At 32.0% G+C, this 144,179-nt stretch overlaps 1 protein-coding gene across 2 annotated transcripts; it reads right to left on the bottom strand.

The window, feature by feature from the left end:
• Positions 1–24,139: 24,139 nt before the first annotated feature.
• On the bottom strand, positions 24,140–139,251 carry LOC145306054 (uncharacterized). 2 transcript variants are annotated; one of them, XM_080147982.1, is made up of 6 exons: positions 138,844–139,251; positions 35,923–35,985; positions 32,907–33,298; positions 30,497–30,740; positions 27,437–30,377; positions 24,140–27,129 (listed from the first exon to the last, which is right to left on the bottom strand). In XM_080147982.1, exons 3-6 carry the CDS (start codon positions 33,295–33,297, stop codon positions 26,515–26,517), a joined length of 4,191 nt encoding a protein of 1,396 aa, XP_080004108.1. In that variant the 5' UTR covers position 33,298; positions 35,923–35,985; positions 138,844–139,251; the 3' UTR covers positions 24,140–26,514. The 2 variants fall into 2 exon arrangements, with proteins under 2 accessions (XP_080004108.1, XP_080004109.1); XM_080147983.1 differs by lacking the exon at positions 138,844–139,251 and adding an exon at positions 47,922–48,104.
• Between the last annotated feature and the right edge of the window lie 4,928 nt (positions 139,252–144,179).

The following is a 144,179-nucleotide window of genomic DNA, read 5'->3' as shown; positions in this document are numbered from 1 at the left end:
TCTGGAATAGAAAAGGGGGGAGGGGTAAATGGTTTAAAAATAAAGTGTCAATAAAAGGGGAGGGTTAAAAACCGGAAGGAAGGAACTAAAAGGGAAAGAGCAAGAGGGGAGGGGGGAAGGTACAACCCAATCTCTTTAAAAGAAAAAGTTTTATAGTTAAGCAAATTTTTAAAAATAGCAAATCTCAATTAACCCTTTCAAAATTTAAATAAATCTAACTTTATAAAAACTTTAAAAATTTAAATTTTCTGTCTTTTTTATAATATTTTATCTCTTTCTAACTTGAAAATATTACATAATGACGATTACATCCAGATATAAGACAACTTCATTCATTTGGATATTTTGAAATTTTTGTTGATTTGAATGTACACCTCTTTTCCTCTTTAACAAACAAAACCTAGAGTAGCGGGCTGAATTTATATTTCTGCTTTGCATAGATCTATCTATGCTTTGTGTATCTATCTATGGAAGTCCCGTGGGTGTGGGGGAGAGAAAGAGGTTCAGCCCGCTACAACCATATTCCACACTGTTTAGTGGGTCTTACAAAACAGTCAAATTAAAAAAAAGTAATAAGATGTGTTCTATACTTTCAAATTGTGCTATTATATAAGTTTTCGGATACTGTCCCTTTCATTACATCGCCTCTTAAGGGTTGTTTCGTCGTGGGGGGCTCTAACCCTGCGGGACAATCACCTAAACTAACATAAAATAACCTATGAAAAGCTACTGTGAAAATAAAGGTACCATACTCATGTTTTCTAACACCACTCTTATAAAGTGACAATTGACACATTTTTTTTAACGAATAGCTAAAATTTTTTTGTAAGATAACTTTTTACTCATAACCTCCCCAAACTTTTAAACTTTCTACCCACTTTAATATATATTGTGAAACAACCCCACCCAACCATACATTCTAATGTGACTCCCCCCCCCCCTCTTTCCTACCATCCCAACCCATGGGCCGGCATCCCGACCCCCCCACGGAGCCTCCGTTAAGATTTAATATATAAGTATAAGATGTATATGAATGTATATTATAGAGTAGCCTCGTGTGTAGTCAATGGGCCTCATTTTTATGCATCTCGAAAATTGTCCCTTTTTCATATAAAGTAAATTATCATTTCATATCTTTTTGAATGCTTTATGAAAAAACTAGTGGCAACGCCCCCTAGAAGCCTCTAGGGGCACTTAAGGTAGGAGGGGGTAAAGTCGACCTCCTCTCATTTTAAATTTGAGTATCAAAAGAGTAAAAAAAATATTTTGGGGAGGAGGGGTTTGTAGACACCCTCCCCAAAAATAGTATAAAACCTTCCCAGGACCTATAAGAAGCTTCACTGTAAAGTAGAACAATATCGGTTCAGCGGTTAGCGAGATCCTTCGGTAAAGACAAAAAACGCTTATTACTTTATATAATAGGATATTTATTCAGACAAATTTTTGGGTATAGTCCCTTTCGTAGCAACGCCTATTAAGAGGCGTTTCTTCGTTTTTTAGCAGTAGCTTTTCTCCTATTCCTATCACCTGCGGGAGGCTCTATCCCTGCCGGGCAAATTGCCGAAGCCTAGTCAAAATAACCTTTTAAAAGCTAATGTGAAAATACGACGAAACGCCCCTAAGAGGCGTTGCCACAAAGGGGACTATACCCATTTTTTTTTTGGAGGGGAGGGGGGATATCAAAATTTTAAATTTTTTACAGGATTTACATAGGTTACGTGGAAAATGAAATCACGTATTGGCATTAAACAGCGTTGGGAAGGGCCAAAAATTATTCATTTTGATCCTTACCTTTATACAGTAAAAGCTTTTTCTTTTAAAAATAATGGCATTTTTGTAAGATGACTTTTTATTCGATGACAAATTCTGAGTCTGACTTACTCAACTTTTGTCCTCCCTGAAACCCCTCCCAGCCCCCGGTTCATTCCCCTTTATTCAAATAAACTTCACATTTTGGCCCGTCCGTCGGAGATTTAAGTGTGGAGGCTCCGGTTTTAGTGGCGAAGCTACTCTATAACTATCTTTGTCCGTTTGCCTATTCGTTCCTTCAACTAAGAGGGGGATAAGATGATAATAATTAATTGATTTATGACTTATGCTCTTGAATTTCTTGTGAAGTTTCCCCTATGCAATGATCACCCAATGTTTAATTCATTTTAACCACCTGGGTGTCCAAAAGGAAAAATTGTTCTTAAAAGACTTATGTAGCTGCTATATATGGTAGGAGTCCCAAACAAACGCAGGAGTCCCAAACTTTAGAGTGGACAAACGCAGGAGTGTTAAAATATTAATTTAATTAAGTATTTCTATACAGGTTAGATTTAAATATACGAATAAGCCCCAATGCAGGGGTTAGGCATTAAAAAACCTAAAAGATGAATTAAAACAGGTAAGGTTAGGTGTCCACTCCGACGATTGAGACTCCTGCGTTTGTCTGTCTTTTCTGTTATTGATATGTTCTATAATCCGTGCTTTTCTACTTATCTATGTTGTCATCCTTGTATACTTTTTCTATATAAAGAAAATAATATATATTTGTATATTTTTCATTTATATCAATTTCTTTTTTATCCCAAACTATTCTTATTCTTATTACTTTTTACAATCAAGTTGGCATTTTTATTCACAAGTATATAAGTTTGTCCGTCCGTAGTGGCCATTTAACTGGATCAAGGACATTATGTGAATTAATAACATATAACAGCAATATATATAATAACAGCAATAACATAATATTACAGCATTTTAAATAAAACCTATTCTAACTGGGAAAAAAATGTCCACAAGTATCAAAGGATAATTCAGAAATAGTAGTCTTATATAATGGATTTTTAGATTTAAAAAGTTTTAAAAGAAAATAAAAAATATATTTAAAATCAGTCAAAGAGGGTTCCAGGACAAACACAGGAGTCCCAAACGTCGGAGTAGACAAACGCAGGAGTGTTAAAATATTAATTTAATTAAGTATTTCTATACAGATTAGGTTAGGTTAAGATATGAATGTACAAATAAGCCCCCCGCAGGTTAGGCATTTAAAAAACCTATAAGATGGTCTGAAATAGGTTAGGTTAGGTTTAGTGTTCACTCCTGCGTTTGTCCACTCCGACGTTTGGGACTCCCGCGTTTGTCATAGGACCTCAAAGAGCAGTATTTAACATCCAATATTATTTTATGCTTAAATCTATTATAAATTGTTTTGCTTTATACGCTTTCAAAAACTTCATGACCAAAATTGTATTTAAGAACAACAAGGAAGAAGAACACCTCTCTTGATATAGAAATTAGGAACTCCTGCCTTCTTTTTTCACTCCTTTTAGGCTTCACACGCCCCTTGTAAAACCCTGTGCACCCCACTAATTAACTGTATGTAAATCTAAACTTTGTGTAAGGTTTTATGTATTGGCAATCTATTAATATTTTTAGTTTCTGTTTCCTAATATCATGCGCCCATAACATCTAGGGCCTCTGTATTCAAAGATAAGAAAATAGCCTAAACCCAGACAAAGACTTAAACATTAGAATAAACTAGTCTAAAAACACTTCGACACCCAAAATATAGAACATTATTTACCGGTTCAGTAATCATCGAAATTTTATTCGTAGCTGGACAATGTGTCTCAAAAATTAGCTATATGACGTCCTAAAAATTAGCGAGAAAAGAGGAGAAGTGAGAAAGAAAACCCTAAAAAGGAGAAGGATAATCCCTCATTTTTATGACGTTACAGGGCTGATTTTTTAAAACCCTTTGTCCAGCTACTTTTATTCTTACACAAGGCATAACCATACTACTTTTTGCCTTTTTTGCAAATGTTAAATTTTTTGTCAAATATAAATTTTTTATCTTAGCTTTTAATGGTATATGTTTTGTTTATGATTAACGTCCATTCTATAAATATATTTGTCTATGTTGTAATATTTGTTTTAGTTTATCTGTCAATTTACAGTCCAGCCCCTTTCTAATTCTTTTTCATTTACATATCAACATTAATCTAATATTGATAGATAGATAGATAGATAGATAGATAGATAGATAGATAGATAGATAGATAGATAGATAGATAGATAGATAGATAGATAGATAGATAGATAGATAGATAGATAGATAGATAGATAGATAGATAGATAGATAGATAGATAGATAGATAGATAGATAGATAGATAGATAGATAGATAGATAGATAGATAGATAGATAGATAGATAGATAGATAGATAGATAGATAGATAGATAGATAGATAGATAGATAGATAGATAGATAGATAGATAGATAGATAGATAGATAGATAGATAGATAGATAGATAGATAGATAGATAGATAGATAGATAGATAGATAGATAGATAGATAGATAGATAGATAGATAGATAGATAGATAGATAGATAGATAGATAGATAGATAGATAGATAGATAGATAGATAGATAGATAGATAGATAGATAGATAGATAGATAGATAGATAGATAGATAGATAGATAGATAGATAGATAGATAGATAGATAGATAGATAGATAGATAGATAGATAGATAGATAGATAGATAGATAGATAGATAGATAGATAGATAGATAGATAGATAGATAGATAGATAGATAGATAGATAGATAGATAGATAGATAGATAGATAGATAGATAGATAGATAGATAGATAGATAGATAGATAGATAGATAGATAGATAGATAGATAGATAGATAGATAGATAGATAGATAGATAGATAGATAGATAGATAGATAGATAGATAGATAGATAGATAGATAGATAGATAGATAGATAGATAGATAGATAGATAGATAGATAGATAGATAGATAGATAGATAGATAGATAGATAGATAGATAGATAGATAGATAGTCAGATAGATAGATAGATAGATAGATAGATAGATAGATAGATAGATAGATAAATCTAAACAAAATTTTAAGTAAATTTGTTTAAAAACTACTTTTACATATTTAGAACTTGATGCTTGTTGAGATGTACCTTGTTGTTCTAGTAATCAGTATTAATAAATCAGATGAAAATGATAATTATAACAAATAAAAAATTGTTGTCAATATGTTTTAAATGGACGTACGATTATTCTGGTAACAATTAAAATGTTGCTACCCTTTTTAAAACGTACCTAACTATAATAGGAATCATCATCTAAAGTTTGATATTATAAATTATCTTACCGTTATGGACGGAAGGACGGGCGGACCGATCCTAATTATAGAAAGCCTCGCTTTTAAAAATTACAATTAGACGAGAGGAAACAAAACATCTATGGAACAAGTTTTCAAAAGAGCATATTTTTTCTGCTGTAAATATTAAATGATAAATTTGATTCGATAAAAAGCAAGACGATTTTTCTTCAGTTTTGTAAGCACAACGTAAACATTGCGCCAAATAATAGATTAACTAAAACACAATTTACTAATGAAATAATGATTGATGGTACACTAAATTTAAAAGAATGTTTTTTTTTATTCAAAATTTTGGCCTAAACAGCGATTTAACGAGAGGCGGGATGAGTGGGGGGGGGGGGGTGTAAAAAAGTTTAATTAACACTGATTTAAACGTACATACTTGTATAATGTAGAATAGATATTAGTAAAGTTTCGTTTAGTGAGCAACCAGTTCAAATGACCGCCAGTTTTTTGATACTAGCAAAAACTAGAAAGTGTGCCTACAAAGAAGTAGTTTCTCCATTTAGCAAAATTAAATATATAAATATATATAATATATTATGCTTAATATATATGCTAGCAGTAGCCCTCTTTTTAAACAACTGAGAATTTTACCTTTTAAGGAGCTTAGGGATTATCATATCATGCTTTTTATGCACAAATATCTGAATGGTCAACAACCAGATATTTTTAATGATACATGGCAGTACAGACACCAGTTACACCGGTACAATACCCGTAATCGGGATGAACTTAATGTAGACAGTACAACAAAAAATTATATTTTTAAGTTACCTTTAATTCAATTTCCCTTAATTTTCAACTCTTTACCTGAAAATCTCAAATCTATTCAAGATTTCAAATTATTTAAAAAAAGAATATTTAACTATCTGTTGAATAGAATTGAATAACTTTTTTTGTTGTATTAATCTATGGTCTATTGATCTATTAGTATATTTAATGATTGGCACGTACAGACTGGATTCTTGCTTATATTAATTGTGTTTACTGGCTAAGTTTTTGTGAGTTTTTGTAAGTTTTTATTAACTATTTTCTATTTTGTAGGATTGCTGGGACTGGATACTTAGCGGGCCGAGGATGAGATGAAGAATTGTTGGTAGGTGGTTCTGCCCCGTCTAGCCCATTGTATATGTTTTCCTTGGAAGGATAAAAAAATAACCTTTTCTGATGAAATTGCATCATTACCTTAATCTTAATCCATCCAGAGAGGATAGTTGCGGGGCACGACGGGGTGGAGCTGCTGCCAAAATTTTTCAACTCATTTATGTCGATATTTTTCTCTTATTAGTCTCAAAATGCTTACTATTCTTAAAGATTTTTACGTACCTAGGTACTTAAGTTATTTTTAATTTTATACTTCTACAAGTTTATTTTTACATACTTAGGTACTATTAAACTTAATTTAATTAGTTTGGCAAGCAATATTAATGCACTAATACGCATTTACGAGAAATTTTGAGAACTTTTGTTGGTTATATTAAGTTTTATTAACTATACCTTCTCCTCGCACGCAAGAATTCTCCTCGAAAATCTTTTTTTCTCCTCGAAAAACTTCTTTATCCTCGAGAATTTCTTCTCCTCGCAATTCTTAATACTCTTAATGTTTTAATATTCTTAATAAGACTTGCGCTAGTTTATTATTCTTATTGGGCTCCTCGGAAAATTGAAAATTGATTGTAAGTTTTCGGAATGAATTATTCTTATGTAGAAGTTTTATTCTTAGAATTTTTTATCCGGAACTACGCTTGTAATATCATAAAAAACGGTTTCGTTCGGCCTGGTGATCGTTCTTTCTCCTGATAACTTTTTTTATTGGTCTTAGGACCAATAAATTGTATTAACCTGTTTTTTTAGTATGCATCTGGTGACGTTTCACGGCGGTAGGGGGATATCCGAAGACGGCGGTTGACCGGGAAAGCTGGGGGTGTAGGGATCTTGCTAAAGGCACAACAAGCGGATTTTTTTATTGATTGATAACAGCGAACAATCAAATCAAGTAATAGTTGAGATAATTGGCCAGCGATAGCGCCCTAGCACCATCAAGGGCGTGCACCAGCCTTAGGGCTAAGTTTCTGTACCTGGTTATCTTGACAGGGCATTATTCGCAAAATTGATTATTTAACAATGTTTTTAACAATTATAATGATATATGGATGGGTAATAAAAAATAAACCATCATGTTTTTTAAACAATTGTAATTATAAATATATAATATATATGATATTTATTTATTTATGCCCTGATGGCGGAAAATTGTCCAAGATCAGTGGAATGTTGTGGATCTGCGGTTAATAATAAATTTGATTTGATTTGATTTGATTTGATATAATATGCTTTTTAAGTGTTTTAATGGGATGTTAATTCTAAACCAAAAATCGAAATAGTTTAGACACATAAAAGCAGATTCTAGTACCTAATAAAAAAAGACATCATACAATATGGCCATTATACACTTTAATTGAACAATAGCCTATCATTGGTCATTTGTATTGTATGACGTCATTTTTATTAGGCACTGTAAGCTGCTTCAGATAGACACATTGTCCTAAAAATAATAGATTAAAAACAATATTTTTGTAGTTTTGTAAAAACAATTTTTAATAACATAAAATCTATAAAAGCAAGATCAATATCTGTAAATATCGACAGTCGAGTTCAAAAAATTTGAGGACCGGGTGTTTATAAGGTTTCCCGCCTTATTTTTAAGGGATGTCCGCAGGTTAATAGTATGGCTCCCTTATACAGTCATACTGTTAATCCAAGAGATGGTGGAGACAATATTCGAGGCTGTGGGGGACGCTCCATGGTATTAGAATCGCGTTGAAGCCATCTCTTTGAGTTTTGTATGGGTAAGCACACTCTTCTAGTGGCTTACTCGTCCAAAGGGTTTCAATATTTGTAATAGGGTTGACATTTAGTATTGTTACTAGATGCTGTCACGGCAGACCTATTATGATTATTGATTCCTGGAGGCGGTTTACCTGAGCCCTCCCCAGATTTTTTTGTGCCTTACTGGCACCTTTGAACTTTTTTTGGGTGTGGTGCAGTATAGTTTTAGTTGCAAGAATATAGCAATACTAAGTCATGGTAAGGCGCCTATCATGACAAAGGCTTGCTGTGTTAAGGGATACTCTGGACTTAATGCCTAGTCAGAGTTTGAGATTCCCGTCGGTTTAGCGGTCGTTTTTTTTCGTCTTGGGATGGTACGATTATTTTAGAACTCGCTGTCGGGAGAAGCCTGGCCACCTTGTCCCACCATAGACTATCTAATTTTTATTATTGTTCTACCAGTAATGAAAATTGGATAATTTAGCGTGTGATAAGGATATTCTTTAATTTGTGATATTAGTAATAAAAATTCAAGATTTTTAAAGAAGCTTCAAATTTTTTGATCAAAACCAAACTTCAATCCGTGAAATTAGTGATAAAAATTCAAGATTTTAAAGAAACTTCAAATTTTGTTCAAACCAAAATCAAAACTTCAATCCGTAAAAAATAGTGATAAAAATCAAAGATATTAAAGAAACTTCAAATTTTGTTGAAACCCAAATATTTTAAGGATCTGATTTAAAGAGTTTTTAAAAATCTCTTTATTGAATTCTTAAATTATTTGAATTATATATCTTCATAAAACCAAATTTCTTACAACCTAGTACAGAAAAAAGAATTATTTCATAAAAATTTTTTAAAACTTTGTTATAATTTACTTTTTTATATTTATAATTTTTTTTATTTGCCAATAGTGGTTTTTGCTTTAATTATTAAAAGCAAAGTATTTAGAAAGCATATCAGTATGTCCGTACAACCATTTTAACTTTTTTAACCACAAATTTCATTAAACAATATCCTGTTTTTTAGCAGTTTTTCAACAAATTTGCTTGCAAATTTGTTTTGATCTTTATACATTTATATTCTGGTTATTCTTTTATACTTATATACTATGATTTTTTTTAGTTCTGACACTCAATGCTCGTTTGTCCTACCTCTTAAGAGCTTTGCTTTTATGGATGTTGTCATTCTTGTATTATTATAGCTAAACTAATTGTAAAGTACACTGGAATGAAATATTAGTTATTTCTCGCATCGTATTATAACAGCTTTCCGCGGATATAGAATGTACAATTATAAGATTAAACCAGTTTTTATCCCCGATTATACATTTTTATATTCGTAGAAAGCTGGATACAATACAATGCTAGATATAGTTTTGTCGTATGGATGAGAACCGGTTCTTATCCACTGGATTCGAATGAAGACGAGAAAATTCTTTAGTATATTTCTGTTGTCTCATATTCTTAATTTTTTGCTTAGTATATTATCATCTGCAAAGGCTATCCAATATTACCTCTCACGAGATTGTTCAAAGCGAAGCTTTTTTATAATTCAGGGATCGGAAGCCTCACGTAAGCCTCAGTGAAATCGTGATTTTATCACTATAAAATTCAGCTGGATGTATAAAACGGCTCTTTAGCAGCCAATCCTTCTTTCTTAAATTTTTTTTTCTGCTCACAAGCAGGTTTAAAACTGAGGCTTATGCGCGGCTTACGTGAGGCTTCCGATCCCTGCTATAATTAAGGTCCGCCAGTCCGTCCGTCCGTCCTTCAGTCCGCCCGTCATTCCGTAACGGATAGCTTTTTTCGTTAATTTAGGCATGTTAAATTTTGCATGATGATTCCTGTAGTTGTTAGGTACGATTTAGTAAGACTAGCAACTCTATAATAGTTACCAGAATGTCAGTATGTCATTCTAAACATGTTGATTTTTTTTACTTTTTTAAAAACCATTTTTTATGTGATAAAATCATCCGATTGATCTGATTTTTGGATTACTGATTCCTATTACAATAAGGTACAATATTTTAAGCAAAGCATCTCTATAAGCAAGTCCTAAAAAGGTCAGTATGTCCTTAAAAAGAATTCTGTATTTAAGAAGTTTTGTTACAAATTTATGTATAATTTTGTCAAAACTTATATATTAAAATTTTGTATGTTCAGTTCTGACACTGTTCAATGTTCGTCTATCATACCGTTAAAGAGCTTCGCTTTTATGGATGTTGTCATCCTTGTTTTGAATGATCTGTCCTTAATTTTTTTATTCATATTCAATTTTATTGTTTTTATATGAATATTTAATACCTGTATTATAATACTGTTATTATTATTTATTATGTGTGTCATAAAATAAAAATCTAATCTAATCTACTTTATATTTCCTCTAGATATTGAAAATTAATTGATTTGATATTACTTATTATTTGCTATTAAATTTTGCTTATTTTAACTGTATGTTTACAAACAAGGATGAAAACATCCATAAAAGCTCTAAATCGGCTTCGTTTTTATCAGAATATAATTGTATAAAAGTCTCAACAAAATTTTACAATACTTACAATTTTAGGACCAGATCAATTGGATTACTAAATCACATAAAACATCCATAAAAGCGAAGCTCTGAAACGGTAGGACAAACTAACATTTACACTTGTAGAGTGTCAGAACTCATTAAGCAGAGTATAAATGTCGAAGAAATTGTAAGTAAATTTGTTAAAAATTGCCATGATAATGTTTAAGGACACACATTATGACATTATAACATTGTACTTTCTTGTCCTAGGACAGTATTCTAAAAATCAGGTCAATAGGATAATAATATAGCAAAGCTCTGAAAAGGTAGGGCAAACAAACATTAACACTTGTATAGTGCCTGAACTGAATAATTCGATTATAAATGTATTAGAGTCAAAACAAAATTGTAGTATATTTCTTGAAAAACTGTTTGATAATAATTATGGAAATACTTGCGTTTTTATGACTTTATTATAGAGATGCTTCGCTTATAATTTTGTACTCAATCGGATAATTGGATCACATAAAAATTTGTAGTTAAAAAAGTAAAAAAATCAATATGTTTAAACATGTTTGGGCGTATGGACATTCTAGTAACGATTATTGAGTGTATACGCTTTCTAAATCGTATCTACTACAGGAATCACAATGCAAAGTTTTAAATCGATAGGACAGTTCTAACCTGTTTAAATAAACGAAAAGAGCTAACTGTCCGTGACGTACGGACCGACCCTAATTATAGAAAAACTTTGATTTCAAAAAGTATGGGTAAATAAAAGAATATCAAAGAGAAAGGTCGATAGAATTTAAAGATCTTAACAAGGATGACAACACCCATAAAAGCGAAGCACTGAAACGGTAGGACAAACGGACATTAACACGTGTATAGAATCTGAACTGAAAATCGGAACATAAATGTATAAATGTCGAATCAAAATTGTAGGTAAATTTGTTGAAAAACTGCTTAAAAACAGGATAATGTTTATGGACATACTTACATTTTTGGACTTGATTATAGAGTTGCTTCGCTTATAATATTGTTCTTTGTTGTCCCAGGAATCAATATACCAAAAATCAGATCAAACGGATAATTAGAACACTTGAAAATTTGTTGTTAAAAAAGTAGAAAAATCAACATGTTTAAAATGGACGTACGGACATTCTGGTAATGATTATAGAGTTGCTACGCTTTCTAAATCGTACCCAACTACTACAGGAATCATCATGCAAAGTTTGAAATCGATAGGACAATTATAACATGCCTAAATTAACGAATAAAAGCTATCTATCTCGGACGGACGGAAGGATCGACCCTAATTATAGAAAAGCTTCGCTTTTAAAAATGTTGCGTGACTAAAAAACCAACTTGCCGCCAAATTTTTGCTGTTGGTGTGTGAATTTTAATGTGTTTGTTTGAAAATTTAAAAGGGGAGATGGAATTAAAATTCAAATCTGTGACTTTTTATTGGATAGAACATTTTAATCATATCCCAAAAAGGGGAATTAAATTTTAAATTTCAATATCTAAAATCAAAGGGATGTGTGTATGTTTTTTTTGTTTGTAAGATTTTGAAAAGGGGATATTAAATTAAAATTAAAATCTGTGACTTTTTATTGGATAAACATTTTAATCATATGTAAAAGGGGAATAAAAACAAATTTACTTACAATTTTGCTTCGACTCTTATACATTCCGATTATTCAGTTCTGACACTATTCAAGTGTTAAATTCCGTTTGTCCTACCGTTTCAGTGCTTCGCTTTTATGGATGTTGTCATCCTTGTTTTAAGTGTTAAAGATTAAAAAAAGGGAAATGAGATTAAAATTCAAATATCTGACTTATTATTGGTGAAAACATTTAAATCATATGTAAAAGGGGAATAAAATTCTGAATTCTCAAAAAAGGGGATAATTTTTCTTTGCGGCGTTCTTATTGGAAAAAATGTATCATCTTTTTATTAAGTTCTTTTAAAGATAAGAATAGTTATTTATAATTTTATCGTATCGTATTATAAACAGCTTTCCGCGGATATAAAATGTATAATTATAAGATTAAATCCAGTTTACATTCGTAGAAAACTGGATATAACACGATGCTAGACATAGTTTTTCGTATTGAATGAATACGAGAAAAACTTACAAATTTTGAAACCCAGGTTACGTTTAATTAATCTAGTGATTTGATGTTTGAAATGGACTAAAGATATATTGTAAATAATCCAGATTTGAGCAAAAATAAAACAAAAATCGAAACCGGTATCATGATAAAACCTTCTTAAAGTGTCTTTTTAATAGCTTTAACATAATTTTTAAAAGTTTATTAGAAAAACAGCAAAATTTTCAATTTGCAGATTAAAATTTTTCAACCTATTTTCAAAAAAATACACTATTCTAAGACATGATTAAAATTTCAATTTCATTTTTCCTGCGATCATGCCTTGGCACAAAACAGTTGCAACTCATTACCATGCACAGTTAGGACATCCAGACTAAGGTCGTGCAATACAAGAGTTATTTGTCTGGTGGATGTGTATGGACAGAAATGGAGAATTTTGCTCCCCTTAGTTATCCTTGGTTGTTGTGTAATGGACAATAGCCTCGCCTGCATATTATGTTCAGGCTTGCCTGTGCAAAATAATTCAATTTTAGCTGGACTATTTTATTTGTTGTTTTAAGATAATTCTAATTTTAGGTAAAACTTTTAGTGTGTTCTTGTGCATTTAACTCTACAAAATATTCCATACAAAGCAACACAATTTTAGAATACTGCAATTTTTAAAAGCGAAGCTTTTCTTTATTAGTGGTCTGTTCGTCCATCTTTCCATACGTCTCATTTCCTTAATTTAGGCTTGTTCAAATTGTCTTATCGATTTTAAACCTTGGATGATGATTCCTGTAACAGTCGGGTACGCTCATTTTAAAGTTTTTTGTCAATCCTTTTTTGTATTTCATAATTATCCAATTAATATAATTTTTGGAACAATAATTTTAGGCCTTTAAAGTACAATATTTTAAGCGAAGCACTTTTATAATCAATTCATAAAAATGTCAGCATGTATTCACAGTTTTTCAATAAGTTTATATTTCCTTTATGCCTATAAATCAATATACTACTTATTAAGTTTTGACACTACAAGTGTTCATGTTCGTTTGTTTGTTTGTTTAATTAAGAGCTTCGCTTTTATGGATGTAAACTCTTTCGTCGTTTTGTGTTAGCATACTTTTTAAACTGTGCCTGACTGCCACCAGAATGCTAGGCCCCCTCCCCTGAAAACCTGGATCCTGCAGACCCCCTTCCTGCACAATAATGAGCCTGCAGAATGCCTCCTCAACCCCCCCCCCCTCAGCCCCCTCCTTGGCACCACAATCACGCAACAATTTGAAAATAAGAATTTAGTTCTTAGAAATTTTGTCTTATTGACTTACTTTACTTTAAAATGCAATTTCCTGATGAAACTTTTATTTTGCACTTGCTAGAAAATAGGATGGGTCAAATTTGTAATTTGAATAGGGTGGGTCGAATACTTAGATTTTTATGCCAGATGGAAACTTAAAAGATATATTTAAAGATATATAATATATATATAAAGATTTTTTTCATTCCTACTTAGAAGTTTTGGGATATTTATATACCTTACGGTTTGTTTATACCAAAAGATCCTGACAAGTTTGGTTCTCCTGAACAGTGTAGCTTCTTATAGGTTCCAAGAGGGTTTATACATATCTTAAACAGTCAGTGTGATTTAATTAGTTTAAAGGAACATCATTGTTTCAACATTAAATTCAAAATCGACAACCCCAAATGAAACACTAAAAATATGGATAATCGGTACCAGCCTGCCTTTTAGTCCGTTTTATCATTCTAAGTCTTCCAGAAAAAAGTAATTTCAAATCAAAAGTGACCCATATGGTTTTTCAAACCTATTATTTATTATCTTCTGGATGAATTTCCAGCTGTAACAACAACTGAATCAATTTAAAAATATTTGATAATTTCAGCAAATTTTATCTATTTATTATGCTTGTTGGCATTATCTTATTCCTGCAAAATTTCAGCTAATTTGATTGTCCCTTCTTTTTATTAGTTTTTTTTTGGGAAAAAGAAAGGATTATTTCAACATTTATTTTATCATTAAATTAAAATTTTGAATCAATCGACTTATCTAGTTAGGTTCAATTAATTATCTTTTCTCCATTCTTTATTTCTTGAAAAGAAACAATTATTTCATCCTCATAATCAAATTTGACCCACGCTATTGAAAACTCAAAATTTGAAATTTCGACCCAGCCTATCTGCCATCTTCTGAGTGAGTTTCAGTCAATTCTGTCAATCTAAAATTCAATATTCTTTGCACAAAGATTTTTTGCCCGGGACTTCATCAAAAGCAAAATTTTGTTTTTAAACTTTGGAGTGAGGCAGCTCTTGAAAACTAAACTTGTCTTTTACTGATAATGTCTTCTTTTAAACGCGAAACTTTTTAATAACGTCCATAAAGTTTAGCTCTTTTAGTTAATTTAGACATGTCTATAATTGTCCAATCGATTTTAAATGATTATTCCTATAAAAGTTAGGTACGATTTAAGAAGGGTGGCAACTCTATAATCGTTACGTCAATTTTAAATATTATGATTTTTTAACTTTTTGACATTTTATATGACATGGTGAATTGTTCTATCTATCTGATATTTGGAATAATAATCCTAGAACAAAAAGGTATAATGTTATTTACATAATTGTTTAATTTTGTTTAGACTTCTATTCTAATTTTAATTTTTAAGTTATGCCAATCTTCAAGAGTTATTGTACGTTTGTCCTTCTGATTTTAGAACTTCGCTTTAATGGATGATGTCATTCTTGTTCCATCTATCTTTCAGAAAGTCAATTGTTTGTTATCTTACTATTTTTGTTATTTTTTTCTTTTTGGTACTAAAATAATAAAAATTCAAATTGTCAGATTTTATTTCCAGTTTATAACATGTCATTTATTTCTCTATCCCCCCCCCCCCTTTAATGATAATATCAAGGATATAAAGGAATAAGCTAATGGCCGATAAATTGATGTACATCCCCAATGATAATACACAAAATTACCAACAAATTAGTTGTTAAAAATTGTCACGTATGGATACTCAATTTAATGAACCATCCAAATAAATAGCCTCCCTCCCTGGATAATATATAATAATAAAATAAAAAATTGTCTTTTCTTCACTTTTTTTGGATGTTGTTATTCTTGTTTTAAAAACAGTAAAATGGATTACTACTAATATTATTTCAAAACAGCAAATCTTTTACTTTTATTTTTGTATTACGGCTTTAAATTAAAATATTCAATGGGCGTTATCCTCCTAGAAATTTTTTTTTTCAATTTTGAAAATTTTAGTACCCCCCCACCCCCCGACAACGACGAACAACTATTTTAGGTTAGGTTAGGTTTTAGGCTAGGGAGCCGAGCGCTGCGGCTAGGCATGCAAGGGGGCCGAGCGCTGCGGCTAGGCAGGCTAGGAAGCCGAGCGCTGCGGCCAGAGTTCATAGTTTGCTGTCGGGTGGGGGGGGGGGGGAGGGTAATTTTCTAAGAGGATAATACCATTCAATGCAGCAAAAAACGCTGTTAGTGATTTTTGTCGACTATATGACATTTATTTAAAGTGGTAATTGCTGACGTTTCGTCGATTTTACCTGGGTGGTTTTGTGTAAACTCCTTTGGTTGTGCAAGCTTTGGACGAACGGACCAATAACAGATATTTAAAATCTATAATTAACGCAGACTTAAAACTGTGCTTATATATTTTAGCAGATTTTTTAATATGATAATAGCAAGAATATACAAACTTTTAGTGAAGAACCAAAAATACTGTCTTGAACGGGGGATATATATTACTACCCCAAATTCTTAACTGAGCTGGATCTTTAAATCATTTTAGTGATGAGCCAGATCGGGGTGAGCCAACTTTCCACCAATGAGAGCACAGCATTTTATGAAATGCCACGCTGTGATTGGCTGAAATTCGGCTTACTCCGATCTGGTTCACCACTGAAATGATTTAAAGATCCAGCTCTGGATTTGCCCATTACTAAAGCCATAACATAACCTTGATTTGAAATATAATAGACTAAACATTCCCTTGACCAATATTAAGCTTTCCTAATTAGAAACTCAATTATTTTTGTGGTAAGCGAGATCTTAAAGGACAAACAACAAAAACTTTGCTTTATATAATTTTTGTTAAATTATTAGATAACTTTATGAAATCTAAAACAGGAAGATTTAAAATTTTCAAAAAAAATATATTAGCAAAAAATTATTACTAGTAAAAAAAGATTAAAAAATTAAATAAAATAATATTTTTAAAATAGTTTTTACGTCACCCTTTAAGTTTGTAAACAAACTAAGTTTTTCTAATAATCCCTTTTTCATTATTGAAAATTATTAAAAAAACAAATTTTATTTTTTCAAACTTTTCTGTGTACTTTCTTTAGTTTGAAATCATAACACGATTAGTTTTGGTTAATTGATGTAAAAATAAGACATAAAAAGATTTTCTGTCTGAAGAACAGATTTATAAAACTGCCAAATTTATTAAGGTCTTCTTTTTAGTGAAGCTTCACACATGTCACTGGGTGGTTTTAGGCTATTATTGTTTTTAAATTTGAATATTGGGATGGTTTTAGATTTATTGTAATAGTTTCCCTCCCTTAAATGTTAGGGAAGCAGCCGCTAATTGTAAAAAAATCTTCGTAAATGATCAAATCGTAGTTTATTAGATTTAAAACTCTACGGGTTATATTTTAACAAGGATGACAACATCCATAAAAGCGAATCACTGAAACGGTAGGACAAACGGACATTAACACTTGAATAGTGTCAGAACTGAATAATCATAATATAAATGTATAAGAGTTAAAGCAAAATTGTAAGTAAATTTGTTAAAAAAAACTGCTTGATTCAGGATAATGTTTATGGACATACTTACATTTTTAGGAATTGATTATAGAGTTGCTTCGATAATTACATTATACTTTGTTGTCCTAGGAATCAATATACCAAAAATCAGATTAATCGGATGATTAGATCAGATAAAAGTTTGCTGTTAAAAAAGTAAAAAAAATCAACATGTTTAAAATGGACGTACGGACATTTTGGTGATGATTATAAAGTTGCTACGTTTTCTAAATCGTACCTAAATATTAAAGGAATCACCATGCAAAATTTGAAATCGATAGGACAATTCTATCTTGCCTAAATTAACAAAAAAAAACTATCCTTTACGGACGGACGGACGGACCGACCCTAATTATAGAAAAGCTTCGCTTTTAAAATCTTTCAGTAAACAAGGAAAAGGACAATGGACTATAAAATTGATGTACATCTTTCATGACACTAAATAAAAGTATTCCCTTTTATATAACTAGCGGCTTCGCCCATCAAACTAAGGGGGTCTGCATTAGAAAGGGTAAGAAGAGGGGAAAAACCTAAAACTATCTCAAAAGGGTTAAATCTAAATATATAATAGCCTTAAACCAATCCGGGGCCTATTTGAAGCTACCCTAAAAAGGTGAATACAATCAGTTCAGAAATTAATGAAATTTAAAGCTTCAGACAAAAAACCTTATTCCTTTATAGAATAGGATGATTGGTTGCACTTTGAGTTAATATATAAACGTTGGATACTAGTGTAAATTACAGTCCAATTTACCCTCCCTCCTAGCGTTTTTCTTCCTTAATTTTACGCAAAACCTGCGTACAAGCTCTAATTACACTGTATCCTAGATATTAAAGATTATTATCAAAATTAAATATTTTAAAATTTACAAATTTCCTAACAAATGTCATAAATATCAGAAGCCAGCAAAAAATTTACAATTTTTGATAAAAACTTGAAATTTCATTTTAATGCAACATTTTTGATGATAAAAACAGCAAAAATTTCCCAACCCTTCAAAACTTATCTCGATCGCCCCTTTATTCTCTCTCCTTTTTATTAGCGAAGCTACTCTTTAGTTCTAAAAGTCCGTCCGTCTGTCCGTCCATCTGTATTTATGTAAGATAAAAATGAGGGAAACGTTAATACCTCAGCTACTACTTAAGAAAGACTGCTGATTTTTTTACCTTTCTAAACAGCATCTATTATTTACAATTTACTTGGTCCGTTAGTCTGTCGTACGGGGTACAAAAGACAAAAATACACATTACTTTGTCCGCTTGTCCACCCATGATGTAGTTTGAGCTTCGCTCCTCATTGCTGTTGGCATCCTTGTTTTATTATCTTTAAATTTTTCTCTATCTCTCTCTCACCCTCTGTCTTAGTTTGAATCAGGGTTTGCATATCTAAGGTTGGTAAAGTTGTCTTAAAGATGGACAAACGTAAGGACTTACTTGTTTCAATTGAAGCTACGCTTCTAATAATGTGTCCTATTAAAATAGGGTTTTGAAAAAATAATAGAACAATTTTATTTTCTGGTATTTGTCGCGTAATTTTGGATATATTAGAAAAGTACCAAAGAAAAAGATAATAATAATTATTTAATTTTTTGTATAAAAGGTATAGAGGTATAACAGGATGTATGTCTGAGTGCACCGAAGGATCTCGCTAACCGCTGAATTTTATATGTTTTTCCTTTACAGTGAAGCTCCCATGGGCCCAGGAAAGGTTTGTAACTATTTGGAGGGACGGTATCACCATCCATCGAAGATAAATCGCTCTTAGAAAAAAAATGCCCAGCACCCAAAAAAAAACATAATAAGTAAAGACAGCACAATGATCGCCAAAACCCACCAAATTTTCAACCATAGAACAAATATTCCTTGTACAAAATATTCTGAAAAAGTTTTTAGCGCGGATATCTCCTCCCTAATATCAAAGATACAATAAGCTACAAAAACGGCCAGGAAAAATGATCAGCTAGCAAAATTGTTAAAATTGTAATTTTGACAAATTATTAGTCATAATCCTATCATATAAAGTAGTAAGTTTTTGTCGATTATAGATTAAGATTTTGTTCACTACTTAACCGATTAAGTTCTTCATGATAGGAAAGCATCATATAGGTCTTTGGATATTTTTCCGCCCTTCCCCACCCCATCGATTACAGAGCCTCTAGTTGCTTGCGGCGTAGCTGCTGAAAACAAAGAATGAATATCTTACATAGTATAACTGCTTGTAAATGTAGCATGCATAAATTCATCAATAAGGGTTGTGTCCAAGTCTATCTATCAAGTCTATTAAAGATTATTTTATCCTCTCAAATGTGCAGATTATGAAACTGGGCCAGAAATAGGAAATCCTAAATCTTATGCTAGCCTAGGCCATTTGGTAAATTTAAAAAGTACCAAAGCAAAAATCAAGCACAAATGACTATCATGTATACACTTTCTATAGTAATTTTCAGATGGAAGTGTTAAATATCTGAGGCCTTTTTGTTTCTATTTTAAAGTGTCATGGAAAGCAGTTCTGACCATGGAATGTAATTGGCAAAGTATGAACTTTTCATGACAAATCTCCCAAAGTGTATAAAATGCGGGTGATTAAATTTCCGGTGACCGCATAGGACCGGTAATCATCCGTCATAATTTCAACCTTTTTATATTCTCATTAACGCCATAGCCTTTTTTGCGAGAGAAAGAGTGAGAGGGGGGGTGGGTGGAAGAGAGTAAAATTTTGAAACGGAAAAAGTTGTATCAAAATTTTTGACGAATCGGAAGTCAAATTTTAAGGGTAAATTTTGAGATGTCATTTTGCGCTGCTTTTTAACTTTTTAATTGTTTATACAAACCAGTAAGAATAATTCTAATAATATAATCAAAAGTTGCTAAGATAATATATAACTGAGGTATGATCGACAGACATACCATTTTTAAAATTATACAAAAATAATAAGATGTCTGTGTGCCTCTAGATTTCCTTAACCACTGGACTGATGTGGTTCTTCTTTTTAAGTGAAGCTTCTATTGGGTTTTAAAAAGGGTTATAGCTATTTTGGGAACAATTAGTATTACCAGAGAAATCCTTATGGAACCCCCCCCCCCAAAAAAAAAAATCGGAAATGTAAAGTTGTCTAACCCACCTCCCCACCATTCCTTTGGATGCACCAATAGGACTCTAGGCTTAGACGTCCAAGGGGGGGGGGGGGTAATGGGCCTACGGCACCCCCAAAATTTTGGATTTTCAATTTTTACCCTCCCCCCCAAATAAAAAAAAATGCCTCTATGAAATAAAGATTACCTCCCCCAAAATGAGCTTGGGGGGGCCTATTTTAATTTTCAAAATTTTACCCCCCCCCCCTCCCCCAAATAAAAAAGCTTGGACGCCCCTGACTCTAATGACGAAGCCGCTAGTTTCTTATAAATGTCTAAATGGGCCTAGGAGAAAGTTTTTATAAAAGGGGACGTGAGGTTACTATAGATTTCTTTGCTTTTTTAATTTATAATATTTTGGCATTTTTAGAGGAATACTTTTAAAAACACTTTTTGTCTCCTTATTAAAAATGTGTTAGTTAGGCAAAGTTCAGATATTAAGGGATATAACAATGGAAAATAAAAATATTTTTTTTGTGTGTGTTATACTATATTTATATTAGGTAACTAGATATATATTTGGAATAAAGGGTTATAGAATAATTGGTGCTGGTTGTCCTCTCCCTCCCTGCGTAAAAAATTAAAAGGTAAGGGGAGGGGCATAACCTCCTTCCCCCTTTTAAAATGCATATAGAGAAAATTTAGATTGTCATGAAATGAAGACAAAATGTTAAATATTAGTAGTAGTAGTTGTCTATGTACTGTACATCTTTTCAGTTCATATATCCATGCTCTCTCTCTATTTATATACCTAGCAATGTTTCATTTATTTCAGTTACTTATTCTATTTCTCTTGCTAACCTCTCTTCTAACCAATAAAGGGAACTTAACTGGAAAGGATAACTCTTTCGGTCTAGCGGTTAGCAAGATCATGCAGTGCAAATAAAAAGACGTATTTCTACTTTTATGCAAGGTTATCTTTAGCAAATTTATAAGGCATTAAAAATGTGTATTCATGACTCTAACGCCTATCTCTATTAATTGATGCCTAAGGGATTAAAAAGAAAATTTAGAAAATTAGGGATTGCTAATCAGAAAATATATAAGACTGTAAATTAAATTAGTACCAAAATTTAATTTTTGATTTTAGCTTGATTGGGTCGTCCATTATTTTATCTCTTGAGTCTTAAGATTCTAATTTCAGGTCCAATAGCTTACTTTATACATTTGACTTGGTTAAGGACCAGATTAACATATTTCAGAAAAATAACCCTTTAACTGCCTTACGTTTGTCCGTGTGCTTTAACAATGGAAGATACGTACGATTTAAAGAGGTTATGCTTTCAAGATTGTTAGAAAACCTTCAGATAGACTTGAAATCAATAGGAAGGTTCTTACAGCCTATTTTACAAACAGATATTTTCAAAAGGTAGAAAAGTCCCACTCGTTTAAAAATCTGTTATGCCTACTTTGACTTACTTTCTTCTGGTGCATATATCTATAATACAAAGTAGTATAATACAAAGTAGCTTGATGTCTGTCCGTCCGTCCGTCTGAAGCTTAAGATCTCGGTAACCACTGAACCGATCGGATTTTACTCTTCAGGGAATATACCTACTGGTCCTGTGGTGGTTTAAGGCTATTTTCTTGGGAGGGGGGGGGGGGGGGTGGGACATCCCCAACCCCCCCAAAAACAAAAACAAAAAACCATTTTTTTTTTTTTTGTAGGAGATATCCTTTTTTTTGATATTCTTATTTTTTTTTTACGAAATTCACCTTAACTTTTTTATCATCTCTTGGGGCAAAGCCCCTAGAGGCTAGGGGCGAAACCGCTAGTATATTATATATCTCTTATATTCGTGAAAAATTTGTATAATGAATTAAGCCGTCAAATTATGATATTATAAAATATAAAATAATATTCTTTAAAATTGTTAAAGATTTTGCAATCTATCTATCAAATTAGCCTAATATGCATCTATTATGCGACAAGTAAGTAATTATATTTATGTATCACATCGTATTATAGACAGGAGGCTCGACAAAGTGGCTGAAAAAATGAGCTATGTGACGTCAGTCATCTCTTAATTTTAAGACGTTACACGGCTCATTTTTATAGCCACTTTTCGAGTCTCCATAGACAGCTTTCCGCGGATTGTAAAATATGAAATTATAAGACTTATTCAAGTTTTGTTTGTCTCGTTTAATTTCATATTTTTGTTTTATGATTCGTGAAAAATTATCTATGATACGATGCGATACATGATTTTTCAGTGTGTCTCAGCATAAGCATAAGCCGATAAGCTATACTGGAAAATTATTTCTTGTTTATTTGGTAGTTCCTAAAAACTTTACTAGGCTTCCCCAAAAAGCACAATCAAATCAGAGGATAGTTTCAGAGATATTTTGCTTCATACAAAAATCTGTATTGCTTTATATAATAATTACCCCAAAGGGACTAATCGAAATCATCCCTAAAATTTAAAAACTAATAAATATTTGCTTTAGTTGTTTTCGGGATCTTATTGGACATACACATAAAAAAAACATCCATTTACTAAGATTAAGATAAAAAAAACTAAATTTTGCCGCTAAATTTAACAAATTAAATTTTCCCACAAACTCGAGTTGAGATTTTAAAAAGGAGAGTGAGGGTAAAAGGGAGAGAGATATAAAAGGAGTAAAAAGTGGGAAGAGAGAGATTGAATTTTAAATCAGATTTGAACCCGCGGCGCTTTTTATCCGTCCAATAAAACACACGGTTTTGATTTAATGTTCAAAATTTAAATCCCCGTTCCCTTTTTTTCCCTTTCCCTTGAGCTTTTTTGTTGTTGGTGTTTTCCCCTTTTTAAAATCCCTCTTTTAAATTTGATTAAGTTAAATTTTTGACTTTATAAAATTAAAATTCCCCTTTTAATTTATGCGTGTATTTATATTGTATATGTGTAAGGTTTTTTTCTAATGAAATTTTTATTGATTAAATAAATGTAAACAAAAAATGTCATAATTTTTACCTTTTTAGTAATCTAAATAGTAATTTATGAAACAAAAAATATTAGTAAGTTAATTTTTGTCATTTCTGTTGAAGTAAACTCCAAAAACATTAACTTACTTTTTTTCTTAAAATTATATAAAAATGTTTAATATTCCTATTTTCCTAATTAAACCTACTAATTACTTTACTACTAAATGAATTAGGAAAAAAGTATGATACCATCCAAAATTAAGCTTTTTAGAAAATGTTCATGAAACTATAGATCATTGCTCTTTCATACCTAGCTAAACTGGTGTAAAGATTTCACGTGCAAATGATAAATAACAAGCAATAACAAGCGATATAGAATTACTTGGATTTTGCATCAGATTTTAATGTATTCTAAAAAAGTGTTACTCGCAGCTGGCTAAAATAACCATAACCACCCCTTCAAACCTCTCCTCCCACTATATAGCCAAACTGACCAATAAATGAAGTCCATGTTGGCAATTTGTTATCTGATGCAATATTTGCTTCTGTCAACGAACTACTTTAACAGACGTACTGACATTTCTTAGTTATAGAGTAGCTCTGGTACTAACAATGAATAATTAACATCATTAAGCTTATGAAAAGTTTATTTTCCATCAACAAATATTAATAATATTATTAATCTAATAATTGCATTGTAATAAGTTAAGTTAATATAACAGAATTTTTTCATTATATACCACTAAAATACACATTCACTTTTATATAATAATAGTAATTAATATGATATACACAAAATTAAAAGATTTAAGGATTCTTTTAAAAAAAATGTTTTGTCTTGAAGTTTTATGTGAAAAGTTTTTTGTCCGAGTTTAAAATAAAAACTGATTTGTATTGGTATATAACAATAACAAACTCCAATAAAAAATAATCAGAAAACCTATTTTCATCATAATAAAATATAAACAGAAAAAATCTAAAAATTCAATACATATCAGTCAATATTTTAATTGTGAAAATTTTTATTTTATTTTGGCCACCCTGTTAGCCTGGTTGGCTTGAAAGTCAAAAGCCAAAAATTTGCCTAGTTTGGCCAAAGCAGGGTAGTCAACTAAAGAAGGAATTACTGACATTTTTTTTCTGTGATAGATGAAAGTAAACTAACATTTAATTATCTCCTTGCAAGGGGTTTTGTTCTTAACAAAAAAATTTATTTATTTACAATTTGCATATTTTTTTTGATAAAAACAAAATTCCCTCGAAATGTTTACTTAATAACCTAATAACTATAGAATGACTTATAATATATAATTATCAACAATTAAGTTTAGTTTCTCCTTGGTTTATATATAATTATAACATTACAAGTCAAAACTAAGCTGACTCAAAAATCACAGATATAGTTTAATATCCCAAATTTTAGGGTGTCCCAATTCAAGAATAAGATCTTAATTTGGGACAACCTAAAATGTTATAAAATATGAAATAGCTGAATAGTCGATGTTTTTGCTAATTTAAAAATGGGATATTTTTATTTCCTTACTGGGTTACTTCTATTTTAATAATTTTGATATTCATTGCGACTATTTTTGGAAAATAATAAAATTTGTTAGTTAAAATAATATTTTTTAAAAATTGCTCAGGTTTTCATTGAAAACATGATTTTTCACTGGCCATTTTTCATTGATAAATTGACTAGTTTAGATAAAAAAAAACAAGAAATAAAAATTAAAGGGCAGAAAGAGATCATAGACAAAAAAATCTAGATAAATGCATAAATATAAATAATACTAATAATTATCATTTTTTGGTAACGCTTTTACTGGGTAATTTTTGTAAATCATAAAATTGTGACTAGAATTTAAAAACAAACAAGGAAAAAGGTCAAATTTGAGATCAATAATAATATCATGATTTATTTTTATGTAAAGAAAGATAAATGATTAAAAAAGCTCAAATCTTATGAGAGAATTTTTAAAAATGGAATTTAAAAATGGAATGTAATTGAAAATTAATTTATTTGGAATGTTCTTTCTTAAAATTTGCATTGACAATTTGGCCTTATTTAAACAAAATTGGCAGCTATATAACTAATTAAAAATGCATAAAAATGGATTTTAATAAAAAAAAAACAAAGTGGCATTTTTTACATATCTATGGCACCATAATTACGAATATAAAAAGTTGTATTAATAATTTGAATTATGAAAAATCTCTCCATTTGTTTTACTTTTTGCTGCCAATGTGTCCACAAGAAATTTTGAAAAATCTGCAAAAATCAAGAAAATACGGTTGAAAAAATTGTCTAAAATCTAACTTTTTTTCCCCCAAATTTTTCAAAACTTCTTATTTTTCATTATTTTTATATCTCCAAAATGTACATACTGAGGTAGTGTCTTGTGGTATGAAATAATTCTCCTTCATTTATATCTTCTCTCATAGTTTTTCTTAGTTTTCTTTGGCTTAAAACTCGATAGTTTTATAAACACAGTTTTGATAGCAATTTTATAATACATACGTTTTTTTTCGTATTCACAAATTGTTTAAATTTTTATAACTATAACTTTTTTTAATGAATTGCATATATAGTTTTTCTCTCCTGTTTTTTTTTGTTTTTGAAAAATCACTGTAGTTAAATGCATTAGTGGCTTTGTGAACTTTTTGAGACACCCTAATTTTCAGAATTTTTGAACTTTGGTAAAATATCCCCTTTTATTTCACTGTGGTTTGTGACTTTGTAAAAGGTATTAGGGGGCTTAGAATTTATGTCAAAAACATCAAATGATATAAAATATTAACAATGTCACTGCTTTTTTATAGAAAAAAGAGAGAGAAATAGTTCTTTTTTTCTTAACCAGTTAAGTCTTTGGTAAATTTTAATTATTTTAATTAAATCTTTGGCTTTCAATATAAGTTTGTTTTAAATTAGAAATAATTTTGTATTTTTGGAAGAATTAAAGCATATTTTTGGAAAATTATTGGCTTTCAAATATTTTTATTTGGCTTAAATTTCTTCAGTTGTGGAAACTGCAGTTTGTGAGGCAAATTCGCCCTCCATTCCGCCGTTTGTAGATACAGGTGGTGTTTCCATAGCTGCCGCTGATGGTGAAATTGGCGGAGTTTGTGGTGGGGTGTCTTTTTGTGCCGCCTGCGGCTGGGGCTGAACCTTTTTCAGCATCTCTGACAGAAACATGTTGAAAAGACCTTGAAGCTGGCCGGTTGCCGCATTTGGGCTCTGACCATTTGCTGCCGCAGCGGCCAATCCTGGCATCAGCAGAGGATTCATTAGCGCAGCTGCGCCTGCAGTCATCATTTGCCTCTGCAGCAGATCATTAATGCCTCCGCCGTTTATTTTGCTGATATCAAAACCTGACTTTTCTGATTCATCAGCAGATTGTTTGTCATTAGCATCTGCGGAGATGTTATCATTGTCGTTCTCATGCTCAGCAATATCTTCATCTCCCTCCTCCATCTCCATTCTCTCGTGGTCAGTTGCGCTGTTGTCAAGCTCACCCATCTCCTTGTCCTTGTTGTTGGAACCTCCCAGGGGGGAGTCCAGGGGAAGGGGGGAGCTGGCACCGCCAGGTGGAAGGGCTCCATGGCTTTTGATAATGTGGACCTACAAAAACAGATTGTAAAATATTTGGAAAATGAATGTAAAAAAAAGTGCAAATAAAACAAATAATCTTAGGATATTGGTATTACATTTTTAGACAAACATATATGTTAAAAAATTGTTTATTAGATAGCTAAACAGATAATTTGCAAAAAGGATGAAAATAATCAATTGGATACAGACAGACAGAAAAACTGAAACAGATAGATAGTAAGAAAATAGCAGATAGAAAAACGAATAGGTATAAAACTGAACAATATGACAGTGAAAAAGAAAGATTTGTAAAAAAAATAGAATTAAGATAATATACCTGTAATGTTACAATATCCGGGAAGACATTACTGCAGAGAGAGCAGACATGACCAGCAGACTCTTTTAATTTATCTAACTCTTTCAGCCGCTGCTCCATACTCTTCTCTCCTTGTTGCATCAGCAGACGGCTGAATTCTCCCATACCTGGCGGCCCGCGTGTTGGCGATGAAAAATCCGCCAATCCAGGAAACATTGAGGCCATCATTCCGGCGGCTCCAGGCGGGATGGGCGACCCATCCTCGTTCAGCCCGTGCACACTTGCCATGTGCGCCTTCAGGAAGTATGTGCTTGACATTTCTTTCTTGCAAATTTGACATGTGGCGGGACCGTTACCGCCAATGGATATTCCGCTGCCGGCTCCGCCGGTGGCGTTGTTGCCCGGTGGTCCAGGGTCCATCATGATGCCATGCATCTTCATCATGTGTGTCTTCATGAAGTACTTGTTGCACAATTCTTTCTTGCATATCTCACAGTAGCTGCGGCTCAAGCTGGCAGGCTTCTTGTTTGGATCTCTGTCTCCTCCACCACCCAATGAAGGCCGTTTTAGTGGACTGCCGCCACCTGCAGCTGCCAAAGCAGCCAGATCCATTTTGGCGCTGTTCTTCATCTGCTCCAGGAAACTTGTTGGTCCTCCTTGCAGACCTTGCATTTGCTCAAAAATACTTTTTCCATAGTTCAATGGTTTTTCAGATAATTTTGGCAAACCATTAACAGATGTGATGGGACATGGCAGGCCAAGGCCAAGATCAGCCGTCAGCTTGGATAGGTCAGCAGGATATTGAGGCAGAGAAATTGGCAGACCATGACTGGTCATTAGGCTGCCAGGGGTACCCATCTCCTCCTCATCTGCGTTCAGGATACCATGCTCGTTCATCATGTGGGCGTGCAGGAAGTACTTGTTCTCCATGTCTTTGTTGCACTTTTTGCATACAGTGGAGTTAGCAGCGGCAGCAGCTGCGGCGGCGGCACCACCAAAGGCGGAATCTGACAAGGCTGACAATTGTTGGGCGGCTGACTTGTTAGCAGCAGCCGCGGCGGATTTGGAGCTGTTTAGCTTCATTATCATGTTCTGCAGGTTGGCTAATCCTTCGTTGGTCTCCTTACCACTGTTCATTGACTCTGACTGATCAGTGTGGGACTCCTCGTCCTCCTGATGATCTCTGGGGGACAGTTGGCCTCGTTCTCTGGAAGAATCATGAATAGATGGCGATTTCATAGCAGAAGAATTTTCATCAATTCGCAGCTCACATTCTGGCTCCAGTGCAGTAATGGATCGTGGTGAAAAGCCTTGCATAGCTACCTGTCTACCCTCTTCACGTTCATCTGGCTGGTCTGAAGAGTTTTCAGAATCATCAGCAGAAATGTTGCTCAGATTAATGCCTGGAGCAAGCTCCAACGGAGGAAGGTTTAGGAAATTTTGCATATTTGGCTGGCGCATCATACCACTCAAAGCTTTGGAAGTGTCTGCAAGGCTTGTTGGTGGCCTAATGAGTGGAGGACCACCCAGGCTCAAAGGTGGCATTGGTTGCCCAGTTTTGCTGGCCTCCTTGGCCATTTGGGCTAGAATTTTCTGTACTTTCTCTGGTGGCAACTCAGGGCTGCAGACTCCATGTTTCTTCAGCTTGTGCACACGCAAGAAGTACTTGTTGCAGAATTCTTTGCAACAATACTCACAGAAAGCATCTGCATTGATGACCCCCATCTGGCGCAGTCTGTCCTGTCCACCTGATTGGCCGTTGCCACCACCTGGCTGACCACTTCCTGTGCCGGGTAGAGGCATACCAAGGCTGGTTGGGGTGCCACTCTCCTTGTTCTTCTCCTCCTCTTTCCTCATCATATCTTGCATAGCTGAGGGAGACATGTTAAAGAAGGGCAGCGGGCCAAATGGGTTCATGTGGGGTGGCAGCTGCATTGGCAGGCGTAGGCCAGGCGGCAGACTGCCCCTAAAGTCGCCCAACCCTGTAAGTTTATCAGTCTCATTTCCGCTGCCGGGACGGTCAATCTTCTCGTCCGCTTCACGGTCATCGTTATCAGCCGCCAGGTGATTTGATATCAATGGTGGCGGAAGGCTTTTCGGTGTTGACGCCATCGGCGATGCACTAGTTGATGTTGGGGTGGATGATCTTGGCTTGGGTGACGTTGCTGCCAAGCTACTGTCTCGGTCATGTTCATCGGCTGTGGCAAAATTGATGCCCCCAGCAGAGGGAGAGCTCTTGGCTGACAAGGTTTCTGACAAATTACGTTGTTGTTGCTGTTGCAGCGACGAGGCCATAGCCATGAAAGATCCTGAAATAGACACAGGAGTGGTTGGCAGGCTGACACCGCTCAACAGCCCGCGGTCAAACAGGCTTGACGTTGGCGGTGGCGGCCCTAGGCTCATGGTTGCTGACGGGCTGTCAAAACGGGGCATAGCTCCGCTACTGCTGGTTGTAGTCGGGCTGTTTTCGCTGTAGATGCCGTGCTTGTTGGCCATGTGTGTCTTCAGGAAGTACTTGTTGCAAAATTCTTTGTTGCACAGCTTACAGTATGCTTCAATGTTGAAAATTTGACCACTTTTTGGGGTTTGGCCGCTGGAGGCTGCCAATCCAGGCTCTGGGGATCCACTGCCACTGTTTATGCCTGCAGCACCAGATGAAGGTAGCACTCCTGGCATGCTTGTGAATGGAAATAAGAAGTGGGGTGGCAGCCCAAACGGTGAGCCGCTAGCAGCTGCCATTTGCGCCAACTGCTGATTATACAAAGCCGCCTGTTGTTGCTGCTCCTTCAGTATATCTGCAGACATAGAAGTTGGTGGATTTTGGAGTAGTTCTTGGTTGCCGCGTAGCCGCAGACCGCCCATTTCTTCTGGGGTGTCTGCGGTTGGCGGCTTGTCTTTGCCACTTCCAGAAGAAAGGTTTAGTGGCCCGTCATCTGCACTACTTCCTTCATCTTCATCATATCTAGATAAAAATACTATTAAAATTGACAGAAAAAAATAAAATATAATTAGACAGTTAAAATAGTAAATAGAAAAAAATGTTTTAAAATAAATATAAAAAAAAAAATATTTATCTCCCACCTGCCGCCTTGCACATTTGCACCGCCACCATGCCTCACTTCTCCTTCCTCCATCTCCTCTTCTGCCGTTATTCCGCCATCACCGCCATTCAGAGCGCCCTCTTCCCCACCGCTCTCCTGGGACTCGCTGCCTAGGCGGATTGGTTTGCTTTGCTTGCGCCGTTTCTTTGAAATGTAACCGTTAATGTCGCCGCCAGCCCGCCGTTTGCCGCCCTCGCCGAATTCTCGTTCTTCATCTTCAATATCTAAAAGAAAAGTAAATTAGTCTATGAAATCTAAAACAAAACGTTCATTTTAGTAACTATCTATTTTTTCAGGTCTCTCTCTCTATCTTCTGTAAATTTTGAACTTAAATTTATATTTCCAAAGCTAAATAAATACATTATATTTCAATCTTCCCAAATTCTTTTTCTATTTTTTAATAGAAATCCAAAATCTCAAAGTATGTTTTTCAAATACTTATAAAAAAAAATTCTATACACAATTTCTAAGATTATATTAGCTTAACTTACACTTAAAATATTGTCTTTGTCAGTAATCTAGAGGGATACGACAATGGCCGATAAATTGATGTCCATCTCCAATGATGATACACAAAATTACCCCTTATTTTGAATACAATTAGTGTTTGAAACATATGAACACTCAACTTAATGAAGCAACCAATCAAAATTCAATAAAAAAAACCAAATGTTTTTAAGCCTACGAATAAGAAAACGTTATTATAAAACTTTGGGGACCAGTGTAATTAACAGCCCAATATCCCTTCCCTCCATGGGCTGTACTCTTTTCTATTTTTTAAGTAACTAGTGGCTGTGCCATCCGGCGAGTTAAATTGAAAACTAAAATAGCCTAGCCATATAAGAAGCTTCACTAAAAGGAGAACAATATATGTTCAGTGGTTCGCCTGTCCTATTTAATCATTTGTTGTTTTATAAGAAAGTAATATCTCTAAATCGTTTTATCCTTTTGTTGATATGAAGAAAACAGAAATTTATTTCCAGTACATAGCTACTCTACAAGCCATGTCTGTCATTATGTCTGTCGGTCTGTAATGCTATTCTGATAATAAACTCTTACTTAAACCTTTCCTACCTCTCCCCTTTTTTTAGTTGCAAAGCTACTTTGTAACTTATAAATCCATATGGCCGTTCGTCCATCCGTTTTTTTCAATCAACAATGATTTATCCTGCTAACTACTTTTGTCAAGATCCCTCCAATCATTGAGCTTCTACTTTATAAGTTACTTTGTGTATTGTTTAATTTGTATGCTACGCTAATTTCTTAGGTAATTGTACTTGTGTTGAAGACAAAGCTTTTATCTTCAAAATATATTTCAATTAAGTTTTCTTTTTTCTTCAAAACAAGAACTAACTTACACCATACTTTTTTGTTAAAAAAGTTAAATAAAATGAGAAATTTAAAGATGTATTTTATATTTAAATTGAATTAAATATACATTTGCACACACTCAAACATAAATTGTAAAAATAAGATGGTGGGACAATTAGGGAACGTTTGGTATTAAGGTAGTAAGCGAATGGGCGTTGGAGAGGGGGTGGGGGTACAATGCACTCTGACATTCATAGAATAGCTTTGCTCTTAAAGATATGGGTAAATTATTTAGTTACAGTAGTTAAAATAAATCCAAAAATAAGGCAAATAGATGAACAGATGAATATGTTGATCGAGATAATTTGATAAAAATAGACATTCATTTAGAAAAGACACTATTTTATAGTAGGACGGATAGACAGTATGGTAGATAGACAGATAGAAAGTTGAAAAACATCAGCAAAAAGATTTTTATTTCTAAAACTTTTGGAAAATATAAATTTAGAATTATTTTACAAGACAACAAAAAATAAATAACTAAAAATAGCTAACGAGGATTTTTGTAGATTAAAAAATTTTTCCGCATATCTATCTAATAAATGTAAAATTGAATTAGTTTTTTTTTCAAAATTGTTTTGACCTTCAGATAAACGTTTAAACATACCTTACTTCTAGAGAAGCTGCGCTATTTGAAAATAATTTGTTGTTTTATGTGGAAACTTTATATGAAATTTGTGTCCTGTTTTTATATATTATTTATATGTTTCTTTATCTATATCAATTTATTTTCCAATTAGATGATGCTAACAAAATATCTATCTATCATTGTATGTTTGTTAAATATATATAACTATCATATAACTAGTTATACAGAATAATAATTATACATCGTAAAAAATATGTCAATAACCGTGTGTCTGCCTTAATATATGTCTTAAAATGTGACTTTTTTGTTCATTAGTCTATCTAAACCTTACTTTCTATTGTTTATATTTGTCTTGTTAGTTTGTCTTTTTCTTTGTCTGTACTCCTATTTGCCCGTTTGTCTATCTGTGTGTCTGTCAATCTATGTATACCTGAATTGGAAGGACTGGCAGAATCCTCTTCATGTGTCCTGTGGCCGCTGTAGGCCGAATCCGGCGCCATCGAGCCGTCAAATCTCATACTGTGTTCTGGGGGCGGGGGGCTGCTGCTGAACTGTGCAGGGGACGATTCACCGCCGCCAAGTCCGCGGCGCATTTGCGGGGGCGAAGAGGATGTGGCCTCGTAGGAGGGAGGGGAGGAGCTGCGGGGATCGCGGCCCATATTTTCGCCCCCACTCTCGCCGCCCTCATAATCTGATTCTGACTGGGATGGTTGTAGGACTTGCGCAGCTATTTGTTGCTGCAGGGCGCTGCCCAGGGCTGAGGAGTGCTGCTGACCAAGGCCGCTGACACTGCTGCCAGTCACTGCTGCCACAGCCTGCATTCTAGATAGATAGATAAACTATTAGACAGATAGATTAATAAATTGATTTTTGATAATAAGATAAACAAACATTTGAAATGTAGGTTAGGTAGTTAGATAGATTCATCAATAAACAGATCTTTAAATGAATACCTAATAAAAATCATCTTGAATAATATTTATTTCTAAAAATATATAAGAAATACAACTTTTTATTACATAAAGAATTGTGTAATTACTCAAATTTCAGCTGAATACATTATTCTATTAAAACAATTAATAACGAAACAAGGATAGAAAATACCCATTAGTAGCAAAGCTTATTAAAATATATCCCATGATATTATGAACAGACGGACGGGCAATGTAAATCATAAAGTAGATTAACATTTGTCAGAGAAATATTCACAAAAAAATCAGTTTTGTAGACTTGTACCTGAAATGACAATACCACAAGAAAAATCAATTATCGTTGTTTAAGCTGTCTATCTCAAAAAAATCATTCCTCTACAAATATACAGAAAAAGAAAGTTATACAGCAGAGCTGCTATACTAAAATATCAGAAAATGTAATAATTAGGAAAAGAAATAAAAAGCATATATTTTTTCTGTTATAATTACACTTAAATATAGAATTTAATGTTATAATGGGTAGGTGTTAACTGGTAATTATTTTTATTGGTGTTTTTTATACAAGGCAAAAGAATATTTTTGAAAATAGCCATAAATTTTACTTTGGTAAATAATTTTCTATTTTGATTTAATACATTAGTTTCATAATGATTCTTAATTTAGGTATTTAAAGAAAATGTCATATTTAGTGAATTATTAAAATAAAAATATAACACTTGTCTGTGTTAAGAATATAATCATAGCATAAATGCAAAAACGTCTTTATTTGATTTTCTTTGATAAATCGTCTTAATTTTGTGGCTATTACTACAACGAACACATATTCATTTAAATAATTCTTTTAAAATACGTTTATGTCAATAATGGGAAATTATGTGTTTTAGCAAGTTTTATTATTGACTTTACTTCGGTTTTAAGTTGCGGGCCAACTCTACAAGTATAAACTATTTAGGCAGGGAAGGGGCTTTAAGGTGTAAATTATGCTGGTACCCAAAGCTTCATAAAATCTGTATTGGTTGGTTTAAGCAAGTAATTTCCAACCAATAATTGTAATCTACAGAAGGGATAATTTTATATCATCATTAGGGATGTTCATCAATTTATCGTATATTTTCTTGTCCCTAAAGATTTGTCGTTGGTATATTTTTTAATGTAACAATGGCATTTGACTATTGTAGGACAAAATTAATTAAACGGAATAACTAAGAGAATTATGAAATAAGAGAAAATATACAAAAAGGCCCCGCTACTAAAAATTGGAATAGTCCTTGATATAAATATATGGTTTTTAACGTGTTTAATTCCATATACATTAAATTATTAGTCTGAATTAAGTTATTAAATTGTATGCGAAGCTTAGTTTAAAGATTTCTCATGAAATATATTAAAAATTATGAAGTCATTTTTAATTTTTGATGTTTTTAGTAATAGATTTAAGAATTTAGGTCAAACAACGACAATTATATCCATGTATAGGGCAGAAATTATAAGGTAAAATAATAAAAAATAACTTTTAAAGCTTGTTCAGAAAATGTAGAAACTATTTTGCCTTGTAAATTAATCTCTCGAGCAGTGTATTCTCAAAAGGACGTACAGACGAACACATAATTATCTATAGAGTAGCCTCGCTGATGATAACGTCGAGACAAAAAATTATTCATTATTAAATTTAATCAAAAACTTTTTTCTTAACTTTTTTTGTTTTATTCTTGACATAGTTAAAGTTTTAATATATTTTTTTTATTAATATTAATAAGATAAAGTCTAAGTTAAATTAAATATTTAACTTTTTTTGTCTAGAACTTTGAATTTATATTATCAACCATTATATATAAGCATCACCCCAAGAGGGTGTTTTGAGTCCCCCCTCTCTAACTTTCATTAATGATATGAAAAAATCTTAGGGGTGGATGAAGTATCCCCCGGGATATTTCTCTTGGGGGGGGGGGGGGGAGGGGTAAGGGATTTTCCAAATAACTATGCATATAAAGCTTTACTGCTAAGGAACAGACAAACAAACATTCGAACTTTTAAAGCAATAAAATTAAATACAAAATAATATAAAATTGTAAAGTAATATTGACATTTAGAATTTTACCAATAAAAGTTGACTTAAAATATCTACAAGAATGTCGATATATAATTGAAGACATCAAATTTTTATGTCATTTCAAATATCTATCTATGCTTTATAACATGTACTTTTTATATATCTTTTAAATAGATAGATAGATTTTTATTTTAAATATATATTTTTATAAGGGAGAATAGATGGTTATTGAGAATAGAAATAGAAAAACAGAAAAGATTCTCATAGATAGATAGATGTATGGATGGATAGATGTATAGAATGATGAGTAGGTTATATACATTGATATAGGGTAAAAAGAGAGATAGATTAAAAGATAATAGAAAAAAGAGTAGATGAATAAATAGTTTATAAAAAAAATAGATAGATGATTAGATAAAAATAGATAGATAGGCTAATAGATAAATAAATTTATAGACATTTACCTGATAAAGTTTCAGACTACAGGTCTCCAAGTTAACAGGTTCTTACTTTGGCTCTTGACATACCTGGAAATAGATAATTTTAATAATGAAATAGATAATATAGATAAATGCAGAGATAAATTTGAAAGAAGAAACATTTAAAATTTCACTTAGAAATCGATTTGGAGTTATGATAATTAATGGCTTTATACTTATGTAATTTTAAAATCAATTTTATCAAAAATTGATTGTTCTCTCTCTCTATCTCTTTTTCTTTCTCTCTCTATATCTATCTTTTTTCTCTATCTCCTTCCCTTCAGCTAATTTATTAGGCAAAAGTAATTAAAACTCGGAAAATTTATCACATTGAAAAAAATAAATGTTTCTACGATTGAGCCAACAATTGTAGTAAAATTGAGGAAAAATATTGAGAATCAAAATGTTTCAGCAATGCTACTGTAATGCTCTTTTTTCATTACTTTTTAAGTTGGGGAGGGGCAATTTGTTCTTGCCCCCCCCCCCTCCCACCCCGAAAATTAGCCTGAACCACAGATTCCTTTTTGGTGGTTTAGGGGCAATACCATTAAAAATAAATGGTTTTACGGTGTGCCAAATATATATTAATCACAAACGACGAATTTCAACTATTAAAAAACTAGGATAAACACATCCAAAGGCATAACAACACATGTGCCAAATTATTAGAATAACCCTTTCAAAAAATAAACTTTAAAATATTGCAATAAAATTACAAAAAGCTAAATAATGATTACGGTCAAACATCACATCAATTAAAGAAATGCTACGCACATAGAAAAAAATGACTGAAATTGTTTCAAAAAGTCCTTTTGACATAATTTAAAATTAATTACTTTTTTCCACGGAAAATAATGATTTATTATTTTAATTTAGGTACATAAAATCAAGGTTTTTCAATTAAAGATTGGAAAATGTTTGAATATTATTACAACAAACATAACAATAATGATATCTAAATTATCTTAATGATAAAAAAAGTAAGATAGAAGTCTGAAATTTCGTATGAAGATTCCTCTATTTTATTGTTTTTCCACCTTTAAATAATCTAGTGCATAATTTTATTCTTGTATTAATTAATTTTTAACTTTTTAGAAAATTATAATAAAGGGCTTCATTGAAAATAATAATTTTTTTATACAAATTATTTAACCGTCTATTTATCTATCTATCTATATTGATTTGAAATATTCATTTCTTTCTATCTCACTGTCTATCTATCTACCTATCTATCTATCAAATGTGTGGAGAGTTAATTTATGAAAAAATCATTAGGCAAAATTTTACACTATATATTTTCAGTAATTATATCTATCTATCTAATTATCTATCTACCTATCTATCTAATTGCAGGGTCTGTTTTGAACTAAATGGAACTTTTACAAATTAACTTTTATTTTCAAAATGAACATTCAAATTTCTGTGGGGGAGGGGGATTTAATGGAAATATGAAATTTTAGGAGGGCGAGAAGGGAGTGGGGGGGGATTTATGTTTCATATAAATTATGTTCATTCAACATTCAAAGGGAAATAAAATTCCCCCTCCTAAAATGAACTTTAAACCATTTCCCAACCCCCAACAAACCAACAAATAAATCCCCCCCCCCCCCGTAGTGTTAAATTATTTTTCAAAATGATAGGTTCATATTTATTGAAGTTTTACATTTGTAGAAATTGTAGCAAAACTGTCAATTTTTCCAAATTTGTTTAAAGCGATGCTTTCCGCAAAGGATAGCTTTGATCTTTCAATTTAAACATGTCAGAAATGTTCCATCGATTATAAACTTGACAAAATTTAGGTAAAATTTAGTATTTTTGCAAAATAAGATTGTAAATTATAATGAATTTTAGTAGAATCACAAATATTTTGTTGTTTTATATGGACGCAAATTTGTGAAATCAATGGTTTTAGTAATTTTATAATTTATATCCACATTACAAATCATAGGAACCCAATATAAATATTTACAAAATAATAAACTAATGCGATTTACTTTATAAATTCACCTTTTACCATTTTCTTTCTGGAACATTATTTTCTAAATTAAGGAGACGTCCATAACATCCTTGTAATACAATTGTTTGTTTTATGTCAAATTAAGTATGTCGAACTTTTCATTAGACTATTTATATGTCAATATTATGTCAGCCATTACCACTTTATATCAAGCCAAAGTCGATGTAAAAAATATTTCGAGCGTATAGCATGTCGATATTATGTCAGTCAAGACTGCTTTTTGTCAATCCATATAGTGGACATAAATCCTCTAAATTGCATTTTGAATATAATGCAAACTATTTGGTAATTTTCTTCAAGCATATTTTTTATTAGCATGCTGTTAGATAAAATTTTATTATATTTGCTACGCTGCTAATAGATATTGTCATTCCTATTTTATAGTGTAAAATAGTTAAAAACGGAAACATATAAAAGGTGGGATTCGTAATTGGTGTCCCATTGTCTATGAAAACTGCTGAAAAACATAAAATAGTAAGAAAAACAATGCTTCGTAAAAAATTCGAAGGAATAAAAATCGACCATCCTTACTTTACCTTATAAATTTTAGCTACCAAATACAGAATTTCACAATCTTACTTTATTATGAAATAATTTTTATTTGTCTCGCTAATCACTAAAACGATTAAAATCTCATAATGGTTTTAGGCTATTTTGTTTTTGAAGTCCTGGGTTGGTTTTCCCCCATCCCTTATCCTTATTTAAATTGAATATACTGTTGTAAAGATCGTAGTAAACAAAAACAAATGAAATCATGCTATAAAAACATATTTTACTTTTTGAACGAACACTTTTTTGATGTTCTATAAATCACCAAAAACGTCAAAATAATTTTGAAATTGTATTGTTTCAACGGTAATAAACTATTTCATACGGCGAGACGCAGACAGATAGATAGACAGATAGATAATTAGATAGATAATAGGTGGTATCAGTTGGTTAATAGATAGATAGATAGAAAAAAATAGCAATCCTACCATAGAAAGTAGTAAGATTTTCTTTGTCTGAATTTAAAGATATTAGAAATTGCTGGTCCGAACTTGTTTTACTTTTTAAGGGAAGATTAATAAATGTCTTGGATTGGTTTAGGCTATTTTCTGCTTTCCCCGCCCTCATCTAGAGGCTAGGGTCGAAACAACTAGTCATATTATGTAAAGTATTAAGTTTTTTTACTCCATCCTTAAGATCTCGCATTCTACTACATCGAAGGAGTTCTCCATTTAAGGAAAGCTTTTTATGGGTCCTATAATGATTTCTTCGAACAAAGTAAACCCCTTGATGCTAGAAGCGCAGCCGTTAGAAAATAATATGGGATGAGAAAATAAATAGTTATTAAAAGAAGAAATTGCGCTAGATAGATGGATAGATAACACACGGCAAACTTATACCACTTACAGCTCATTTAATTTTGACAATTTTTTCTTTCTCTCCTCGGCTCATGGGGCGTTTAATGAAATAAATTTTGTAAGAAAACTTAAGTTGTCTCATAACTTATATTTTATATCTTTAAATTATTATTTATCTTAGCTGTAGAAAGTTGAAATTGCCCTTTTATTTTTATTTGTCTGTCGTTTGATTGGGCTATAAAATTGTTATGAAAAATGCTTATATTTTGAAATTTATCCAAATCAAATATCTTTCTATCAAAATTGCACCCAACTAGGGTTAAACTAACCATCTAGCCCCTGCGGGCTCTATCTATCTACTATATCTATCTATTTGTCCCCAAATTAAAGTTAAAAGTTATGCTTTAAAAGATTTCAATAGACTATCGTTGGATCATTAATAAATGTACAACCCAAAGGAACAGCTAAAAATGTAAATTAGCGAAATATTTTAGTATATTAATCACCGGTGTTTTATCTAAAATTGAGGGCAAAAAACCCGCCTACCCTTATTTTGAAAATAAAGGGAGATAAAGGGGGGGGGGGGTTAGTTATGTTATCTTATTTTTGAGGAATTAAGAATCTTAAGGAAAACAATAAACCCTCAAAATATATAAAAAGAAATAATACAAAAAAAATGTCATTTTTAACTAAAACAAAATGGCACGAAAAATAGTCATAACTGTTGCAAACACTTTTTAGACATGTTTTTTACAGTTTTAAGGAAACGGCATCATTAATAAATTATGGTCAACATGACTGTCCGTTTGTTCGTTGGTCTGTCTGTCCGAAATTTTTTCCCAATTTCACAGTAATTATGACACTACAACTTTTAATTATTAATAATTATTATTTTCATTTTCAGGCGGTTTAAATCGATATTTTAATGATTTTTTTCCATGGCGCGATTTTTTTCATTAAGTTTTGATACTAATGCCTTTTTTAAAATGTAGATGCGAAGCTACTTTATAATTAGCGTGATATATATGTGTGTGTTTGTCCGTTAAACATGATAGTTAACATTGGAAAATAGCTTAAAACCATCTTAAGCCTTAAATCTGAAATAAATATCCTTAAATTATTTCACATGACCTACGTGAAGCTTTTCTGAATTACAGGACCCAATCGGTCCACTAGTTATTGGGATCTTAAGCTTCATACAAAATACCTTTCTACTTTATATAATAGGATGCTATGTAGTTTGTTATTGCTATCATAGATTTTAGGCTTCGCTTCTTTTTAATATTGTTATCCTTGTTTATAATTTTAATGATTTTTATTACACTTCAATGTATGGTTTCTACGTAATTATGGAAAATTATAAATTCATTAAAAAACCAGGACGATATAGCGTCCTTTAACAATAAATCATTGGAAATTATTGATAAATTTAAAAAAACTATTTTTACGACAATTGAGTCTTTTTTTATTCAATTTTAAGCAAGAATCCCTAGTAACTAACCAACAGACAGGCACGTTTTTCTTGTAATGTAGCTTTGATCCTTATTTTTTCTCATTAAAACCAAAGTTGATTTTTAACAACATTTTTTTTAAATTTTAAAGAAATTTTAATTAAAGTTTTGAATAAATTTTAATGAGTTAGAAAATTAAAAACCTTTTGTTATTAAAATTTCAATCAAAAGAATATAAAATTGTGTAAATTTTTAAATTATGAAATCATAAAAGTACATTTTCATGGTCTGTCTTTTAAATAAAAAAATAAAACATATTGCTTAAATCAAAGAAAAATCGTTTAAATTGAAAAATAGAATTTGACAAAAAATGATAAAATGAAAAATAAAATGTTCTTTTCCCCAATTTTGACAAATTCAATATATATTTTATTTTCATCCGTTAAAAACAATTTTTTACAGAAAATTTGATTTTAACATTTTCTTTTAATGTTTTACTTTTCATGTTTCATTTTAGTTCCGAGGGTTTTAGTAATGGGCCATTTTGCCATATGTAAAGCAAAATTATTGGTAGAATACTTTAAACACCAAATCAAGATCGAATAAAAGTACTCAAAGTTTGTAGGTATACCAATGAGAGGTTGTATTTGAAGCTATGGGTACCATTGAAATATACGGACCATTGTCCCCTCCCTCCCATTTTATGAATCATAAATAAATTAAATGATTTGATAGAAAGATAGATGGATAGATATTTATTTAGAAAGATAGATAAATGGATAGACAGTTAGATAGGTAGATAGTTGGATATAGTGGTGTGCACAGGTATATACATTTTATAAAGGTAATGTGAAAATTGTTAACAGTTGAACAATTTTACAATGATAGAAAGGGATAGATAGATAATAGATAACTCGTTTTTTCTATCTATCTACTTTTTATCATGGCTTTGAAGAATTAAAAGGTTCTTCCGCTCAGCAAATATTGATTCGGCGACAAAATATGTAAAAATAAAACAGCAAAAAAGCCATCGACAACGCAAATAAATTCAAATAGATATAAAAACCCAAGATGGCATTAGTGTTAAGTTTTTCTTATTCAATTTGTTGTTATTGCAACTTAATTTATAATGATTATATTGTCCTATTGATTCAAAACTTTGCATAATGATGCAATGAGCGTAGCATATTTAAAACCATTGTTAAACAACATATTAACAGTTTTTAACATAAATATTATAAAGATTTTGCTGTATGCTAAAATATACTTTGTGGTTCTTTAGGGCTAAAAACTTAAGTTTTAGCTTAAGCTTAAGTGTAGTTATTTCATTTCTATTGAAGAAAAAAAATTTATAAAAGTTCATTTTTTTCTTCGCATTTTATAATCGATCCAACTTTTTATTTTATACCCGTTAAATTAATAATATACCCAAAAAATTGTAAACTTAAGCACATAAAAGAAAACTCAATTTTAGAAAATTTTATTCTTTTTTCGTCCATCTTCAAAATTCTGTTTTTCTCTCACTTCTTTCTTTTTTTCTCTCCCTTTCTCTCTCTCTCTCTCTCAGGTCACACTTTTTTCTAAAGTTGAAAAATTATATTTGTCTTTTTTACTCCCATACCTCCTACCCCCCCCCCCTAACCCCCTGGACAAACAAAATTGGGGGGGGGGCTTGGGGGAATATTTCATCGCCCCCCCTTCAATTCTTTTAAGATGTCAATGTGTGTGTGTGTGTGTGTGTGTGTGTGGGTGTGGATTTGAGTGTTAACTTAGAAATGGGCAAAATAATATTGAACTTTTATCCCCTCACCACTTTTTTATCTCGTTTCATCCTCCCACCCCCCTAACTTCCTTACCTTAAAAAGAAAATTTGAAGATTTTTATATAAAATAAAAATACAAAACAGAGGGATTTATTTTTATACCTTTATATTTAAAAATATATTTCTACATATATAATCATATCGTATAACTATCATATCTTTCTCTTTGCTGAATTTTTTTTCAATCATCTATCAATCTATCTATATATCATCCATTTATCATCCATTTATCTATGTATTTATCCATTGTTAAATCTATCAACCTATTTGTCTATCCCTACATCTATCTATCTATCCATCCATTTGTCTATCCCAACACCTATCTATCCATCCATCCATCCATTTGTCTATCCCTACACCTATCTATTCATCCATCCATCCATTTGTTTATCCCTATATCTATCTATCCATCCATCCATGTATCTATCCAACTATTTTCTTTTTAACAAATCATCCATCCATCCAGCATTTACTTAAGTTTAAGTGACTTAGTAATCTCACATTTCTTCTATATTTTTACTCCTTTTGTCATCTTTTTGTCCTTTTATGCACAGTGGCCAAAAATAATGACACAGGAGCTTTTAAAATATTGTAGGTTTTTAATTGTCCTTTTTTGGACGTCTATGTTCTGATTAGTCTGTTTTGAATAATACAAATTGAAAGCTATGGAGGGCGAACACTTTGTGTTATTTGAAACTCCGTTTTATATCAATGTTTTTCCCACAGTGAATTTGCTTCATGTCAAAACTAACAAATGACATAATTTTCTCAACCTTTTACAATTATCAACTTGGACATATATTTTCTATCTATCTACCCACTCTTCTATCTATATATCTACCTACCTATCTCATTTACTTTCTTTATTTTTATCTTGTTATATGTCTTTATTCTTAATACAGTATCTGATTTATTTAATATCTATCTATCTCTTTTTAATTTATCTATTTATCTGCACTTACATCTATTTATCTCCCCACTCTATCCTTATATCTAATTCACCTTTCTACCCATTATAAAATTTTCTCTTTTGATTTATGAAACACTTACATTTATTTTGGCACAATATTACTCAAGGTTTATTTTCTAAAAGCCATAGAAAACACACATTAAACTGACCCTTAGACACCCACCCACATACATGTACTGTACACTAAGATGCATTAAACATTACATTTACTAAAGATGACACAAGTTTTTCTATATTATTACTGTATTACTGTCTACTGTTCCTATAAAAGATATAATGCTGATCTACTCTTAGACATAATTGTTTCTGTCTAAAAAGTCTTTTTAATATCCAACTTTTATGTTAAGTTACTTTAGTGTAAATATAATAATATTTCTTATTAGATAAAGTGGTCGAGAGGTGAAATAAACATTAAACACGACGTTTTGACCATGCCAGTATTTATGTCTATCTATCTATCTATCCAACTACATATCTGCTTGTTTATCTGTCTATCTATCTACCTATCTTTCTTTCTATCCATGTCTATCTATCTATCTAAGAAAAAGTTAATGCAATACAATGTAGAAATTGAGCCAAACTTTCTTCAACAAAAAAGTGTGAAAGCAAATCCGCTAAATATTGAGAAAGATTCCGAAAACAATATGTTTTGTCTTACAATGATTATTTAAAAGGTGAAAAAGTTGAAGGCATAATAGTTGTTCTATATTTATTTAAATACTTTTAATTATTGGCTATTTCAGCACTGGGAAGCCTTTGCAAACGTGGGGACTCCTGCAACTTGAAAAGAGAGAAAAAGTTTAAATGAAAAAACAATTGATTAAATTTAAGGTTTAAAAATCTAATCACAGAACTAGAGGCCGCCAGAAGAGAGATAGATGGATATGTGGATGGATGGATATATATATATAGATTGATGGATAAATTGATAAGATAGATGGATAGATAAGTAGCAATAAGGATAGATGGCTTGATGGATAGCTAGATGGTTAAGTAAATAGATGAATAATTAGATGAATACAAAGTTAGATATGTAGATAAGTAGATAGATGTACACATTGATAGAATGCTAGATAAATAGATGGATAGTTAAATGGATAGATCAATGGATAGATTAATGGTTAGATCGATGGATGGATAAATAGATAGATGGATTGAAACTCACATGTATTGTATTTGAGACAGATATGTAAATATAGAAGGAAAGAATATTTTGTTTACAAAAATGAAAAATTAATAATCACTCAACCTCAGTAATATTTTTCAAAAAAGTTATAATATAAGCCAAAAAGAAGTATAAAGAGCAAAGAATTGAAATAAAAATTTCATTCCAAAAATATAAAACACAATAAAATGTATCTTCTCACACACACACACACACACACATTCGCAAATTTCAGTGCAATGCGAATGGAAATTTTTGCAAAATTTTAAGATGAAAAAGATAGTTTTGGGCTTTCTCTCCCCTCTTGTTCTGTCTTTTTTGCTACCCCCTCTCCCTACTCTTTTCCCCCTCTAGTTGCTAGCTGGAATAGAATTTAGATTTAGAATAATTCGGAATATAAATTATTCCATTACATTTTTCTTACAGGGTGAGAAGCTATTTTATAAGAAAATTTTTATTTTAAAGTTTTCATTGAAAATTTATGTGTTTTTTCGTAAAAGGCTTAAGATTTGTTTTAAATAACTGTCAATTATATAAATACTAAAAGCAGAAGACAGAAAAATAGACTAAAACCATTCTAAGACATAAATCTAAAAATGAAACAGCCTAAAAGTATCTTTGGACTTATATGCAGCTTCTACAAACTAGAGAACTCAATCAATTGAGTAGCGACCGAAATCTTAAGTTACAGACAATAAACCTTACTACTTTATAGAATAACTAGTTTCTTCGTCCTTAGCCTCTAGGGGAAGGCGGGAGATCTCAGAAAAATAGCCTAAAACCAAAAATATATTTCTAAAGCTTTCCTAACCTAGAGTATAACCTGTTTGGAGTAGCAATTTCCGAAATCTTAAGCTTCAAACTTACTAATTTTATTACAGGATATTATTATTATTATTTATTAGGTTTTCAAGATTTATATTATAACAATAATAAAAAGAAAATACTTATCCAAAGAGGCAACTTTTTATAAAAACCCTGTATGTTACAAAAATACATATATGTACATTTTTTTCATTTTTTATTTGAAGAAAATTCTCTTTATTTTGTTCATATTTCTGCCCAATGCATTTTTTCATACTTTTTCATAACTCAATTTTAAAATTTTGCATTTTTCATATGTTTTTTTTTAGTTTTATCCTATAAACAAAAATTGTACAATTTAAAACAAAATATTGATTGAAAAAATCCTCAAAAAATTTAACCACAGTTTGTTTTTTAATATTTTGACACGGCGGGACAAAATCAATTATAAAAAAGTGTTAAAATTTAACATTTTTTGTTACTAAATCGCTTTTTTAATCTTTCATCGCTTGATAGAGAGATTAAATTGGGAATTAAATGGGGTGGTTAAAAAACACAGTAGGATATAGTTTGATATCTTAATTAACAAATCTTTCTTCTATTGATCCAGTGATCATATGTTTCTATCTTTTTTTTTATATCTTTTTTCCTAATATATCTTTGCTTGAATAAAACAAAAAATCTTGAGTTCCTTTTACCTCTTTTAGTTAGGAATTGTTTGTTATTTTTTGCCTTTCAACAAGACTTAGGTACTAAATCATGTATAATATTTGACATACTGGTACATAAATGAAATTGGTGTTTTTATTACATCAAAATAGTATAAACTAGTAAGATTAAGATTTTTAAAAAGCCTTAGCTTTTAAACTTTCACAAATGCCTATATTTTTCCAATAGTAAAATCAAAGTAAAAATATGTTATAGGGGAAAACAACAATAGCTATATAGATAATCCCTAAAAATTCCCTTTTTTGAAAAAAAAATTGTGCTGATAGCGCGTGTTCGTAAAAAAGTCCATTTATTTTATAACAATGGGTTTTTTCAACGTGTCATTCCCTAAAAAACACACTTAAAAAGGAACTTCGCACCTTTCATTTTTTCACAAAATCTTTAATGATTAATTATAATTTAATCTAATGTGTCTAAACCATTGCACATTGCATTGTAACTTGTATAAGAGTTATAACTGTGCTTTGAGATGCTACTTTGAAAGCTAAGACATGCTCTTTTTTCTTTCAACGTTTAAGTGTTTGACATAGCAACAATGATGATTTTTAATGCTATTTCATCACCAAAAAAAACAATATTTTTTTCTATCTAAAACACAAAATTTTCAGTTTTGAATTACGTATTGAAAACAAAACTCTAAGATGTTCTCTTTAAACCATTATTTAAAAGAAGCATAAAGCCCTATTATTAAAAAAGAATAAAATACCAAAAAACACTTATTTTATGAATTTTTAATTGGTTCTGGATTTGTTTCAGATAGATAGATACATTGACAGTTATTTAATAATATAGATAGAAAGAAAGATAATTAATGCTAAAGATAGAAAGATAGATAATTAAATGATAGAAAGATATAAACTGATAAAAATTCTAAGATGGGTTTTCAATTAATTTTACAATGAATTTCATTAGTGACCCTCTCACTCACTCTCTTTCTCTTTATCTCTCTCTTTATCTCTCTCTCTCTCTCTTTCTCTCACTCTTAGACTTTTTCTGTCTTTTTTTATTCTTCTCTTTTTCTTACTTTTCAATTAAGCTTTCTTATATGGAATAATATTTTACCTTTAAATTTTAAATCTATTTGTTATTTAATATTTTAGACTTTGTCCAAGACCAAATAAAAGGTATCTTAAGACAATGGACGATTAACTGATGTACATACACCTTCAAGAATGAAATTATTGGTTAATAAGTTATGACACTACTAGTTTTAAACCAAACAATCAAAGTTCAATTAAAGTTTTGGATCCAACTAATAGAAAATAGTGTAATTTACAGTGTCATCATGTTCCCTCCAATTCCATCTTAGCAAAACCAAATAAGCTTTTTAAAAATGTAAATCCTTTTTTAATTTGTCTTTAATATTGTTTGCTTATTTTTGTTTCATCTAATATCGAGTATTTTAAAATTGTTAAGCATGTAAAAAATCAAACTATGTTTTTGATTAAAAAAGATGTTTATGATTTTAGTTTTAAAGACCAATTCATTTTTTAACACTTTTTTATATGACTTTAGATTATAACAATTCCCAATTAACATTTGAATGAGAGTTTATGTTATTCATAAAAAGGGTAAAATCATCTTTGGTACATCATTGATTAAAAGACAATAAACTCCTTTATCTTAATAATTTTTTCTTTTAGTGTAGTTTCTATAATTTCTAAAAAGAAAAAAACTTACTTTAAATAATCTTGAATATCACATAAGTAATAACTTTGGTATTTATTATTTTATCTTTCAAAATCACTTTTATTTTATAATATTATTTTATGATAACTAAAAAGTTTGTATTTCCAAAAGTGGGTGATTTGTGATTTGTCGCCCCTGTTATAATGTTCACTTTTAAGGGTATAACACCGCACTAGTATAAAATTTCCTATTTTTCAAAAATTTTTCGAAGTCCCTGTTTTAGTGCCGTCCCTTTTACGTGGGGGGAGAAACCGTACCCCCTTTTTTACCCCCCCCTCTCTTTCTCCTAATTTTCCCCTTTACATCTGAAGCGCTCTTAGAGTCATATGAGAGAGAGAGAGAGAGGAAGTGCGAAGAGAGAGGGGATATGAGAGCAAAATAAAAAGAAGGGGGTCACAACTAAAGGGGGGTGATATGGAAATGTGTATTGGGGAATTTTAAAAGGATATATATGGGGGGGAAATGATAGAAAGATACACAATGGTTTTATTAAAAGGGGGTAGAAGGGTAAGGAGGGGGGGGGGGGGATTTTTGCTTCCATTTAAAAGATCTCTTAATAAGTTCAAACAAATGTTAAATTTTGGAAAGCAATTGTTTTTACAATTAATAAATCTAATCTCATGTCTATAACTCTATTAAGAATGTTATACATTTATCTTTTTTTAAGTCATATCTTATTCTATTTATAATCTTGTATATATCTAAAATAGATTTACTATTAAAATGTACAGTGTGACGTTTTGTCTATTCGTCTGGTCGTCTCTCTGTGTGCAGCATTAAATGTATGAGCTTCGCTACTAATGGATGTTGCTTTTAGATAATTAGGATCAGTCCGTACGTGGGTCTGTCCGTAGTTCGTAAGGGATATTTTTTATTGTTAATTTTGGCATGTTATAATTTAATAATTATAATTTTAAACTTTGCATGATAAATCATAAATCCTGTACATATTGGAAAGAAGAGCAACTCTATAATGGTTACCAAAAGCTACATGATTATAAACCCATAACTTAGAAACGGACGTCATAAATGATGAATAGAAAAAGAACAGACAAAATATTTCAAAAGTAGCTGCGCTACTAATAAACAAATAGATAGTTTTGTGTAAAAATTATTTTTACCAATAAAAATATTTGAGCTACATAGTTTGTTAAAAGAACAGCAAAAAAAGTTATTTCTATTTAGCTATGTGTTATGACTTAAATATTTTAAAACATACAATTTTGTATATATATTTTTATCCCATTAGATTTATTAAGACAAAGTGACAACAAAAGCATCTCTATAATATATTTAGTTTGAAGCTTAAGATTTCAATAACTTCCAATTTGATTGAATTTTCTTTTTAAGGGAAGCTTTACAGATGTCCCAATTGATTTCATGCTATTTTATTCTTAGATTTAAGCCTTTGAATGGTTTAAAGCTTTTTCTCGACTAAATAGCTAAATTGATTTAAAACAATTTTGTGGCTATTTTAACAGTTTTGTATTTAGCCAAGCCACTCTATAAGTAAACCATGTTCGTACGTCAGAATAACGTCATTGCGTCACAATGAAAAAGTTCTCTAGCTTACTAGATTACGTGATTTTCTATTAATAGTGGGTTTAATCCTAATATATATTTTAAAAGCGAAGCTTTTCTATAAATAGGGTTGGTTGTACGTCGGTCCGTAGGTCCGTACGTCCTTCCGTAACATATAGCTTATTTCATTTAATTTAGGCATGTTAGAATTGTCCTATCGATTTCAAACTTTGAATTATGATTCCTGTAGTAGTTAGATACGATTTAGGAAACGTAGCAACTCTATCATCGTTACCAGAATGTCCGTAAGTCCATTTTATACATGTTAATTTTTAACTTTTTTAACAACAACTTTTTATGCGATAAATTCATCTGATTGATCAGATTTTTGTAGTACTGATTTCTATTACTATAAGACACTATATTATAAGCAAAGCATCTCTATAATGAAGTCCTAAAAAAATTCAGTATGTCCTTAAACAGTATTCTCTATTTAAGAAGTTTTGCAACAAATTTACGTATAATTTTGCCAAAACTTATATGTATATTTATTATATTTTGTATATTCAGTTCTGAAACTCTACAAGAGTTAATGATCGTCTGTCATACCGTTTCAGAGCTTCGCTTTTATGGATATTGTCATCCTTGTTACATGTACAAACTTTCTGTTTTTAAATAACTCTGTTCAATGTTGTTTTTTTCATCCAAGCTCCAATGCTTCGCTAACTATGGATATAATTGTCCTTGATATAGATAGCAAATTTGACTGTTTTGCTAGGACATCTAAAATATTAGATACGGATAGAAAATGGGGAAAAATTTCTGGAAACAGTTAAAAACTTATTCAACAACAAAACCACCAACGCCACAAACAGCAGACAATATTGTCAGTTGAGTAGGTGTTGAGCTCGAGTACATGGTATGTCATACCATAGAATTAAAAAATGTACCGTCTTCATAAGCCTTTAAAACATAAACATGTAATTATAACTTCAAGATAAAGAATAGGCAATTAAATGGTTTATTTTATCTATTATTGACAAGTTTGTCACTGAATTTTTAGTACTACCAGGTAGGCTAAGGTCATGCAATCAAACTGGTTAATATCCAATAGTTATCATTTAACTATAATTAGATTTGACTTTATAGCTTATTTACACAAACACCATTCCCGTATCTAATATTTTACGATTGTATTTCTAGAAAAATTAGAAGAAATATCTTTGTTTTCATATCATAATGCTTAAGCTGTATATAATTAATAAATGGATAAATAGATAAAAAAAAGGAATAAATGGATGGATGAAAGGATGATTAGGTAAACATATAAATTGATTAAATAAGGGATTGATGGATTTATTGATTCATATAAACACTTAAAAGATGTATAGATGGATGGATTGAAGGGTGATGGATGGATGGATGGATGGATGGATGGATGGATGGATGGATGGATGGATGGATGGATGGATGGATGGATGGATGGATGGATGGATGGATGGATGGATGGATGGATGGATGGATGGATGGATGGATGGATGGATGGATGGATGGATGGATGGATGGATGGATGGATGGATGGATGGATGGATGGATGGATGGATGGATGGATGGATGGATGGATAGATGGTTGGATGGATGGATGGATGGATGGATGGATGGATGGATGGATGGATGGATGGATGGATGGATGGATGGATGGATGGATGGATGGATGGATGGATGGATGGATGGATGGATGGATGGATGGATGGATGGATGGATGGATGGATGGATGGATGGATGGATGGATGGATAGATGGATGGATGGATAGATGGATGGATGGATGGATGGATGGATGGATGGATGGATGGATGGATGGTTGGATGGATGGATGGATGGATGGATGGATGGATGGATGGATGGATGGATGGATGGATGGATGGATGGATGGATGGATGGATGGATGGATGGATGGATGGATGGATGGATGGATGGATGGATAGATGGATGGATGGATAAATGGATGGATGGATGGATGGATAAATGGAAAGATGGATGGATAAATGGAAAGATGGATGGATAAATGGAAAGATGGATGGATGGATGGATGGAAAAATGTAAAAATGGACTAATGAAGGGATGAATAAATGGCTAAACAGATTGGTGTACGAAAAGATGGATAGACAAAGTAGATAAAAGATTGGATAATTGTATTGGTTGATAAATATAGGTTTTATGTAAAGACAAAATAAGACAAAATCAAGAGCTTTCTCAAGAAATTTAAAATCAAAATTTAAAACGCCATTTCTTAATTGTCATCTTTAATTCAATCAGCTTAAGCACTAATAAGACGAACTTTATATATTGGTTTTTAGGTTGTATGTATGTGTGTGTGTGTGTGTGTGTGTGTGTGTGTGTGTGTGTGTGTGTGTGTGTGTGTGTGCTCGTTAGTTTCAGAAGCAAAGCGTTCCTACAAGCCATCTATAAGTTTGTTGGTATATTATTGCCCTAATATTAATTCCATGCATCTGACATAGCAACAGTAGGTTTCAATTACTGTCTTTATTAGTGTACACCTCAAATAACGAAAAACAAAATTACCACTTCTATGGATTGAAATTACTGGCGGAAAAGTTTGGACATTGAAAGTTTGTACAACCTAATCAGAATTTTGGTAAATTTAAATATATTTGTTCAAAATATAGCAATACCTTTTGGTATTTTCGTTCTTGGTGTATTTGAGTATAAGTTTGAGATTCGATTATCTTAGAAATCTTTTTATTTTCATTATGATTATTAGTTTTTCTCAAATACATATTTTTACAATTATTCATTTTTCATTTTGTATATGTATATGTTTGTTTGTCTGCCTTTATAGCTTGTTGTCTATTTACCTGTCTGTTTGTCTATCTATTAGTCAATCTGTTGGCCCATCTGTCTATTTATCTTTCTATCTATTCTTCTTTTTATCTAGGATCAACTTCAGTTCACGGTAAAATATTGTTGGTAAGCAATATTTCCAAAAATCTATGAATTTTAAAGGCTGCTAGCTGCCAAACGGCTAAACGTACAGATCATACCCGCACACCATTTTAAGCGGCATATGAAGGCCTTTAAATAATTTGGAATAGCCAAGACCCAATTATGCACAGGGAAAGCTTCACTCTAGAAAAAACGCGTAAATAGGTATTTTTCGCGCATTTCTCCGCTCTGCGAGATAATTATGCATTATTGATTTGTGGCTATTCCAGATTATTTGTAGGCCATCTTATGACGTTTAAAACAGTGTTCGGGCATGATCTGTGCGTTCAGCCGTTTGGCAGCCAGCAGCCTTTAAAATTCATAGATTTTTGAAAATATTGCTTGCCAGCAATATTTTCCGTGAACTGCAGTAGATCCTTTATCTATTACTCTTTTTTAATCTGTCTTTCTTTCTCTATTTTGCTATCTAAGGGGTATTTACTTGAAATCTCTTCTTAAATATATCTAACTAATTATCTCATTTGAAACCTTTAAAATCCCATAACTACTATATTACCTAATTTTTCATCTATCTATTCTGTCATATAAAGAAGCAATGTGTCATGTATGAAGCTAAAGATCTCATACAATAGTGGACATAACTGGTTTCAGAGGAGTTTTATTAATGTCTTGAGTAGTTATATAGTAAACATACCTGTAATAAAATAAAAAAGATTATAAATATGCTAGACTTAGATTTAGAAAAGCTTCGGTACTAAAAAGTAAAAAGTCATAAATCCTTATACTAAAGTAACAGGATGTTTGTCTGTGTGTCTGTGTATCTGTGTGTCTGTGTGTCTGTGTGTTTGTACCGAAGGATCTCGCAAACCGCTGAACCGATTGGGTTCTCCTTAACAGGGTAGATTCTCATATGTCCTGGGAAGGTATTAACTATTTTGGGGGAGGGTACCACCACCTTCCCAAGAGAAATCACAATAAAATCGAAAAAAATGTAAATATTTCTGCCGCATAGTGTCGCTAGCGTAGTCGCGCTGCGTAGATGCATGAATTTAATAGTTGATAACATAGACAAGTTATTTCTCAAATTAGATATTTAAAACAAAAAAAAAATTTAAATGCCACAAGAGGCCTCTAGGGGCGTAGCCGCTAGTAGTATTTAAAAGGAACAGGATGTCTATCTGTCTGCTATAGCTTAATATGGGTTTCCTTATAGTGAAAATTAGACCCAGTAAAAAATACCAGACCCCCCCCCCCGCCCCTAAAAAAAGGTAATTTAAAAAAATTGTACAGTAATGCATAACCCCCTCCCTCCTTGAATCTTTGATAAAACCTAAAAAACTTTTGTAATTTTATCTTTTTATTTTATTTTTAGATCCTTATTGTATTTTATTCTTCTGGGACATTTATTAATTTTATTTGATTTTCTAAAGGATTTCAAAAGATTTTTTTTTCTTTTTGAGGTTAAAGAGTTAGAGAAGATTTGATTTGGGAATTGTTCCTCCCCTTGTCTATCTATCTATCATAGTTTTTCTTCCTATTTTTAACTTGCTTGGCATAGCAGCATGAACCAACATTTTTAGCGTTTTCAGTATTATATTTATTTTATATACCTATAGATTCTTCAACTTAATGTTTTTCTATTTATTTTCTATATGCCCTTTATTATAAAGAAACAAAATGTCTCTCTGTCTGTCTCTATGTATGTGAGTGTATTCAAATTAAGATCGCATAAACGGCAAAGTGATATTTTGGAAACTTTTTAGGCATATGATTTTAACGGGGGAAGGGGGAGGGGGGAAGGTAACGAGAACAACAATAAAATTTGGGAGTTAGGGGTACCCCCCAACCTTCCTCTGGGAATTTTGGGAGAAGCCTTTAGTCTGTTTTAAAGGAAATATCTAATATACCTATATCTTACTCTTTCTTCAAATATCATTTGAGTATTCTAAAGTTACCCATCGATCTATATTTATATCTTTAATTCTAATAACATTTTTGGTATTTAAAGGGAGGTTGGTCTCTCCATCCCCCCTCCTTTCGGCCCCCACACCCGAAACCAATTCATAATTTTCATATTTTTGTTTGTGAGTTTTTATTATTGTGCAACTTTGGGGAATATTCTTTCAGTGAGAGTAATATTTCCAATTGGGATCAATGTTCCTGCCTCCAACAAAAAAAAAATATAGAACAAACGAACATTAACAAACTATTCTCGGATAATTGGATCACATACAAATTAGTTGCTAAAAATGAGAAAAAAATCAACATGTTAATAATGGACGTACGGACATTTTGGTAATGATTATAGAGTTGCTACGCTTGCTAAATCGTACCTTACTACTACAGGAATCACCATGCAAAGTTTGAAATCGATAGGACAATTCTAACATGCCTAAATTAATGAAAAAAGCTATCCATCTCAGACGTACGGACGGGCCGACCCTACTTATAGAAAAGCTTCGCTTTAAAAAAAAGTTAACTTGGTTAGCTTTACACCTTTTTAAAAATTAAAGGTTGAAAATTAATAGGATAATTCCAAGAAGACTAGATTCCCGACCATTTTTTTCCCAAAAGACATGCTATTGCTGGTCTTGCTAAATTGTGTCTCAGATAAATTTGCAGGTTCCAGGGAACGTTTGAATCACATTTATGACAATTGTGACAGAAAGATTTTGGCGCTTCTGATTTATGAATTGATGCTCATTACCACCCCCTTTCACCCTCAGGTCCCCCCATTTACATAAACAACCCCCCCCCGCCCCCCCCCACCGGACACACACCTCTGGTAGAGTGTTGGGGGGCTTCTTTAAAGGCTGGTTTGTCCGTTTGTCCTTAATTTACATATTATTACTATCCTATTATATAAAGTAGTAAGTGTTTTTTTGTCTTAATAACTACTGAACCGACTTGGTTCCTAAGGTTTACTTGCTACTTTATTTACTTACTAGCGGCTTCGCCCCTAGCCTCTCGGGGCTTTGCCCCAAGAGGTTTTATTAAACTAATTTTTCGTATTTTAGATTTTTTTTTTGGGGGGGGGTATTTTTCATTTTTTGGGAGGGTTAGGGGTGTCCCACCCTCCAAGAAAATATTTATAAACCTTCACGGGACCTATGAGAAGCTACCCTGTAAAGGAGAACCACATCGGTTTAGCGGTTAGCGAGATCCTTCGCTACAAACAAACAGTCAGACAGACAGACAAACATCGTTCTACTTTGTATTATAGATTTAAGTCTTGGAATGGTTTTAAGCTATTTTTTAAGCCTCTTGTAGCCGCTTGGGGCGTTGTAGCTATTTTTAAAAAAGCAGTCGAATTTCTTGGAAAGTGGGGTTGGGCTTTATTACTGCCCTCCCCCTCTAGATACAAAACGATGCATTTTGGTTGTAAGAGATCATATGCAACATTCAGCACTAGAGACAACCAACTACTTGGATTTATATAATACTAATATTAGAGATTTTTGAGAATGCTTGCAAATGGTGTATGATGTTGTTTTCCTTGTTTTTTCTCAATTCATACCTCCCCCCACCACATGTGTACGACCCTATTCTTGTTTTTCTTCAACCAACCCAAGGGATATTATAAATTATCAGGGAGGAAGAAGACAATGGTTCAAATTAATTCAAAACCATTTCATACCTTACATGAAAAGCTTTAAAATTGTACACATAAGAATAGGTAGAAAATTAGTTTAACGTCCATTATCCTATCCCTAAATTCTTGATAACTTATATAAAAGTTGAGTTTACTTCAATTCAAGAAAAATGACATTGGGGGGAGGGGGGGGGGAGGAACCCCTTAGATGTATTCGGTGGGGTGGGTGGGGGAAATTCTTTCATCCCTCATACATAAGACACACGTGCCAAAATCCCCCAAAAATTTTAAGAAGCCGGCTTTGGGAAAGTGGATTTAGGGGGGGGGGGGATGCTCGCTCCCCTCGGGAATGACATCTCTGACGGAACGTAACTTGATTTCTTGAATCCCCCCCCCTCTAACCTTGCCCCCTTCCTCAATATATATCCCCCAATTTACCAAGTTGTTTTTGTCTTTGAAAATCCCCCCCCCCCATTTTTGTATAGTTTTGAATCGAATCTTCTATTTACTAAAATCTAATTTCCCTATGTGTGTAAAAAAGAGGGATGTTTTAACCCACCAACCCCTCCACTCCCCCTTAAAACCATCTCAACACACACACACACACACATGTATAGATGCAAATGAACCTTTCCTTTAATCAATATTTGTGATTTTCTAAATGAAAAAGTAAAAAAATCGATTATTTTCATTATAAATATAAGTTAGGGCAATTTTGCCAAAGTTCATTGATTATACGATTCTAAAATTTTGGAAATTTTGGTGTTTAATGAAAGGACATTCGTTTGTTATAAATTTTACCCAAATTTATTATAAAAAAGTATAATTTTTTGTTGTAAAATTTACAATATTTAAAGAAAACTCATTATCTTCATCAAATTGTTAAGATATGTAACTACTTTAAACCAGGGTTTAGAATATCAATTTATCTGATATAGACATTGTATTCCTTATTTATTGTCCAATTTTAAATACGAATTATAAGGCATATTTCATTCTTTTTGCCTGAAAATTAAAATTCAGCCATTTATGACATCCTTATAGAGATGTCATATACAAAGATGGACATAAAAACATCATACAATTTTTAAGCTATAGTAGTGTACCTTTTTCTAAATTGGGGGAAAACGGTTAAACTTTATAATATTGTATAAAAGGTTTTATTTATTGAAAGAGTTATTTAAAATTATTGATTTTAAGTAGCGCAGCTACTCTGTAATTAATAGTGCTCTATTGTAAATTTTTTAGAATATTTCAATATTATTATTTTAAGTTTATGTAATGTTTTACAATTTTGGTTCTTTCATTGAAACAAGCGGCTGCGCCGATTGCATTTAGTGCTCCATACTTGAAGAAGATTTTTTTTATTCGAAGGAGAATGTAGGAAGTGGGCATGAAAAATAGCCTAAAACTATCCAAAGATTCCCTAAAATGGAGAAACTCAATCGGTTGAGTGGTTAGAGAGATCTTAACGGAAACACAAAAATAAATTACTATACAGGCCACAAGAAGCTACACTGTAAAGGATAATCATATCGGTTAATGTTGCCCTACCTATGAAAATAATTGTTCTAGTCTATAAGCACAAATTTATTCCTATTTATTAGAAAATATTCAATTTATTCTAGAAAGGAAATAATTTTAAATAAATGGAACTGAACAGACAAATAGAATTTGATCTTAGGACAATGAATGATTATTTTGATTTCCACTCTGAATGAATTATGATAAACAAAATTACCCTCTTTGTAGATTAAAATTCTTGGTTGAAAAGTTTAAACACTGTTAGTTTGGACCAAATTAAAATTTTATATCAAAAATGAGAAATTGGCCAAATTTATATGTAAAGATTTTAGTTTTATCTGCAAAAAGAATTTACAAAAAAAAAATTTAAAATATTTAAAATAAATCCACAAAAAATGGGGAAACAAATTGTCCAATCATTTTCAAATTTGACATTTTTTACTATTTCCTGTTTTTCAAACCCCCTCCCCCCTTCTCTTTATATAAATTAACAAACCCCATCCCCTCCCTATTTATTTTGAAGCCCCATTGAAAAAATTCCCCACCCCTAAAATTTATATTTTTTACTTACTTCATCTATTTATTTTTTTCTTTGTTCATAAAATTCGCTATTTTGTTCAGTGTTTATACAAAGCAACATATAGCAAATTTTTAAAAATTTAATGCCAATCCTATTATATAAAGTAGTAAGCGTTTTTTGTCTATCCCGAAGTATCTTTCTAACCGCTGAACCGATATTGTCATCCTTTACAGTGAAGCTTCTTATATGTCCTGGGAAGGTTTTAAACTATTTTTGTGTAGGGTGACTTTACCTTCCTCCCCCCAAAAATATTTTTTTACTTCTGAAACTTAATTTCAAAATGGAATGAGGTCAACTTTTTATATAAAGTATTACGATTTTTGTCTGTACATTAATATCCCGCCAACCACTGAACTGATTGAGTTATCCTTTACAGGGTTAATTTTCGGTTTAGGATTTCATTATCTTATTTCTTGATAATAGTCTTAGGATGGTTTAAACTATTTTTTTTACCGCTAGGATTCAAGATTTTTCTGGTTCTTAGCAGGGTTTAGGCTAGTTTTCGGAAGTTATTATTTAAATTCTGAAACAATGAATAAACACCCCTAATGCACCTTGTACACATACACGTATTATTCAAATCCCCCCCCCTCTTCCCCAAAACCATTTTTTAAATCCCCACCCTCGCGTACATGTTTTATTATCGCCCCCCCCCTTCCCTATCCGTAAAACATTTCACTCTAATTTGTTTATTGATTATTAAATTGAAAATAAGGTTTTGAATTAAACTATTTTGCAATAGAAAGCTTACATGAAAAGCACATTTTCACAAAGATAAAAAGATACATGGCAAAGCATTTTTAAAGATGTCTAAATTGCTGAATTGACAACATTTAATGAGACAAGATGCTAACTTTAAGTTTAATAAGGGTATCTTATACAAATAATAGCCCAGTAAATATAATTTTGATAGATGCGCAATTTTTTTTATTGTAAAGTCGGTCTGCGAGTTTGTCTGTCTGTCCGTCTATCTGTCAATTAATAAATCTAATGATAGATGGATTGTGATGAATAGTTATTAAGTAAAAAGAAAGATAGATAATATATATAGAACAATACCTTTTTTAAAAATATTTAATCGGTAACAAATTTGAAAAATTTGATAGAAAGAATAGAAAAGGATATAGATAAATAGTTGTTGAATTTAAAATTATAGATGCCGATTTTCTCCACCTATTCTCACCTGCATTTTTTAGGGGGAGATATGGAGGAAAACTACTTTTTTATTTAACTATTGATGTGCGGGCGAAAATGTTTAAAATCTTAGAGGGTGGGGGGGAGGGGTTGGAGTGCGGTAGTTGAAAAAAAATAACAACAGTTAAATTGGAATTCCGCTAACTAACCTAACCCAATCAGTTAGCCTTTTGGGGAGCCTAACCTTTGCAGGAGCCAATAAAGTACGTTGGGCTAACCTAACCTTCTTAATTTATAAAACTATTAGCAACAATTTGACCTATTGACTAAATTATAAAATCTTATGAATTGGATATTTTTTCTCGACTTAATGGATTCATTTAATATGATAATATGTTTTCTAAACGATGATCTGTAATAAAATTATTGAAATGTTTTTTATATTACACTCTTCCCCCCTACCCTCATCCAAATATTTTTCACACCCTCCCCGGCGAGAAATAGTTAAAGGAAGGAAATGAAGTTTTAAATTTTAAGTTTCGACTCCCTAGAATAGAGAGAGAGAGAGAGAGAGAGAGAGAGAGAGAGAAAGAGAGAGAGAGAAAGAGAGAGAGAGAGAGAGAGAGAGAGAGAGAGAGAGAGAGAGAGAGAGAGAGAGAGAGAGAGAGAGAGAGAGAGAGAGAGAGAGAGGGAGGTGGGATGAAACATAGAGAAATTAAGCTGAGCGAAAGAGGGAGATAGAGAAAAAGAACAGCAAAATTTTACCAATTTATCCCTCCAATGTTACACCCCCCTAAAAATAACCTATTATTATTTACTTCAAAATTTTTCAAAAAAAAATTAAATGAAAAGTCATTTAAATACATAAACGGAAAACAATTATACGGCAGTTTTAGGGGATGTTTTGGTTTCTGGCCTAGTGTCATTTTAGGTGCATTAAAATAGAAACTACAGATACTATGTCAGAAATGTGACTTTATTATAAGAAAATAGTGACCGTCATAACTCGTTACTATGAAAAGAAGACTTCTGACATAGGGTATTCAATGGTTTACAGTGTTCATTGTTTTTCTAAAAGTAAAAGGATGTATGTCTGTTTGTACGGAAGGATCTTTCTAACCGCTTAACAGATTGAGTCTTCCTTTACAATGAAGCTTTACAAAGGTCCTGAGAAGGTATATAACTATTTTTTGTGTTGGTAAAAATATGCCCCACCCCCCTTTCCAAATGTTTTCCCTTTTTAAAAGCGAAGCTTTTCTATAATTAGGGTCGGTCCGTCCGTCCGTACGTCTGTAACGGATAGCTTTTTTCGTTAATTTAGGCATGTTAGAATTGTCCTATCGATTTCAAACTTTGCATGTTGATTCCTGTAGTAGTTAGGTATGATTAAGAAAGCGTAGCAACTCTAAAATCGTTACCAGAATGTCCGTATGTCCATTGTAAACATATTTATTTTTAACTTTTTTGACAACAAATTTGTATGTGATAAGATCATCCGATTGTTTTGATTTTTGGAATACTGATTCTTACGACAACAAAGTACAATGATATAAGCAAAGCATCTCTATAATCGAGTCCTAAAAACGTAAGTATGTCCTTAAACATTATCCTGTATTTCTGCAGTTTTTCAACAAATTCAATTAATATTTTGATTCGACATTTATAAATTTATGTTCCGATTTTTCAGTTCTGACACACAACAAGTATAAAATTTTATTATAAATATTCGTTTGTCCTACCGTTTCAGAGCTTCGCTTTTATGGATGTTGATCATCCTTTTGTTTCTAAAATTCAATTAAAAATAAATATGTTAAACCTAACAAATAAGACAGCTAGATCAAGCCTTGTGCCTAACTGTCATAGGAATCATTAAAAGAAATTAACCTGTTAGAATATAGAAAAGTTTTTCTTAAAAAAGCTTCATATAAAGAAGAAATAAAATATATAAAATATGAAATGATAAAATAAAATGAGTTGTTTCAAGATAAATCTATTTTGTCAAATTTTTCTTAAAAATAAAAACATTTTTCTTCAAGAAAAAAGAAAATTTGATTTTCCTTCACTTCGAAAAATTTTGCGTTCAGATAAATTTACAAAAAAAATATTACTTTATTAAGTTGGTCCTTCCTACTGCTGCTATATCAAGCGCGATGGCAGTTTTCAACAAAGTGCCTAGTCGAGCAAAGAACCCTTACCCACTCCATATTATTAAATAAATTGAAAATAAGTGGGAGAGGGCTAGTTTTTTGTTTGTTTGTATATTACTTTATGTCAGGTAAGGTTAGGTTATATTTGTTAAGCAGTCCTACAGGGTTGGGACACCGCAAGAAATAGACCCCGCAGAGTTTAGGCATAGTATAGTAAAAAAACGGACACCTCCGTATTTTCTACTTATTATAGAAAATAAGGAGGAGGGGTTTCAGTGCTCGATGGGTTCTTTGGGGGAGAGCAACATAAAAAACAAAATAACTAACAAAATAACGGTAAAGGCTGTTAGGAAAAAAATAATAAAACCCATTATCCACAGTTATAAAAATGCATAATGTTATCCTTTTTTTGTTGTAAGGTGAAAACACCCGAAAAATGTCATTAAATTTTGCTTTGATATCGCCAAAAGAGAGTGTCTTAAAATCCCGGCATTTCAAACATTTTTAGATAGAAGAAAATTCTTTTGTACAGATTTTAGTACAGCTTGGTTGAAAAAAAAGGACAGCAATTTTTTAGAAAATTGGTTTTTGCCCTCATAAACATTTTCTTTTTAAATTTCATAAAAGCAAAATCTAATCAGATCAGTACAGTCTTTTTAAAGTTCATTTGCTAAATTTAGATAAAAAAGTAGATAGACATATAGAGAAATAGACGAACAGAGAAATAGATAGGCAGATAGATAGATATTAGATAAATAGAAATTCATAGAGGGTGGATAATCTCCCATAAAAATAGCCTAAAACCCGCTCAAGAACTTTCCAGAAAATCACAATAAAATTTTGTTTCATACAAAACATGGCAATACTTTTCAATCTACATACAATATAAAACTTTCTATCTATTATATAATGATCTTTTTAAAGGATAATTATACTAAGTAAAGTTTTGATACAGAAGTATTTAAAATTCATATTTAGTGAATATTACTTATTAACTGATTTACTGAATATTTAATGTATGACAGTTTACTATTCTTTTTCTCCAATATTGTATTCTTGTTATGTCATTATTTTAATATTTTATTTTTAAGAAGATTTGTCTGTTGGTCCTTAAATCTAAATCAATCCTTATAAATTATATTAATTCTCTCAACTTCTCGAATGACAATTATTGAAGGTTTTCACTGCTTTTAATCCTGAAATTTGATAATATCTATCTATCTATCTATCTATCTATCTATCTATCTATCTATCTATCTATCTATCTATCTATCTATCTATCTATCTATCTATCTATCTATCTATCTATCTATCTATCTATCTATCTATCTATCTATCTATCTATCTATCTATCTATCTATCTATCTATCTATCTATCTATCTATCTATCTATCTATCTATCTATCTATCTATCTATCTATCTATCTATCTATCTATCTATCTATCTATCTATCTATCTATCTATCTATCTATCTATCTATCTATCTATCTATCTATCTATCTATCTATCTATCTATCTATCTATCTATCTATCTATCTATCTATCTATCTATCTATCTATCTATCTATCTATCTATCTATCTATCTATCTATCTATCTATCTATCTATCTATCTATCTATCTATCTATCTATCTATCTATCTATCTATCTATCTATCTATCTATCTATCTATCTATCTATCTATCTATCTATCTATCTATCTATCTATCTATCTATCTATCTATCTATCTATCTATCTATCTATCTATCTATCTATCTATCTATCTATTTAATACGAGATGTATTAGTAATTAGATCTTATTTACTTAAACTGGAAAAATCTATTTTAATTCGGATTTAAATTACAATTAGATACATTACATAATAATAAACTTAAAGTGTGTTAAATATTTTGATGACATGCAACTTGATGGTCCAATATTGTACTGTATATTTTGCTAATCATACCTTGCTTTTTCTTGTTTTTGCCATTTTTTATTGTTTTTTTATATGTTATGCTTTAAAAGGCATACATTCTTATACTATATTACATTTTTTATCTTTTTTTATGACAACTGAACAGCTGCACTTTAAACATTATTAGATAAAAGCTTTGGTATTAAAATAATTTTATCAATTAAATGTATAGCAAATTTGTCAAATTGATTAAACAATTGAAATAAATAAATTTTTAATTTCCCTATTATCTCCAGGGATAAGGGATGGGAAACGTAGGAAAATATTATTTCAGGCCTATTTCAACCCTAGGCCTATTTCTAGCCTAATAAACCAGTTTTGGGATGGCGCAGTGCTTCGTATAAAACGCTAATAAAAAAGCTGTGTGTGTGTGTGTAGATAAAGTATAGAATCAAATTCAGGTAGCTAGTTTAAAGTAAAAAACATAACTTTTTATAAACCTATATATTAATGGCTTTTGTTAAAATGAAGTTTTTTCTCTCCCAAAATTTTTTTATCTTTTACTTTGGTAATTTGAACTGTCAGAAAGCTATCGTTGGGTTTTCCTCAGACAGATTTTAGTTTGTATTATTTGCATTTTTATTAATGAGTAAAAATTTTATTTGAAAATTTCATTGCTAATTAAAATTCAAAATAAATAAATTAATATGCACTTGGGTAACATTCTATCAAGTATTCTTTGGATTCTATTATGTAGTGATATATTTGTACTGTTTTGTATTGTGTATTGTACATATATTAGGGTTAAAGTGTTGTATCAATTCCGTATTAGATTTTTAAAATTCAAAATACAACATCTAATTTATAAACTACCGAATGAAAATTCGTAGCTACCTCCTTTCCAAAAAATAATCCCGTTTTTTTTGTTTTTTCTATATGGCCCTTTTTTAATGTTTAACTCTAAGCAGATTTAATAATTAAGCTAATGTGATCTAACACCATTTATATTTAGTTTTTAGTAGCAGACGAAATCATTATTTTTTCTAGAATTGTCTGCTTTTAAAAATTTCGCCAATTGGTGATTGGTTGTTAAAAACAGGCCGATTCTTATTGGTTTAGAGCTATAGCTACTTGGGAGCGTCCGCCAGTTTGATAGTAATTTGTAATAGTTGCAATATCCCTTTAGAATCTAGGCCGGGACCTAATTAATGGCCAGGTTTCCTATCCCTTATCCCTGATTATCTCCGCCGGGAAGGAGGGGAGTTGTCTCCTCCCCTTCTGCTTGTTAAATTGTAAAATGTATTGATTGATAAAGTATTATATATAGTGTTTTTTAATCATTGTAAATTTTAATAATAGCATAATAATTAATAAAAAGAAAGAGCAAAAAAGACAAATCACGAAGAAGATATAAGAAAGATTTAGAGAGAGAGAGAAAGAGAGAGAGAGAGTTTTTATAACAACGAATTAAATAAAACGAATTTATACAACTTTAGTCAACAGTTTAATTTAAAAACGAATGTCCCTTTCATCCCCTTGACTTAGTCATCATGTAATATAGACCAATCTTTTAATCAGAGATATTAAAAGAGAGCTAACTATTTTTTCCCTCTACATTGTAGAAACGCTGAAGTGTGCCAATCTAAGTATGTATGTGTAGATAGTTTTAATCCGACCTAAAATTATACGTAGGCCGAAATAATTTTAATCTCCCTCTTATAATCCCTCTCTTTCTTTCTCTCTTTCTCTCTCTATCTCTTTCTCCCTCATTCTCTCCCTTTATTCCCCTTTATAATACACCTTGCACATACTTTGTTTAAATTAAAAGCCAAAGGACACCTGCAAAATTTTAACCCCACGTGGCCGACTTTAACCAAAAAACAATATACGATTTAAATGTATCATTGAATGCTATTTAAAAACATAGCTCCCTGAAATTTATAATATGCTGTTTTAAATGACCGTTTGTACTTTAAATTATGTTATTTGAAATGACTTACTTAATGAATTAACACAAGAAGTTAAAACATGACTACTTTTTCAAGAAAGGGCAATTTTTTGTTCGGCAACAACGGGTTAAAGAAGGCCTATATACATATTTGATTTTACTAATAATAAATTTACCATACAAGGTTGACATCATTCATACTGGGCGAAAAAGACAAGCACATAAAAGTAAATTACTGTCGCGAATTACAGAGTAGTTGCGCTTTTTCTGTTATATCATTTTCGTTTTACAAAGTTAGATAAAAAGTAAATGCTAATTTATTAGGAGAATCAATGGATGTAGGGACATTGGACTGTTAATAATCAAAGTTCTCTTATTTGTTGACTTATAAAATATAAACGTGTCCAAGCCATCAATCATAGGCGGATGTTAAAAAATAGTTAGAAACCTTTGCTGAACCATGCAATAAGAAGGAGAATAATAAAAGTTCAGTCTTTAGTGAGATTCTTCGCTACACGCATAAATGCAGAGAGACATCCTTTTACTTTTATACAAGGATATCAAAATTCGATTGTCTGTCTGAATTTGTTGTATTGGATGTACTTATCCTTGTTTAATAAATGAAGAGGGCTTTATTTGAAGGTAATTTAACTACCCTCATATTGAAGCAAACAGAATAAAGGGATAATTAACCTGTGAAAAAAAAAACTTGTTGCCCCCTGCATACATTCAATTTGGTCGACTGTATAGCATTTAAGAGGCAATGAGTAATTTTTTTTGTTCATTTTGGATTACTTCACAGTAAATTTTTATATCCCTATGATTTTCTAAAAGTTTGGACCCTGCCAGTTTTAACCAACCCATCCAGATTTAATTAAAGTACCCAAAGTTTTAAGCAAATAAATGAGATGTTTAAAAAAACTTTGGGTACCAATTAAATTACAGACTAGTGTCCACTCCCTCAATGATACCAGAAGATGTAGTAAAGTTTTTTTGACAATATAAAAATTCTTTTTTTCCCTGAAAAAAAACATCTATTTTTTTAATGACTTTAATGTTAAGTTACAATTTGACTTTTATACTTTTGTAAAGCATATTTTTATCCGGGCATGTGGTTGTAAATTATAATTGTTTTTCTCGTATTCATTCGAATCCGGTGGATACGAAACGGTTCTCATACATACGATAAAACTATGTCTAGCATCGTATTATATCCAGCTTTCTACGAATATAGAAATGTACAATCATAAGATTAAAGCCATTTTTTTAGCCGGTGCCTTCGGCACCTCGGTGCTAAAAAAAACTAGTTTTAATCTCATAATTGTACTTTCTATATCCGCGGAAAGCCGTTTATAATACGATGAGAGAAATAACTATTATATTTACTAGTGGCTGCACCCCTAGCATCTAGGAACTCTGTATTTGAAAGTTAGGGAGTTAGGCAGTGATAGCAAATTTTAAAGGTTCCCTAAATAAATCAGTTCAGCGGTTACAGAGATATTAACGGGCAGACAAAAATTGTTCTAAGTTATATTAAAGTTGAAGTGAATAAAACATAGATATCTGTATTCTGTTATGCTTCTATTTAATAACCTTTTTTAAGGTTTGAAGTATTTATGCACGTTTAAAATACGGGACTATAAAGCATCGTTTTTATATACATACTAGCGGCTTCGCTCCTAGCCTTTAGGGGCTTTGCCCAAAGAGGTGATGAAAAACATTTTTTTGGCGAAATTCGTAATAGGACCAAGAAAATCTTCAGCAAAAAAAAGGAGCAAGAAAATCTTTAGCAAAAAAAATGGGGGGGGGGGATTTTTTTGTTTTTGGGGGGTTTGGGGGTGTCCCATCCCCCAAGAAAATAGCCTAAAACCACCATAGGACCAGTAGGTATATTCCCTGAAGAGTAGAATCCGATTGGTTCAGTGGTTACCGAGATCTTAAGGGACGGACAGACAGATGGACAGACATCATTCTACTTGTATTATAGATTTTAAAAAATAAATTGCTATTTAACATGTAATTTGTTAAGCAAGCAAACCTTTCCTTCGTTCGTATGTAAACTTTTGTACTTATGTTTAATAGAACATTTGAAACATGCTGATTTTTTCAATGACATATTTACCCTTTTAATCTGATTTTTGTAATACTGATTTCTATGACCATAATATCTATTATATAATATAATTAGGTCTTACAACGTTAGTATATTGAAGGGAATGTTTGTAATTTTTTTGTCGATTCCATGGATGTTGCCATCTTTGTTAACATTTACATAGCATATCCAACAAAGCAGCACTAGGAACTTTAAAAATTGCAATAATTTTTCTAATGAATTGTTTAAATAATGAACATATGCATTTTACATGAACTTAGTACACACAAATTTTATATCTATCGATAATATGTATAATAAACAATGACAGTTTTATTCACAAGTAGCGCAGCAAATGTCAATTTCAATTCATTAACATAATTATCAACATACTCTAACATTATATTTACTGATTTTGTGGCAAGATTTTCACATTTTTACTGTATTACAATTCACTGTTATGACAAATTTTTTACTCTGTCAAAAATTGTGATACATATTTCAATTTTATGTCAGCAATTACCATTTTTATTTAAGCCAAACTGTCGACTTAAAGTTTATAACTTTTTCTTCTTCAAAAATTGCATATCAATATAATGTCAGTTATTGGCGTTTTATTTTTATTAAAGCCATATAGTTGACATAAAACCCTAAACCTCATATAGAATGCACGCATATGCAATTTTAATTAGTTATAGAGTAGATACGCTTTTTATTGTAATAAGGGCCTTATGCATGTTAAGTTTGGTATGCAATCAGTTCCGCATATTGTCACATATGCATATTCGCAGAAAAACACAATAGTAAACCAATAAGAGGGAGTGTTGTAATCAAAGTTAAATGAATACTCTGCACTGATTTGATAAAATATACTTTAGAAAATGCGACACTTTTGCAGAAATGAATGCACTCCGTTAAGTTTAATCTTTTGTAAACATTTTAACACCTGCCTTACATTGTTATAATAAGGCGGGTTCTAGGCCATGTTATTAAAGCATAATGACAGCATATTAGAAGGCTATACAAGCTATTATAATAATGTAATATTTAGACGATTTATTTTTCTGAAACCGTCTTATAGACACTTTTAATAAAATATGGCTTTCTATTTTTTTTGGTTTTAAAAATATTGATTTGAAAAATCTGTTAAGAATACAAATAGTTGTTAGTTGAAGTAAAGATTATTACAAATTTTTGCTTTGGGTTTTATGTCGATTTCGTGGTATTTAATTAAAGTGGTCATAGTTGACAAATTTTCGACATAAGGATTTTTTTATTTTTAATATGCCTCATACCTATAAAAACTAATTTATGACAAAATGTTGGTTTTTCTTCCCAAGAAAAACTTTATGTACATTTTAACCGTAGATTAAAAGCCTTCCACTACCTCTCCATATGATTTACCCGCCCTGTGTAGATTTTCTACCCCCCCCCCCTGGCCCCACACACCGTATGCAAAAAGCTTGTTATAAGGGGTATATATGTTGAGTTATACATAGATAGTGAAGACAATTAAAAATATTGATCCCAATTATCATAGGAATCACTAATCTAAAGTGAAAATATTAGAAAGTCTGAAAAACTAAAAATGTAACTTCCAAATCTACCTTTTTGATTTTTAAGTTGCTTTACCTTATTGTAGGAAACTACATTCAAAGTTAAAATCGATACAATCTAATAAAATGAATTTAATTCTATATATTACGAAGATGAAAATTATAAAATTATAAAAATGATTAATACTAATATTATTAAAAATTAAGCTTCTTATTTTTTATAAAATCCTAATTTCTGAACATGCAACCCTATTACAGGCGTAGATACTCTTAAAAACAAGGATGACAACATCTATAAAAGCGAAGCACTGAAACGGTAGGACAAACGGACACTAACACTTGTATAGTGTCAGAACTGAATAATCAGAATATAAATGTACATATAAGAGTCGAAGCAAAATTGTAAGTAAATTTGTTGCAAAACTGCATAAATAGATGATACTGTTTAAAACATACTTACATTTTTGGGACTTGTTTATAGAGATGCTTTGCTTATAACATTGTACCTTGTTGTAATAGGAATCAGTTTTAAAAAATTCAGAAGAATCGGATGATTTTAACATACAAAAATTTGTTGTCAAAAAAGTTAAAAATCGACATGTTTCAAATGGACATACGGACATTCTGGTAATGATTATAGAGTTGCTACGCTTTCTGAATTGTACCTAACTACTACAGGAATCATCATGCAAAGTTTGGATTCGATAGGACAATTCTAACCAGTTTAAATTAACGAAAAGAGCTAACTCTCTGTGACGGACGTACGGACGGACCGACCCAAATTATAGAAAAGCTTCGCTTTTAACAAGAATGACAATATCAACATAAGCAAAGTTCAACAAATGAGAGAGACGGACAAACGAACTATCCTATTAATAGTAAGTTATCATTATCTGATGTAAAAGATTTTTCCAGAATGTTAAAGATATTTTAGCCTATTTTCCTAAACTTTATTACCCTCACTTAGAGACTAGGGGCTGAGCAACGAATTTAAACTATTATATACTATTATATGAAGTATTAAGTTGTGTGTGTGAATGTATATGCCATAAAAGTTCTCGTAAACGGCTAAGATGTTCATGGAAGGTTTAGGCTATTGGATAGAAGGGGGAGAATTCCATAGGTTTTTTTTAGAAAATTTTTATAGACATACATTCTACTACTTAAATATTTAAGGATTATTAAAACGAAATATCTTTTACATTGGGATTAAATTATTACATACGATTTAATTCAAAGTGAATTTTTGAGGTTTTAAAATTTTGTTATAGGATTTTATACTAAAAGGAAGGTCCTCTTTTTAAATATTTTTAAAGGACAGTTCAAAATAAAATAGTAGATTTTTTATCTTTAAACATAGCCTAAAGACATTAAAAAATCTTTGAAAAGGTTACTGTCTATTTGTACTTTATAGAAATTTGATAAAACATGTGGGGATCTGATAAACTTCTCTTATTTTAACCTAACCTTTCCGCAAAAATTCGTTTTTAAACTTTGTTTATGGTTTTCTTTAAAAAAGGAACTTACCTGTATGCCTAATATTTATTAGATTTCTATTAAAATTACATTTAATTTTCATTTTCGTACTTTCTTGTTTTCAAAATAATAAAACCAAATTAAAATCTGATATAAACTTATGTAAGAATAGTAAAAATCTAAAATAATTGAAGGGGATGGGGATTTTAAAAGAGAGGAGGGGGGGGGGGGCAATTTAAAAATACAAAGAAAAAATTTGTTTACATGGAATTAATCTTTTTAACAAACAAAATATCATTTCCGCTGCCGCCGCCAGGTCAACAGAATTTGAGTTTCCGAATGTGTACACAGTTTCCTCGGTGTTTCCTCATCCTATCACAATATTCACTACTTGCTAAAAAAGTTTCAAACTTCCAAAAAAAATCTAAATTTGAAAAATGAAAATTTTGAATGTATAATGTAAAAATCGTTTATGTATTCAAATTTAATTTTTTTTGAAAGTTTGAAGCTTTTTTAGCTAGTAGTAAATATTGATATAGGATGAGGAAACACCGAGGAAGCTGTGTACACATTCGGCAACTCAAATTCAGCTGACCCGCAGCCATTATCATTTTGCAGGTATGAAGGGGATATTGACAGTCAATTAAACATACAAATAAAACTCCCTAAAACAATTCTAGGCTACCAAAGAATAACATAACTTATTTGCAAGATTAAGAATAGGGGGGATGAGTAATTCATTGCTCATTGTCTTATCCCTGAGTCTCTGAAAATTTATATTTTTATTGTTGATTATTTAAAATCTAAAATATTGATTTTATTTGTATGTTTGCAGGGAGGGGCCATAGCCTGAAAATTAAAATGAAACCTTAAGTCTTATAATTAAAAACGTTCTATCATTTGTAGGCTTAAAATATTATACCAAAAGTTGTAATCTACAGTCTTATTTGTGTAACATAATTAAGGGGTGATCATATGTATAAATATATTTTTACTCACGGTTGTAAAGTTGAAAGGTTGGTTTGACTCTAATTCTACACTTCTTATCAGATAAGATTAAATGGACTCCCAGACAAAGGTCATTTACTCAACGGGTTGGTTTTCTTTTTAGTGATTTTTCACCAAATGTGTTCTTAGTTGCTGGACCTAGTAATTTTCACGAGGCTAGAGGCGGAGGCAGTAGATGTATGAATTTTAGAATGAAACTAACCTAGAATAAGTAAAAAAAAACATTCTTTTTATGATTTTTGCGATAGAAAAAAAAAAAACAATGTACTTTGTGTATGTGTATATAACAAAATTTTTTTTATATTAACACACATTGTTTACTTTAAACAAAATTAAAGTGTTCAGCAAATTAATTATTTTAGAAAATTTGTTTAAATTACTAAATATATTGGTTTTTATATGCACTTTAAAAGCGAAGGTTTTCTACATTTTTAAACTATGGTTTAGCTAAAGTTAATTTAGGCATGTAAAAATCACTCCATCTGTTTTAGACCTTGATCGAGGTATTCTATAAAAAATACCTATTAATTTGATCTTAGCTTTTAGAATATTAATTCCTTAGACGATCAGGACAGATTAATATTTAAAAAGTTAAATCACAAAACGAGTACTTAGTTTGTTTGCCCAAAATTATTATGATCTTTAAAGCTTCGCTTTTTATTGTCTTTGATATATAAGTACTTTAACTTATTTTGTAGAGTAAATTTTAAAAATATTAAGTATTTTGTTTAAATCTCAGCGCAGCCGACTAAAAGTAGCTCATGAACTTTTTTTTGTGTCAAGACATTATGAAACTCAGATAGATCGATTTAATCAAACCTTCCATAAGATACATATAACTGTACATAAAAAATACTCCACTTCTACTTAATATTATTTTATTTAAAAAATAACTTAATAGGAAAGGTAAACATAACCAGTATAATTTTATTTTATCATTGATTTTTTTAGTATTGCAGCTACTCTAAAAGTTTCGCTTGCTAGTCTGTCGCTTATTTTGTCTGTTAAACTTTTTAAGGTTTGAAATCGATAAGACTATTCTTACAAGCTTAAATTGAATCAAAACAACATTGAACTATAATAGTTATTTCTCCCATCGTATTATAAACGGCTTTCCGCGGATATAGAATGTACAAAACAACTGGTTTTAATCTTATGATTGTACATTTTTATATTCGTAGAAAGCTGGATATAATTCGGTGCTAGACATAGTTTTTTCGTATGGATGAGAACCGGTTTCTATCCACCGGATTTTCTAATTCTAAAAACTTTCGTTACAATTTTAAAACATTATGTTTATGATTAAAATACGTAATTAAAATAAAAATTTAAATACAAAGTTTTATAATTATTTTCTTTTCTTTTTAAAATAAAATCTAAGTTTTTTTTGTAATTTAAAACAAAATAACTTTTAGTTAAGTTGAAAATGTTTCTTTAAACCTACCAGTAAAAACTATAAAAAAGTACATAATTAATTAAATAGCTAACTTATCTTTTTTTTATGAAAATAGAAAGGCAAATACATAGGTGCAATATTTTAGTTTTTATTGGTCCTTGTACCTTTTAATCTTGCGCACAATATCGGAATGGGAAGCGTTGGAAAGTGCCACGTGTTACGTCATAAAAAATACGTCTAAATCTATTTTTTTGGGAGGCATTTCCTTTCCCACTTCTTTCATGCCTCCTTTTTAGACGTATTTTTATGACGTCACACATGAGACTTTCCAGCGCTTGCAATACCGGACTTAGTTTTTTTTTACCAAGATTGGTTGACAAAGCAAATTACTTTAACTTATTATTTGTAATTTTGCTATTATTGAACACAATAATTCTTGTTAATGTGTAAAAACACCAAATTTAAAAACTTTTCCATAAACTTGGAATCACGAAATTTTGTAAAATGTTAAAATAATCCTTTTCTAAATAATTAAGTTTGTAGTAAACAAATTTAAGTTGACATTATTTTCTTTGAAAGGATAAGCTACTCTATGTTGCCTATATCGGTCCCAGAGACGTCAAAGAGAAACGTCAGGAGGGTTGATGATTCCCTCCCAAAATTTTGCCTCTTTCTTTCTTTGTATCACCCTCAATTGTTTTCTTTCTCCTTCTCTCTTTCTTTAAAAAAATCTTTTTTCTTTTTCTATCTCCTTTTATCCCTCTCCATATTTCTTTACAAGCAGCATGCACAGGTTATTATCGCATCGTATTATAGACAGCTTTCCGTGGATAGTAAAATGGAAAATTATAATATTACTTCCAGTTTTATTATTAGTAGAAAATTGTATAAATTACAATAGCATACATTATTTTTCAGTATGGCTAAGAACCGGTCCAAACCAGCGGATAATAATCGGTTTTAAGGCAATACTAGAAAAATAATTAAGACGTAGAAAAACTACGATAATTTTTATTTATCATTATATTTATTTTTATTTGAAAACTCTTCAAAATCCTATAAACTTTAATAAGCAACGTTTTTTCAATATAACAAAATATTTTTGAGAAAAATAGCAACAGCTTTTAGTGCTTTTGAAAAATATTTTCTACTATTTCATGACCAACCTACCGCATTATTTCAATTTTTCAAGGAAAAATCGTAATCGTTTACCCCCAAAGGGCCCTAAGGTACATTATCCCTTATGAATTGAAAGACTTTTTTAGCTTTAACTAATTGGTCAAAACTCTCATATTCTAATAACAATTTGACAAATAACTTTTTTACACCTTTCTACAAAAACACTTTTATATTTTTTTTTATTAATTTTGTTAAGTTTATTGAATAATACTTAAGTTTACTATTAAAGAGGTACTTTGTATCATTGAATATAGAGTTTTTATTTAAAATTTACAAAATAAGTAGGAAACAAGGATCACAACATCCATAAAAGCGAAGCACTGAAACGATAGGACAAACGGACATTAACACTTGTATAGTGTCAGAACTTAATAATCATAATATAAATTTATAAGAGTCAAAGCAAAATTGTAAGTAAATTTGTTGAAAAACTGCTTACATTTTAAAGACTGGATTATAGAGTTGCTTCGTTTATTACATTATATTTTGTTTTCCCAGGAATCAATATACCAAAAATCAGATCAATCCGATGATCACATTAAAATTTGTTGTTAAAAGTAAAATCAACGTGTTTAAAATGGACGTACGGACATTTTTGTAATGATTATAGAGTTGCTACGCTTTCTAAATCGTACCTAACTACTAAAGGAATCACCATGCAAAATTTGAAATCAATAGGACAATTCTAACATGCCTAAATTAACGGAAAAAGCTATCCGTTACGGACGTACGGACGGACTGACCCTAATTATAGAAAAGCTTCGCTTTTAATAAGAACATTTATGGGCTAAAGTAAATGAGCACAAATAAAAATAATAAACGCACTGGCGGACAATGTAAGTTATAGTGTAAATGATCTACTGTCAGGACATCGTAATAGTTTATTATCCATTGCCTTATTCTTTAAGAAAATTGTATTTTTTTTTCCAGTAGAAATATCCAGCAATTTTGATACCTAAATTTTTTTCCCTATTAATTTAAAACACAAAAGCGTAAAAATTTATGTTATTCGGTCCATTTAACTAATTTTTTGGTAGATTCAGAATTTTCCTTTCATATAGTTGATTTTATACACAAAGAATTAAATTTTTAAGTATTAATTATTTGATTTTTTGTTGGATGTATTGCACGTTTTGCCTTATTCTTATACCATAGGATGTCTGTTTAAGTGTGTCCTTTGTTTTTGTTAGATTTGCATTAAATGGGATGGAGTTATCACCAAAAAAGTGTCTCTAGGGGCCTTTTGGAGCACAGGAAGCGTCTCCAGATTAAACTGCAAAAAAAGAGGGCTTTTAGACTATCCCTAGATTTAGATTTAACAAAAAAAATGCATAAAAAGCTTCGCTTAGAATATATACAAAATTGAGCACTCATTCGGCTCAGTAATTAATAATATTTAAACAGAAAAGCAAAAAACATGAACTAGAAATCTTTCCGGGACCGATCGATTCAGCGGTTAGCGAGATCCTTCGGTACAAACATACAGACAGACAGACATCGTTATACTTTGTATTATAGATTTCACATTGACCTAATATTTCACCCATTGTCTAACACAAGCATTGCAATTTGAGTATGTGATATTAACTGACAGACCAACCGACCAAACAATATGAGCAATGCACAAATATTTAATTAATATCTAAAATAGATAACACGAATGAAAATATTATAAGGATGCGCAGCATAAAAAAAAGGTTATGTTCATTAATAAGCAAAGACCAAGCGACCCATTTGAGTTATAGACTAGTAGATGTTTATTGGCCAATGGTATTTTTGCAAGAAATTTTAGAAATAACAGAAGACCGCTCTATTCTTTTATGCCGAAGATGATTAAAGTCCCTTTACAGATTATGACGTCATATGATAGAATAGCCAATGACAGGCCAGTATACACTGTAATTGTAATTGACCAATGGTAAAATTTATGCTGGCCTTTCATTGGTTATTCTATCGTATGACGTCATACTCTGTGGAGGGACTTTAATCATCTTCTTTAATGCCATATGCCAAGCAATTTAAGATTTAGTAGATGCTATTTGATTATACTAATCTTCACCAAAAAAATAGTATTGCATCTTTTATAAAAGCTGAGCCAATCCCAATTTTATCATAACGAACGGACAAACATACATTTTGAGTTGTATAGAGTAGCATCGCTACTAAAAATAAATAAAAGTGGCTAGAGAGAGAGAGAGACAACTTTTTCAAAAACTAAACTCAAACAATCGAATCCAAAGTTTTATATAAACTAGCCTGGCCTCAAATATAAAAAATATAAAAATCTAGCAACTCTATAACTATGGTTTTCCGCATCAAGTGACAAGGCAATGAAAATTTCCAATGAGGATAAACAAAATCAATCTTCTGTACATAAAGATTATAGGTGGATAAGTTTGGACACCTTTGGTTTAAACCAAACAAAAATACTTTTTTAATAAAACTTTTGGTACCACTCAAATTTACACCATCCCCTCTTGGTTTTCCGTCACTCCTTACAGGCATCTTAAAAACTTTGCTTTCCCTGAAATTGATGAATTGTCCTATCTATTTGAAACTTTGATGTGTATGCATGTATAAATATAACTATTCATAGAATTTTGGGACGGGCTACTATAAAATATATAAATGTATAAAAAGAAAAAAAACTTTTTTCATTAAATCTTTTACAAATAAAAGATTTTCATTTTCTTCTAAAATTGAATGGATATTTTGAATGTATTTGATATTGTTCAATCTCTAAACTCGACATATGCATACGGTTTTGTTAATTAGGTGGGTGCGCGAAGCGTGCAGAAACTTTAGAAATTTCATCTGATCAATCATCAAGGCAAATTTTGATCCTCCTTTCCTTTCTCTGTCCTAAGCTCTTATATAATTTTGTATAGAACAGCTACTGTACAAATCGCAATGGTATAAGTCACAGTTCAACCGCCAAACATTTATAGGGGTATTGCCCCTTTATTATTAAACACCCCCCCCCCCTTTTAATGGTTTTTAAATATTTGAATAATATCAAAACTGCGGTTTATAATATTATCTTATGGGAAAAAAAGAATATTTTTCCCGATTTTTTTATTAACATATAAACTTTAAGAAGCTTACTATTAAGAATTAATTCTTAAGAATGTTCATTTGAATAAATAATTAATGAGATTTTTTATTTAATAAAATAAATACGAATTAAGAAAAATGTTCTAAAAAATAAACGAAAAATCTTTTAAAGTTAAAATATTCTACTTTTCTGGTCGATTCGAGCATCAACTGTTGATAAAAATCACACCAAAAAAGTTACAATTTCTTAAAAGAAAGTTTGTATATTAAATGTTTTGAATGGACAAACGGACAAAAGAACAAATAGAGTTGTTGAGTAGATGCTCATAGGCCAAGGTAATAACTACAAGAAAATTCAGTTATCCCTAATAACAACCGAATAAATATCAATATTTTTTCACTCATAGCCTTAAAGATCATCCATTTATCCATCTTGTAGTCCATCGATTAATCTATATATTTATCTATTTCTGAATGTATGGACACTGCACAGAATTAAGAAAATGTTCATTTGAATTAATAATTAACAGGATTATTTTTAGTTAATCCCAGGTTCTAATCCCAAGATTAAGAATCAATAAATCTAAAACAAATTCAAAATCATTCACAAATATTCTTATCCTTACATTAAAGTAACAGGAGCTGTGTCTGTATGTCTGTATGCCTGTCTGTACTGAAGGATGTCTATTTGTATAAAAGATCTTACTCAAATTTAACCAACCCTAGAAAACTTTCTACCTTGCCTTTTAAAACTGTTTTAAACCAAAATGGGTGTAATACAAAGCTTTCAGAAATTGGTAAATGGAATTTTTCAGCTGTTTGCAAAATCCTATTGAAAACACATTCTTTTACATTATAAAAAATCAAAATAAGAACCATTATCTCTACTAAAAAATGACAAGGTTGACTAAGTCAATAATTTGCGATTTATCATGAAAAACTAAGGAAATAAATATACATTAAGAGAGAGAGAGAGAGAGTGAGAGAGAGAAAGAGAGAGAGAAAGAGAGAGAGAGAGAGAGAGAGAGAGAGAGAGAGAGAGAGAGAGAGAAAGAGAGAGAGAGAGAAAGAGACTTTATTTCACAAAAAAAGAGCCAAACAGCAAAGTTACTTTCATTTCTGGCAAATATGATATTGATTATTAAATGATAAAAGTATTAACAATTAAAAAAGATAAGTTTGTTTACTTAAAGCCATGGCAGTATAGGCGAGCATAGGGGTGGGGGGTGAGTATATATTTCATTTGATACCCCTAAGAACAGCACTTTTTCATCGCCCTAGGGAGTGGTACTGGGTAGGGTAATTTTTTTCAAATTTCTCAGAATCCCCTCCCCCCCCCCTCATTTTATTAGAAGTCATTTTTACGCCCTTACTTTCTGCAATTTTCACTTTGGATATTCACACTTTTTTATATGTTTTATCATAAATAGGATTACGAAATAAATAATTCAATAATAAAAAATAATACCATATTTTTAAGTTTAAATTTTTTTTTAGGGGGGGGGGTGAGCAAAATTTTTTTGTTATCACATCTTTACCCACTCTCCCTTTTACGTCGTTCTTGGGAGGGGAAGTCCTTTACCCCTGGCTATTCTAGAGGCTATGGGCGAAACCACCAATTTATCAAAAGTAGGCCAAAGGGGGGTTTTAGAGAGGGAATGGGAGGAAGTAGATTTGCATCTTAAAATTAAGGGAATTTACAATAAAGGGACATTTTGACACTTAAACAAACATAAAATATCCATACCTAGCTAACAATCCTTATATTAAGGTAAAACTAAAAGGATGTTTATCTGGCTTTCTGTCTGTACCAAAGGATCAAGATAACCGCTGAACCGATAAACCAATCAATCTCCTTTAGAATGGAGCTTCTCATAGGTCCTGGGAAGTTTTATTACTATTTTGGTAGAGGGTAACACCACCTTTAGGAAATCTCCAATAAAAAAATAATCCATAAAATCCTTTAAGATAAAACTAAATTAAATTGGGGTGTTACTTCCAACCCCCCCCCCCCCCCCTCAATCACACATAGAGGGGTATTAACTCTAACAAAATTATTTTGTTTGGTTTTGTTGGGTCTTTAGTGCCTTTCTGAAATAAACTCGTGTGTGTAATGGTAATGGGGAGGGGGGTTAAATACCTTACTCAAATTTTACAACTCGAATTCACTGATTAATTTGTTGTCATGAAATAAAAATCAAAGATTCTTAGTGTCCCTTTTCTATAAATCCAATATGCAAGTGTGATAATTATCGATTTTTAGTGCGGTTTAATTCTATTTGTAACAAATTGCAGGAATAAAGGGTCAGGCATCTAATTTAGTATCATTTAACAAATAAATTCTTCAAAAGTTTTAAAAAATTAGTAACGATTCGGGGAAACTTAAATTTGTTAGCTACTGTTTTGAAAAGCATTTATTATTCCGTCGTTCAGTCGGTGATGCTTTAGTTAACTCGGCTTATATTTAGGATAGAATGTTCGAATAGAAAATAAACAAGCATCTCCTTCTAACAGACTTGATCCGTCAGTCCGTCTGTCAAATAAGTGGTTCAAAAAACTTTTGAGGATGAATTTCTTTGCTCAGCTGCAGAAAATACTACAATAGCCATGCCGCGTGTATTAGATTCCATTTACATTACATATCCCTGTTTGCCGTAACCCTCTATAACTAGAAGAATGAGATAAACACCAGATGTTACGGGACGACCACCCTAAACCCCCCCCTCCCCCCACACATGGACACATGGGTTGCTAACAAACTAGTGCCAAACTAAACCACGCGGTGGGGGCGTGATTTAAATGTGTAGTATACTCCTTTTGTTAAACTTAATTTAGGGTTTCTTATATAATTGCAACGTAGTTATAAGACTTTGGGTAGCAATAAAATGAGACGTTGGGTACACCTCTAACTGAAACGATTTTTGATTAGTCAACGGATCTAAATTTGTCTCGGACAGGATATAATTAAAAGCCTAAATCGGACAAGGAATAGCCGAAAACGATATTTTTATACTTAAAATTTAAAATATAGAGCTAAATGAGTGACTGCGTCTTTCTCTTTTTATCGACAGACGCACTTGGATATATTATTTTCATAATGAATGATATGTATTTCCGATTTTAACGTCAGCTCATGTTTAAATTTGGTGAGCTATATTATTGAGTAGCGCTGTTAAGATTGGATGGAAGAATTTTGTAATGAAAGCAAAAGTGGGGAAGGAGGATAAGGGATGGGGTAAACGAGTTATCAAAAAACCCAAATTTCTTGCCAGTGGAACAAATTCCACCGGACACATGACCCCCCAGGGGAAATGAAAAAAAAGAAGAAGGGGGATTTTAATTATTAGGACGGTTCATTCATAATAAAATAAATTTAAACTGTATCATAAAAAAAGCTTAAGAATTGTAATAACCAGCAATGTTTTATGACAGTTGTCCGCAGAAACGAAAATCTTTTTAAAATGGAAAAGAGATGACTAAGCTAAAATCAAAATATACAACTTTTAAAATAAAGGAATTATCTATAATACAAAGTAGCTTGATGTCTGTCCGTCTGTCCGTCTGAAGCTTAAGATCTCGGTAACCACTGAACCGATCGGATTCTACTCTTCAGGGAATATACCTACTGGTCCTGTGGTGGTTTTAAGCTATTTTCTTGGGGGGTGGGACACCCCAACCCCCTCAAAAATAAAAAAATCACCACTTCCAAAATTTTTCATTTTTAAAAATTTTTGTAAACAAAAACCAGTAATTGGGGTGGGGGAACCCCACTGCAACATGGGGCGAAGTCCCCATGAATCCCCCCCCCCAAAAAAAAAAAAAAATTTTATTTTAATTTTTGTGTATGCGAACAACCTAGGTTTAATTTTTACGAATTGAAATTTTTTTGTACAAATTAAAATTTTTGTGCATAAAGCGCACAACCTGGGTTTAATTTTACCACAGAGTAATTAAACAAAGAATAATTTTTTTGAATATTTCAATTAAGGAGGGTTGACTTCCCATAACTTTATAGGGCGAAGCCCCTAGAGGCTAGGGGCGAAGCCGCTAGTAATAAAATAAAGTGGGATAAGCCTTAGATATTCGTAAAAATCTGGGAGAGGGAGGGAGGGGGGGGGGTGACAGTGGACTGTAGGTTGATAAAATTATAAACGCGTTCACTCATTTGTTGGCTTAAAAATTTGGATACTTTTTAAACAAAAAATGTAATCTACAAAAGGGGCAATTCTGGGGATCATCATAGGGGATGTACATAAATTTATCGTCCATTGCCCATACATTGTATTTTCTTCTGAAGTAGTTGGGTGTTTGTGTGTCTCTTTATGTACTTTTAAATCTCTTAAATTTCTTTCTTTATGATCTCTCAAACCCTTTTTGGGAAAAGCCTCAAAAAACATTAAAAAAATAAAAATACTCTTGAAAGATGCACCAATTGAAAATTTAAGCGCCACAATGCTAGAACACCCTTTTTTTATAGATGTGGGATGTTTATTTTGATTTTGGGGGCGGGGAAAAAGTATTAAAATGTATTTATTATAGATTAATAAAAAATCGATTTCAAGTTTATTTAATTAATAAATTATTGTTCTTTCCGTAGGTAGGGAGGGGTCATTGGACTGTAAATTACATTGGGTACTTTTATTGACATAAATTGGTTGCTTCAAAACTTGAAGTGTCCAAAATTTTCAACCAATAATTTCAATCTATAAAAGAGGTAATTAAGTTTATCATCATTGGTGGTGTATATCTATGTATCATTCATAGTCTTATCCCTTAAGATCCCTTCATTTTCCTTTATCTATTTCTATTTTTAAACCTAAAAATATAATATGTATTTTTGTGATTAATATATTAGAAAAAATTACTAATTTTCCCCTAATCTATCAAAATTTTTCAAAAAAATGGCTTTTTTAAAATTTCATCAAAGATAGGTAATATTATTCTCAAAATCAAATAGTATAAGAATTATAAAAATTTAATTGTAATTTTAAATGCTTGATGTTTCAAAACTGTCCAATCCAACGGGGCTAGTAGATTAATTATAATGGCAATTAAACATTTTATGTTGCTTAATCTTGAAGTAATTCTCACCCTTTATTTTAAAAAGGGGGAAGAAAAATAGCCTAAAACTATCTTTGTGTAAAAAAAGAGAACTTAATCGGTTCATTGATTAGCGAGATCTTAGCAAGCATACTCATCTTAAGGGGCGTTTTCAATGTAGCTTTTCTCCTGCGTGGGGCTTTAACCCTGCGGGGCCAATTGCCTACACTTGAGGGGCAATCACCTGACCCAACTTAACCTAACCTAACCTAAAATAACCTATACAAACTAATGTAAAAATACGACGAAACGTCCTTAAAAGGCGTTGCCACGAAAGGGACTATACCCAACCATACTACTTTAAATTACAAGATACTTTTAAGTATAACGTTCCCTAATTTAAATTTTATATTTTAAAGCTTAAAGTGATTATTTGAAATTAATAACAGGGGCTAGGGGTGGGGGTATACTCTAATAACAGAGGGCCAACTTTAATTTGTGATAATTACCCCCCTGAAATTTTGGATAATTAACAGTTGCGTTGTTAGGGGTTGGGTGTGCGATTCAAACAACATTCAAGAACGAATACGTCCAATAAAGCAAGACTTTTTAAATAAATAATTTTATTATCGTATTGACCAAATAAGCTTGGATTTTGTATTATGAATATGTTGCTATGAATCTCTTAAATGGCTAGTTATTTGATATGTTTTTTATTTTGCTAAAACATTTTCCAATCTTATCCCTTTTGATCCCTGTTTAATATAAATCTGCTATTAGGTGGATATGAAATACTATATAAATATTTAAATATGCGGAAGGCAATACACACAATGGAATGAGAAAAAGGAAGGGGGCGGGAGATATGATTAATTAGGAACGAGTAAAACTATAAAATAGCATGATGTATGTATGTATGTGTGTATGTCGAAAACGGCTGGATTGTTCAATTACCCAACAAAAGGTACATTTAAATCATTATAATAAAAGAACTACTTAATTAGATTAAATTGTACAAAATATGACGGTCTTATTACGTACACATTTCTATTAAAAATAATTATTTAATATGGGATATTATTAATTTTATCTTATTTTTAAATATAGAGACTATTATTAATCAACTAATCATATTTACAGAACAGCTTTAAAGCCTATTAATTTCTGCTTTATAAAACCAGTTTTAACTCATGGTAAAAGAAAAATATAATTAAAAGATGGTTCTTTAGGATTCCCGCTGTCTTTATTTTGAGTCCAGCTAAAAGTACATAATAACAACAAAAATTTTCTCTGTTATTGCTTAAGAGTTGAAATATGTTAAATGTCTTGGCCCATAACAGGCGTTAGTAATTATTATTGAAGTAGTTCCATTGGAATTAAATTAAACCCAAATGGAGCTCTAAAACAAGACGGTAGGACAAACGAACATTAACACTTGTGTATCAATACTTGAAAATAGAATACTGGAGATACTATTTTAGGGCATGCTTACATTTTTAGGCCTGAAATATAGAGATGCTTCACTTGAAATATTGTACCTTGTTGTCCAAGAACCATTGTTCCAAAAAATTAGATGAATAGGATGATAATATGATACAAAATGTAATAAAAACAGTATGTTTGAATTAATGCAATATTGACTTTCTGGTCAAGAATATACTACGCTTTTAAATAGTAAATAAATATTACAGGAATCACTATGCAAATTTTAAAATCGATAGCATAGTTTCAACATGCCTAAATTAACGATTAGAGACATCCATTACGGATGGACCAACCTTCCCTATTTAAAGAAAAGCTTTGCCTTTAAAAACTTTAACCTGACTAAACCTAACCTATCTCATTTAAAAAAAAGATATGAGCAATCCCGTTTGGGTGCATACGCTCCAAATACTATTACTTATAGACAAAAGTCGTACAATAAAACCCTTAAATGTAAAAAAAAAAATTGATATTAATAATCATATCGAATACATAGAAATTAAATACTTATTAATTTATTTATAAAATTGACGTAAACATTTCTCAATTTTTCTTTTGAAGAAATTCTAATTATTGAGAAAAAAGTTATAATTATTAAAACAAGGATTAAATAGCTACCTATCCCAGTAAATAAACCCTTATTGTTATCACTTTTATACGAATTAAATTGTCAGACTTAATTTTTACAAAATAAAACTATAATAAACAAAAAAAGAAAATTTTTGTTTATGCGTCTTTTCCTCCAATTAAAAAAGATGCCAAAATGGACGTACGGACAGGCAAACAATGTAAGTAGCTGCGCTGCTAAAAAATCATATTCTAATTACATTTAGAACTGTCAAATACAAATTTATTTTATTGAAAAGACCGTCATGTAAAAACTGTTCAATTTTTATCTTGAAAGAAAAAAAAATTCCACCTTATTAATTTTACAGAGCTTAAATCTGCTGTATTAAACTGGTTCTAAGCCGTACCGAAAATCATGTATATCACCGTATTACAGACAATTTTCCACTAATAATAAAAAAATCATAAAATAAATACCAGTTTTGTTAGCCCGGTCCTACACCCCTCACGAAACTGGTTTTAATCTTATTAATTTTCATTTTAATACCCGAGTAAAGCTTTCTATAATTCGATGCGATAAATAACTATTAAGATATGTCAAACATATTAATAATATTAATTTATAAATATATATTTCTTTCTAGTGAAGATCAGAAGCTTGCAGAAGGGATGTGTATCTACCCCACTTGAAAATTAACTTGCGTGTCCATCCCTCGAAAACAGCCAAGGGGCCAAGTCAAATAAGCCACACTCCATGACAGTACAATTTCACACTTCGTGTTGTTATCTGTATTACACCCCCTAGATTTTGGTTTACTGAGGTTACAAAAATCGTAGCAGGGATGTCAAAGTTTTTAGGGAAATTTCACGTATCCTCATGACAAATCGAGTGCACGCCACTGCACTGGTTAACACTTACCTAAAAATTGAAATAATAAATAAGATAGATACATTAAACGTAAAATGAAGACGAAGAAAGTCCCCCAATGACGTCATAAAAATGAGGGATAAGGAGAGGAGGAGTGGGAAAGAAAACCCTTAAAAAAGAGATGGATACTCCCTCGTTTTTATGACGTAACAAGCTGATTTTTTGAGGGGGACTTTTTTCGTCTTCCGTAATATGTATCGTAATTGAAATAGATAACTGAATAGATGGATAAAAGATTAAGAGTAAGATACAAATTAATAAACCAAATACTTATTTCCTTTATCCTTACATACCTGGTCTTTAGAAGCGCAGCTAACTATGATTTGCTTTTATATGTCTATAAGGCTTGTTTTTTAATTGTAAAAAGACCGTTTAAATAACGTTTGACCTCTGTATGTATTACTATTCTTTTGACTTTTATAACGCTATTGTCAGCTTATTTTAGTTGATTTAGAAGTCTGAGTCTTCATTTTTTACCATATCTTACTAGGAGAGAGCACGATTACAGACATCCTACACTTTTATTACACGTCCTTTGTCTGGAATTTAGTGCTTGGTTATGGGTTGCGCATATTTTTGTTCAATGAATTACCCTACTCTTACTTTTAGTGTCGTGATAGTAGCAGAAGGAACATTTTAGCATAACTAAACATTTAGCCTAAATAAACATTTAGCATAAATAAACATTTAAAAATCTTTAGTTATGACTCGGTGTTGAACATAAGCGATAATAATCGGATGCACAACATTGGTGTCTTGGTACTTATATAGTGTGTTCCTTGCGGGATCGAACCCCACCTAAACCTTACTAGAAATATGAGCAGAAGACGACTTTTGTAGTTTGAAATCATATTATCTAAGCAATGAAGCGCGGCATAGCCATATGTATGCGCCCCCACGCGCTTTCTTCCTTTGTATTGTTTGATGCCCTCAGCACGGCACATGTTATGTGACGAAAAATCCTGTTCTGCATAGAATGAGTGGTTAGCTGTGTGTTTTTTTACCTCTATATACTTCCTGGCTTGATATGAATTAAGACTGGTGAGTATTCTTTCTTTTTAACCTTTGAATTTTGAAGAATAGAGTGATTTTTTTTGGTTTAAGATATAGCAAATTGATTTCTTTATTTTTTCATTAAAATAGACCAAATCATTGACTTATTTTACCTACGAATAATTTTATATATTTTAAGATGATTCTGTTTGAAATTTATCAGTTTCTGTTAAAAAATATGCACGTTTTCTTATTCGTTGAAACATTTTTAATATTTTGTATTAATTTTGTTATTATCTTTTTAGATCCCACCGTTTCATGGTGTAAATACACTATTTGTAACTGCATCAGTGCCTTATTCATTGGAAGTAGTGAGGATGATTGTGCTTCATGCACTTAAGATCTCGTAGACGGCCACGAAGGCCTAAGTACCGAGATATTCGGCCCAAAGTACCGAAACAATGAAACGGTAATCAAGTCTGTCAGCCGAAGAAGAAGCTGTACTGGATATGTTACTGTTAGTGTGCTGGATTATTGAATAATCTCCAAGCCAACCATAATTGTAATCAGTGCTAGTTAAAGTGACATTATGGCTCAATATAGTGAACTTGTCAAAGCGCAAAAAAGTTATGGTGATCTGAAATGATTTATTGGATGAACTCTAGACGTTACTAACCATAATTGTAATCAGTGCTAGTTAAAGTGACATTATGGCTAAATATAGCGAACTTGTTACAGCGCAAAAAAATTATGGTGAACTGAAAAAGTCTCTCACAGCTATTGTGATATAGACAAACAGCATAAGCTAATGATAGAGTAGACTTAATGTTCAATTCAAAATGCAAACAGATTTTCAAGTATTTATTATATTGGATTAAATGCAGTTTTTGAGTAAATAAGATTATATATTGATACTATATTTAGAAATGATTAAATATGTTAATAAGTCAAAACTACTGATTATTCAAAGCTGGATAGTTCTGAAGTAGCAGGATGTCTGTCTGTATATCCGGACACCAAACAACAGGATGACTGTCTGTTTAATTAATACAATGTATTAATTAACTATGCACTTTGAAGGGGTAGAATATCTGCCTATGCAAACTATCTAAAGTAGTAGGATGTCTGTAAATAGCTGTATTGGTCTTAATAAAGACTCGAACCCAAACCAGATAATGTTCTGTGTTAGGACTCTCAATATCAACTGACTTAAATATATTTTCTCTTTATTCTTTCTGAGAGCAATTAAAGAGCAATTAAGAGTAACAATTAACATATGGTCTGCAAACTTAAATATATGACATCACAACATAAATATATGACATTTACCCCCTTCTGAAACCATCCAGCTAAGCATGGTTTCACCATCCATCAGGTTGATCCAATAAACTAGGATCAATGTCTTCACTGGGTGAACCTACATCGAAATTAACCCCGGCCTCCAGTCCTTCCTCTCCTTCACCCACTGGAGGAGGAGTGTTCAGCGCCCCTCCACCAACCTCAGCCGAAACGCCCACTGTTGCCGCTATGACAGCATTACTCGCTGCAGCAGTTACAGGCCCTCCTACAGCCACCATCACAGCATCATTTACCGCTGAGGCGGTATCATTCGCAACAGCCACCTCTGCAGCAACCGCTGGCCCATCTGCCGACATTGCCACTTCCATCTCAACGCCACCAGTGACCTGAACACCTCCCGAGACCATCATCACTCCGTTGCCAGCCCCAGCACCGTCAGAAGTTCCAGCCTGCTGCAACTGCCAATATGACGCCGCCGGTAAGTCATTGTTTATTCTGCGCCGGATCTCGCTAAGCTCACTAAAAATATTGGACAGGTGCCTTTGCACTTCAGCCTCTTTTTTCGCCATCTCAGTAATAGCCTCTTGAACCTTAGTTCCCTGTCCTGCCAAAACACTTTCCACTTGTTGGCTCACCTGCTGTCCCAACTTGGCTGAACTACTTTCCCAATTATCAGTCATTGCTGTCTGTACACTTTGTACCATATAAGAAGTCTTTTGCTGTGCAGTAGTAGCCACCATTTGCTGCATCTCTGTATCTACCTTCCTTATACAGTCCATTAGATCCCTCTTATGCGAGGCCAACATATCTTTAATCCGATTATGACTGTCCGTCTGCCAAAGTTTCTGTGCAGTGTTCAAACTTTTGACTGATTCTCTTACAGCTTCACGAATTTTTTCCTCAATCATAGGCTTTAGAGTCACAGCAACAGAATTACTGATTTTACCTATATCTTCATCACTGAGCGGCGCCAAGCCACGTTTGTCATTCTTGCGCTCAGCCTTATTTCTCTCAACCTCAGCACGTAAATCTGGTAACTCCCTCTTTTGTTTAGGCCCAAGAGAATCTGCCCCAGCAGGCCGCTTGACCACGCCCCTTCTGGAAGTACCTTCCCCAGCATCATTATAAGCATTGCTGGCTCCCCTTCTGGAAGTACCTTCCCCAGCATCATCATAAGCCTTGCTGGCTCCCTTAGACCTGACCGACCCAGCAGCCTGATTTGGCACAAACTTACCAAATCTGCGCCGTCCATCACCAGAACCAGTATCTGCCACCTTTTCAGGCTTGTCCGTAGTAGGCTCAGTCCAACTGTCTATCTCCGAACCACTCTGATCACTGGGCAGACGATCCCTGGAATCAAGCTCAACTTCAAGACTCACGCTGCCAACATCGTCCTCATCATCATATCCAGGCTCATACCTGGGGGATTCTACATCATACTGCCTCCTGTCATCTCTTCTATACACAACATGCCGCCGATTAGATCTGCCAGCTTCCAACATCTCAACAGACGGTTCACGCTCCTCCCGCCGAGGTGGGGCAGACGGCCGCTGATACCGCCTTTCGTTTCCATCTCCATTTCCTGATAATAATCAATAATTAAATATTAACATTTTAATATTTTAATATTTTAACATTTTTCATATATAAGACGACATTCAAAACGAAATACTTTACATAAATTATATTTATCAGGGATGCCAAATTTTAATTACTGTTTTCCCGATAACGCGAAAATTTGACGCAATTACACAGTCTGCCTAGACAACCAACACACAGCAATCCAATAACCACCCCAGCAGCACCCATCACCGCCATAACAAAATGCTGCCAACTATTAGTCAACCAATCAATTGAGGAATTATACAAATGTACAAACCAATCTTCTGTCACCTCTACAACAAACGCATTTGAATTAGCAGCCAATTCCGAAAGTTTAGCCTCTTCCACAGACTCCAACACCTGTCCTTTCTCTCCCTTATCCAGCAGATGCTCAAAATTCAATGGTACCTTCAACCAACTATCCTCCAGCCGTTTAGTCTGAACCAGCTGCATTCCTGCCCCCTTATTGCCTAGATATAATCCAGGTTTAACTCTCACGAATACTGGATTTTTCCTACACTCGACAACCATTAACAAGGAAACATTTTTAACTAATCTTGTGAATGGTTCTACAGCAACAATTCTATCATCCATAAACAGAGAAAAATGACCAAGATAACACGGCAAATCTGCTCCTATAGTCACATTCAACCATCTTTTTTTACATACAGACACAAGCTCCATCTCCCCCAGATGTTGTACCAACAAATTTCCGACTTGCTTGATGTTGGAATGAAACAAATTATTCTCCCAACACCCCTGTTCTGCCTGTAAAATCCTTTCCACTTGATGATAGGAAGAAGTTAACTGTAATAATAAAGCACCATCCTCCTCTTTTTTTCGCATCCAAGGAAAGAAATTCTTTTTAGCAGTTGTAATCCACAAAACTACATCAGGAACGTTGGTATGAAAATAATGCAAATCAGTCAGAAAGTCAGAAAACTCCACTTTTTTCCCCAGTTTTAATCCCAACGAAAACTGTGGAGAAATCGCCAACCAACTTTGGCCACCCTGATTATTAGCATCATCCGCCATATTAGAAAATGTAAACAAAGTTAAATTTACAATTTCAACAGTCCGAAAATAACTAAAATAACGTCTATCTTCCTGTGATCTATTGTGAACTATCACTCGATCAAGCCCAAGCCGCAGATCAGACTCCAGACAGTGTGCCCCAATGAACTGGTCCTCAAGAAAACAACTGTTATCAGGTAACATTGAAATTTGTATATTTTTCAAATAACTTGTAATCTGAACTTCTTGAAAAGTATTAGGCACAAAGGTATTATTTAAATAAATACCATCTCCTCTGCACTGAGGGTCAATCCCATACGTCATCATATCATCATACAGGATGCTACCATTTATGAAATAAGTCAGTGACCGGTCATAAAACGCTACAGGCAACCGTCGTCCATCTATGTCTAACACCCTCTGTTCCTCCATCCTTTTACAATCTTCACTAGAAATTAACTCATCACTACTAACAACAGCTGGTGCCCCTAAATGTAGATGGCTATATTTGCCGCAATACCAGGTGTGAACCGTTCTGTCGACGTGACATTGTACCGCGGGCAAAAATCTCACTCCAACTTTTTTTAACAGATGACCGCTGACTGTTCCATTAAACTCATGCTGACCAAATACTGTACATTCTGAAGCCCTCAACTCAGGACCGTCGCCAACACACTCCTTTACTTGCACAGATATCACATCAGCACCACAAGGTAACAAACACAATCCCCAAATTAAAAAATATTTACCTGATTTAAATTTATTATTATGACCAGACATTATTAGCTGATAACTGTTCACCAATTCACCCGCAAATATCAACTGATTTAGCCTTTCATTGCAGGGCAACTTTCTACCTACTAGCTTTGTCAGCACATATTTGTTATTAAAATAATCAAATAACAATTCATGAACTCTTATTATAATATATTTTTTTAAAATATTTATATTTATATGTATGTAAATAATTATTATCAGCTCTCCTTTCCCTACTTTCTCCGTCCTCGAGTTCCTATCTGAACATGTACCACAGGACCCCCTACCTGAGATCTTAACCTCCTCCCAGTGTCCCATAAATATTTCGCCACCCGTGATCCACTTTTCTTAATTGTAACTAATTTTTCAGGTGAAGATTGTGGCGGCGCCGTAGTCAAAAACGATTGTTCCGATGGAAGCTCAACCTCGTCAAAATTACCCTCAGCTACAGGAGCAGGCACCACAGATTCATCTGTCACTCCCACCTCTACTCCTTCACCTACAGGTATAATTTCTCTATTCTCATTCTCTGAAACTCTGTCATTATCAACCTCAACCTCACTCTCCTTCTCCTGAATCTCGTCACTCTGTCTTTCCTCTGCCAACTCAAAACCATCATTTTCAGATGACAAATACACAACATCTTCACTCTCTCTCTCCTCTACAGTTTCTTTCTCTACAGGCATATTGTCAACCTCCAAAAATATCTCATCGGACGGACAAATTTCAGGTAAAGGAAAAACGTTAAAATTAACCTCCTCCCCTAGAACTTCCGTTCGAGCATGAATTTTTCGAATTTTATCCCTAGCTACAACCTGATTTTTCTTGATGGGATTATTCCCAAAAGGTGCCAACTCATACAATGCATCCGAAAATTTCTTAACCACAATAAAAGGCCCTCCATAGAAAGACTGTAATTTCTTGGACACGTCAGTTTTTACAATATTAAAGAAAGCATAACAAACATCTGTAACTCTTAATGCTTCCCTCTGTACTCTGTGTTTATTTTGAACCTCTAAATATAACTTGGATTTTGTAGAAATTCTCTTAATTACATCCTCCATATTTTTCAGAAATTCCAAATACGACCGCGAGGATGAAGATTCAGCAGACGGAACTGGTGATAGGAAATCGAGAGGAATACGTGGCTGCCGACCAAAAACCAGAAAAAATGGAGAATATCCAGTTCTAGTACTCTTGGAACAGTTAATCACTAACGTAGCCAAAGGTAATTTTTTAGCCCAGTCCTTTGTTCCATGATTTTCATCTACTTTCAAAGCAGCATACAAACTTTGATTTTGCCTCTCTACAGGATTCGAATTTGGATTCCTGGGGGGAATTAGGACAGTATCCACCCCCAATCCTTTCATCACGCCTTTAAACACATTGCTTGTAAAATTTGTACCTCTATCCGATCTCAAAGCTCTAAATAAACCATAGGTAGGTACAAAATTTTCCAATATAGCCTTTACAGTTGTTTCAGTTTTAGCATCAACCAACGGACATGTAAAAACATATCTAGAAAATAGACAAACCATGATTAGGACAAATTTAACCGTCTGTCCCTGATGATAACATGGAGTCCAAGGTCCAACCAGATCTACGGACATATTAGCAAAAACTTCACTACTTTGAACAGAATGAGTTATAGGTGAAACATGTTTAGGATTACTTCCAGCCTTTTTCAAACATGTAATACAACTTCGTATTCTCGATTCCACAAACTTGTTCACGCCAGGCATAAAAAATCTCTCATTTATTTTACGTATTGTCTCCTGCACACCTCTATGTCCAGAACCATATCCACCATGAGCTGAATCAAATATATCATTGTATAAAGAAAGAGGCACTACAGGCCTCTCGACGAAACCCCCTTCGGCCAAAGGCTGTCTGAAAATTACAACCCCCTCTAGCACATACATGTGACCAATAAGATTGTACAATAGTTCTTTTCTGCCCGATAACTCCGCCCTCTCATAAGACGACAACTGTCTCCTTTCCAATATCCATAACCTTATTTCATTTAGGATCTCGTCCTGCTGAAGACTACTTTGCCAGACAAACTCAACATCCGCCTCATCCTCTGCAGAATGTACCTGCATAATAGAGTAGATTTGATCCAGAAATGGTGAATCATCCAGGTAAGGATCCAAAATTTTATTATCTGTCTCTCTACACTCCTGACAATCCTTCAGTCGATGATTCTTACAATCTAACTCAGTTCTCGACAAATAATCTACGTTCACATGCTTAGTCCCCTGTCGATGGATAACTGTAAAGTCAAAACTTTGCAAGAAAGTTATCCATCGATAGGTGACACCGTTTATTGATCCTTTAGCCCAACGTTTATAATGCACTAGTGAAATACTGTCTGTCCGAACCAAAAACTCACGAAACCTACAAAAGTGTAAAAAATTCTTTAATGCATATACTAATGCACCTAATTCTCCTTTATAGGAAGGATAATTTTGTTCTGCAGCATTACACTTCTTACTACAGACACCAAACACTCTCTCCACACCATCCTGTTCTTGCGAAATAATCCCTGCAAAATACTGAGAACTATAATCTACATCCACAATAAAAAGATTAGGATTATCCCATTGAGGATAGCCTTTACACATTTCAGTCTTGAACATTTCCATAAATTCAGTCCATACTCTGTTCAACTCTTCTGTCCACTTTATTATAGTGTCATTCCTGTGACTATCCAACATGCACGACCTCTTGGCATAATCAGCAAAATATCCTCTGTAATAATTAGTAAATCCCAAAAATTTCTGCAACTCCTTCCCTGTTCTAGGCTTGCCCCAATCCTTAATCCGTTCCAGATATGCAGGATTCATTTTCAATCCATCGGCACTAATAATATGTCCCAAATAATGGCATTCTCTAGTCAATAAATCACACTTATCTAAATTTAATTTCAGGTTGACCTGCCGAAGAACTTGAAACAGTGCCTGCAGATGCTCTACATGTTCCTCTGAACTTGATGAAAACACGATCAGATCGTCCAAGTAGCTGATACAGAATCCATACATACCTGGCAAGATAGACAGCACCTTATCCATCAGAGCACAGAACAGGCTGGGTGCATTACACAACCCAAATGGCAACCTGTTAAACAAATACATCCTGTTTGCTGCACTAAAAGCTGTCAACGGTTTAGAGTCTTCATCCATAGTCATCGAATGGTAGGCCGCTGTCAAATCAAGAGTACTGAACACCTTGCCAGAACCCAGCTTCGTCAGATTATCCGAGATCAGTGGCAGCGGCCACGCCACCCGCTTAGTCACGTTGTTGAGGTTGCGGAAGTCGATGACAAACCTCAACTTAGCCTCCGCTCCAGGTGCAGCCTTCTTTTTCACAGCAAAGATAGGACTGGACCAATCCGAGAAACCCTCCTCAATAATGCCAGCATCCAGCCATTTGGTCAACTGTTCCTTCAATTTAGCGTCGTACTCTGGATTCAAAGGAATATTTCTGGCCTTCACAGGTTTAGCTCCAGGTAACAATTCTATATTATATGTCATTAATCTACAATCACCAATATCTGAATCATTCATTGAAAAGATATCAAAATTTTCCAAACAAATTTTAATAATCCTGGGTTTCAATTCTGGATTTTCCTTAATCATCTGGTTTTCATCTAACTTCAACTTTTGAATAATAAACTGTACCCGTTCATGCATTTTTTGCCCCGACAACTTTTCTGGCTTATCCAATTCATTAATTGTTTTATTACAGGTAACATCTTGATTATCCATGATGAAACAATGCCCCATCTTCACATTTCTCAGCAAGGTAATAGGTTTTATTGACGCATTAACCACATTAACCACACAGGACCCATCTTTCCGTGGCTGATACATCCCCTCAATAATCATAATCCCATTGCCACTTGTCATCTTAGAAGAATTAGGGGACACGTACCAAAGCCCATCATTCTTTAATCCAGTCACATGCACCACAGCGGTAGATCCTCCAGGATAAAAAATAGTTTTATCCAGCAACTTCACATTATACTTCGTTGAATATAACTCTCCAAACCCACCCCCCTCCTTTATCCCTGGCAAGGTAGGTTTAGATGGAATTTCAGAATTCATTCGTCCGGACAAAATAGGAATTTTCTGTATCTCTGCCACCACCTGTTTCTGTAAACAGGAATTAATAGGAACAGATTCCCCACAAAATTCAAACTTATCTTCATCCAAACAAATATTAATTTTATTCTTTTTCAGGAAATCAGATCCAAGATTTACCAACCTACTCGTCACCTCAGGTACATAAAATATCTCCGTAAACACAGCTTGAGTTCCAGCAAATCTAAATTTCAACTCAACATATCCAATAATATTAACTTTCTTTAAATCTACTGAATATGCTGATAATTTAGCAGGACAAAACTCAACTCCATGTTTATCAAGAATTTCTCTAGATATCAAAGAATTAAAATTATTTCCTGTATCAATAATTCCTAACTCCTTCACCGGAATATCAGCCCCAGGCACAAGAAATTCTAAATCCGCACAAATAGGCATTTTCGTTATCTTCAAAAACTTCACAATCTCTTGAAAACACTAGTCATTATAATTAATATATCCATATATTTTAGATATACATCATTCCACTACACAGCAGTCAGCCCCTCATCTGTCACCAGCCGCCAACATACTGTTCAATTTATGAAATCCTGTACATCTCCCAAACTACCAGCATCACACAGCTACACTCCAAGTTTTTTTTTATACAGGTAAGTACCTCTCGAAGTATTCAACCTTGCATAGGTACTTATCAAAAAATAATATATAGTAGATATATATATATATATATAAATATATATATATAATGTTTTCATTAACACAATCACACCTTGACTGACGAATAAACAAGACAGTAATGCTTTATAAAGTTGAAAGCAATAATGTAAATACAAGACAGCAAAATTAACTATTTACAGTACTATAGCCTATATAATGAATATGAATAAAAGAACGATCTATAAATTTCATCCTAGAATGAGATTTATACATCAAATCAATCATATCCATTACATAGGATATTGCTGGAAATTGTTTCTGGCTATGTCAGCAATCATAGCCTCATACTGTTTCTCATCTCTGCTCTTTTCAGAATCCACAACAGGCCCCACCTGATTGCCCCACCTATCCACAACAGGCCCCACCTGATTGACTGTCTTCTTCAGAAACTGCTCAGGTATTACCCTATTATTAGGCACTCCAGGACCCTCTTTCTTTTCGCTACCGGCTGAGAAAAACTTAGCTTTGGTCTTTCCTATGCGAGAATCAGGAGCTGGCGGCTTGCCATCTCTCTTCTGCCAGCAACTAGCCACTACATGACCTTTTTTCCCACAATACCAACAAATCATAGTTTTAGCCTTCGAATTCAGAGCCCCAATCACGTTCTCAACCTGATCCCAAGGAATATCATCATCCCCTTCAATCCACGCATTATTATCGCCAATCTCAGTCCTGCCCTCCATATCAGATACATGCACTTCACTGATTACAGGCCTAGCTTTCACCTCCCTAGAATCCTCTAGCCTCAACCCTTCCATAGCCTGAGAATAACAGGACGTTACATTTTCAGGTGATACGTGTCCAGAACGAGCCCAGCTTACATAATGCTGACCTCTGCGAATCAAATAAGTCAAGAAAGCACTGTAATCTTCCAGGTAATGCATAGATTCAATGAAATTAGCCATATCTCTAGCTAAATCAGAAAACAGCAAATTCTTAGCCACATTATTATAGAAATCACGCCAAGATTGTCTAGAAATTTGACCAGGATGCATAAGCCTAAACAGACGCAATTTAGCATTGAAAAACACATCCACATTCTGACCACTCTTTTGTTTCAGGGCGTAAAAGAATTCGGTAGCCGACTCTGTATCAGCAAAGGGTATCACCAACCTTCTTATCAACAGGTAATAACCTAAAGCACTTAAGGAAGCATTAGCCTCCGGCGTAATCAACCTCCCCATCTTCTTCCCTTTGCACTCAAAAATCCTATTGTACAGGATGTCCTTGAAAAGCATAGGATCCTCCAACTTTGCGAACCTAGCAACCCTCCATAAGGATAAGAAATAATCCTCAAAATCAATATTTCCATCCCAAAATGGAGCATCCCGCACAAAATCACTATCCCACTTGACTCCTCTTACAAGACAAAACTCCTTAAACTGCTCCTCTACAGTCTGTTGGCTTACACTACCGCCGGCCACCTTTTTATAGGCCTTAAGCACTTCAGCCCTTTCCTCAATTAAAGGAAATATATCCAACAATTGATTTTCATATTCGGTCAGACAACTCTCACGAACATTCATCCAATTTCCATTCCCAACAGGACCTAAAAACTCAATCTGCGAAAACTTCAAATGTCCAGGAGCACTTTTCCCTCTTTTAGCCTCAAAATTTGTAGAATCCAATTTAGCCTCCACACTCAAACGATTAATGAAAGATGTATTAAACGAATCATCCCCCGTCGCCTTGACTGCAGATACACTAGCCCCCATACTTGTCTCATACAAAAAACCGCTAATATCCCCATCCACTGGCAATTGCGCCACCTTTTTCTTAATAGTAGCCAAATCAACATCATAACCTAACTTCTTATGCTCATCAGAGTTCTTAAACTCTTTCACCTTATTCTCCAGCCGTTTATTCGCCGCCGTTAACTTATCCACCTGATCTTTGACAGTCGTATGCTCCTGCAACATTGCCCTAACATATTTTTTTATGCTTTCAGGCACAACGTCATTCTCCACCTCGCCCAACGCCAACTCCACATTCGCATTGGCACCTGCACCAGCATCCTCAGCCGCAGCATCCTCCTCCTCCCAATGTTCGGGAGTTCCATCATCATCCTGACTGTCATTCTCCCGAGGACGTTTAGGCGGCCGTCCACGCTTGCCTTCAGTTTTACCCCGCTCTCCTTTTTCTCCATCAGCCATATCCGAGCACTGGAACTAGATCCGCCGTGAAATTTAGATCAAAAGAGTTAAAGAATGAAATTCCACAGAAACCTGAAATATAAATCAAGTTAGAAATATAAAAATTAAAACAAAACTGTGAAAAATCCGAGATAAAAAAATATCTCAAAAAGTGAGTGACTTCAAACTAAACACCACTTCCCCCACCCTTAACTCAGCAGCAGGTCTAAATAACACGTAGCACAATAAGACTGCGCCAAATGTGATATAGACAAACAGCATAAGCTAATGATAGAGTAGACTTAATGTTCAATTCAAAATGCAAACAGATTTTCAAGTATTTATTATATTGGATTAAATGCAGTTTTTGAGTAAATAAGATTATATATTGATACTATATTTAGAAATGATTAAATATGTTAATAAGTCAAAACTACTGATTATTCAAAGCTGGATAGTTCTGAAGTAGCAGGATGTCTGTCTGTATATCCGGACACCAAACAACAGGATGACTGTCTGTTTAATTAATACAATGTATTAATTAACTATGCACTTTGAAGGGGTAGAATATCTGCCTATGCAAACTATCTAAAGTAGTAGGATGTCTGTAAATAGCTGTATTGGTCTTAATAAAGACTCGAACCCAAACCAGATAATGTTCTGTGTTAGGACTCTCAATATCAACTGACTTAAATATATTTTCTCTTTATTCTTTCTGAGAGCAATTAAAGAGCAATTAAGAGTAACAATTAACATATGGTCTGCAAACTTAAATATATGACATCACAACATAAATATATGACACTATCAAAGATCTTAAATCATTGAAATTCATGATGGAGATAGCAGGCGATGACCTATATAACTGTAGAGTTGAGTTCATCTCTTTATGGGCTAAAGCTGCCGCCATAATTCAAAATGGTCTTGGGAAACCGCCTGGCACTTTAGTTGATGATATTGCCAGTATGTTTTACTTATTGGCCAAGGCCAATGTTGAGCCTTGTTTGCCTTCTAAGAAGAAAAACACTGCTGGGGCGAGCACTGCCGTAGCTGTTGATGATGAACCTGTTGGTTCTGCTTGTGAAGCTGTTGTTGATGCTGTTGTTTGTGTTGCAGTCAATTCTGATGTTATAGATAGAGATGCAGCCGTTAACAACACTGCTGGGGCGAGCACTGCCGTAGCTGTTGATGATGAACCTGTTGGTTCTGCTTGTGAAGCTCTTGTTGATGCTGTTGTTTGTGTTGCAGTCAATTCTGATGTTGAAGATACTGCTGCAGCCGTTGACAACATTGCTACGGCGGGTGTTGCCGTAGCTGTTACTGATGATAATGTTGTTTGTGTTGCAGTCAATCCTGATTATATTGAAGATAGTGCTGTAGCCGTTGATAACATTGCTACGGCGGGTGTTGCCGTAGTTGTTCACAATGCTGATGTTGGTTGTGTTGTAACCAATTCTCATGATGTTGGTGATAGCGCCGTGGCCGTTCCTGATGATGATGTTCACATTCCAGCCGTTGCTGCTGTCGTCAGAGTTGAAGCCAATTCTAGTGTTGAAGTTGTTGCAGTTGACGCTGATGCTGATAGTATTGCAGTTAATACTGAAGTTGTTGCTGTTGCAGACAACATTGAGGTTGGTAGTGTTGATAATCACTGCCGAAGAGGCTTCCAACTGCTGAAGATGGTTGGAGGAAGCGGAGCAGCTTTGAGGGCTGTCTCCACAGCAGAGAAAATTATAGAATATTTCTCTTGTGCAATTAAATTAGTGCCATGTGATAATGGCCGCCGACACTTTGTATTCGATACAGGGTGGTCATTTTGAAGCAGTCCAGCCGCGGATTTTTTGTAGCCAAGCTGGCCAGGGAAGTACCGACAGAAATACCTATCCCTGCACATCTAATCTACGACATAAACCATTTATGTGTGAAAATGATCTCCTAAAGAGAAGAAATGTTACAAGTTATATATTAGGCTTGTGAAGGGAACAAAAATGGGTTCTGTAAAGAATAAGTATTCATTATTCAACTAATTTTATTGTTCATATTTAAGCACAAAAATTCTACAAAACTGTTTAAACTTTTAAAGCAGATTTTAAAAGATTTTGTTTCTTTAAGTATGATTTTGAAAAGCAAAAGTTCGTGTGTAATAAATACCAAATGATTTTTGCAGATTTTAAATTGAGAAAAATAGATTTTTTTACAAATTATTTTTCGAGGTATTTTTTCATGGTTCACGTTTACTTAAAAAATGTTATTTCTCAGATTCTCATATGAAATAATGCATTAAAGTAAAGAACACAACATGTAGTATTATTATGATAATGTTTAAAATATTCCTTATTATTATTTTAAAAGATTATCACAAAAAATCAAGATATTTGTTTAAATTTGTAAGCAAATCAAAGATTTTCTTTCATTCCGGAGGCAGAGATTTCTAACAATTCATGTATAAAAGTTTTTCTTTCACTCCAGGGGCAGGGATTCCTATTAATCCACGCGTAAAGATTTTTTTCATTCCGAGAGCAGAGATTCGTAGTAATATACGTACCTAGCGATTTCGGACAATTTTAAACCTTGAGAAAGTATTTTATAGCAATTATTTTCCTAGGTACATATATTTTTTTCGTTCATGTTTAAAAATGTAAACTCTATTTCTATGAGATAGGCATTTATAATAATGAACATGATGTATGATATTATTAAAATATTGATTATTATTTTATATGAATATCACAGAATTAATTTAAGATAAACTATGCATATTTTAAATTAAAACTTTACCTTCATTTTTATCGCAGATATTAAAATTGAAGCAGTATTTTTTTAAAAAGAAATTACCCATTTCTTAAGATTTATAAGTAATGCAAATTTTCATACAATTTTGTTTTAACCCATTAGTGCCGAACCGGGTTTTAAAACCCGGTGCCAGAAAATGGGAAAAAAACCGGTTTCCGGCTTCATAATTGCATCATTCTCAGTATGAATCCCCCCTCTACTACCCTGGCTTTCATTTCCCCCTGGAGCTGGCAGTTTAGCTTACTTCCGTTTGCTGGTATAGATCAACAAAGTTTGAAAATCATGACAATTCAAAATACCCCATCTAACTTTTTTGTTTTTATAGTAAAGTCGCTGATTTTTTTCGTGAAATCTAATGTTTATTGACAAGTACATCTATTTGTGAATTCGTTTTATTTAAATTATTATTTTTTATATGATTTTTTTATCGTTTTTTTACGCCCTATATAGGCCCGGTTCGGCATTTCCATTTTGAGTCTGAAATTTTTATTACCCGGTTTCACTAATAGATCTTTTTTGACAACAACAACAAAACAGGGTTTTTTTACCCGAAATCGCCGGCTAAACACGAAATTTGAAATAAATCAATTCGTATTATACTTGTAGCTCTTTAGATTACATGAGGTTGTGTAGTTTTCAATTACGGATCGTATCAAAGTTCTAAAAAGTGTTCATCTCACTTTTGGCGTTCAAAAATTACATTTTTCGATTTTTGGTCAAAATAACCGGGTTTATACAGGTCAACCGGGTTTTAAAACTGGGGGAAAGCACCAAAAACGGGTGTTAATGCCTGGTTGGTATTTATGGCCAAGCCGAACCGGGTTTTTTTGCAACTTTCCTGTGCACGCCACTAGAGCAAAACAAAAAAATACGAATTCCGTTTTGACCATTATAAAGCTTCCCTGAAACTTACAGCTCGATCGGCCCATAAAAGTGGCGCTCGGCACTAATGGGTTAACTTATAAATGAGTTCAAGATTTTATTTTGAAGCAAAAAACTAAAGTTTTCTAATCGAATACATAAGTTTTTTTTTTACGGATTTCATTTGATCGGGACCTGGGATTTTTTCGCGTAAAAAATCTTAGGTACTTATTTTTTTTAGACGCGAAGCATTTTTGTTCCTTGTTGGACACAACATGAAATATGATATATTGATAAGAAATAAGAATGAAACACATTTAATCATTTGAAAAATTAATTTTCTTTTCATATATTTACATGCATTTCAAAATAATTTAATATTAATTGTATATTTAAGTTATTTTTTTTTCGTTCTGAAGATTTACCTAAAATAAAAGCAGTTAATTTTCATGAAGAAAGCAGACTTACTCTGATTTGTTTTGATTTTCTTGAAGCAGAGATTTGATGAATAATTTGATAAGTGATTTGATGAATTATTATTGATTAATTTTAACTTCTATGTTAAAGATGTTTGAGTCCAGCGCCAGAAACCCTGCCCATAGCTAGCTCAAAGAAAAGAATTGTCGACTTGGTAGCCGGAGGCAGGGATTCTTGTGCCAGGCATATAAAATAATTGATTCTTGCCATTATTTTAAAATGTTTGTAGTTTGAATATTCAGCCGGAACTGAATATGATTATTTTGTGTGTATTGACTGTATCCTGTTGGAAAGCAATTACGCCAAAGATTTAGAGAGTTCGTAGATAAAAGCTTATTACCTACGTAACCAAAGAGCAAGTTTTGTTCAAATTTTTTGATAAGAAAATGTAAAGTCAACAATTTTTAAAGTCCTTTTCATTTTTCTGAGCTTAATTTAAATTTGCATATTGCAAAAATGCATTTTTAATTTTATTTGAAGTTTTATTTTGATGATTTGATACAGTCATTTTGTGTGTTCTTAGATTTAAGGATGCTTTATTTATTTCGATGATTTTAATGCATTTCATTTTTAGCATTAAGGATTCATTTTATTATTATGATTGATTATGAGCTCCTAATGAAAGATTAGGTACTCTTTTATATTTATTTCTTTCTTTCTTTTTTGAGTAAAAAGATTTGATTGAAACGAAGTTTTTCTGATTTTATTATTTCTTTCTTTTTTGAGTAAAAGATTTGATTGAAAAGAAGTTTTCTGATTTTATTTATTTCTTTCTTTCTTTTTTGAGTAAAAAGATTTGATTGAAACGAAGTTTTTCTGATTTTATTATTTCTTTCTTTTTTGAGTAAAAGATTTGATTGAAAAGAAGTTTTCTGATTTTATTTATGTCTTTCTTTCTTTTGAGTAAAAGATCTGATTGAACTATTTAATTTTGATGATTTACCTTATGATGATTTTATGATACAGTTTTGATGTTTAGATTTAAAGATATTTTATTCTATCGTATAAAATATTATTTTTAAAAAAAAAACCTTTTGGGTACCTGATGAATGTTTGGGTACCTTCGTAATTATGGTCTAGCAAATTAATTCAAAAAGCAAATTCAAAATTGAATTCTTTTGTTTTAGTTGTGAGGCTATGTGGCACCAATGTTGTGTGTGAATGGGAAATGTGAAAGTCTTCAATGATGTATGCATTTTCTCCTATTCTTTTATTCCTGCTTATAATGTGTAAGTGAGGCAGTTTGAGTTGTTGTGGATATTCGTGAATGTTTTTACGAGCGAATTTGAGGCCATAGGGCCATTTTTCAAACTCTTGTGATTTATGTGGTCATGAGTTTTGACTTTTGTGGACATTGTCTGCACACAAAATTGCAAAGAATGTTAATGATGTGTTCGATTCCTCAGTTCACAGGCGGGTGTGTCTTGGTACTTATATAGTGTGTTCCTTGTGGGATCGAACCCCACCTAAACCTTACTAGAAATATGAGCAGAAGACGACTTTTGTAGTTTGAAATCATATTATCTAAGCAATGAAGCGCGGCATAGCCATATGTATGCGCCCCCACGCGCTTTCTTCCTTTGTATTGTTTGATGCCCTCAGCACGGCACATGTTATGTGACGAAAAATCCTGTTCTGCATAGAATGAGTGGTTAGCTGTGTGTTTTTTTACCTCTATATACTTCCTGGCTTGATATGAATTAAGACTGGTGAGTATTCTTTCTTTTTAACCTTTGAATTTTGAAGAATAGAGTGATTTTTTTTGGTTTAAGATATAGCAAATTGATTTCTTTATTTTTTCATTAAAATAGACCAAATCATTGACTTATTTTACCTACGAATAATTTTATATATTTTAAGATGATTCTGTTTGAAATTTATCAGTTTCTGTTAAAAAATATGCACGTTTTCTTATTCGTTGAAACATTTTTAATATTTTGTATTAATTTTGTTATTATCTTTTTAGATCCCACCGTTTCATAGTGTAAATACACTATTTGTAACTGCATCAGTGCCTTATTCATTGGAAGTAGTGAGGATGATTGTGCTTCATGCACTTAAGATCTCGTAGACGGCCACTTAGGCCTAAGTATCGAGATATTCGGCCCAAAGTACCGAAACAATTGGTATTTTTCATATTTTTTGCTTCTAAAAAAATTGTTCTTGTTACATTATAATGGAGGAAATACAAGAATTTTTTTTACAACAAAATACAAATTCACAAACATAAAATGGAAAATATTATTCAAATTTTCTAACAGAAAAGATAAAATGTGTTTTATTTATATTTATTTGTATATCGAAAAAGAAAATAAATAGAAGATAAAGAAAAAAATAGATAATGAAATACGAAAGTGGATAAATAGGAGCAGAATACCAAAAGTGATCGAATTAAAAAATAAGGATAATAATATCCCTAAGTAGTAAATACAAAAACAAAAAAATCTTCAACTATCAAGAATCAGACGGACAAGAGTGCCACTAGAGGCCTCCAGGGCGTAGCCACTAGTTTAGAATAAAAGAGTAAAGTCTCTATTAAAGACAGAAAATTAGCAGTACATCTAAAACAAATTAGGCTATTCTACTATACATTTTAATGAAATTTTTTTTTTATTATTTTATTTGTGAAAGAATAAAAAACAAACAAATTTTAGTGTAAGGGGTTCCTGTAAACTTTTAAATCATTGCATGGCAGTAAAATTACAGCCTCAACTAGCATGTTAATTTGCTGTCATAATTCTAAGAATAAATGACTTTAGACACACTTTTCTATTTGTCTGTTTGAAGGAATAAACTCTAATGGTGTTCACCCAATTTAGTCAAATTAATATACCGTATATGACAGCGAATATTTAGAATATATTTATCTAGATATATTACTTCCAGGTCTATAAACAATAAAAAGGATAGATTACATAAGATATATGAAAAACATAATTCATACCGTATAGCCAACCTAAAAGCAGTATTGTAAACTTGTCGCATCTTATTTTAGTCATTTTTCTGTGGAAAAAAAAGCATAGAAATATTTAGTGTAACTTGCTATTAAACTTAAAAAATAAAGGCTTCTTTCAAATAGAATAAATGAAAATATACCTCACATTTATAAATTTTGCTGTAATAAAAGGATTGAAAGTTGGACAGAAAGCATGCAACAACAAAATTGTAAAAATATAATTTATAGCTTTGTTTTTCATATTTGAAGTCAGAATTTTTCAGTCTTATATGAAATAATTCTTACACAGCATTTAGAAACAATAGCAAACAGTGCTTATATTTCCTGCAATCTAGGGGCTCTGTATTCAAAGTGTCAGGTTAGAATAAGGTTTTGATTACTTATTTCAATGAAATTAGATCTGAAATAGTTGTAGTTCAATGTTTTATTCTTAGAGTTCTCTCATTCTGGGTGCAAGTTTGTTGGAGTCTGTAAAAAAAAATATGTGTGTTTGTTCAGATATGTAAAGTTTTTGCCTGGATGTCTTTTCTTCTGCATAGAGGGATAGCTGGATAGTTAGATAGATAGATAGTGTATGTGCCTAGATGGCTGCTCTTATGACTTAGAATTACAAGCAATAAAATTTTGGCCTGTGCATTTTGGCATACAATGGAAACTTTAGAATTGTCCATTATATTGACAGTGAACCGCTTTGTAGCCTGTTATTCTCCATTAACAATGTTTGAGGGATTAGCGATAGTTTCTAAGAGTTTGGACCTAGGACTCCTGGAGTTAAGCAAAACACTTCAATTTTATTTGGTAAATATGTAAATAATTTTTTTAAAGATACTGTAAGAGATCTTATCTAGTCTGCTATATTTGTTAATTATTATTTCATAATTGTAGGATCACTGATAACCAAGCTTTTTGATTGACCTCCATTTTCTTGAATTGCATGGTATGCATAGGGCCTGTCAAGTTGCCATGATATTCCCCCAACTATAAATTTTATTGCCATTTGCATTTGATACAGCATTATTAGTAAAAACTTTTGTTTATTTTAGGTTTTCTGTTTAAATCCCCAATAACAGTTCCTTGCATGTTAGCAATTGACTATTATCAAAAGATTCAAATATTTAAAAGGGGAGGGGGATAGTTACTATATGGTCCAATTTCCAAATAAAGGACTGTATCCCAACTTTTCTTCACATACCACTCTCATTTCATTTTATTCTTACAATTCTTTCTTTTTAGTAGCGCATCAACTATACAACTTTTTTACAGCTTTTTACAGTAACTTGTGTGTTGAACTCCTCTTTAAAAACTTTTTTTTGTACTGTATTCAGTGGTTTATGTGGATATTTTGTAGTATTGATATTCCATTAAAGTATTCGGATCATGGAAAGAAAACAAAGTCATTCCTTAATTAGGACAGAAGTCACCTTCCTAGGAAGGACATAAGTAGCTTCCCTTATGTGAGAATTTGTTAGATGAAGGGCATAACTTGTCTCCCTTAACCCTTTACAGTCGGGCCCCTTGCCGCACCTTAGTCGGTCGGGGGGGGGGGGGGGCGTTCAACGCCCCCCCTAATTATCTCAGTTCCTATTAGAGCTAGAGGGCTAAATTTTTTTGTGCAAGTCCCCTGTTTGATAATGAATTTCCGACCTTTTATAAGTCTGAGTCAATTTTCGCTTCCTTCACCCTTTTATTTAACAACCTTTGTTTTTAGGTCTTTTTTTATCTAAAATTTCAAACGGCTGTAATTTTCTTATTTTTGAAGCTAGAAGAAAAATTTTTTTGCAGAAAATGTTTATTTTTATGTAAATTTTACATTAGAAATATCAAATATAAATTTCAGCGGCCGCAGCTGTACTTGGCAGCTGCCAGCCGCCGCAGTCGGCGGTCGGCGGGAAAACGGCGGCGGATCTTCATGAAATTTTAATACGTTATGTAGACATGTAAGAAAAGCTTAAGTTTAAAATTTGAAGTCTCTAAGTCAAAAATTGCGGCCACAGGAGCCTTTTAAAGATTTCTGGAGACCTGGAGGATCAGGACCTGCAGGATCATACCTGGAACCTGAAAGTGACTTGAACACCTGTATTTCATATAAGGATGTACTACTAGAGGATTTTTTAGTATTTTGGTATGATAAAATGCTTTGTTTTAGTCAAAAAAATAGTTTTGCTCTTTACCTGGATGAACCTGCCAGGTTTGCTGGCATCCTGTGCCCGCCAGGATGGAGATATTCAAAAAATTCCAACTTTCAGTTATGTGTCATACCAATACTTAAAAAGTCAAGCAGTTTGGGCTCTTTATCTTTCACACACAGAAAATGAGATAGAAAAAACCGGAGGGGGGGGCGTTCAACGCCCCCCCCCCCGACCGTTAAGGGTTAACAAAGATTTTGCAAGATGAAGGACCTAAGTAGCCTCCCTTCACCACACAAAACCTAGCTTTTTGGTCCTTCACATAGCAAAATCTTGCATAAAATAGTTTATCTGTCCTTCACATAGCAAATTCTTGCAAAACATAGCATTTATGTCCTTCACATAGCAAATTCTTGCAAATCATAGCAAATTCTTGCAAAACATAGCATTTATGTCCTTCACATAGCAACTTCTTGCAAAACATAGCAAATTCTTGCAAAACATAGCATTTATGTCCTTCACATAGCAAATTCTTGCAAAACATAGCATTTATGTCCTTCACATATCAAATTCTTACAAAACATAGCATTTATGTCCTTCACATAGCAAATTCTTGCAAAACATAGCATTTATGTCCTTCACATAGCAAATTCTTGCAAAACATAGCAAATTCTTGCAAAACATAGCATTTATGTCCTTCACATAGCAAATTCTTGCAAAACATAGCAAATTCTTGCAAAACATAGCAAATTCTTGCAAAACATAGCAAATTCTTGCAAATCATAGCAAATTCTTGCAAAACATAGCATTTATGTCCTTCACATAGCAAATTCTTGCAAAACATAGCAAATTCTTGCAAAACATAGCATTTATGTCCTTCACATAGCAAATTCTTGCAAAACATAGCAAATTCTTGCAAAACATAGCATTTATGTCCTTCACATAGCAAATTCTTGCAAAACATAGCATTTATGTCCTTCACATAGCAAATTCTTGCAAAACATAGCATTTATGTCCTTCACATAGCAAATTCTGGCAAAACATAGCAAATTCTTGCAAAACATAGCATTTATGTCCTTCACATAGCAAATTCTTGCAAAACATAGCAAATTCTTGCAAAACATAGCAAATTCTTGCAAAACATAGCAAATTCTTGCAAAACATAGCATTTCTGTCCTTCACATAGCAAATTCTTGGAAAACTTAGCATTTCTGTCCTTAACATAGCATTTTGGTCCTTCACATAGCAAAATCTCACAAAACATAGGTTTTTCTGACCTTTTTCTACCAGGAGATCAGAACTAAATCAGAACACACATAACAAGAGTTTTTACATAATACATTAAGATTATCAATTATGCATTTAACTCTGCATAAATTATGATAATTCATTATTATTACCCCTCCCCACCCCCCCCCCCCCTATTTAAATTTTACCCCTGCATAAATTATGATAATTTATGCTGAGTTAAATGTACTGTTTGAACTTCTATCTAACAGGATATGAGAACTGGGAGGTTGTGACACAAAAGAGGCCAGCTATGGTGCCATGTAGGAAAAGTGGCATTGCATTCTAGGGCCTAAAAGGCGTCATAGCTGGCCCCTTTTCAGTCCATCATATGACATGGGAAGGAGGTTGAGGAGCATTTTATGCAGTCTAAATTCCCAAGAATGCAATGCCACTTTTCCTACATGGCACCACCTCCCATGTCATATGATGGACACAAAAGAGGCCAGCTATGACGCCTTTTAGGAAAAGTGGCATAGCATAGTGGAATTTAGGCTGCATAAAATGCTCCTCAACCTCCTTCCCATGTCATATGATGGACTGAAAAGGGGCCAATTGAATAATTGTTAATCTGAATGTACTATGTAAACACTCTTGTTATGTGTGTTCTGATTAAATTATCATATCCTGTTAGATGGAAGTTCAAACAGTACATTTAACTCAGCATAAATTATCATAATTTATGCAGGGGTAAATTTTAAATAGGGGGGGGGGGAGGGGTAATAATAATGAATTATCATAATTTATGCAGAGTTAAATGCATAATTGATAATCTTAATGTATTATGTAAAAACTCTTGTTATGTGTGTTCTGATTTAGTTCTGATCTCCTGGTAGAAAAAGGTCAGAAAAACCTATGTTTTGTGAGATTTTGCTATGTGAAGGACCAAAATGCTATGTTAAGAACATAAATGCTAAGTTTTCCAAGAATTTGCTATGTTTTGCAAGAATTTGCTATGTGAAGGACAGAAATGCTATGTTTTGCAAGAATTTGCTTTGTTTTGCAAGAATTTGCTATGTTTTGCAAGAATTTGCTATGTGAAGGACATAAATGCTATGTTTTGCAAGAATTTGCTATGTTTTGCAAGAATTTGCTATGTGAAGGACATAAATGCTATGTTTTGCAAGAATTTGCTATGTTTTGCAAGAATTTGCTATGTTTTGCAAGAATTTGCTATGTTTTGCAAGAATTTGCTATGTTTTGCAAGAATTTGCTATGTGAATGACAGAAATGCTATGTTTTGTGAGGTTTTGCTATGTGAAGGACAGAAAAGCTAAGTTTTGCAACTTGAAGGACATAAGCAGCCTTCCTAATGTAAGAATTTGTCAGACAAAGGACATAAGTCACCTCCCTTAAGATAGATTTTGTTAGATGAAGGACATAAGTAGCCTTCCTTAGACCAATTTCCAGTGACCTCTGTCCTAATTAGGAATGACTTTGTTTTCTTTCCATGATCCAAGTATTCTTTTTAGTTTTTTTTACATTAAAATAACTTAAAATTTTTCTTTTAAAAACTTACAAATTAACTTTAAGGTCTTAAATACCAATGTTTGATTATTAAAAATAAAATAATAAAAAAAATTTAGTTTCTTTAATATTTTAAGTTTAGTTATGTTTATTCATTTTATTTAATTTGATGTATAATACATATAAAATGAAACAAAACGAATGAAGTTTATCCACTAAAAACTATCCAAAATTGATTGGGGTAAAAATACAATTGTTTTTAATCCCAAATATTTTCTTATTTACATAAGTCACTGCAATATGCATAGCCATACATCTTTGCATAGGTGCTTAAAATAGCTGCCATTTTTGTCAGCACTAGCTGTAGATTTGGCGAGTGGTTGCAGCTGTAGGATTAATTGAGATTCTGAAAGTTATAGGATTTTTTGATATTTTGTCTGAAGCTAAAGATTGCTGTTGCAAATAGGAATTGTATAAATGGTAAGCGTTATAAATATCTTAAAAGTGGTTTTACCGACCTCTCCGCCCTCCCCTAGATGTTAGAGGGTAAGCAACTAGTAAAAACAGAATATATGTAAAATCTAGCCGATTTTCTGCGTTTTTGTGGGAATGCCTTAACTTAAAAGTTAGAAGCTAGAAATTGGGGGTAAATAGTTTTTGTTTAGAATAACGAAGGGGGCGGGGACCAACAAATCAAATAAATTACAACTTTACAAATCAGCAATTGGTACAAATACATAACTATATAGGTAGGTAGAGAAATTTAAAGATACACAGAAAAAGATTAATAGATAGGTACTGATTAGATAGATAGATATAAAAAAATTACTGATAGATAGAGGAAAATTGATCATATAAAAGAAAGAAAGACTAAAAAGCTTAAAAAGTAAAGCACCATCCTAGTATATAAAGTATTATTATTTGTTTGTCTGTAGTTTAAAATTTAAAAACTACTTAATCGATTAGGTTCTCTATTTTAGGGAAGTTTCACATATGTCCATGGATGGTTTTAGGCTATTAAATTCATTTTTAGATTTAAATCTTAGGATTGTTTAAAATTATTTTTTTACCCATTCCTATCCCTTCTAATACAGAGTCCATAGATGATAGAGATGCAGCCGCTAGTAAGATGTATGAAGTTAGATAAAGTAGAAAAATGGATATATTCATAAATACGATTTTTTAATAAAAAATCAAGGTTCAAATTTTAAAAAATAAAGTACTTTATATTCAAATAAATCTTTCTTAAACCTATTCTGACCGGAAAAATAACATGCAAACTGACTAATGATAAAACTTGTAGGGCAGCACTGCATTGAAAAATGAAAATAACAACAAAGTTTGAGAGAAAATGGACCATTATTTCTCCTCTCTCTCCTCCCCTACTGTGAAATTAAAAGCTTTAAAACATTTTATCCAAAGTGATAGAGAAATGGATAGAAAAGGAGAGAAATGGAGAGAGAAAGAAAGAGAAAGAGTTTTAGAAATAGAGAGCAAAGGATAAGGATTATTATTCTGATATTCTTTTAGTTGAACACGATTAATTTAATTCTTTGCCTGTCTTGTTCTACTATTTTGTTTATTTTGTGTTCTGTTTGACAAATGGTTAACTTGGTAGGTACAGTTCTACTAGCGGCTACGCTACTGGCAATTTCTCTTTAAAGGGTGTGGTAACCTTCTCCAAAATAATTATAAACCTTCCTGGGACCTATGGGAAGCTACCTTGTAAAGGAGAACCATATCAGCTCAGCGGTTAGTGAGATCCATGGTACAGAAAGAGAGACATCCTGTTACCTTATTATAAGGATTGTTCTATTTCCCGATTATAATTATTAGCAGGACTTGGCTGCCGCGCGTCAGCCGCCTGAAAGCCTACAGAAAATCAACCTTTTACAATTTTAAAAATGAATTTCAAATTGGTTTATATTTGAGGCTTCGGCGCGGCTGCCGAGTCCTGATTATTATCTTTGTATTTTTCTGTTTTACTATTTAATTTTTATAAAACCTATTACTCTCCCCGTAGTCTAATGGCTAACTCCGTAATGGCAGTTTTCAATTAACTTAATTTTTCGATCAAAATGGCTAGTGGAGAAACAAACAAACAAACACAAATACACACACAAACTCACAAAGCACTTAAACGATCAAATTATTATACAGAAAATATAATTAAATATGATGATAAAAAGATATTATTTTTTAGTACTACTTATTTTCTAATAAACATGCAAACTGTTCTATCATTTATGAAGCATTTTTTTAACGGCTTATATGTTTACGTAAAATTACATACAGTTACACAGTAAGACGTCCTACTACTTTAAATAAAAAAAGAGACAAAGCTAAAAAGGATTCAACGGCAGAAGACGTAAAGACAATAAAACTAAGTTGCAGAGATGCTGCGCTTCTTAAGTATGCACAAAATCAAATTGGTGGAAAATTCAGTTTGGAAAAGTTCTAACCATGGTGCGAGTTCTATGATTGTTTTATTGTTTAGTATCACAATAGGTTCATTAACTAATATAGACTACTTCTTTGCTGTTATTCTACTTTAACTACCACTTTAGAAATGTATCAAAATGTGAACTTTTTATTTCAGAGAGAAATTTAATTTAGAAAATAGGTTTTTAGTTCAAAGTTTCGTCGATTTTCTATCTTTTAGATATTTATTGAACTGCAAATCTATCTTTCTTTCTGTCCGCCTGTCCGTAAGTATGTCTGTCTTTAACAGATATCTAATTTAGGCAAGGCCATTAGATTCCTGAAACAGTTAGGTATAATCAGAAAAGTGTAATACATTTAAATTGTTTCACCAAAGTTAACATCTTGATTTTTACCATTTTATTTTCAATAACTTCATGTTATATATGGTGAATCCTGAGATGATTCGGAATAATGATATATTAAGTGTGAAATATCTTAAATTTTAAGACTGATGGCTTATATTGTAAATTATTCATTTTATTTAATACGAGGGCCTTGTTACTTCAAAACTCGTAATGTTTGCATGTCCGTCTGTACTATTTATGGGATATGCATTTATGGATGTTGTCATCCTTGTTTTAATCAAAATCATAGAAGCTTAATGTAGATTCATATGATAATAATACACCATTAAAAAAAATACAAATCTAGGTAACCATTGTTAAAGTTAATAGTTATTACATAAAAATACAATAAATATATAAAAATGAAAATAAAAATAATTTCCCCTCAAAACTAAAAACTACAAAAGCTATAATCATTATCAAACAAGGCCTAGTTAGCTCCATAAGTAGCGCAGCAATAACAAGTTAAAATTACTTTAGATAATAACTCATTTGAAACCTTTTTTTTGCAATTAAAACACTTTTGGGCAGGTGAGTAGTTTTCTTTTTCTCTTAAACTGGCTTTCCATAAAAAAAGCCTAAAACCTGTTCTGTACTGTTCAAACAATGTATGACTTCAGATTATCTACCCAATCTGCGGTTTTTGTGATAAATGGGTGTGATGGGGATGGGGATGGGATGAGAATAGACACACATCCATCATCTGCTTAAAATTGAAACTAATTGGCATTAATCTGCTCATATACAGAATATAGTATAAATGGACGTAAGTACATCTAGGTCATTAAACTTATTAGTAGGTTCGCTACAAAAAAAAGTTCAATTATGAAGAAAAATATAATAATAAGACTTTTATTTGAATAAAGTAATTTCGATAATATTGTTTTAGAATCCCCCTTCCCCATTTAGTTTCCCTGTACAAGGGGTTATGGGGGGAAGATAATTGCTTAAATATCTTTCAAATTAGAGAAGGGTGGTATGGTTTAACTAAATTAGTAGTGCAAAGGAGAGAGGGTGGGGGGAGGGGGGGGGGATTTTGTAGCAATTAAGTTGAAACTTCATAAGTTTAAAGTTCCTTTCTTTGGAATATTCGGGTAACTTTTACTAGATCGATTGATTAATTTTATATTCTAAAGTAATAGGTTGTATCCTATCTCTTTAATGTCAGGACTAATAACACTGACATTTTTCGTTTCAGGGCATGTTTTAGTCTATTTTGATTTTTGGAGGCGGATCGAAGGGGAGTGGAAACGACACCTTACCATGAGGTTTGGTTTCTAGGTAAAACAATAAAATGTTGTCAATGGTCAGTGGGTTAAAGTAAAGTAAAATTAAATTAATAATCAATCTATTGAGCAAAATTTCAGCTTTCCCTGGTTTTATATTTCCCCTGGGGTGGGGAAAAAGTCCCCGGGTTTTAATGTCCTTTCTCTAGAACCCCCCCCCTTCCCCCAACTTTATACTTCCCAATATTATTTCAAGCCCACTCCGATACAAAACTAAACTTAAGGCTGTTCTTATGGTTACCAAATACAACATTTTAGCAATAGATTTTTATATAAAAATAGACCCCTAACGTGTTGTTATATTTTCATTACTAGAGGACGTTAGGAACCAGTTTTTAGAGGTCATTGAAATTGCGTTTTTGCGGAGGTTATCAAATCAAATGTTTATACATAAGCACGAATAAAAAATATTCTTAGCTTTTAGAAAAAGGCATTTTAATTTAGAATTAACCTAAGAAACTTCAACCTTTAACTCGAATAACAATTGAGTACATTTCTTTTTTTCACTATATGAATTCAAAGTATCTTTAAGAGCATTGCTAACGGACAAAGAATAGAATATATAATATAGAATACATACTTATTTATCACGGCTTACAGAATGACGGACGGAGTAAATAGGAAGATAATGAAATTGTAGAGACGCTTTGCTAAAAATAATCAATCTTTTTATCGCTGTTTTACAAGTACGCAAAAATCCGTGGGTAGGGGAGGGTACTTTTATTACTAAAGTTCAGTGGAAGGGGGGGGGGGGTTAGAGTTTAAAATAAAGTTAGAGTTAAAAAGGGATGGGGTATTTATCGAGTTTCATTTAATATAACCAAAATTATTAACAGCTTAAAAATAATCTATTGCATTGACTTATATGAAAATTTAGATTGAGCATGACAATTCCTTATATTTTAAGTATCATTTCGGTTGTTTTTAAATACATGAAAATAAGTAAAATGTTATTTTAGTAACACAGCTTCCTTGTAGTTAGACCTGTCCTTACATATACGTTAATACACAACTCCGTCCTAGAATATTAATGATATTAACAGCGTGATCTTCCTTGTATATTGTCTAATTTTTATATTTTTATAACAAAGACAAATGTTAGTTAAGTAACTTATCTGATAGAAATGTCTAAATTAATGATTTAATTAAAATTCCTGCAATTTAATCTAACAAGAATAGCTTAAAACCATCACATAAAGCATATTTAAACTTTCAGGACTTGATGACGATGTTTATGCGATTTTAAGGAACAATACGAAATGTTAAATTCTGCATAATTTGATGGACGTCTTGTGATAGTTATTGTACAAAGTTTATTTTCACGAAATGGTAATAATTGAAATAATTTAAAAGTTTCCGGTAAATCGAGGACAAGGATAATACTTCATTGAAAAAAAGATATAGAAAATAGTTAATAGAGCAAATTGTGGTTAAATAGGATTCAGTCTGTCCGTACGTCCTGTTATAATCTAGAAAGGGTATATTTTGTTAAAAACTATTAACCGTTATGGTTCTCCTCACAGTGAAACTTTGCATAGATCCAGGGAAGGTTTAAACTATTTTGGTGGATTATAAAACACATTTTCGCCTTCAGAATATGATTCCTCCCCTCCTCCCCTCCTCCCCTCCCCCCCCACCGAACATTCTATTCTATTTCACCCTGGGCATCTAGTGAAGTTGCTACTAGTAGAAATTAATTTTATCAAATGCAAAACTTTTAATTTTTTTTTTTATAAATTTTCAGGAAAGCTTTCCCTGTTTCTGATACCGTGGTTTTAGCCTATCGATTCAACAAGCACTTTGATTAGGAAAACTTAATTCATAAACGTAGGGATAAGTATTTTTTAAAAATCGACAATTATGTCCAAAAGTAGCGCAGCAAAAACTAGTTGGTTCATTATACTACGAATACATTTTTACAGAGAATTAATATTTCTATTGTTTAAGTTTTAAAACAAGAATGACAAGGTTATTAGAATATCAAGAAAAGCTGAAACTTCCCACATACATGTATCTTAAGGAATGAGAAAATAACGATTATGCTCATTAGTTTCCTTAAAAAGTAATCCAACCATCTATTTAATAAAATTATAATTTTAAGTCCCCAAACTAACAAATTCATTCACTATTCACGACATGTAAAATGTAAATAAAACTTTAGGTACTAGTATAATTTATATACAAATTATATTAGCACGCACACATTATCATATCTGACGTACTTAAAACAGACGGATAGATAAAGCTATAGAGTAAATACTCATCAATCATGGGGCTCTTCACTAAAAAAGCCCAAAATGAACAACGTAAGTAGAAACGTAAGAACAGATATTTGGAATTATAAAGTTACTTTGCTTTAAATCATCCAAAAGTGATAATCGAATGTTTTAGTAAAGTCAAGCAAACATAAATATAGGCGTTTTAACACATAGCACTTTTATTTTTATATTGGCATGTTAGAATTGTCCTAGCGCTTTCAAACTTTGCATGATAATTCCGGTATCAAGTAGGTAAGAATCAGAATACAGCTTTATAAACTTTACTAGAGAGTTTGTACGCCCATTAAAAAAATGAGGATTTCAATTCTTTTTATCTATTCCTTTGTATGTGTGTAAAGCCATAATAAGATTTTTTGCTCTAACCATTTACTAACACCCACTTTAATTTAAAAAATAGAGGGTTTCTAAAGCAAAATTTTGTTTCCCTATTATTAAGCAAAAGTGTAGCCATGAAGAAAGTTTTAAAAATAAACAAGGATGACAACATCCATAAAAGCGAAGCACTGAAACGGTAGGACAAACGGACATTAACACTTGTATAGTATCTGAACTGAAAAATCGGAACATAAATGTATAAATGTTGAATCAAAATTGTAGGTAAATTTGTTGAAAAACTGCTTAAAAACAGGAAAATGTTTATGAACATACTTACATTTTTGGACTTGATTATAGAGTTGCTTCGCTTATAATATTGTTCTTTGTTGTCCCAGGAATCAATATACCAAAAATCAGATCAAACGGATAATTAAAACACTTGAAAATTTGTTGTTAAAAAAGTAGAAAAATCAACATGTTTAAAATGGACGTACGGACATTCTGGTAATGATTATAGAGTTGTTACGCTTTCTAAATCGTACCCAACTACTACAGGAATCATCATGCAAAGTTTGAAATCGATAGGACAATTCTAACATGCCTAAATTAACGAATAAAAGCTATCTATCTCGGACGGACGTACGGACGGACGGACGGACGTACGGACGGACGGACCGACCCTAATTATAGAAAAGCTTCGCTTTTAAAAATAAATGTTTGGCATGTATTACAAATCTGTTAATTAGCAAGAAAGGAAGCTAAAAATTTGTCTAATGCCGTACAGACATGCTCAATAAGATTAGCTGTGCTACTAAAAATATTATCCTATTAATATAACAACTTAATGTTAACGCCTATTCTAAATAATAACTACCATATTATAACAGTTAAATTTCAGCTTGAGTCAGCCTACAACTTTGCTGTCATTCTAGTATCACATTTTCTATTATAACCTGTCTTTTGTACTCATTATTGAGTTATCGCCATTGGCAAATAAATCCATATTTATTTTAATTGTTATTTTTATGATAATGATAAAGATATTATTATATCTATCTATTTTTTTTATTACTCTAATATCTAACTATCTATCTATCTTTAAACCTTTGTGTCAGTCTAAATATGCATCAATTCATCTATTAATCAAATAAGTATCTTATAAACTATATAGAAATGAAACAAAATATTTATATCCCTAAATGAGAAAAATACATTAATTTCATAGAATTATGATACATAATTAAATAAATTTATTCAATGTTTATGTAGATTGAAAGACATTGGAATTGGACCATGTTCGAGTACAAAAACTTGACTATAAAATATCAGATGGGATCTGGGCCCCTAGCCCATAAAATCAATATAATGAATTTTATTAAGTTTTCATAAGTAATACAAAAAAATAGCTTCTATAATTTAGCCTATAGGCTAAAACATCCTAAGATAACTATGGATATAGCTTTTATCTTATAGGAGGTTAAAATTAATTTTTTTTTTTAAATTAGAGGTCTTAAAATGAAGTAATATGCCACCTAAAAAGTATCAATAAAAGTTTGGATGGACAATTTTCTTTATATTATCTTTCTTATTTCAAGTTTCTAAACTGAATCAAGATCTAATCATGTGGTTCTCTAATGTATATGTATGGGAGATTACTTAGAATTAATAAATAATTTATTATTTTGATCAATCATACATATAAAAAATATTATCAAGTTATTAGTTTAGAGTAAAACATATATTTCTATTAGGTGAGCGAGTCTTTTCTATCGACAACGCTGCTCTCAATTTTGTTCTCTCTTTTATGCTTATATAAAAGTAACAGGATGTTTGCCTGGGTGGCTGTCTGTGTGTCTTTCTGGTGTCTGTCTGTACAAAGGGACCTCGATAATTGCTAGAAGCTTCACATATGTCCTGTGTAGTTTTAGGCTGTTTCATTTTAATTTAAGACTTGAGATTTTGACAGTCCTCCCTACTCTAGATGCTTGAGGCGCAGTTACTAATTTAATTGTAAATGACTGAATTATCCTTTTATGAACATTAACTTTATAACATCTAAATACATTTAGATCTAATGATATTTTTCATATAAGTAAATATTTATGTATACAGTCAAAAGCTTTTTTCCAATCAAATTACCAAAATCATAATATTTTCCTCTCTCTCTCTCTCTCTCCTACTCTCTCGTTTTAGTAGCGAAGCTACTTCAATTTTAGATAATTTACGTCCGTCATTACATTACTCTTGAGAAAAATGTAATTTCCTTGTTTATTTGCGGATTTTTAAACATCATTAAAATCAAAATATTATAATATAGTGTTAACTATGACATATTGTCAAAATGTAATTTTAACAAACAATATGACTACTGTACTGACGATGGTTGGATAGCCAAAAAAAAATAGCCTAAAACTACCCAGGAATCTATGTAAACCATCCATATAATAAAGAACTCAATCAGTTTAGAAGTTAGCGAAATCTTAAGGGACAATCAAACAAAACCCGTTATTTTTTACAATAGGATAAAAAAATGGAAAAGTGGTTATATTTGATCAATTACATTTTAGAGGTATAATCCTAATAATGAAATAATCTGAATATAAATTGTATTTATTTAGTATAATGTATGGTAAAAACAAGGATGACAACATCCATGATAGCAAGGTTAATCAAACTTATACAACTGTTTGCAATATTATGCTATTCAGGGTTTTACTGTATACATATTGGACAAAAATAAATGATTATACTAAGTGTCTACTTCTACTATATAAAATGATTAAATTATTAATTTGAAATAAAATGTTAGAGAGAAAAATAGCAAAAAAATGAAATTATGTGAAATGAAATGAAATACTCATTTAGTTATTAGCTTAATCTTAAGGGACAAACAAAAAACATCAACTTATCTTTAATCTGAAACAATCGTTCTGTCAGACGGACAAACAAACCATTTCTACAGAGTAGCTAATCTACTGAAAAAGAATTATTTGTGCTTTCCTTCAAAATGCCAATCGAGCAATGGAACCCCTCACCATATGTTTAAAATAAATCAAAAATAAAAAGAGGAGTGTTTTTTTTGGCTTTGACTAACCCCTGCAGAGGGCTCTAACATTGCATATACTTGTAATACACTAACCCTGCGGGTCTACTCCGCAGGGGCGTCCAAGCTTTTTTTTTTGGGGGGGTAAACATTTTTTAGGGGGGGGGGGGGGTAATTCGTGTTTGGGGGGGGTAAAATGAAGCGCGCCGCAATTTTTTTTTACCCCCCCCCCAAAATTTTTACCCCGGGGGTAAAATTTGCTTGGGGGGGGGTAATTACCCCCTCTTATATCTGTTGGCAGGGGTAAATTTAGTTTACCCCCCCCCCCAAATTTACCCCCTGGGTAAAATTTTTGGGGGGGGTAATAAAAATTTTATTAAATATTTAAAAATGCGCGCGAAGCGCGCAAAAATTTTTTTTATTAGAGATTTTTTATTTTTTATTTTTATTTACGGATCTTGGACAAAGTAGCTTCAGACAAAGTAGCTTCGGACAAAGTAGCTTCGGACAAAGTAGCTTCAGGACAAAGTAGCTTCCGGACAAAGTAGCTTCAGGACATTTACCTAAGAAAAGTAGCTTCCTTAGAAAAATAGGAAACTGTCTACACAGAAAGAGAGACATAAGGAAAGGCATAAAGACAGACATAAAGACAGACAAAAAGACAGACAAAATGACAGACAGACAGACAGAAAGGCGGACAGAAATTGTAAAATTTTTTAAAAATGTTAAAACGAATCAAAAATTATAAAAAAAATCGCCGAACCATTTTTAGTAAAATCAACGATCCACTTTTTGTTAAAATTGTTAAAGTTTTGTTTGCTTTCAATAAAATTAGAAGTTAATGTACATTAAACATTCTTACATAGGTTAGGTTAGGTTAGGTTATAGGCAAGGGGGCCGAGCGCCCGCGGCTAGGCAGGCCAGGGGGCCGAGCGCTGCGGCCATAACCTTTATTACTATTAGAAGCTACTTTTCTTAAGTAAATGTCCTGAAGCTACTTTGTCCGGAAGCTACTTTGTCCTGAAGCTACTTTGTCCGAAGCTACTTTGTCCGAAGCTACTTTGTCCGAAGCTACTTTGTCCGAAGCTACTTTGTCCAAGATCCGTATTTACCCCCCAAAAATTGTTTCTGGGGGGTAAATACCCCCTCCTAAATGGTTGGGGGTGCCTACGGCACCCCCAGGGTAGGGGTAAATTTTGAATGGGAGGGGTAAAATGAAAAAAAAATTGGGGGTGCCTACGGCACCCCCAAAATCGTTTGGGGGGGGGTAATCGCCCCATTACCCCCCTCCTTGGACGCCTATGCTACTCCGTATTCAATATAACATAACCTACCCTACCCCCATTAAATATATTAAAATTAATTGAAAATAAGAAGAGGGGGTGAATTCTGTGCTCGACTAAGCATTATAAGAGAAACCACCGAATTATTGTTTGACCAATTTTTGACCATGATAAAAAGATTAAGAAAGGATTATAGGATCAAATCAAAATGATAATTGGCTTTATTAAGAATCAATGAAAACCTGGCCATACTTAATAAATAATAGTGAATATTTTCTACATATAGGGCCTGTATGTACGTCCATACGTTTGTAATTTATCTAAATTAAAGTATGTTAGAATCATACTATATAAAACTTTGAACAACAACATTTACTATTTTCAAATTCTACAATATGAAAAGCACTAAAATTAAATATTTTATTTGATTATCTTTTTTTTTATATTGTTCAATGTATGGATGTTGTTATCCTTGTTTACTTGTATTTATAAGAAAAGCATTTTCTAAATTTGGGACGTCACGTCCGTCCAAAAAAAATGATAATTAATAAAATTATATCAAATTTTCTAGGAGATTAGGATATCTTAGCCTTACACAATTCTATTTATTACTAACCTTAAAAAAATGTATCATTGTTTCAACACTACATTTACTAATCATGGAATAAGTTTTTTTCTTCAGAAAGAACATCAATTTTAACATTCATCATTTGATTCGTTAAAATCAATGCTAAAATAAAAAATTCTCAAAATTCCTAGTTCTAATTCTAATACGATTATAATAGATTTTACATGTATATTTCGAGAATGTAGCTAAATTTTATAAATAGCACAATAGCTATGATCTCGCCGTCTTTCACAAGTATTAATCTATATTAATGCCATTATTAAATGCGCTGTTACTCTATTATGTCTGTTTTTCTGTCTGTATTTTTATGGATTTTCAAATTCATTTTATGCTAAATAGAATTTTCTGCTGTGAAAAAAAAATCTACGAGTTATAGAAATTATTTCGTGTACATATATACATAGAGGATTTATTTTACTAAGTAATATTTATTTTTATTCTTATTAGTTTCATATTACAGGGACTATGTGCGATCGGAGGAAAGCCAGGAAAATAGTCTAAAACAATCCCAAGAATTAAAAAAATGGACAACCCAATCGATTCAATTGAAATCAAAATCTTAACCTTTCATATTATGTGCACAAAATTGGACATATTGCCGACGATAATAATACAACTTTCATTAATATAACTTAGTTTTTTACCTAATCTAATAGGAAATCACCATGTCTAGAAGCAGCTTATAAAGCCTATAAAAAATGACGTCATATAATGCAAATGAGCATTGATAGGTCAGTATACATTTTAATTGACCAGTGGTAAAATGTATACTGGCCTACCAATGGCCATTTTTTTTATATGCACTATAAGCTGCTTCTCAAGGCTACCTATTTCCTGGGTTAGAAAAATAATTTGTGCTGATTTTAGTTTTTATATAGTGATGACACATAGATTTTCTCTTATAATATTATTTTAACAATGATTTAGATTTGGGCAAGGAGAGAGAGAGAGAGAGATGGGTCAATTGTGATAAAAATTACTGCTGCTGCTCTGTGAGGCGTGTGCTGAGAATAACATTAAAAGTAGTAAAGAATGTGTTGATATTCAATTACGTAACTTATTACTGACTATACCATAAAATAAAATTTTATGATTTCAAGATATGTTTCATGTAATTAAAGGGTTTTTACGAGTAAGTTAAATCAATATGTTATAAGAAAAACGGTGATATAGGATGGGGGTTAATTTAGATAACTAAATCATAAAAATATTTTACAAAAATAAAAGTAAATTATATACAAAATTATTGTTAATATATTTTTTTCTTTTAAAAACGAAGCTTCTCGATTAATATTATTTAATTTTTAATTTTAGCCTTTGGAATTAATACTTTTTTCTTTAATACAAAATCCACTTTTATTGAAACTTGATTGGTTGGCTCCAAACGACCAGAGTCTTAACTTTTAAACAAATAATTTTAGTATACCTATATTTTTCATCATTGCAGGGGGCATACATCTATTTATTGTTCATTGTCTTATCACTTAAAATCCGTGAAAAAGTTATAGTTTAAATATCACCTTGACTTTAGCAAAGCTCTTGATGTTTCTACGACAATAAATAATATATTTTGGTTATACTATAAACACAGTAATAGTGTCTGACTGATTATGACGTAACAAAAAAAAATTAGCCAATGAGAGGCCCCTATAAATTTTACCATTGGTCAATAACGGTCTCTCATTGGCTAATTTTTTTGTTACGTCATAATCAGTTAGACACTATTACTGTGTTCTTATACTATACTTTAATACCAGCTCCTTCTACTCTAGGCGCTCTTTATTTTAAGGGTAAGGTAGGACAGAAAAATAGCATAAAACCATCAAAAATCTTATATTAGACAATAAGACAATATGAAACCATCGTGGGACCTAAGTTGGAGTACTCAATCAAAATTAGAAATTATCGGAATCTTAAGACTCAGACAAAACGCTCTTGATACTGTATATAACTGGATATATGCAAAACCCTGCGGGGTTATCGTCCTTGTTTTCAAATGAAATATGGAAAAATGAGAAATCTAATCAAAACGGGAAATTGAATTTTACTTCAAAGAACAAAATTTTCAGTTAATTATTAATTTTATAGAAATTGATCATTTTCTTTAAACAAGGACAGTTCTGTATATTTTCACGCAGCAACACCAAGCAGATAATTTACATGATAAACATTTAAGAACAAAAATATTTTTACCAGTGGCGTTTGGTAGTTGGTGTTAACATCTCCCTTAAATCTAAAATTGAGAATTCTTCCTTTTCTAACCTTCTAAAGGCTAATTGTTTTACACTCTCCTTGACGAAAAACTATAAAGACAATTAAGCCAAACTATAACTATGACTAAAACTGTAAAGACTATTCTTTTGTAAAGACGTACTTTTTTTCCAAAAATAAAGTTTATGCGCTACTTAAAAATTTCTTGATCAGAAAAAGATATCATTTTCTTTTCTTATTTCAATAAATATATTTTTTATGTAAAATTTGTAAATTATCTAGTTACTGAAAATGTACTATTACAAACATTTTTGAAGAAAAAAATCTAATGGAAAATGAAAGAAATAAATTTGAAATCTTTTCCCTTTTATACTCTATAACAAACCTATATTAAATATCTCCACTTCCTCCCTCCTCCTTCTGCTCCTCTCTCAACGTCATTCCTTTAACTTTTTCTAAATTTAAACCCATTCTTCTAATATGACACCTCCTACCCAACTCCCCACTGAACTTACTTCTCTTTTATCCTCAGTGAAACAGGCCATAGAAGCTTCCTTTATATTTGAAACAAGGCTGCAAAACGGCCATAGATGCGTAGATGTACATATACTTAAATTAACCAACAATCCTAAATATAAAGTAACAAGATATCTCTCTGTCTGTCTGTTTATTTGCACAGAAACGCCCCTGGAAGATTGTTCCTCCAATACTTTTAATTTTTTATAACTAAGATGTAAAATTAATGGTCGTCAATCTCTTAGAGGCCTTAAAAATCAAAATATTCATTGGGGTGGACTTTTGGCTGTAAATTATACTGGTACCCAAATTTCAACCTTCATTGATTGGTACAAACATGTAGTGTCCAAACTTTTACACCAATAAACACAATCTACAAAAGGAACATTTTTATCATAATGTGTGTATGACAGTTGTTCAATGCCTTATCCTAAAATATACCTGACTTTATTTTATTACACATGGGTGCCTTAAAGAGATGCTCTGCATCTAAAAATGTTCACCTTCTCATTTTAAAACATCTAAAAAGTCACCCCCATAAACATTTCTCACCCCTCCTACCTCTTCCCCACCATCTAAGCACAGAAAGGCCATCTCAACGCAATTTTAACAATTTCATTTGAAACTCCATCATTGGCTTTCGAGGCTGGTGGGCAATTTTTCCCGCATTTTCAAAAGACAGCTTCTTTAAAAAATGTTTATTGATATAAAATAAAATAAAAACAGTGGTAACAAGTCAAAGATTCTGTAGTCTTTTAGTATAAATAAAAGACAGCTTTTAAGGGTTAAGTTTAACATGAAAAAAAATTCCGGTTTTAAAATTAAATTCCCTTCTCACATAGATTCTTTCCCTTTGTGGTTCACCCCCTAACTCTATCAGCCTCACTGTCCAACCTCTTTTTGGAGGATTTTAAAATTTGAAATTCAAATTTAAATTTAACTTTGATCAGAGGAATTTATAAAACGCCATTTTTCTCTTTAAAATCTTAAGATGTGACGCCATTAAAAAATTATGGATATATTTCAAAATATATTTTTTACGAATTAGATAATAAATATATTTAAATAGATGTTGGGTGGCAAGTGATAGATAGATAAAATATATAGATGGTTAAAATATTTGTACTATAAGAAAGTTAACTGGACTGAGTCATAAATGGAGAAAATTTGATTTCACAAAAGCATTTGATATTATACATACAAATAAGATTTAAGAGTTGCAAGTACTTGTATCACCACTTCTAACGTAGAAAAGATAATTTTAAATATAATCGAAATTCGTATCTACCAGGGGCGTCCAAGCTTTTTTTTTGGGGGGGGGTAAAAAATTTTAGGGGTGGGGGTAATTCGTGTTTGGGGGGGGGGGTAAAATGGCCCCCAAACTAATTTACCCCGGGGGTAAAATTTTTGGGGGGGGTAATTTAATTATGTAAAAAAAGCACCTACCTAATCTATTAAGTTAATAAGTACTATCCTATAACATAAAGTAGTAAGTAAGGTTTATTTGACTATAGCTTCAGATTTCATTACTTTTAATACTGAGTTCTCCTTTTTAGGAAAGCTTCACATAGATCCCATGATGGTTCCACACTATTATAGGTCAATCCTTTGAGTGGTTTTAGGCTATTTTTCTCCTCCCTTTTTACCCTTTAGAAAACACGAGTTCTTAGATGCTAAGGGCGCCACTACTATTCAAATATATAGTAGTATCTCATTCTTTAGAACATAAAAATACAATAATTAACGCACTAACCAATGAACCAATATGATTATACTTTAAAGTGAAGCGTCTTATAGGTCCTTGTAAGTTTTATAACTAGTTTTGAGACACCCTGACATCCTCCCAAAAGAAATCGCCTATAGAAATTCTTTTTCATTATTTAATGAAATATTTAATTTAGTTAGGTATCTATTTTATGGAATCTTCAGTGCTTTACAATTACATCATAGATCCCCCCCCCAAAAAAAAAATTTCAGTAAAATTTTTTTTAAGAACATTCAATTTGGGGGGGGTAAATACCCCCCCCAAAATTTTTTTTTAAAGAACATTTATTTTGGGGGGGGGTAATTACCCCCCCCAAAATGGTTTGGGCAAGGTAGGGGTAATTTTTTTGGGGGGGTATTGTTCAAAAAATTTTGGGGGTACCTACGGCACCCCCAAAATCGTTTGGGGGTGCCAAATGGCCCATTACCCCCTCCCCCCCTTGGACGCCTATGGTATCTACCTATTGTATAAAATTCTACCCTATAAAATTGGCGGTATTTTGGTGACATTTTGTTTGAATGTCGACTATTTTGCATTTATAAAAGCATTCATTGCTGTCATATTATTGACATACTTTTTGTTGTGTCATTTTTCACATTGACTACATGGTTCTAATTAAAGAAGTCATAGCTAATTATCGACCTAACGTTATTTTACAACACTTTATTATTTTTAATTGAATTTAAATATCGTCAATTGTTTAATTTTTTTCTGTTGAGTTGTACGTTTTATTACAGTAGCTTCGCTACTAAAATAAAAATTCCCCTTTCAGGAATTTTTCATCAAATAAAATCCGTGGATTTTTGATAAAAAAAAATAAATCATATTAAAAATTTTCTACATTGTTCACAATTTTATTGATATGTGTATTGGAAATTTTACAATTATACAAAACGAGCACGATTTTCAACAAAATTACAAAAAATATCAAATTAAAGTAGATATTAGTAACACTAAAAATAAAATCATTTTTTCTCTCTAAATTTCCTTTAGATTTCACAATTATACTTCTTTCAACTTTTACTTTATTTCACAGTTATTTTTTATCTAAACTATTATTATCTTGTTAGTGTTGCGCTATTTATGGGGATAATTTATCTTGAAAAATAATATATTTTTTTGTATAATTGACTTTAAATGAATTAACTATAAAATTATTCGGAAATTTTTAGAGTAGCTTCGTTTTCATGTAATAAAAAAACATAAAATAATTCCATGATTTCATATTCCAAAAAGCAAATTCATAGTTCATTTTCTAAGAAGTAATTTATATATATTTAGTCAGCTTTCTTGTCTATCCGTTAAAATGTCGCTTAACACTGATTGAGATGGATGGAATGAGATGGATTTAGGCTATTGTATGCCTCCTTCTAACATATCTCTTTAAATACAGAGCCCTTAGATGCTAGGGGCGAGGTTATAATATATATAACAGTCCTTTTCTCCTAGATACTAGGAACGCAACCGCTTGTAATAGTTGTTCCTGTCCTGATAAAGCAATCCATTCGGCCGATAATAATTTAAACGTATCCAAGCTGGTTTAAACAAGGTGCTTAGAGACGGCTAGCTCGCGGCTGGTCAGCCGTGCCTAAAACAATTCAAGAAGTCATTCTGAAACACAAACATTGAGTAAAATCCTTCCATTCGTTTTAGGATAATTCCTCTATTTTTTTAGACTAAAGGGATTTGAAGCGGGTTTGAAGGTTGGTTACTACCATAGAATGACAGTTAATTCACAGCCTAGGGTAGCCTGCTATTGTGCTATATTTCTGCTGTTATAGGATAAATTTGTAACCACTATTGGAAGTGAACGTTGGGATGGGTATGGTTTTGAATAGCTCCTAAACAGTAACAGTTATCCTAAAAACAAAATGAATTGTCGAATATTATTATTTTTTATAAGCGAAGCTTTTCTATAATTAGGGTTGGTCCGTCCGTCCGTACGTCCGTCCGTAATGGATAGCTTTTTTTTGTTAATTTAGGCATGTTAGAATTGTCCTATCGATTTCAAACTTTGCATGGTGATTCCTTTAGTAGTTAGGTACGATTTAGAAAGCGTAGCAACTCTATAATGATTACCAGAATGTCCGTACGTCCATTTTAAACATGTCGATTTTTTGTACTTTTTTAAAAACAAATTTTCATGTGATCTAATCATTCGATTGATCTAATTTTTGGTATATTAATTCCTGGGACAACAAAGTATAATATTATGAGCAAAGCAACTCTATAATCAAGTTCTAAAATGTAAGTATGTCCATAAACATTATCCTGTATCCAGCAGCTTTTCAACAAATTTATTTACAATTTTGGTACGACTCTTATACATTCTGATTATTCAGTTCTGACAATATACAAATGTTAATGTCCGTTTGTCATACTGTTCTAGTGCTTCGCTTTTATGGATGTTGTCATCCTTGTTTTATTTTATTTCAACTGCTGATTTGTCATATAGTTGAATTTATTTGAAGTTAACTAGGGTTTTTTTTCTTCGTGTTTAACTAATTCACACCCCTTTCCCCTTATTTAAAAATTATTTGAATAAAGGTGTGTTAAAGTGCTCGATAGGCACTTTGAGATAAATGCTATGAGAAAAATTATTTTTCCGTAAGCTACCTTTATTATTTACAAAAATGTACTCGAAATTGATTCAATATTTTAAATATCAAAAAGTTCTTTACTGCTGTTGGACATGATCGTTTTTCTATAGTATATTTGTCTTGTTCTTTATGGCTTAAGCTAAGAAAAGTGTGAATATAAAGATTTAGAGAGAGTTGAGACTTTAAAAGATAATCTTAATATTTGCAGGTCTAAAAATTAGCTTCACTTTAATTTAAATAAAAAAAACATAAAAAAAACATAGATATTCTATATTGAGATAATTAATGAATCAGATAAAAGAATTGTTGATATTTATAAATTTAAAATTAATGACATCAAATTAAACGCCTCTGGGTAACTTTTGCAGTTTGACCTCACAAAAGTATTTGACTGAATACTAATTAAAAGTTTGATCTGTTTCATGTTATAAAAAGTTTAACATTATTTACATCTAAAATCTAAATGGGTTTTTCAATTATAGAAAAAAAAAACATTATATAATTATCATATCAAGAGCAAACACGCATTTTTTGAGCCAATTTTCATTAAACATCATTTCAATATTAGTAAAACAAATTGCTTATAATTTATGTAGCACTTTTAAAGATGAGCTTAATATGAGAATAATACGAGTAGGTGGAATGAGTAAGAATATAGAGAAAGAGAGTATAGTTTCAGGAAAAGTATAAGTTACCATAATCACAATTCATAATGATTTCTATGGCTCTATTGAATATTAGTGTGACTCTTTGGCTTTTAGTAAATCTGGACACCGTAAGAGGAGAGATTCCCTTGATGAGATTTTCCTTCAAGATTTGAATCCGGCCAAGAGTAAAGTTGAGCGGTGCTGGGCAGGATGAGAGGGGTGGAGGGGGGGGGGGGGGGTTGTAGTGGCCACCCTTACTTCCTTTTTACTCACCATTCAAAACACACACACACACACACGTACAAAACTCAAATTTTCACAGGGTTTCATTTTTGACTTTTGCTTTCAGAATATAAAACTTTATAACAATTTTATTACAGAAAGAAGTAGGGTGTTTATTGTTTTTCTGCTAAGATCTAACACAGAACCGATTTAGTTATCCATTTTCAGGAATCTTGATATAGGTCCTATAAAGGTTTTATGCTATTAAACTATCCCCATCTCCCTTAGATGCTAAGGGTGCAGCCTTTAGAGCTCTATAATGAAGTAATATATAATTTACTGATGCTTATAGCCTAGGAAACTACACAACAAAGACTTTCATACAAAATCTATGAAATTGGTTGTCTTCAAATATTCGATTAAAGGTTAAATAAAGAGCTTATCTAAAACTCTATTTATAGAGAATTTATACTGCATACATACAATTAAGAAGTAAAATGTTTTTGAGCAAAAACGCAGGAAGAAAAATGAACCTCTGTAAGAGTAATTTTTAAATGTCCGAACTGAATGAGAAAAAGTATTTCAGTTTTAAAATCTAGATTCTTACTCAATGCCTTTCTCTTTCTCTCTCTATTTCTCTTTCTTTGCCAATCTGTCTCTCTTTCTCTAGTTCTTATCTTTAGCAGTGATTTTTCTTGAAAACTAGAGACCATTATTTCTATATCCATGCTTAATGTGGCCAGATTTAGATAGATAGTTTTCTCAATGGATAGATAAATAGATGAATGGATGGATGATAATAGTAGACAGACAAAAGGATGTTTGGAGGAACGTCATTATAGTTTAATTAATGGATAATTAAAGTGATGGATATATAGATGGATGGCAAGATAGACAGAGAGATAGATAGATATATGGATGGATGGATGGATGGATGGATGGATGGATAAATGGATGGATGGATGGATGGATGGATAAATAGATAGATAGATAGATTAATGTATAGATGGATGATTATGTGGATTCTTAAAATGAACTAATATTTACAAATCTTAAAGTATCAATGTATGACTATTTGAATAAATTTAACTAAATGTTACTAAAATATAAGATGCTTAATTATTTTACTTAATTGTCCTAATAATTATAATTACAAAATTAAGCGAATAAGATAACTATGTAATACCTAATCCTTATAATATCTGAATGAACTACTAATAGAGCTAACTCTAAAATTAGATATAAAGTAGTTTTAAATAAATAAAAGGATAAATCACACTATCAAATGCCTTTGTTAGATCAAATTTCAAAAGATTTAAGTTTAATATCAGCCACATTGTATAGATTAAATGAGTGTAATGGTAGTGTCTCGGTCCATAAACAGACACAATAAAGCATACGTTACCAATTGCAAATCGTGTATTGAAAGGGTTGGTTGTTTGTTTTATTATCCCTTATTTTACAGAATATTTGTTAAAAATGTCAATGAATCAAATCAAGTAAAGGGCCCAACATCACGATGATAAATCTTAACTTTTTTCTCAGTCCCTCTCCCCTCCCACTTACTACCAGCCTAACCCAAATTTATCCACTATTTTACTTTTATAATGCTGTAAAATTGTATAAAATATAGCATGTAGTTCATTCGATTTGGGTTTAAACACGGTATAGTACTTAAATTTAGGTATGTTAGTATTGTCCTATCGATTTAAAACCTTGCATATAATTTTCAGTGACAGTGATGTATAACCTAACAAGGATGACAACATCCATAAAAGCGAAGCACTGAAACGGTAGGACAAACGGACATTAACACTTGTATAGTACCTGAACTGAAAAATCGGAACATTAATGTATAAATGTCGAATCAAAATTGTAGGTAAATTTGTTGAAAAACTGCTTAAAAACAGGATAATGTTTATGGACATACTTACATTTTTGGACTTGATTATATAGTTGCTTCGCTTATAATATTGTTCTTTGTTGTCCCAGGAATCAATATACCAAAAATCAGATCAAACGGATAATTAAAACACTTGAAAATTTGTTGTTAAAAAAGTAGAAAAATCAACATGTTTAAAATGGACGTACGGACATTCTGGTAATGATTATAGAGTTGCTACGCTTTCTAAATCGTACCCAACTACTACAGGAATCATCATGCAAAGATTGAAATCGATAGGACAATTCTAACATGCCTAAATTAACGAATAAAAGCTATCTATCTCGGACGGACGTACGGACGGACCGACCCTAATTATAGAAAAGCTTCGCTTTTAAAAAGCATAGCAACTTTGTACTCGTTATGAGAAGGGAGAATGGGGGGGGGGGGGGTGGTAGGTCATCCCTCAAATTTTCCGTTATATTTTTAAAAGCGAAGCTTTTCTATAATTAGGGTCGGTCCGTCCGTCCGTCCGTACGTCCGTCCGTCCGTCCGTCCGAGATAGATAGCTTTTATTCGTTAATTTAGGCATGTTAGAATTGTCCTATCGATTTCAAACTTTGCATGAGGATTCCTGTAGTAGTTGGGTACGATTTAGAAAGCGTAGCAACTCTATAATCATTACCAGAATGTCCGTACGTCCATTTTAAACATGTTGATTTTTCTACTTTTTTAACAACAAATTTTCAAGTGTTTTAATTATCCGTTTGATCCGATTTTTGGTATATTGATTCCTGGGACAACAAAGAACAATATTAAAGCGAAGCAACTCTATAATCAAGTCCAAAAATGTAAGTATGTACATAAACATTATCCTGTTTTTAAGCAGTTTTTCAACAAATTTACCTACAATTTTGATTCGACATTTATACATTTATGTTCCGATTTTTCAGTTCAGATACTATACAAGTGTTAATGTCCGTTTGTCCTACCGTTTCAGTGCTTCGCTTTTATGGATGTTGTCATCCTTGTTTAAAAAGCGAAGCTTTTCTATAATTAGGGTCAGTCCGTCCGTACGTCCGTCCGTCCGAGATAGTTAGCTTTTATTCGTTAATTTAGGCATGTTAGAATTGTCCTATCGATTTCAAACTTTGCATGGTGATTACTGTAGTAGTTAGGTACGATTTAGAAAGCGTAGCAACTGTATAATCATTACCAGAATGTCCGTACGTCCATTTTAAACATGTTGATTTTCTACTTTTTTAACAACAAATTTTTATGTGATCTAATTATCCGTTTGATCTGATTTTCGGTATATTGATTCCTGGCTCAACAAAGAACAACATTTTAAGCGAAGCAACTCTATAATCAAGTCCTAAAGATGTAAGTATGTCCATAAACATTATCCTGTATCAAGCAGTTTTTCAACAAATTTACTTACAATTTTGCTTCGAATCTTATACTTTTATATTCTGATTATTCAGTTCAGACACTATCCAAGTGTATATGTCCGGTTGTCCTACGTTTTCAGTGCTTCGCTTTTATGGGTGTTGTCATCCTTGTTTAAATAGAAAAAAAGGAGAGGGGATGAGGTATGTTTTATGGGCTATATTTCTTGGGAAGCAGGCACCAAGATATTTACAAGCTTCACTATAAAGTAGAAACATATCGGATTAACGGTTTGTAAGATCCAGTTCCTTTTGTTTAAGGATTCTGTTTAGAATTTCTAATTCATAATTATGAATGATAGCCTCAATCTATTATGGGACTAATAAAAGAAAAATACATTACAGGCCTAATCATGTGTTTTAAATAGCAATTTTAGGGTTTTGGAGCTTCGGAAATCATTCAAGTTAATAATTAAAACCTAGAAATTGCCATTTAGAAAAGCAACTTTTCATTAACCATAATCAGAATGGGGGCTAAAAACTATTTGCTTATTTTTTTGTATGTCTTTTGCTTTTCTTTAAAAATTTTTTTATAGATATTCTAAAAATTTTTTAAATTTCTTAAAAGTAATGTATATGCAAAAGCATCTATCTCTATAAATATCTATCTATTTTTACCTCTACTTTACTAACTATATTATTCTTCGTCTATTGTTCCTTAAGCCACACATTTCAATTTTTGATATCTCCAACAAGCTACCCAGCCTGCCCTAGCTACCCAGGGAATTTTACAACCAAGTTTTAGAGGTTGGCCGCTGCTAAGGCAAGGAGCTTTACTTACTCAGGGACGGTGTAATGTATCCTTGGAAATATTATTTAAACCCGCCAAAGATTCCATCAACAATAATGTCAATATAGAATATAATTCATTCGATGATAAGTCAGTCATGACCACTTTTATTTAATGCCATATAGTGGGAAAAAAGTAATTTCAATTATTTCATTTAAAAATTGCATGTGGATAATATGTCATCCATGACCACTTATATTGTATTCCGTAAAAAGAATATTATTAATTTCTATGACTTTTTGACTTATATATATACTGTATATCGGTATTTAGTCAGCAATGAGCTTTTGAACTCAATGTTATTTAGTTGCCATAAAAAAATAAGCACGAAGTATAAAATAAGGTAAATACACCCTTTTTATCATATTATAATATTTTCTTAAAATTCCTTTTCTAGGAAATGTCTTTGAATCTTTGCATGCCTAGCTTCACAACTTTTATTCCCCAGAATGTCTATACCCAATCGCCGGCATGTGGCTGGTTTAATGGGAGTATAAGATTTTTCTGTGCTAGCTGCCGAGAGGAATGGTATAGCCCCTATGGGTGGCCCTTTAACACAATTCCAGCTAAAATGTGCTTTCAGTGGTTTTATTTTTCATTTAGAACTTTAGAAATTGGATGCCTTTTTTACTGCACTTTAGATAGATAAAATAAATGGAGCGATAGATGGATAGATAGAAAGATGGATGGATTGTTTGATTAGTGGATGGATAGATTGGTTAATAGGCATGTATATAGATGGATAGATTGATTCATAGACAAATAGATAAATGGATATTTTGATTAATAGACATATAGATAGTTGGAAAGATTTATTAATAGATAGCTAGATAGATCGATAGATTGATTAATAGGCATGTATATAGATGGATAGACTGATTAATAGTCATGTATATAGATGGATAGACTGATTAATAAACATGTATATAGATTGATAGATTGATTAATAGTCAGATATATAGATGGATAGATTGATTAATAGACCATGTATATAGATGGATAGATTGATTAATAGATAGCTAGATAGATTGGTAAATAGTCAGATATATTGATGGATAGCCATTAATCATTAAATTCTGATAACTATAAGTGGGGTAAAATTGCTTTCAAAAAAGTTCTCATAAAAAAAACACACTGTATATTGATGGATAGATCGATTAATAGTCAGATAGATTGATTAATAGACAGAAAGATAGATGGATAAGTTGATTAATAGACAGATAAATAGATGGATAGATTGATTAATAGACATGTATATAGATGGATAGATTGATTTATAGATAAATGGATAGATTGATTAATAGACAAATAGATAGATGAAAAGATTTATTAATAGACAGATAGATAGCTAGATAGATTGATTAATAGACATCTATATTGATGGATAAATTAATTAATTAATAGATAGATAGATAGATAGATTAATTAATAGGCAGATATATAGATGGATAGATTGATTAATAGAAATAAAGATGGATGAATTGTTTAATTAATATACGGATAGATAGATGGATTAATAGAGAGATAGATAACTAGCTTGATGTATGAACAGATAGATTAATTGGAGGTCTGTTAATTACACCTTCAACATTTAAATAGATGATTGAATAGATAGAAAGACAGAAAAAGCATATAATTATTTGATAGATAGATATTTGATTAGATAGAATTAATTGATGGATAGATAGATGAATTAAAAGATACAAAGATAGATATACTAATGGATGGATAATTTAGAGGTTTGTTAATCACACCTTAGATATTTAAATAGATAAAACGAATAGATAAATAAAAAGATAGAGAGAGAAAGCAAAGTAACAGGATGGTTGTCTGTCAGTCTTTCTGTGTGTACTGAAGGATTTAGTTAACCGCTAAAGTAACCTTTAGAAAAATATACGTTCATGAAATACATTAAAATTAAGTTTAGCTAATTTGGCTTTAATAAACCTTAATATTAACTTTAAAAAATGGAATTACCATTCAGGTGTCTTTTTCTAATTTTTTTTTCAAAAGATGGTGGAGGAAAAGGGGGGGGGTTATGACTTTCATTATAAGTATACTGCCTATGAATCTTTTATTAAAAGCGAAGCTTTTCTATAATTAAGGTCGGTCCGTCCGTCCGTCCGTCCGTAACGAATAGCTTTTTTCGTTAATTTAGGTATGTTAGAATTGTCCTATAGATTTCAAATTTTGCATGGTGATTCCTTTAATAGTTAGGTACGATTTAGAAAGCGTAGCAACTCTATAATCATCACCAAAATGTCCGTACGTCCATTTTAAACATGTTGATTTTTTTCGTTTTTTTAACAACATTTATGTGATCTAATCATCCGATTGATCTGATTTTTGGTATATTGATTCCTGGGACAACAAAGTATAATGTAATCAGCGAAGCAACTCTATAATCAAGTCCTAAAAATGTAAGTATGTCCATAAATATTATCCTGAATCAAGCAGTTTTTCAACAAATTTACTTACAATTTTGCTTTGACTCTTATACAATTATTCAGTTCTGACACTATACAAGTGTTAATGTCCGTTTGTCCTACCGTTTCAGTGCTTCGCTTTTATGGATGTTGCCATCCTTTTAAAAGTACATTGCAATAATGAATGATCAAAAGTAAATATTATTTACTAAGTATATTTGCGATTACTTTTATTTAATGAAATCTTCCAATTTTTAACATGTACAAAACGGCCTGCTTAATTGCTTCAAGATCCATGTCAGATCTATATAGGAAATAAATGTCTATAAACGAGCTCAAGTTTTCCAAGGAATATATGATTAAAACTCATAGTGCTCCAATAATCCATAATAAACTCGCATTGCCCAGAACGATAAGACCCATTATTTTACTTTATTAAAAATAAATTCATTTTTTTCATTTCATGTTGCTATTTACCTTATATTGATGTATTTAATTTCTAATAATAAAAAAGAAAATTTAAATTTATAATATGATAAATTTAAGAAAACTATGTTTTAAAAGAATTCGATTGTAGCGACATTTTGTGTGTTCAAATATTAAACTAAAATTGTAATCATCATCATTAACCCTTTGGTGATGGTAATGTAAAGAAAAAAATATAATTTTAAAAAATCTTTTAAAAATCATTTAAATTATTAAATATTTACTTTCTTTTAGATAGTAATGCCGGGTGAGGAAAATAGATTTATTGAGAAATAGATATGCATATAGAAAACTAGCCAATAGGGAGATAATTATATCGAGCCAACTCTAGTAGTTTTAATAGGAGCACAATACACAGACAATAGTGCAATAATATAAATATTTTCTAAAGTTATAGTATAAAGATTGTGTATGTGTGTGTGTTCATTAAGGTCTCTGGAACATTACTTTCACAATTTTAACTTTAATGATATTCAAGGACAGGTTTTAGGCTAGTTGGCAGATATTACGTTACCACCTTAAAATATATGCTCCCTTACCCCCCAAAAAATACCCTACCCCCTACAAAAATACATAACCGTTACGCCCCCCTTCCCCCATTGCATCATGTTTTAAGGGTAGGGAGAAGTAACTAGATATCAAGTACAAAATAAAATGGCAGTTCTGGACGTATTGACGAGGGACAGAACCTAATTATAAAGAGGCTTCACTTCAATAAATGATATTGTAATACATTTAAAACAAATGTTAATATTGAGACGGAAGCTCGTCGATATTTAGTTCTTGTAATTCCGTACGCCCCTTCATCCGAATCGCATGACATAAATTTAAGCCATTAGAATCGCCCATTGCCTTTAAACCTTGCTTGATGACTAATGGAACAATTAGGTATAATAAATAAATCTTAGCAACTTCAAAATTGTAGTCAGAAATTACTCAAATCTACTTTAAACATGTACTTTCATCTACGCCCCAAAAAGGCCTCTAGGGGCACGTTAGGAGGTGGTGGTTGTATTCGACCGCCCCCCTCCCCTTCACTTTAATATTAGTTTCACAGTGTTAAAAGAAAACCATATAGAAACGGTGGTTGGCGAGATCCTTCGGTACAAACCGACATACACAGCTCCTGTTACTTTGTGAAAGTTTCTTGCTTTTGTGAAAGTTGTCATCGTTGTTATGTCTATATGTACGTGTTTGATGAATAAATATTCAATAAAAATATAAATGACGTTATTTTTTATATCATTTTTTTCTGTTAAAAACGTGTTATTTGTATGTTAGACATGGAAATAGATATTCTTAAAAGCGAAGCTTTTCTGTAATTAGAGTCAGTCCGTACGTCCGTAACGGCTAGCTTTTTTCGTTAATCTAGGCATGTTAGAATTGTCCTATAGATTATAAACTTTGCAAAGTACAATGTTATAAGCGAATCATCTCTATAATTCAGTCCTAAAAATGTAAGTATGTCCTTAAACACTATCCTACCTGATTTCAACAAATCTACTTACAATTTTGTTTCGAATTTTATACATTTATATCAGATTATTCAGTTCTGACAAGTGTTAATGTTCGTTTGTCCCACCGTTTCAGAGGTTCGCTTTTATCAATGTTGTCATCCTTGTTTATGGTTGTTCTTATATAATATAATTCAATTAAATCTAGAAAAATCATGTTTTTATGTACATCATACTTTAAATTTAACTAAAATTCTAAATAAAAATATATCAAATATGATGTCTGAAACTTCGAAGACAAATGGACTGAAAGTGAGAAAGACAGACAAACAGGTATAGGAAATGATCGACAGATTGACAAATAGAATAATAAACATAATGGCGTATATAATAATGCACAGAATGAGAGGCATGATGACAGATAGCGTGAAAAAACGTTATAGGAATCATAATCTAAAAAATCATGTATATAGAACTAATCAAATGTTAAAATATTACTATAATCAGTAACATAAACTTATATATTTCTTTCCTCCTTAAAATTTTCAAAAATCAATTAAATAAATAAAAACAACAAAATTCTTTTAAACTGAATAAATTTACAGATGTATATATTGAATTATATTTTTACTAATTTCTAAAAGTAAGAGACAAGGAAGATAGTTTCCATAGCGAAGTTTAAACATAATTAAAACCGTACTAGCAAATCATTAACATTTGCAGTAGAAAGAAGACGTAATTCCATGCTACGACAAAAACTCTGTGCCTTATATTCTTCTAAATTATCATGAATATGTGTAAATAATAGAAAAATATCTTATTTCACAATCTTTTTTGAGAACAAATCAGAGTCAAATGCTATTCTTCAGTCGAAAATGCATAAAATGTTAAAAATTTACATACATACTTTAGAGACTTTAGCCTAAGTTAATGAACACGAACCCTAAACACAACAGCTCAATGTAACAATGGATTGCATTTGAATCATGATTAAAGATCACAATTATCCCTTTGTCCAAAAGCATGCTGTAATAATTGTTAATACTCGATGTTACTAAATCAGCTGTTCTTGATTGTTAATATTAAGGACGTCACAAACTAAACAAATACAATATTATTATCTAAAAAATCTTACCTTTTTAACTTCAAAAAGCTACAACATCCAGGGAAGCCACCGTTGTTGACAGAAAAAATGCCAATTTTATTCCGTGCCACCCACAAATCTGGCAACGGCGAAAATTGAAGAAAAAATCGGACAAAATTGTTTTAAAGTGGCAGTTTAATGCAGTAAACAGATACTTTAGCCACACTTTAACTTGGCTAATCCGACTCAAACTTTCACAGATTTTTCTTCAAAAAAAAATATTTTGTTTTGTATATGACAGTCAGATTTTTTACTCTTAATTTTTACAGAAACCAAAATGTTTTTTTTTCTTTACAATTGATGACACAATTCTTTTAGTATGTCATAGTTAAGATGCAAGATAACACAATATTTGATGTCTTTCTAGATGTCTCTGGATGTCCTTGCTATCACGGCTGCTATCTTACTACCGACTTGAATCAAAGTTTGGTATATTGGTCCCATCCCCCCTTTTATTTTAAGTCGGAGGGGACTTTAACCCCCCCTTGGAAAAATGCTTGTTTTAACCCCCCTGCAAGCATTTTTATCACTCTCTTATACTCATTTCCCCCCTTCCTTTAAATTTTTCTCTTTTTGACAGTATCCCAGTAAGCACCCAGTGGAAGAGTACAAAACTCCACCCCCCCCCCTAACAACTTGATTCAAAATAACTAAAAAAAAGAGGGGTCTGTTGCAGGCAATATTAACTTTATATTTGAATAAGGTAAGTTAGGTTAGGTTAAGTAGGGTCCTCTTAGCCCAGCAAGGAATTTTTTTTTCTTTTTCTTTCCTCTCAAGCCCCAAATTGAATTTTTTTTAGATTTTGATGAAGTGGGGTTGGGTTAGGGTGGTCTAGAACTGATTTGAGGGAAAATACCCTCTTTTTTCCAAACTCAAACAATATCTCTTTTTTTTCTCAATCTTTCTAGCGGAGAAACCTCTCGGGGAGAGAGAGAGAGAGATGAAGATAGGGAGAGATAGAACAAGGGAAGAAAGAAAAGAGAGCCAAAGGAATTTTGATAAAAGAGAAAAATGTTTTTAAAATGGGGGTTAGATTAAAATTTAAAGTAAAATGGGAAAATTTCATAAAATTAAAAATATAGATTTATAAAATTCTGAAAATTTTATATGATAATTTAATTTTTTTTAAAATTTAATTTAAAAATTTAAATTGAAACATTGTTGTTAAAATTATCTTTTCTAAGTTTTAATTATTTAAAATTCTAAACATTGTGTATACAACAGATTTCCTAATAATATCCTAATATTTTAAGATTTTTTTTCTAAAAAATATAAAATGGTAAAGGATAACTTTTAACGGCGGAATTATCCGTAATATTCCAATATAATTCACCATTTGTGCATAACAGACAAACACACACACACACACACACATGCAAACACTTACACACACACACATACATACATACTCCGGTATGCTCCGATTGGGTAATGTTTCCTCCCTTTTCGGTGGGATTAGATCTCTCCCCCCCCAAAAATGATGTTTCCCTTACTCTCTTTGATATACATTATTATAGAGGGTACCCTTCAAAAGATGATCTTTTAAAAGAAGTATTTTAAGTCCAATGTCAATATGAAAATTAAAATTTACCTTATTAATGAAATTAAAAGTTTATAGATCATCTTATAAGTCTAAATTTACCAGATTTACAAAAATCAAAGACCCTATATTTAATTCATTTAATCTGATTTGGAAATCAAAACATTTGAATTGAATCATCAAAGTTAATAAATACCTTATTTGTTACAATCTAAGATTTTTTTATTCTTGTGGACAAAATCGTCCATTTTCAAGCGGACAACATGCAAATGTAATATACATAAACATCATCTATATATATCTCGGCTCTACTCGGGTCCTTAGAATGAAATTCAAACGAATAAAAATGGGGGATATTGCAAGGCTTTCCTTGAAAATGGGGAAAGAGGAAACACAATTTTGGGACATTTTCAGTGTAAGATAGAAAGTGTGAGAGAGAGAGAGAGAGAGAGAGAGAGAGAGAGAGAAGAAGAGAATGTCTCTCTCTCTCACTCTCTCTCCAACCCCCTCCCGGCGTTCTCGGTGAATCAGCGAGGTTAAGTCAAGGCATAGCCAGAAGAAAAAGAGGGAATGGGTACCATCACCATCACCATCGAACTTACTCAGATTTAAACTTGGGGTTGCCAAGCATTTAACATGTTGTATAACCAAACTTTGAATTAAGTAAGATGTAGGAAAGTGTGTACATTTATAATGCTAACATTCCTATTATTTTTAAAATCATAATTTCAGCCTTATGACCCCGAGAATGATCTGTTAACACTTACACCAAACAAAATAGTTGTTAACTCCCCCTCCCCTTTCTTGAAAAGGGAGGTATGCATTTTCTGTGCGCTTCGCGCACCAACCATTCAAAAGTACTGTGCACCTACTTAATGTTATTTATGAAAATAATGAAATGTAAAATAAAGTTACATACTCAGCTGTAAAAAATAAAGATATTATAATAAATATTAATCATAAAAAAATTGGTAATAAACAATTAAAACATACAACAAGAGTGGTTCTTATCCAGAAAAATAGCTATCGAACTTAAAAAAAATTAATTTTTTGACTTGGTAGCCAATTTGATAAATAGCTACCCAAATAATACTTGTTAACCCTTATTTAGATCTTCTGATATTTCTCCGTTCCCGCCATTTTTATATTTAACCTTCCCTTTTTCTAACTTTGCATCGGAGGTATGCATTTACTTCCCCACAGTTTAACCTCCTCTTAATCTTTCCCCGTTCCCTCCGAAATTTTATTAAAATTCCTCTATTTCTTTTAGTATTTCCAACTTCCGTTTTTGGGGAGGAGCAGCGCCCCAAAAGTTATTTCCTCCCTATTTTAAATTAAAATTGGAATTGAGAGTTAGGAGGGGGGGGGGGTATCCCTCTCACCTCCCGCAATTTCTATTCTCGCATATTCAGATTTTAGATGGGGGGGATTTCTGTCCTATTTATGTAAGCATGGGTTTAAGAGCCAACTGCTTAAACCAGTAGGACACCAATGTAATAGGTAAAAATAGCTGTAAACTTGATGTAAGATTTTCATTTGACAATCTTTAAAATCACCTCTATTTATTTAGATGATATAAAATGGCCATGTATGTATGTGCGTGTTTTGTGTGTATGTGTGTGTGAGTTTGTGTGTATGTGTGTGTGAGTTTGTGTGTTTGTGTGTGTGTGTGAGTGTGTGATATTTAAATAGAATGGGTTTAAAGAAGAGAAAATTATATTGACAAAAAACGCCATTTTTAAATTTTAAATTTCTTAATTTTTAGAAAGTAATTCAATCGAAATTGGTATATGCTTTGTTTTTTAATGTAGCTTGTGTCTTTTTGAGTCACCATATTACAAATTTACAACAGCACCTAGTTTTTTAAAAGACTTTAATCTAATGACAACTATCTGAACCAACTGGGTTGAAAGATTCAACTTAATTTCACCATTAAAAATTACAGAAAATTGTTCCTAACATTTATGAGGGAAGGATAGATATTGCTCACGAAAAGAAAACCCCAAAATAAACAAGATATTTATATTTCAAATCTGTACAAAGGCAACAATTTAACATTAATTTTGATATAGTCTATGGTTATATAGTTATTTGTTAACCCTCGTAAAATATTCATATATGAATTCTCTACTTAGTTTTTTTGTGCATTTGTGAGAAACAACAACACTCAAAGTCCATTGTACTTTCCCTCCCTGGCTACCATATTTTCAGAAAATATCTGAAGAATTTTTTCGTCGTACTTGCCCTTCCTTTGGATACAATTGTCCTTTCTGCCCATTTCAAACTAGAGAGGATTAAACTTTATCTTTCATTGTCTTTTCCCAGCATGCCTAGCTTTTCTAAAAACTCTTATTCATATTTTATAAGATGAAAACTTGCTGAGAGGGGCAAGAAAAAGAATTTGCAAAAAGAGGGTATGCCAGAAACTAAAAAGGGGAAACAAACAGAAGTGGTTGGAAAGGAAGAAGGGGGGCGGGAAGAGGAATAAAATTTGAATATTCAAAAAAAATCTCCGGAAAATTCTACTTTCTAAAAACTTTATGGACAGATAGATAGATAGATGAATAAATAGATATCTCTGTGTGTAGCGAAGGATCTATCCCTAACCAATATGGTTCTCCTTTACATTGAAGCTTTTCAAAGGTACAGGGAAGCTTTATTTTTAGGGAAGGATACTTTCATTTTTAAGAAGAAATGGCCTCAAAAAAAAATTTGTACAACTTTTTCTAAAAAATGAAAATTATCAAAATCGACTCAACCCCCTCCCCTTTTCCTTTCCCTAAGGTGTCCTAGAGGCTCTAGGTGCGTAGCCGCTAGTAAATATATATACCAAAAGTTAGTTATCCGAAAACAAGGATGACAACATACATAAAAGCGAAGCAGTAAAACGGTAGGACAAACGGACATGAACACTTGTATAGTGTCAGAACTGAATAATCATAATATGAATGTATAAGAGTCAAAGCAAAATTGTAAGTAAATTTGTTGAAAAACTGCTTGATTCAGGATAATGTTTATGGACAGTATTACATTTTTAGGACTTGATTATAGAGTTGCTTCGCTTATTACATTATACTTTGTTGTCCCAGGAATCAATATACCAAAAATCCGATTAATCGGATGATTAGACCACATAAAAATTTGTTGTTAAAAAGTAAAAAATCAACATGTTTAAAATGGACATACGGACCTTTTTGTGATGATTATAGAGTTGCTATGCTATCTAAATCTAAAGGAATCACCATGCAAAATTTAAAACCGATAGGACAATTCTAACATGCCTAAATTAACGAAAAAAGCTATCTGTTACGGACGGACGGACCGACCCTAATTATAGAAAAGCTTCGCTTTTAAAAATTGAAGGGATATACAAAACATATTTGAAAATAATAAATATTCATCTTGGAATAGAAATAAAAATGGAACAAGTTTAAAAATTTGTATTTTTATTCTCATAAATCATTTCTTCGAAGAAATCTTTTTCCTAGCACTTTGTTGGAGAGAAACTTTTCATAAGGGGGGAACGAGGATGAATACATCCAAAGTTTGAAAGCTTAGGGATTAAAATTGTAAAAATATTAGGTACATAGATTTATAGTATGAATTATATACAAATGTAGAATTTCATCAACCCTTACTGGTTCTAGTGAAGGAGATGTGGGTCAGTTGTGTATTGAATTACATCCTGTCCGTACAAGATACCAGCAAACTTGGAAGGGTCATCCAGGTATGATTAAGTTGCTGATCCTAAAAAATAAACAAAGATAAGAACGATTTTGGGGGTTTC

This window comes from Acartia tonsa, chromosome 14, assembly GCF_053477335.1.
Source record: "Acartia tonsa isolate MP-2025a chromosome 14, ASM5347733v1, whole genome shotgun sequence".
Taxonomy (NCBI): Eukaryota; Metazoa; Arthropoda; class Copepoda; order Calanoida; family Acartiidae; genus Acartia; species Acartia tonsa.
The sequence above is the reverse complement of the archived record's forward strand: the minus strand, read 5'-3'. Positions and strand labels throughout refer to the sequence as shown.

What these genes read in the sequence shown, in the direction of transcription:
- LOC145306054 (XM_080147982.1), bottom strand. Translation starts at nt 33,297, where the DNA reads ATGCAGGCTGTGGCAGCAGTGACTGGCAGCAGTGTCAGCGGCCTTGGT. An exon ending in TGCCAGTCCTTCCAATTCAG is followed by an intron (nt 30,741 to 32,906) that starts GTATACATAGAT and finishes CTTTTCTTTTAG; the next exon opens with ATATTGAAGATGAAGAACGA. An exon ending in CGGATATTGTAACATTACAG is followed by an intron (nt 27,130 to 27,436) that starts GTATATTATCTT and finishes CTGTTTTTGTAG; the next exon opens with GTCCACATTATCAAAAGCCA.